Genomic DNA, 144,179 nt, shown 5'->3' with positions numbered 1-144,179 from the left:
TTGTAACCCCTCTGTTTGATTCTACTGATGGTGTCACACTTTTCTATGCCATAATCAGAGGAATTACTGCATATTCTTTTGGCCCTGATACATTCTTACGTTGATATGTTCTGAATCTGGTTTCCTATGAAGTTTAGTTTTTATCTGTTTACTCTCTATGAAGATGTGTAAATCAAGAAAAATTATTGCTGTTTTGCTGCAGTGGCGGGTCAATTTGAGTCCGAAGTCACTGCTGTCGAGACATATATGTGTAGATCCTCTTTGTCTCCAAGACATATTAATAACATTACATCTCTGTACCTGATCCATAATGCTATGTTTTTTGTGTGTATCTTATTGCTGTTTAATGCTTATTCTATATCAAAATATCCAATTTTTAGATTCACTAATGATGGGGCATGTTTGTCTCTCATGGCTACCCCACTGGATTGGTTATATAATTGATCGTTAAATAGAAAAAAGTTGTTTCTTATTGTGAAGTCGGGCATTTCTAGGATCATGTTGCATTGTTTGTAGTAAACAACTGACTTCTTTTTTAGGACATAGTTTGTGGCTTTTAATGGTAAAAAATGTTCTATAGATATATATAATGCATTAAAATGTAATGTAACAAGGAAATAATTGTCTTTCCCAGTCACATCTCTTAGTTTTTCAAGTACGTGTTTGGAATATCTAGGTTCTGTGATATTTCCTTGAGAAAATCTGTTCGAGGCCCATTTGCTCGAATGTATTTGTTTTCTTTAACACATTTCACCGAAACAAAGCAGGGGGAGATGCCCAGCTACCCCCCACAACCTCTACCTTAATAAATACCTTAACCTAACCCCCATCTACATTTGCAGTGAAATGTGTACAAACAAACCCGAACCAATGAGCCTCTAACAAATGGGCTTGTGAACAAATGGGCTAGTACCGAATCTCTAATCATCATCATCATAAATATATTTATTCGGAATAAAATCCATCAAACAACACACACAATTTCATAATACACAAATTTACAATTTCATAATACACAAATTTGCAAAAAACAATCAAAAGCAACAAAAAATCCACCAGGAAGCATACACAATTCAATAAGAAACTTTGCTGCACAAAATAAAGTACACATTAATCCGATGCATAAAGGAACCATAGAAAATCAAAACTAAAACATAGGTATTTTAATGTATTCATTTATTTATTGTGCATTTGTTCGGCGCTTATACAACAAGTAAATTGTGATTCAAAGCACCTGCATTGCAATAGGGAGGGAACAAGGGATAGAAAACTATTAATACACTGGAGGATAAAAGACAAACCTACTAGGCCATGCGAGCATTCAGATCGTGCAAGAGAGCAGAGGGGGAAGAGGGGGGGGTAAGTGCTGGAGTGCCTGTACTTGTGAGTGAACAGCAGGTGTAAGTGCCGAGTGTATCAAGTGCTAGGGAGCTTTAAACTGTAATAATAAATAGGTAAGTGCAGGCCTACAGTGGTGAAGACCAGTATGTGCCAGGGCAAGTGCTTTGTGTAGGTAGAGGCTGAGTGGATTGGGTGTGGGAGGCCAGGGCCCAGAAAGACACTTAAGGGCCCTGGTCACCATTCACAGCGACTGTGAGATTAGCAGAGGAGGGAGGACAGGAAGGAGGAGCTGAAAAGGAAAGTATTGAGGAGTTTCCAGAATGTGAGGAGGTCTGGCTCAAGACAAAGAGGAAGGGGGAGGCTGTTCTATAGGAGGGAACTAGCTTAGGAATGAGATCGGCCTCCGGCCCTCTGTTCAGTGAAATGATTGACACACAGAGTTGATACCAGAGGAATGTAGAGGTCTAGAGGGAGAGTATTTAGTAAGAGCAAGTTGAAGATAGCATGGTCCCTGGCCCCAGGCATCCTTTTGGATGATGCAAAGGGATTTGAGCTTGATCCTTGCAGCAACCGGGAGGCAGTGAAGTGTTTTAGGGCAGGAGAGAGGCAGCCCCTAGGCTTGAGGCCAAGGATAAGTCTCGCTGCCCTATTCTGGATTAGCTGGAGGGGTTGTAGAGAGGAGGAGGGTAGATTCAAGAGAAGGCTATTGCAGTAGTCTAGCCTAGAGAGAACCAGAGCTCTGGTAACATTGATCTTCTGGGGGAAAGTGAGAAAAGGGAGAATTCCTTTGAGAATGAAGAGTTGCAAGTTGGACCTCTTGGCAATGTCCTGCATGTGTGGGAGGAAGGAAAGAAGAGAGGAGTCAAAGATGACCCAAATGTTTCTGGCTTCAGGTGAAGGAGAAGGGGTGATCCCATAGAAAATGGCCAGAATGTTGGGAAAAACAGGGAGCAGGGGTCCCAATAGGAAGGATCTCAGTGTTGTTTGCATTGAGGCAGAGATTGTTAGAAGTGCACAAGGACTGGATGGCAGATAGGCAGTCCATGATGATAAACTAGGCAAGAGGTTCAGCAGGAAGTTTGAAGAAGAGTAGTGTGCCATCTGCGTAGCACTGGAAGTTGGGGGAGAAGGAGGAAATGATTCGTGCCATTGGAGCAATGTAAGTGTTAATGAGCCAGGGGGAGAAGTTGGAGCCCTAAGGGGCACCACAGGTGGAGAAAGAGGTAGGTCAGGAGAAGGTGCCTTGAATAACCTGGGATGGATGGTCAGTTAGGATGGAGATCAGTCAGTCCACTGCCAGCTCCGAGATACCCAGAGTATCATGGAGCCATTTTATGAGGATGGAGTGGTTCACTGTGTCAAAGGCAGATGGGAGATCGAGTAGAATGAGGACAGCTGGAGAGCTAGTATCCAGAAAGGCGAGAAGTTCTTCACGGGTGTTCAGAAGAGCAGTTTCCCTGCCTCTGGATGCTCAGAATCCAGATTGATGGTCGTGGAGACCGCCAGCAAAGTAAGTGTGTGAGGGAAGTTGGGAGAAGGCCCACTTCTCCAGGATTTTCCCAAGGAAGGGGGTGATAGAAATAGAGCTGTAGTTGGCTGGGCAAGTAGGGTCTGCTGAAGGTTTTTTCAGATGGGGGCGCACAAATTAGTGCTTGAGGGAGGAGGGGAAAGATCAAGTAGCAAAAGAGTGGTTGCAGAAATCAGCGAGTGTAAGGGCAAGAGAGCCAATGTTGTCTTTGGTGTATTGCCCACGTGCTCATTTCTTTTTTTAAAAGATTGTCTTAGATACAGCAAGAAGGTCCATGTGGTACACTTCGAATTAGCAGAACGAAGATAACAGAATACAAGGCAACATTGTGCAAATTGACATTGCTTTAATACTGGAAGGATTGTGTGCTTTCTAATTTGTGTATTTGCGGGGCAAAACATGACAAAATGTAAAAAATCTTCCACAGCTTTGTTGCATAAAGTGCAGCTAGTACATTTTGGCTTCCCTTGCCATTTTGCAGTAATTGCGTTTTAATGGTAGACAATTAAAACATGCTCTTGTCATCAACCATGTGTCTCGCATCCTATGACTCCAAGTTAAATAGTCCTGTAAAGTGTCTATAGCACTAATTATTGCATGCTTCTGATTAGCATTTATTAGAAATTCTCCGGATTCCCATTTATCTTTTACATAAGAAATACAATTATCTTTGAAAGATTTTTGTTGTGATTTATCCAGCATAGTGGATGGTGAACAAAGTGCGTGTACATTAATTTGAGCAAGAGTAGTTCTAATTTAGCCCAAGCAAGGAATTCTGGAAGCACTGTTTTTGTTTAAAAGCTCTTTGATAATATATGGTGTAAGAGCCACCTTACGGTTTGACCATATGCGCAACCATTGCAACACTGGTTCAGTGCAACATTCGTCCTTGAGAAATTCTACATCCAATTCCTTGTGCACCGAAAAGTTGGGAGCAGATCTCGGAAAGCCCAAGAGCTTTTTACAAAAATAATTTTCGATTGCATATTAGAATACACCCAGAGCGATGCACCATACTTAGTAGCATCTTTGGTTTGTGTACAATGTACCCTGAGTATTATATTAAGATGTTGTCCTATACACATCGCCTTAACAACGGGTTATTCCTCCTATACATTGTTTCATTCTTACTTCCTGTTTTTTTATGTCAAATCTGGGGAGAAATATATTCCAGGATTATCGAATTTGTATAGCCTTGGGATCATTGCACCATTATTTGTCATTTTTTGAATTATTATTGTCTTTTTACCTTTATTACAAGCCATGACGGCCAATTTTTACGAGTTAACCCTCAAATCGAGATTATTTCTAAATTGTGTAAAAACATCAATTAATTTTGGAGAGCTCTCGGTGTGCGTGCTATAAGTATGTATCGTCTGAGCATGACCAAAATGGGAAAACTCTACTTCCCAATCTATGGTAATCTGCATTCGACTTGATTAAGACATTGTACAATCCATTTATGGAAAAGGTAAACAATAAAGGGGCTAACACACACCCTTGTCACACACCTACATTTATATCAAACCAGCGGGTGAAATGTCCTTGAACTCCACTACGCACACAAGCCTGATGGCAATTAGTATATTTAACAATTCAGGAGGACAATCTAAAGACACGTGCCACAATTTGGTTCTATTAACGTTATCAAAGGCTGTACTCAGGTCCATAAATGCAAGAAATATGGGCTCATTTTCAATATGAACGTAGTGTGCAGCCAACAGGTATAGGTTAAGTGCTTGATACCTGTTCCCAAACCTGGCCAGAATCCAAATTGTATATCCAACAAGATGTTATTTGCTAGAACCCACTGCTCTAGTCTTCCAAGTAATGCCCTAACAAAGATCTTAAAACTAGTATCTAGCAATGATATCGGCTTATAAACCAGAGGACTAGCCCTATCCCGTTTTTTTAAAAAATTAGGGAAAATGTCTGCTAATTTCCAGGTTGAGGAATCATACCAGACTGAAGTATGACGTTAAAACTAATTGTCAACAGAGGTGCCCACACTTCCAACAAGTCTTGGAATAAATCAGCAGGAATTATATCAGGCCCTAGTGAGCAATTATGTGCCTGATTAAGTATTGCCAGCACCACCTCATCCAACAAAAGTCTCAGAGATTAATTTGTTCATAACTTTTCTCCCAGTTCTGAAATTCCACTCTGGAGGTTGGAGAAATGGTTCACCCATGCCTTTTCCTCAACAGTTGTCTTTGGGCCCTTAAGCATATACTTATGTGGGGGGCATTTGCCACAAGTTCACAATGTTTTCTGGAATCTTTTGAGGAGGAGGCCTCCACTAAGTTCTCCTAGGCTATCTCATCTACTCTATTTTGCCTCTTTCCAATATTTCCTTATATGCAGCTCTTGCCTGGATTATATCTAATCTAGTGATTTCAGTGCTCTATAGTGTAGCAAGGAATAGCTGTTTTCCCTGCTTACATTTCGTGTTAAACAAACCCCTGCACTGTGGTGTTTTCACTGGATGTTCCTTCTGAAAGATGTTAGTGATTTTTCCCAGGAAATCATTGAAAGCTTGTAAAATAACTTGAGGGTAATTTGCCTCATTAAAAATGGACATGAAGGAGGACACATTTGGTGTTATAATCTCCTGGTGAATTGAGAATTCATCAATCTTAGCCCATTTTATTCTCCTTCTGAAATTCAAATTGACTGACATTCCGAATGTGCTTGATTACATTATAAATTATGAAATTTGGCTGGCATTTAATACAGAGAAAAATAGGATAATAATCGCTAAAGGGCTCAATAACAACTCTGAAATCTTGGATGGTGTGCCATTGCCCTGGTGAAAGGCAAAAATATTCAATAGTGGTGGAGCCCTGGTGATTTTTAAAGGTGGGCAAACCTGGCATATCCGAATGGACTCGACCATTTACAGAGTGAAGGCCCCATTCCATGAGCCATATATAAACTAGCACATGTGCGAGAATCCTGCAATGGGGGCCTGGGATCCCCAACGAGCAGTCTTTCTGATTCATCATTGGAGGGCCTATTACCAATTTTAACTTTGAAGTCTCCCCCTAATAAAAGAAGAGTGTTTGATTTCATTTGCGTTAGCACTTTTCCATCCATAAACAAGTTAAATAAAGCAAGGCTTTTTAGGGAGCCTAAAAGGTGGCTGGAGTTTTTAGGGACTATTATAAAAATTCCCAATCACCATGGTTTCCCGAGCATTTGAACATGATTCAGATTGGCTTCAAAGTGTTTAATTCAAAAGTTCAATGAGGTTCTAAACAAAATATTCAGCCCCTCAAAACAACGGCCTCTAGTTTTTTCAGCATGTGGACGCCATAGGTCACAAAGCCATCTAAAATTAGACCCTCTAATGCCCAGGTCTCCGGCATTACTGGTTACCCTTGGGTCTGGCGGGCAATACAAATAAATAAACAAACAAACAAACAATACAATCTTGTCATATTTTTTTTAATAAGATGTTACCTCTTGATCTAAAAACTTAGTTCGTGCCCCTGCATTGCTCCAGGATAGTAAAATGTATGAGTCCGAATGCTGGTCCTCATTCCATGTACAAACGTATCCCACTGGGGTATGGGAGGATTCAGGCAGATCAGTGGTTAACGCCTCAGCTAGTCATGCAACTTCATCTATAGTAGACAATATTTCGAATCTATTGCTCTTTTCTACTGGTCCCCCTCATGTATGTGCTGTTTCCTGGCTTTGAATTGATTTTTGGTCACTGCCTTGGATGAAAACCCTAGGCTTATGATTGGAGACTTGCAGGCTGTTTTAAAGATGGCAATTGGGGATGCACTCTAGTAGGCTGAATATTTGAGGGAGGAGTAGGCGGATAAAAGAAAGGGGCACAAGTCTACTTTCATAATCAGAACTACATTTTTGGGAGCAATTGGCCAGATAGGAATTGAGGAATTGATCAAATGAGTTGTTAAATTGGGATCTGAAAAGGGGACTGCAATGCAATCACCCTTGGTGGTTTTAGGAGTCTTGCCCACCCATATGAATCTTCTTGCCATGAGTATTCCTCGTGGGCCTATAGCTGGACCAATGAACCTTGTGTTCACCCAATGGCTAACTTTGTTAATTAAAAAGGACAGTTGGTTCCTTATTCCCTAGAGAAAGTTCCGGGATGTCAACAATTATCCCAACTAATGGGGCCACCACTGGTGGAAGATTAAGTGTCTCCATAGCTTCAGTGATGTCATTGATTTTTGGGATGCCGATAAAGCATGGCGTCTCTATTGAGAGTGAATTATTCTGCCTTCTTAAGCAGATATTTGCCTTAACACACAACTGGCCCTCATTACAAGCTTGGCAGTCTGGAAACGGTGCAAGGAAGCTTACCGGCACTGTTGTTTCCGGACTGGCAAACTACGACTCTGCAGGTGGGTGCCGCGGGCGGAACAGCACCCGCCCACAGAGTTACACGGAAGCACCAGCACTGTTATTAACGGTGCCTGTGCTTCGGTGGTCCCCATTCCCAATGGGAATGGGGATTTTCAATTACCGGTGCCTGGCATACCGGAACGCAGAGGTTGTAATGCCCTGGTGTTTCTGGCAAGTCAGGCGCCGGTAAATCATTATGGGTCCGGTGACTACCTGCCGGTTTTACCGGCACAGTTAAAGCCGGAGCCGTAATGAGGCCCAATGATTTCCTCTCCATTTTTGTACTGTCCTCAGCCTCGCAACCAGTAATTCTACTGGGTACAGAGTTACTATTCAAATTGCAAGAATCTTTAAACATCCCTGATATTTTGTCATTTATATCCGTGAGCCCTGTCTTAATCTCCCTAAACGTATCATTCATTGTACTAAAGAGCTCATGATTGTTTGTTTAAAAGCAACTACAAAATCCAGGCTGGGTTGTAATTTTTTCCCCCAATAGCATTTCTAAAGGTTTGACTTCCCCACCTTGTGTAAGGCAGTATCTAAAGCCACATTTTCTTTTTCCTGTCTTTTGGTGTCTTAAAAGCCTTATCTTTACTCAGAAATGCTACTAGGGCTGAGATTAATGGTAAAATGTCAGCATAAGAACTATCCGTTTCTCCTCTGATAGACTATGCTTATTAGAACCTTTAGAATTGCAGCCATCTACAAGGTTAGAGGCAATAGAAACTACCGTCTTCTCTGCTTGACCCAGTGAGCTTTCTGCTAGCTGGTTTAATGTTTGATTGCGCCTAGAAAGAGCTGTGTTGAGGACCGTTGTGACAGAAGGAACCTCACTTTGAGTTACAGCTTCTATTGCTCTTCCAGTTACCAATATATGCTCATCTATCTTGGCTGCCATTTCTTTCAAGTATGAGTCTAGACGTGATTGAGAGTTGTATTTCACTTTCCCAGGCACATGCTTTTATTTTCCTGGGGACCTAGTTGGGTTTCCTTAGCTTTACCCTTCACCGTTCTTTTCAACACCTTTGTCTAGGAAGTGCAAATATGAAGTTAAAATTATGTGTAAATACACAAATATTTGTTCCAATTCTATAGCCCTAGAAAATGAAATCCACAGATAAAAGTTTAACATATACATATAAGTTCATAAAATAACCATTGTCAAATTTCAAAGCTATAGAATCTGATACAACAGCCCAGGGAGAGGAATGCCTGATGCCGTAAGGAGCTGCCAGAGTCTGTCTCTCTCTCCCCTCTCCCCTGGGTGCCTAACGGATAAGACAGATGACTTGGGCAAGTCTCCACCATCACATCACGTCCATCATGGCCTCTGCCGCCATAATTCAGCAATCAAGGTGTACAGGACCAAAAAGCAAGTGCCCGTCCATGTGTGCAATACAGGCTGCTTAACTGCCCTGGGAGAGGATTGCCTGATGACTTAAGGAGCGTGCCAGAGTCTGTCTCTCTCCCCTCTCCCCTGGGCAAATGGTGTAAAAGACAGCCGACCTCAACAAATCTCCACCATCACAACTTGTCAGCCTGCTGTCTACCTGCCGGCTAAAATGGTGTTACCTCCCGTTGAACTCACTGTCACAATAGGAGAATAGTGGAAGTCCTCCAAAACAGGAACCACGTTCCCAGGCACACATAGGCCTTTTGTTTGCCTTATCGCCACCAATACATTCTGTACTCTATACACAGTGCAAAATAGCCAAATAGTCAAATACCCGGGTGATCAGTTGCTTCGTTCCCAATAAAGCTGTGAGGATTATTAAGAAGGCAGCAGACAAGCACCAGGCAGTGGGATCACCTGCCACAACCGTTGCTTCACACTGCCACACCTCGCTTGTTATTATAAAGCCTGGTGTTGGTTGTGGTCTTCATTGGTTATAGTTGTCACCAATGGATCAGATCGCTGAGCCAAGCTGCCAACTGTAGAACTGCAAAACAACTCTTTTCTGAACAATATCGGAATCTGTGATAAGACTCACTCGCTCACTGCAAGCCCACAGCAAGAAAGCAGCGGGGAACAGCAGGAACAGCCAGCTCACGGCCCCGCTCTGCCTGCAAAGTGGAAAGACATCTTATGCTGCTCAGATGCAGCTACCAGCCAAGCCTCTCTTTCAGGGGGAACAAAAGTAACAAAAGCTCAATTACCCCTCTTTTCATCCGCCTTGCAAGGGAACAGGGACAAAGGGATTTTTTGATAGATATGTTTCTTATCTATCTAGAAGTCGCATAGAAGCATTTCATTGTTCAGAGAGCAGTCAAAGTAAAAACACAAATTTTAATAGTTTAAGTTATACACTTTTATAAGTAGTCGGTGCTTTCCACAAGACACCTCCAGACTTAGAAAGAAATACATAAAATTAAAAAGTCCAGAAAAAACACACACATATTCGGCTCGTGGTGTCTAGGGTTAGTAAAGAGACAATTCTGATAAGACACTTTGCCAATTTAATTGTTAAATTCCTTGTTCAGTTTGGGGAAACCAAGACATTAAATGTACAGCATAGAAATGTTAACGCTGCAAAAAAACACATTTATTTTAGTGTCAAGATGTCTACATATGTTTCGGCACACAATTTGCATCAACACCATCCCTGGTGTTCTGCTGTTTTAATTTTGGCCCTCTTCAGGACGAGGTGTTGTTTTTCAGAATGACAAAAGTTCAGAAAACCCCAGGTATTCACGCTATTTTCCAGTGCTGTAGGGAATGGAAATATGGAATTTGTGTTAGTGTTTCGTCTAGAACTCAACTCACATTAAAAGCTCTTCTGGTAAAAGTTTGTGCGACATGGATACAAACTTCTCCACATTCCCACTTGTCACTGACCTTTATATGCTTTTATAGTCGGACTCGAGATATTTAATTTTGTTTGTAGCGACAGGTGGATTCACTTCCATTCCCTGTATGTCGTCGTACAGTGAATTGCTTTTATCTTATTTGGGCTTTATGGTTGGTCCTTTCGTCGAAATAATTCGCACTTCAAACCTGCGGACACAATTGATGTATTGAAATTTTGACGAATCATTGTTGCGTTTGTACATATTTGTGTTTCCAAGCACAAAAGTCATCTTCATTATTTACTGACCTGATGGTTTTATCAAAGTCATGTGATTCGGTTTGGCACTGGTTGTTTCACAGTTACACGTTTCCCCTGTATGTAATTTTCTAGGGGTACTGTCTTTTTCTATTCCAAAGACCTGTAGGGACAGATGGAATAGAGCCAAAGTTAGGAGAAATAATCTCCACATTCGCTGTAGTATACTATACTCCGCTCGTTTGTTAGCGTAATTCCGTTGTTATTTTTAAGTTTCGGATCTTCGGCGTATTAATTTTGTTTACCTTCTGAATGATTCAGTGGGACGATCTTTTCTCATCGCGGTGCAGCTCCTCTCAGTTTCGGCGCGGGAAAGCCAACTCGTTTGAATTTTGTGCCGCGAGGGAGGGGATTATATTACTTCTGTGTTTGTATGTCATGTGACTGCCACGTACGTGTTCAAAAACGACTATTTCTTTATTGGTAGCGCATGCGGCCATCTTGGAAGGTGTGAGCAGATGGTGGATGCTCCTCATTTAAGAGGTCTCGATGATGTGTGATTATGCTTTATTCGTTGGAGTGAAATGAAATGATACATAAACACACATATGGAAAGTGTTTTCATAGGGTGCGTATTTGTTGTAGTTGAAAAAACATCTGAAAAATGGCCATACAGACTCAAAACGTTCTCCTCAGAAAAAATGCTCTGCGCAAATGTGAACAGAAGTGGATTTTTGACTTGGATACAGTGAAAAATGGTCTAAATTCATCAGTTGAGTGGGGTATTTTTTTCTGAGGAGAACGTTTTGAGTCTGTATGGCCTTTTTTCCCACCAACCCCCCTTTTTATATATTAATTAATTTTTTTTTAACCAAACAAAACAAAAAAATATATATAAATAAATTAAAATAAATTTCGACCATTTTTTTTTCCCGACCATTTGGTTTCAACCAAATGGTCATTCGATCTTTCTTTTTCGACCAAATGAGCGGACACCATCTTGCCTATTACAAATTACCATATACCATCACTAAACAATCTATGTAACCTTCCAACCCACATCCAAGGCAACTCTCTTGATCTCATATTCCTATCTTCCATCCTAGTCTCCTCTGCTCCTACAATTGACCCACTGCCTTCCAACCCCTTTGTTATTTACTTCGCCATCTCTATTCGCCCTACTTCCAACATCTCCCTCCATCAAATATCAGCAAATATAAATTCATCCCGACTCCATGCTCCTGTTCCATGACCAAGTCAAATCTCACTCTAAGCTCTCCCTCCTCCACTTCATTGATCTTGCCTTTACTGAATTCAATTCTGCACTGTCCAACCCCTTTAAAGACCACCCTGCTTGCTCCTTTATCCCTCTCACCCACATCCTCAACCATGGATCTCCCCAGCTATTCAACTTCTGAGGACAAACATACACTGCCAGTGCAAAGACTGACTCCTCCCCACTCTCCTCGCTGCCTACAAGTACTCTCTGCTGACTCTGACTACAGCTCTCGACAGAGCCAAATCCTCCTATTACACTAATCTTATTTCATCCCTATGCTCACCCCTCACAAATGATCAAGGGCCCAGCAAGTCATGCTTTCCCCACTAAGAACATCTCTGTTTCCTTCGCTCTAGCTGCCAATGACTTTTCCTCCTACCTCACTAAAATCACCAATATATAGGACACCCTGCCAACCCTTTGATCTCTCCCACCTCTTTCCTCATAATTCCCTCCTCCTATCAATCATCTCCTCTCTATAGCACTTCTGTTCATTCTCCCCCACTGAGCTTCTAGCCATCCTTTGCTCTGTCAACCCCACCTGCAATCCAAGTCGTCTCTTTACACCACCCATTGTTAAGGAACTTGCATTTTGTCATCTGCGTTCACCTCTCCACCATATTCAGCCTTTCATTCTCGCAACTGGTAACTTTAGGCAAATCATTCTGGCTGATGAAAAGAATTTGAATACAAGATACATTGGACATTCATTTGCGTGTTTCTGTTTTTGTTGGATCACAATCAGTCATTTTATTGACAGTTCCTTTGAAATATGGGGAGTCTAGCAGCGCATTATACTTAGTGGAGCTCAACCTCTCTTGGTTTTGTTACTTAATATACCTTAACTTAGCCTATATTTGTGTTTGTTTGGTGTTGATCCACTCAGCATCGTGGTAACCCCCAACCTGAAAGGTTAGGGCAGTTTGGTAGGTGAAGTAGGGAAACAGGGGATGCATGAGAGCTTTTCTGTGAGTGGGGCATCAGGAGAGGAACTAAGGAATTCGGACTTATTATCAGAGAGAGGCAGATTACAGATGTGGAGCAGTTACTTAGTTTGTCCTGGCCATATTCAGACAGTTCTATATTAAGCTGTCTCCATGGTGGAACACACTGTAGACTCAATGCCCGGAAAGTCTTTTGTCTGACCATATTAGGGAAGTTTCATACCAGAACAGGATCTGTGCCTATTGGGGGTACTTGTGAATCTAACACAAACAAATCAGTCCAATCCCAGAGAGCATGCAATTTCACGTCATCAAACATAAGTCCTACACACCCTGGTACACACAGGAACTCATCGACAGTAAGCATGCCTTAGGCAGGCAAGAACAGTGCTGGAGAAAATCCAACTGACTAGAATACCTTATCTCCCTGAGAACCCTCCAATCAGCAGGTAGAGAATGTATCACCACAGCCAAAGCAAACTACTACACAACAACCCTCAAGGAAGCATCCAACAAGAGCAGAGCAATCTTCCAATCCATGATGCACTGCATTAACACTGCCAAACCCTGCTATACTGCAATATACAGGCAAATGCAATGTCATCAACAACGTCTTCTGAGACAAGATAGACTATCCAAGGCATTGGATTGACAGCTCTAAACATACCACAGACATCCCACACATACCAGCCCACACAATATCAATATTAGCAGACTTCAGGAAATGAACTCTAGACGACATGTCCAACACTCTTGCAGCTCTCAAACATAGCATTTACAAAGTCAATGTTCTCACCTCCTCTATTGTGAAGGCCATCACTTCTCAATGGCACCAGTGCATCCCTCACTAGAATCCCATTCCCAGGGGCACTGAAAATGGGCCAGATCCTGTGCCTGTCGAAGAAGCCCAGGCTCAACCTGGATGATCTGGCCAACTATGGCCCCATCATACATCTTCCCTTCCTCAGCAAAGTGATTGAGAATAATGTTGCTATCCAGTTCCACAAAAGGATCACTCTGCACAATCTGGTACAGGACTAGCAATCCAGTTTTCAACCCTGATGCAGCACAGAGACCGCTACCATCCAAGTTAGCACTCCCGTGGTATGTGCACTTCAGTGGGGGGCTTTTCTCTTTACAACGCCCTTGTGGGCACACTTTATTTAGATCCGTTTTCAAACTCCTGTAACTTCACATGTCGAATAATGAATCGCCCTGGATTAAACAGAATACGAAATGTTGGTATACGATATTGATTCTTTTGTGTCCTTAGACTGCAAACTAAGGCTAAATAATGATGTCTGGGATGTATTTCTTCCATATATTTTGTTGTTGTAGTTAATTTTACCTTCAGGAAGACGTGCTCATTTGGAGTCATAGGTCGAAAGCGGTCAGCGCTGGTGATGGTGGTTAATTTTAAGTCAAAAAGTCCAATGACAACTACAGCTAAATAAATTGACCGGCTCTGGAGGTGAAACTAATCCTGTCCATTTATGGCTGTTCACAAGGCATTTAAATAAGGTTCCTTCGTCCACCCTCTCTAAAAAAAAACGCCCTTCTCACGTGTGAAATCTTCTTGTATTTTTGTTTTTCTTCTACTTGTATGTATGTGACAGTGACCACACTTTACACGTAAAAGTCCTCTGCGTGTGATTTGTCTTTAATATTGTATGCACTTTAATTGTGATATGCACTTTAACTATGTCCACATTTATTGTGAATTTTGAAATTTCGCTTGCTTTTGTTTACTGTCTTTGTCATAAATGGTATGCATATTAATTATTCTTTGAATGCAAACATTTTCATTGATTGCTATCAAATGTATCTGAGAGATATTTTTGCTGTATATATTTAGTTTATCCCGAATATCTTTTGCATTAAGCAATACCTGCCCTTCAGTTTATACAAAAAGCAATATGGTCAAAGGGCAAGTATTAGACATTGATAGGAGGCTCTTTGGGTATATGGTACCCAAAATGGCATTATTGAGATACGATCAATGGTGCACAGTAATGCACTGGACACAGTTGTAAAACCCGGTTCACGGTCACCATCTCACCCTACGCACATCATAAAGGCATGAAGGATGTTGCTAAACAAAGGGGAAATTGTGTACAAAGTACCCCATAACACTACACCTAAGGTGGTGTTGTTATAAAATGAAAACACAGGAAAACATGGGAGAAACATCCTCCCTGCACTAGTATTGTTAGGGACTGACCAATGTCCCCAAAATAAATGAGTTGAGCAGGTCAATGCAAATGAAAAGGCTTAATTACCATCAAAGGTCTGCCAGGATTCCAAAACATAGACAGATATGCTGGGGGTGGGTAGGGGAGGGGTGAGGTGGGGGCGGGGGGGCATTGAAATGAATGTTTGGAAAGCTCCAAAGAAGAAAACAAAAATGTCTAACATCCTAATGCTAGTAATGCCACTGTAAGAAAGCAAGTCCATGGGGGTTGCGCCTATATATGCCACTATTCCCATCTAAGAACACACGTATGCTGGCTGTGCCCATAATATACTAATGCCACTGTATGAAAGCATGCCCATGCTGGCTGTGCCCACATATGACAACATTCCAATTGAAGAACTCAATCATGTTGCCTTTGCCCATAAAACACTAATGCTACTGCTAGAAGACTACGTCCATACTGGCTACACCATTATGTCTGTATTGCAGTGTAAGAACTGACATGTATTGGCTTTACCCATAATGCCAGTAATGCCACTGTAAAAAGTATGTCCAGCAACTGCTATGCCAATATATTCCAGTCTTCCCATGTAAAACAGACATATGGTGGCTTTGCCCATAATGCCAGTAATTCAGGTCTGCCAGGATTCCAAAACATAGACAGATATGCTGGGGGTGGGTAGGGGAGGGGTGAGGTGGGGGTGGGGGGGGCATTGAAATTAATGTTTGGAAAGCTCCAAAGAAGAAAACAAAAATGTCTAACATCCTAATGCTAGTAATGCCACTGTAAGAAAGCAAGTCCATGTGGGTTGCGCCTATATATGCCACCATTCCCATCTAAGAACACACGTATGCTGGCTGTGCCCATAATATACTAATGCCACTGTATGAAAGCATGCCCATGCTGGCTGTGCCCACATATGACAACATTCCAATTTAAGAACTCAATCATGTTGCCTTTGCCCATAAAACACTAATGCTACTGCTAGAAGACTACGTCCATACTGGCTCCACCATTATGTCTGTATTGCAGTGTAAGAACTGACATGTATTGGCTTTACCCATAATGCCAGTAATGCCACTGTAAAAAGTATGTCCAGCAACTGCTATGCCAATATATTCCAGTCTTCCCATGTAAGACAGACATATGGTGGCTTTGCCCATAATGCCAGTAATGCCAAAGTAAAACAATGCCCATGCTCGCTGCTTCCATGTATGGAAGACTTGGCACATAACAACAAACATAGGTGATCTTTTCTCATACTGCCATTAATGCCACTCTAAGGAAATATGTCAGTGCTAGCTGTGCTAATGTGTCTAAGTATTGCCAAGTATACACACATATGTTGTCTTTGCGCATGATGCAAGCAATGGCACGTAAAAAGTAAGTCCATGTGTTTATTCATGCAGTGTTGTCATGCAAGGACTGACATGGTAGTTTTACCCATAATGTCAGTAATGCCACTGTAATGTGCCCAATCCTCCAACCCCATATCCAGCTGTGCTTCCTGCTGGAATTGCGTACCTAAATTCTTGGTAGTAGTGGAATATGAGGATTCCATGTTGTAACCGGAACAACTCCTGGAGTGGAATAAATTGTGCAGCAAAAAAGCTCCGCGCCACTTCACCCCAGTAGGTTGCAATCACTGGGCACGCCCAGAACATGTGTATCATGTCCGCATTCTCTTCGTTACACTTGGGGCACGCCTGGCGCCCATTATCCAGAAATTTGGAAATTCTGAGGGGGGTCATATATGCCCTGTGCGTAATATAGAGCTGTATCTGCTTAAACCTGGTGTTCCTCAATACCTTTTTGTGGTACCCCAGGGCGCGCTCCCACATCCAATCCGCCATCGGGGCCCCCATCTCTGCTTCCCATTCCAGTCTCAGGTGCCCCAAATCCTTCCCAACCTTTGTCATCAACATCTCGTACAACCTAGAGACCTCGTGCCCACCCTCTGATGCGTCATACATTATTTCCAGCGTGGCATCCGGTTCACCGGCCAAGGTAGTTTCGGGCCACGTGCTCCGGACCTCCCGGACCACCCTATGATATGTCACATATTGACCCCTGTGTAGCCCCGACCCTGCCTCCAGTTCATCGAACTCCATCAGGGTCCCATCCTGCCAGATGTCGCCCATAGTGATCAACCCCACTGACTCCCAGTATGTCCGGAGAATAGCTCTCAGCTGCCCGTCTTCTTTCGCTAGGGCAACCAGAGGTAACTGCGGCATACACGGCAAGGGGTCACCCATCATCCGACAGGCACGCCGCCATATGTTCCTGCCAAGGGCTAGCATCTCAGGACGCTCCCTCATCCATGAACCGGTCACCCAGATCACCTCCCGCAGATAGAAGGGGGAACAGTCTTTCCCTAGCAGCCTGTGTTCGGAGTTCTCTTCATCTGAGAGCCACCTGGCCACATATTGCAGTTGCGCCGCCATATAATAGGCCTCAAAGTTTGGCAGCTTCACGCCACCTTTCTCATAAGAGTTCTGCAATTTCCACAATGCGACCCTGTTGCGCGTGCCGTGCCATAGGAAATTCCTACATACACTATGTAACCTAGCAAAAAACTTCCTAGGTATCATATACGGGATGTTATTAAAGTAATGCAGGAGCCTGGGCAGCACCACCATTTTAAGCATAGCTCCCCGACCCATCATCGCTAAAGGCAATCTTTCCCAGAACCTCATACACTTCTCAATCTTTCCCACAGCTAGTTCGGTATTATGCCTGTGTTCTTCCTCGGTAGTGTGATACACGTCAATGCCCAGGTACCGGAAGGAGCTCGTCGCCCACGGGATCCGCAGCACTGGCAGCCTCTCCACCGGTATCCCCACATAACTGCCTAGCGGGAATAGTGCAGATTTCTGAGGGTTGACCGCTATGCCGGACAGCCAGGCGTACCTCTCCAATATCTCCAAGATATACTGCAAATTCTCTTCCGGATGTTTCAGGTATAACAGCATATCGTCTGCATACAGGGATATAAGATGGCACTCCCCTCCCACCTCTATGCCCACCGGATCATACTGCTGCCAGAGGTAAATTGCCAAGGGTTCGAGGGCCAGTATGTACAACATTGGGGACCAAGGACACCCCTGCCTAGTGCCTCTGCCTAACTGCCATCTGTCTGACACCACTGCGCCCGTACGGACCCTAGCCAGGGGCGCACTATATAATAGCTCGGCCCACCTCATGTAGCCTGGTCCCAGTCCAAACCGCCCCAAAGCCGCCAGCAGCCACGGCCATCGAACAGAGTCGAACGCTTTAACCGCGTCCAACGCCACTATCGCCATTTCGCTGTCCTCATTGCACCCCCATTCAACCACTCTGTGAAGGCGTCTATGATTCTGAGTAATATTCCGATTCGGGACATAGCCCGTCTGGTCAGGATGGATCAGTTTGCCTATCACCCTCCGCATTCTGGCCGCCAGGACAGCTGTTAGGATCTTGCTATCCTGGTTCAGCATCGATAGGGGCCGGTAGGAGCCACAATCATGTCCCGGTTTATTGGGTTTGGGGAGCGGTACTATAATCGCCTCCCTGAGCGATTCCGGCAGCCGCCCCACCTCGAACGCTTCATTAAGCATCTCCAGAATGGGCGGGAGCACCTCCTCTCCATACGCTTTATAAAATTCACTGGGGAACCCATCCGCTCCTGGGGCCTTGCAAGTGGGCAGCTGCCGCACAATCTCCTGCAGCTCCTCCAGAGTGATCGGAGCATCCATCTCCTCTCGCTCTTCGTCACTTATCCTGGGCAGGCCTATGTCTTCAAGTACTACCTCTATCTCCTCCCGGCTTCCCCCTTCTCGATCCTCATATAATGCTTGATAATAATCCGCGAATGCCCCGTTCACCCCTTCCTGGGTGTCCTCCTCCACGCCCTTTTCAGTGATAACTGATCGGATCGGGGATCTCGGGGTCTCGCTCTTATACAGCCAAGCAAGAAGCCTGCCCGTCTTGTCCCCACCCGCATGCAACCTCTCAATGTACTTCCTGTAATTCAGGTTACAGAGCCTGTCCCAGTGTTCTGCGCACCTCTGCTGCAGATTAGTGACCGCCTCCGTATCAATCCCACCCTCCCCCAGCTCTTTCTCCAACTCAATCTCGGCCTTACGCAGATCAGCCAGGACTCCACCAGGACTCCACCCATTAATCCCTTGGACTTCGCAATGGCAACCCCCCTCATTACAACCTTAAAGGCCTCCCACAAAGTACCAGCCGACTTGACACTACCTGTATTCGCCTCAAAGTAAGCAACTATCTCCTCCCTCATGTCCTCCCTGAAGACTGGATCCTTGAGCGCTTCCGCCCTAAGGCGCCATGTTGGAATTCGCGCACGTGGGGGACAAAGCTGCCATCGCATGACCAGGGGCGAGTGGTCCGAAAGGACTCTCGCCCTGTAGTCTATCTGGTCACACTCCGCGACAACGTCCGGAGTGGCGAAAACGTAATCCAGCCTTGTGTGTAGCTGGTGCGGGGCCGAATAATGCGAATATTGCTCACGCCAGGGTGTCTCGTCCTCCACACGTCTGCCAGGCCAAGGTCTACCAGCAGCGTCTGCAGTACCCTAGCCGCCGGGCTGGGCCTGACCACCCTGTCATCCGACCTGTCCTCCCTGGGGTTTAGTACACAATTAAAGTCCCCACCCCAAATCACCGGACCCCCCATCCCTTCACCAAGTCTAGTGATCAGCGTCCTAAAGTACGTCGCCGTGTCCTGGTTGGGAGCATAAGTATTTATAATACACACTACTTTATTTTCCACAAGCCCCCTTACCATGACCAGCCTCCCATCAGACTCCACAACCTCCCCAAGTAGCTTAAACGGGACATGTGGTGCAATCCAAACCAGCACACCTCTAGCATAGGCCGAAAATGTAGATCCCACTACTGTCCCTCTCCACTTCCTCCCCACCAGTTCCAGTTTATCCTTTGTCAGATGCGTCTCCTGTAACAAGGCGACATCTATCTTTTGCCTTTTTAGGTACAACATGACGTTGTTACGCTTAAGGTAGCCGTTAAGCCCGCTAACGTTCCACGTTAGTATCCTAAGGTCCCCCATGATGTATCAGTAGCTCCCTCCTCCCTCCCAGGTCTGCTCGCTCACCTCAAAGACCCCTATTTCCAGTTTCTCTCCCAGGCTCATACAAAAACTAACACACCCCACCCCTCCAACCCAACCAACTGCCCAGCTCCATCCCTGGATCTCAGGCATCCCCGTGTTCAGTTCTCTCTGGAGCCCAAGTAGAGAACCCAACAGGGTGTCACCCCACACACAGTGACTAACCTAAATTCAAACTGGGGTACAAAGAACAGCCCCTGGAGGCTCCTCTCCCTCGTATCCGTATCCGCGCACACGGACCGTGTTCCAAACTCCCAACGCATACACTTCCACAACAAACTCACAAAGACTATATTCCAGTCCCAATGTTCATAGCCCAACCGGGCCCGCAGCGTCACTTATCTCTTCCCGTTCCGTCCGCCGTCCGCTCATCTGGCTCCTGAGGACAGTTTTGTGCATCGAGCCACTCCATGGCCTCCTCCGGAGTGTCAAAGAACAGCATCTTAGTCTTGAAGAAAACCTTCAGTCTGGCCGGGTAGAGCAACATATACTTGTACCCAGCTGCCCGCAATCGCCTCTTAACCGCCCCAAAGTTCATGCGACTGCGCTGCACTTTCAAGGTGTAATCGGGGTAAGCAGTAATGGTCGCCTCTCCTCGCCGTATGGTGCCCCCCTTACGAAAGTGTTCAAGGATCCTTTCCCAATCCCGATAATTGAGGATCTTGGCAATCACAGGCCTAGGCGGGTTCCCCGGCGGTGGTCTCCTGATCAAGGCCCTGTGCGCCCTCTCCACCGCAAACCCCTGCGACAGGGCTCCCCCAGTGATCTCCTGCAGCAGCAAGTTCTCAATAAACTCCGTGGGATTCTGGCCTTCAGCCCCCTCCGGCAGGCCCACGATGCGAACGTTGTTTCTCCGGGCACGTCCTTCCGCCTCTTCAGCCCTACTTTCCACGTTGCCCACCCGCTGCACCAGGGCATGGATATCCCGCTTATGTGCAGTGCAGTCCGCCACAGTAGGGCCCATCTCCTTTTCCAGAGATTCCGTGCGCTCAGCCAGGGCTCGCACATCCTGCCTCAGGAGGTTCACGTCCTCCTGCACCGCCCCAACCTGTAGTTCCATCGCAGTTTTCAATTCGGCCACAGCAAGTTGGAGCTTGGTCTCCCACGTCGCCTTCAGGTCCGCGATCGCCGCGAGGACCTCCTGGTTCGCACCACCAGCGGCCATCTCCTTGGTCTGAGCCTTATCCTTGCTCTTGGCTCCTTCCGGGCCGGGCGGTGTCTTGGCGTATTCGTCGAGCGTGGGCTGTTTATTCTTCGCTCTCAAAGGCTTGTTCGACATATCTCCAGTCAGGAGCGTCCTTCTGGCCGCGCTCAGGTCCAAGGCAGGGAGGCACTATGCCCATACACCACAACTCAGTTTGAAAGTCACAGCTCGCCCAACAATCTCAGGCACCGCTGTTGTCCGGCGCTCCCCCCAGATGGGCCGGGTCGCGCTGCCCCCTTCGTAACGCCGAGAGGGCGCACGTATGCTGTGGTCCCGGTCCACCGCTCCTTTGTCCCCTCGTCAAGCGGCGGCGGCCATTTTGTCGTCCGTCGAGGTCTCGCCACCAGCGCTTCACTCGGCTCCTAAGTACACGTACGCATGTAAAAATGTATCCTCGCGTGCAGCCGAACTTCATGTACACAGTCATCCCAATCTTCGCCAAATCGCAGCGGTCCTTGCGCGGTATCAGTCGGATAATGTACGGATCAGCGGGAGCCCCCGTACAGGCACGTCTTTTCACATGGCTTCCAAGCCACGCCCCCCCTGCAGGCAGACTTTTCACAGAAGCCCCAGCACTGTTAGCAATGGTGCTGGTGCTTCCGTCTCCCCTCTCCCATGGAGTCCTATGACCACAGGAATGGGCAGTTACTGAATCTGCTGCCTGACTTCCCACGCCACCGGGACTTTTAATGGCCCAGTGGCACTGGGAAGTCAGGTGGCGGATTCAGTGTTTCCAGGTCGGCAGCAACCCACCGGTGGCACACGCTGGTTACCGCTGACCTCTGAATGAGGCCCAATGAGTAGCTATGCATTGTAATCGCGAGTTGGGATGGTCTGAAATGTATTATAGTTATTAAAGGTGGATTAAATGTGGTTGGAGATGGTTGATGGGGGGAATGACGCTTGCATGTGTTTATCCCAAAGAGAGTGCCGCTTGCTAGATACTATGATGTTACTGCCATAATGGCATAATGGTTGTAGCTTGTCTTTGGTGGATGGGATGCAGAGGATCTGCTAACCTAGGGTGGCTCTTGTGTTGTTGGAGCTTTCTTAACAGAAGAATCAGGTGTGGTGCACATGCTGGGCAGGGTGAGATGTTATTCCTGGTGGCCTCACTTTCTAGGTTTCAGGATCTGTCAGGCCTGTCATTGCTAGGAAGCATTGCAATGCAAGAGAACTCCATCACATCTTCTATTGGTGCCTTGCTCTCTTCATGTGCCATTCTGTTAATAAACATCATCAATGTTCTACTGGGTTTAAATATGCATGAAAAAGCCCTTCTGCATACAATGTGAGCTTAGAGTAGACTATTACAGCTAACATGACACACATGCCATTGTGCCACTCAGAGGCCATTCCTGGAGGTTCACTGCCAATTCAGAGCCCCTGAGCAATGCATATGGGTATGCAAATTAGCTCAGAACTATTCCTGTGCTCCGGATAATTGTCTTTGTCTTATAGAGCAGCTCAATTTTATACATAGCTTCTTTAAATCCACCATAACATGGATAGTGTTTTCTAAACATAACCCAATGCTCCAATCACAGAAGGACGCCAGACTACAGCCCCGGCGAACCCGGTAATTCCCTATTGCCGGGCGCCGGAATAAATTACTCCCCATTCCCATTCGACTCAATGGGAATGGGGAAGACGGTAGCACCAGCACCATTCAGAATGGTGCCGGTGCTACTATCGAGGTCTGCGAGCGGGTGCACGCAGAACTCGGAGAATGCCGGTCCGGTAACAACGGTGCCGGTAGCTTACCGGCACCGTTGTTACCAGACCGGCACACTCACAATGAGTCCCACTGAGTTCCTCTCGTTTTCTCTTTTATAGGGAGGTCTCTGCATCCTCTGTCAACAGGGTTTCCCAGACTCATTTATAAGTGTCTCCTGATCAATGACAGATAGGGAACTGATATGCCATAACCCACTATAAAAGTGTTTTTAGAAATTGATTTATTTATTTATTTATTAATAATGTGTTACAGTTTATTTTAAACTTTACACATAAAAAAAAAAAAACTAAAGATAGAATTTAAACATAACTAAGCTAATACAAAAACTAAAAAACTAGCCTAAAAACAATCTCATAATACATATATTGCTTATTGATAAAAAAAAAAAAGAAAAAAAAAAGAAATTGAGCTACTTCATCTGCCACCCGCCCCCGCCTTTTGTTTGTAAGCTTCCCTTCATTGTCACTCGGTGTAGTATTTTCGGCGGATTTCTAACTAGTTTTCCGATTCCTGGAACACGAGTGTTGCGTAAATATTGAATATATTAATAAACAGCCTGCAGTCCTAGCCGAAACTGTGACAAAGCACTGAACAAAACGTTTGTCAGCAGCAATGTCGCACCCATTATGGAACAGTGACTTGCTTTGTTCAACGCAATAAGACTGCTTCAGGTATAAATGCAGGTTTGGCCACTGCAGTGCGAGAACAGACCAATAGTGTTATGTCTTAGTGAGGGGTAGACACAATAAGGGCGGAGCAAGGTCTGCGTATGATGAGAGATGAGTTCCTCTGGAAGTAGCAGAATAAGTGTTATAGAGGGTTTGAAATAATAAAAAGGATGCTTTCTACCAACGTTACTTAAGAAAGTAGGGTACCTTGAGTGCAGTTCCAGACAGTGCAGGTGCACCCCAAATGTTGGGTCTTCTTATAAAGTCAGCAGAAGATGTCATGCTGTAAGCTGGCACCTAATACCCTGAGCCAGGCTGTCCAACTCCAGGCCTCAAGGGGTGGAAACAGGTCCTATTGTCAGGATAACCAGCATTAATATTCATGAGATAAATTTGCATACACTGCATGCACTTTTTTCTCATAAATATTTAATGAGGGATAGCCTGAAAACCCGTCAGGATTCCGCGCCTCGAGGCCTGGAGTTGGACAACCCTGCTCTAAGAGTCGGGAAGCTCTGGACCCCAAACCTGGCTTCGTGTCTGAGAGACAGGCTGGAAGTGATCGAGACCAGGGTGGAGCAGAGTCAGCCTAGAGGGGATCACCCACCCAACCCAGAAATAGATGAACAAATGTTAGGAAAGAAAATATTTGTTATAATGAAGGTACTTGAGCACTTGCATGTAGATCTGGTTCAAGGCACCCACCACCACTGCGGAAGCGCAGACCATGGTGGAGATGGTACAGGAGTTGTAGTCACTCTATTCCAGCTCCACTATTGACTTTCTTGCATAACTTTGAATGATTCTGGCCAGTCATGCGCCATATACCGTTCTTTTGCCGATGGTCGGTTTTTTGATGGATTTTTTGCAGGAAAAATATCCACAGAAAAAATTCATCGAAATGTATATGGGAGATGGGCAAGGGTATACAATGGGTGAAGAGGGGTTTGGGGTAACAGCATAGGGAAATGTGGGTTTTGGTGGGAACACCTGCGGAAAATCGATTGAAAAAACAAGCGTTGGTAAAATGACATCGAACCGGCATCCGCTTGTGGGGTAACGTCACGGCAGGCTGCTCACACGGCCGGCTGGATCTTAAGCAGACAGATGTTGCTGCGGAGGAAAAGGGCAGCAATGTTTGTATGCATGTCCGTTTTTTATTTAGTACTAGCTGAGCTGAGATGCAGCGGTTTACTTTCCTCAGGTAAATATAAGGGTTACCGGCGCAACCACCTGTTGTGGCGGTGTCCTAGGCTGGTGGAGAGGCATGCGCGGGTTGAGGCACTGTAAGATCCTTATTGCTTTTGAAGAAACTCTCTGCATTGAAGGCTCTTCTGTTCTTCCCTGCACATTAGCTGTTACAGTTTTAAGGATGTTGGTGGGATGCTTTTCGGCAGTACAGCTCTTCAGGCCAGTTTCCTGGTCGTCTCTTTCTGGCATTTGTTATTTGCCAGTCTCGCAATATTGCGGTTTCTGGAATTTTCTGGAATTGCACTGCTCCCTGAGAATGACTGTTATTTCAGCTGGGAAAGGTGGTGCTTGAGTTGATATAACCTCAAATAAACTACCGACTGTTTTAGAACTTTTGCATGAGGGGGTCCAGCAGCCAGTGAAGTTTTTTTGAAACTGGGAGAGCTGCAGTTGACTCCTCTTTCGCTTGTGATTAGGCTGGCAACCGCGGGTTGCACTGCCGTTAGTGGCACACGGGCTGAGGTGGTAGCACCTGAGAGGGGCATTTTGCCTCCATCCAGATTTCTCAGTACTTTGATTGAATGGTGGTCCTGAAATCAGAGGTTAAATGGAAACAATGTATTTTGTGCTGAAGTGTTACATGAATTCATGCTGTTTGAGCTTTCTTGGTGCCGTGAGGTTTGAAGGATTGGTTGCTGTTGACTATAAAAATCAGCAATTTCGTGCTTGGGACTAATTGCGCGAAGCACCTTCTAAATTCTTGTGTGAGCTAGCCTTGAATGAATGTTTGGTTGGCTGGGTTGCCTAGGAACCCAAACTCAGTCTTGTAGCATTGAGCTTTAGGTAGGTGCTTGACATCCATGTTTGGATAGGTGCTTAGAGAGCATTTAAACAAGCTTGTGTGCACCCTGTAAATAGGAGGCCAACCAGTTGAGCACCGAGCCTGAGATCGCCATCCTTGAGACGAGTAGTGTCTTTAGAGTTGTCCGATTAACTGTGTCAAAGGCTTGCAGAAAGGTCGAGCAGGAACAGGAAATTTATTGATATGTAGTACGTGGTTAAGACAGGGAAGGGCTGGGTCAAAACACATTCTCAAATCACATTCTTTGTGTTTATCCCTGGATTTCCGTTGGTATAACTGGTACATGATTAATAAACCGGTATGTTCTGATTCGGTGTGCCATCTGAGCCTGAACCAAGATTAATGGTCATGTGACAGGAAGTGTTGCTCTATTTGTTCATGCAATAATGGCTGTGGTTTTCTAAAGGACTTTACCCAGGAAAGTAAGGTTGGTGATAGGTGGAAAATCGCATGGTTGTCTGGGTTCTGATTGTTTTTCTGAGAAGTGGGCATATTCATCCTTATTTGATTCATGTGGTGGATCACGTCCTCTGAGAGAGAGCGGAAGAGAGCAATATTTATCTATACATTCAGTAGAGAAATCCCTGGCGGAGAGAGGGTTAAGGTGATCAAATTCAACGCAACAACACCCCTGAAAGTCAGCACTTGTATTTCAAGCACGTCCACCTTAACTATGTGCCCCTGTTGCGCAGCGTCTGACCACAATGATGACATCAAAGATGGCATCACTGATGACATCACTGATATCACTGGTTTGATTGATTGCATTTTGAAATACAACTCTGTTTTGTTATATAAAATATATGCACATATTTCAAACTTACACAGTACATTTTATTCTGCCCTTGTTTCTTTAAATGTAGTGTGTGGTACACAATTGCAAGTGACAGACATTCTAAAGAAGCATAGTAACATTAAGTACATAAATGCTTAAAAAATGCACACTTTATTATCAAAAGAAACAAACGTAATACAATTGCAATATCTATAATTAAAAATGGACTGTCTGATCTTAATTTCTTTTCTGTAAATGTAACTCTGTAGTATAAGTAACTGAATTTGTTTGTATGTTATCCAATCTTTCAATTCTTAGATTCTATACTATCACAATGCACACAGGCACATCATTTATTTTATAATATATTTGATAAAACGTGTTATTTGGAAAATAATGTGTTCATGTTATTACAGTAAGGATAATTACATTTAAATATTAACATTATTTTCAGAACACTTACTAATAAACCTTATCCTTATGTTTTTACTACTGCATATGCTTACTATATTATGTTTCAAAAACGTGAAATAGATTTTCCTGAATCAGGTACTTTCCTTGCAATTAAGTATTGTAATTGTTTACTAATACATGAAGTTCAAACCATTTGTATAATGTTACATATTTTTATTTTTAATTTGATAAGTTGTTACATATTGCAAATTAATGAACCACGCATAATCATATCATACTTCTGTATCAGTGCATTGTTTCATCTCATGTTTTATTATTGTTAAGTGCAACAAAAATATCCTATCTCATGTAATCAGTAATGTAATTTATGATTTAGATATTATTAGTGGCACCATCAGTGATGTCATGTTGTGCATTATTTAATTAGCGATGCCATCAGTGATGTCATCATTGTGGTCATACGTTGCACAACAGTTATGGTAGACTTTCTTGAAATGGGAGTGCAGACTGGGGGAAGAACAGAAATGTTGATGGCCTGCTCAATAAAAGTTAAACCCTGGTACATAGGTAAATATTGCTCTAGTTCTCATTTAGAAATGAGAGCGCTTGTGCGTTAATGGCTTTTTAATTTTGTGTTTGATAAATAAAGATTTGTGGACTTTGCTAGAGAGTGTTATATGCCAAAGTAGAGTCAATATATGCAACTGGATCTATTAAACAAAAAAGAAATCTGTCCACACAGAGCAAGAAAATGAAAAAAGGATGCTGGCCAATGACCGGACCTCCATGAGGGATGCAAAGAATCTACTTTTTTCACAAGTATAGAAGAATGACTGAATAAGTAGTAGTGAAATAAACATCAGATAGTGTTGGATGTGTGTGCTTCGTATTATCAAATAGGCATGAATATATGATCACATGAGGGCCAGCTACAGAAGAACTGTGAAACTGTTGATTTGTGTCCATGCACAGTGACAGTTCTAGGTTTAGCCGTTATACAGTATCTGAGTACATTTTGAGATGTGTTCTATACCTGAGCAACTTAAAACCGTGCAGTGGTGAATAGCACTAGTGGGTGCATGTGTACGTACTGTGTTTCTTGTACGTTACAGCAAATTGTTCAAAGATAGTGTTCACGTCTAGCACTTGCTTGGCTTGCACAATAACGTAAGACCACTCTTGTTTCATGCTATGGCTGATCTAACTGCCCACAGACTAACCAAAAAAGCCTTTTGTTGCACCAATGATATTGAAACCCTCAAACACAATTTGTGTGGGACTGAGGGAATAACGTCATGCCTGGTTCTGCAGGAAGTTGACTGATCAAGAGCATGGAGGCAGACATTTTGAAAGACGAGGCGTTACTCTTTGGTTGCCATGGATCAAAAGAGAAGCAAGACCAACATCTGGAATCAAGTCACTTCTACTGTGAAGGGTGACAGAGGTAGAGTATGATGCAGTGATATAAATGATTTAATTAGATACTGGAGAAAATTGGTGAACATAGAATGGAATTGAAAGCTTCAAACAGTTGCACCGCACTGGGGCAAGTGGTACGTCTCTGGAAAGTGATGGTCCAGACATCTTGAGCATGTTTCCTGTCCATTTGCCAAATGGCATTGTCATGATATGGGGAAGCTACGCCATGTTTTTCTCGACGGTCTAAACATGGCACCATTTTCGCCAATCATTTTAATTGGATAACTTTTTGAGGAGAAGTTATATCTGGTTGATAATGTCTAGTGCTTAACCGCCAATGAATATAAAGAAACCTTCGAGCCCTAATTATCCCTAGCGGACAAGCTTTGATGAAAGGTTGAGCAAGAACCAGAGTCAAGAGGTCCTCCAAGCATTAAGAAGTGAGCAAAATGAAATGCTCAGCAGATCATACTTGCTTGATATTGGAAGGTGCATGGACTATTTCTGCTTTATTCAGAGGAATAAGATTTAACAACATTAGGATTCATTCAAAACATTTCCGTCTATAATTGTTCAGTGTTACAAGGTCTCCCTAAGTGGCACTGGTATCCACAGACTTAGATCCCAAGCTTGCTGTGCCTAGAATCTCAAGTCACAGCTCAATGTTGATGCCCAAAGAGGGTGGAACATGTCTGGTATTACTTGTGATGATGCAGAAGCAGGGGCGGCTTATTCATAAAGAGCTCAGGGCGTCAACCCACCCATTTTGGATGAGCCTGCAAGCCAGCCCAGTGAAAACACTAAGCGCTCCCTCAGCTGCAATAAGCAGCAGAGGGAACGCTAGTGAGCTGGTTTGAACCCAAGCCTTGCATGACCCAATGGGCATGCAGGCCGGGTTACTACAACTCTGAATGTGTGATGGGGTGCTCTTGTGCCTCCCGGCACATTCAGAGCTGCTGGGCCATACTCTAGGGCAGAGATCTTTAAATTGTGGGGCTCGCCCCTGCACACACAATTTGAAGATCTTTGCCCTAGAGTATGGCCAAGGCAATGAACATAAACTCTCCGTATGTGTACGTTTGTTGTGTCGATTTTTCAAAGGCGTTTGACTTGGTGCCACATAATTTCCTTTGGAGAAAATTATCCGACTGGGGAATTTACAGAAATCTGCTATATTACATTCAACTCCTCTACACAAACACAAGTATTGCAATTCGATTATCTGCAGTGGGTCATTGTACAAAATATCAAGAAACAAATTCAGGACTGAAACAGGATTGTGTGTTTGGGCCTACATTATATAATCTATTTACCGCAGATATGGAAAATGTATTCTTAGAGGCAAAACATTTTCCACCTAGAGTGAACGGTGTAGACATCACAATGTTGGCTTACGCTGACGACATTCTAATATTTGATGGTACCCAGATTGGGCTACAGAGGTCCCTAAACGCTCTAGCACAATACGCAAAAGATAACGCAATGAGGATTAACATAGATAAAACAAAAACATTGCCTCTCAGTAAAAAGAATATTGGAAATAAGAAAAAATGTATCTGGCACATCAATGAGTCACCATTAGTAAACGTACTGGAGTACAATTACTTGGGATTTTGCATAACAGCAAACTCATCTGGTAAATGCTATTGCGAGAAAATTAGTGATAAAGTGTGGAAGAAGTGGCTTGCGATAAAACATTATGTAAGACACTGTGGGGGTAACAACTTGGAGGATATATTAGAAATATACAGAGTCAGTATAATTCCCACCATAATGTACGGCTCGTCAGTACTGGATATTGAACAGATAAATTGGCTGATGGTAAAATCTTGTGATCTATTATAAATGTCACTAGATCAGTACCAGTCTAAGCATTACGTCTTGAGTATGGTCTGTTATCATTAAGAATGACTTGACGAGTGCAAAGAACATAGTTATTCGTAAAATTTAAACGTTGCACTGATGAGTCTAATTTCTTGTGTAGGCTGTTGGGTAAAGTCCTAGACAATCAGTGTAAAAAATACTTTTTGTTATCCTTTAAAGAATCTGCAGAATGGTTTATAGCTCAGTTGAACCTGGATATGGAAACATTACTACAGGACCCAAATGCAGAGAAAGAAATACAAAATAAAGCAAAAGATTGGGACATGGTTATTAACGTGGACATTTTACACAGGAAGAAGCGGTATCAACAACTAGTCCGACAGGGATGGCAAAGTCATATAGCCTCTTCGTATTTGACAAATATAACTAGTATCGATCTCAAGCGCTTTATACTGCACCTGTGCATGAACATTTTGCACGCAAGGGAATTTACAGGGGTTTGGTTGAGCATTCCCTATGCAGAATGACTATGCAGATGTTGCAACAAAGAAGTTGAAACTAGCCGTCATATTTTGTTGCAATGTAAAGCCTTGATTAAAATGTATGCAAAGGACTATGGAGTTCACCAGAGGATAGTATAGGTGACCAATTTTGGTCATTTATCTACGGTGCAACATCTGCGGTCGTATCTACAGCAGTATATGATATATGGAAGGAAATCCAGAAAAAATAGAATGGTCCTTTAAATTGTACAAATGAGGGATTAAGCGCCTCAATGGATACCGTGATGAGTTGAAGAGTAATTTTAAACATGAAGGAAATAGAAGTCTGAAATGTATTTTGATATGTACTTTTTTTTCTTTTTTTATATGTGCTTAAAGTTTTAATGAATTAAACTAATTTGCACAATAAAAAATAAAAATAAAAACGAGTACGGCCCAGCAGCACTGAATGTGCAGGGAGGCACAAGAGCAACTCATCACACATTCAGAGTACCCAGCAAGAAAAGTAAAAAAAATAAAAACATTTTTTTTTTTTTTTTAGATTGGAGGAAATGGGCAGCAGCGGCTTACATGATCGGACTGGAACATAAAATGGTCTCAGGCACCAATGAAAAATTTGCCCACAGTTGCAAATGGATATTCATTCCTTTAGTCACAGACTGTTTGAATAGTACCCAAAGGGGTGTTTTTTGTAAAAATGTAAGCAAATTGTGATATTTAAAGAATATCGATTCAGCAAAAATTGTGAGAACTACTAGCGGCATAGTGAAATAACTCATCAAACTGCCCTACATTTTACAAAAAAGTGGCCCATTTTGACTGGCCTACACTATCATATTGCATTTTTGGTACGGCATTGCCCTATTGCCCTATAGGCTAGTTCGAGTCCGGAGGCTCATACATAATGGGTGAGGGGGCGTCCACACAGTTGCCCCCTCACCCATTGTGGGGGAGCCGAGGAGCCAGCCCGGTGAAACACTGAGCACTCCCTCAGCTGCTTTTTCCAGCTGAGGGTGTGCTCCTGGGCTGGCTAAACTGTCAAAGGGAAACACTGTTTCCCTTTGACAGTTCAATTCCCCAGCCGCACATGCACACTGAGCCATGCCTTGCATAGCTCATTTGAAAAATGCTGGCTGGGGAACTGCATGTCTGTATGTGCGAGGGGGAGCTCCTGCACCTCCTCGCACATAAGGAGAGAGAAACCTGGAGCAGGGAATTTCAGCACCCACACGCAGGCCCCTGCAGAAGGTACGTTTATGTTCATTTATTTTTTTATTTAAATATGTGTATGGATGTGTGTATGCTTGTGTTATGAGTAAGTGTATGGTGATGGGCACTCGTAGGAATGATAGAGTGATTGCTATGTGAATGTGTGTGTGTGTTTGTGTGTGTTTGTTTTGGTCCGTTGAGATGATTTTGGCGAGTGCGGATAGGGAGGGGGGATGTACAACAAAGGCATCTTAAAAATGCCTTTGTTGCACAATCCCCCTAGCCACCTGTCAAAATCAGCTCTCTATCTGAGGCGCTGTGGAGCCCAGGGGACAGGGATCATATTTTTTTACTGGATATCTATCATAGATGTCCAGTCAAAAATACCATGCTTTCCCTCTTGACCCCTCAGCGCCAATTACAAACTGTTTGGCTTTTTACCCATTTTTTTAAAGTATGCTCTAAAATGAAACATTTTAACCCATTATTTTTAAATAATTCACGGGCGGAAATCCCCCTACGAACCCCATTGATTGGTTCAGGTTCCCTAGCTGCACTCGGTCGCTATGGCATTTCTGTGGGAAATATTTATGCCCCTCCACTTAAAAAGGTTCACCAGCTCCCACTGGCCCTCTGACTATGTTGGGAACAGGTGGAGAGATCCCAGGGACTGTGGTGAGTGCAGGATGGGCGGGAGCACTGGAATAGTGGTGGGAGCAGGGTGGGGAGAGCCCAGGATCTGTGATGGGGTCGGGAGAGCCCAGGGACTTGGTAGGAGTGGTTTGAGGGAGCCCAGTGATTGTGATGGGAGCAAGTGGGGAAGCCCAGGAGCTATACTGGGAGTAGGGTGAGGTGACGGCGTTCAATAGTTCCTAGCCATATGTACATACTGTCCCTTTGGCATTTTGGGGGGTGACCAGCCTCCCCACATTTTGTTCAGGGGCGTCCCAGGTCAAAAAAGTTTGAAGACCACTAATCTAGGGGATGCCCCGGCTCCTATGTGCATGTGCAGGAGCCAGATGGCTCTTCATGCATCCTGGTTCCTGTTCATGTTGCGCAGGAGCCAGAGAGCTGTCATTAGATCATGGCCTGATGGTGGTGAGCGGTTCCGGACCGGGGCTGTAGATAAGAATAAAAATGTGTATGTGAATGTGTGCGTGGCTGAATGATATGATATGATAAGGCATTTATAATGCGCCTGTACACAAGTATTTCTAGGCGCCACAAGACAAGGGAGGGAAGATATAGGGAGGACAAGACAAATGATCCTACTAGGCTTTGTGTCATTCGGATTGTGAAAGTTCAACACGAAGTGTGAGGGGAAGGAGAGGGGGAAGTGCAAGGGAGAGGAAAAAGGGGAAGTGCGATCAGGTCAGCATGACTCTGAGTAAGTGCAGCCAGTGCAGCGTGGCTCTAGGTAAGTGCAAGAAGCATGGGGGCTGTCGGAGTTACAGCCCCTAAGTGCGCAGTAGGGCAGGAGCAAGTGCAAGAAAGACTGGTAATGGAGAAACCAGGTACCCAATGAGACTCTGAGGGAACCAAGCAACCAGTCCGTGCCGCAGACAGGTAGGTTAACAAGGGAGCGAGAGAGAGAAGGCAGAGGAGAAAAGGAGAGTCTTGAGCTGCTTCCGGAACTTCAGGTGGTCTGGCTCAGGTCTGAATGGGGCAGGGAGGCTGTTCTAGAGGGAGGCACCCGCAAACGAGAGAGATCTACCCCCAGCTCCCTGCCTGGAGAACCATCTGACCCTCAGAGAGTAGGAGGTAGCTGAGCAAAGGCTGTAGAAGGAAGGTATTTCGGAAGAGAGAGTTGGATAAAGAGTGGGCCCCAACCCCAGAAAGACTTGTGGACAATGCAGAGGGTTTTGAACCTGATCCTTGCTGCCACCGGGAGCCAGTGGAGAGATTTCAGAGCTGGAGAGACACAGTCCCCTGGCTTAAGGCCAAGTCTCTCAGTCCTGTTCTGGATTAGTTGAAGGGGGCGAAGAGCAGAGGTAGTCAGGTTGAGAAAGTTGCTGTTGCAGGAGTCCAGCTTGGAGAGAACCATGGCTCTGGAGACAGTGAGCTTCTGGAGGAAAGTGAGAAAAGGTAGAATACCTCTGAGGAGGTGCAGCTGTAAGTGGGCCTTCTTGGCAAGGTTTGTGATGTGAGAAGAGAAAGAGAGGGTGGAGGTGAAGATGACCCCAAGGTTTTTTGCCTCACAGGAAGGCGAGGGTAGAGGGCTCAAGGAGGGCGACGAGAGTGAGAGAGGGACAGTGGAATCAGGGGTCCCAATGAGAAGTATATCCATCTTACTGGCATTAAGGCAAAGATTGTTAGAGGTGCACCAATCCTGAATCGCGGATAGACAGACAGGAATGAGCGAGGGAGGAGAGGATACCCAGGTTAACACAGAGTCTGTTGATCAGGGTGGCATGCTTGACCATGTTTAAAGCAGAGGAAAGGTCAAGACAATGAGGACAGAGGGAGAGCTGGATTTGAGGTTAGAGAGAGCGGTTGTTCAGGAGAGAAGATTCCATGCCTCTGGCTGCTCTGAAGCAAGACTGATGGTCATGGAGGCAGCCAACAGATTCAGTATGGCGGGTGAGCTGGGAGATGGCCAGGCTTTCCAGGAGTTTTCCCAGGAAAGGAGTGATAGAAATCGGGCAATAGTTTGCCAGGTATGTAAGATTGGCAGAAGGCTTTTTTAGGAGGGTGTTAAAAAGGGAGTGCTTGAGGATAGAGGGGAAAGATCCAGTGGGGAAAGAGTGATTGCAGAAATCAGCCAAGGCTGGAGTGAGCGTGGCAATGTGATACTTGATGGTTCTGGAGGAGCAGGGCAGCACCTGTTTAGACAACACTTTCTTAGATCAGACTTGTCTAGAGACATCATCAGGCATTGTCAGAATGAAGAAGAAAAAAGCAAGAGGAGACGGAGAGTAGGCCAAAGGGGACCTGAGAGAGGTAGTGGGAGAGGAAGAGGAAATTGAGGACAGGATATCCTGAGTTTTAGTGGTGAAATGAGAGGCCAGAGCCGTACAGAGGGCCTGGGAGTGAACAGGAGAGGTGGAGACTGCAGTAGGATTGGCCAGCTCCTTGCAGATTTAAAAGAGTTTGGCCATATTGTTAGAGGCCGCAGAGATGTGGCCTTGGATATGGACCCTATTCTTGTAGAGGACAAAGAGTCTGTATTGCCTTTGGAACAGGCAGCACACCAGTTTGTCAGAGGATGCGCCCGTAGCCCTCTACTTCCTCTCAGCTACCCTGCACTTTTGTTTCAGAGTGGTGAGGTCAGAGTCGTACCAAGAGTTGCACTTGGAGATAGACTTCAGATGAATTCTCATGACAGGGGCAAGGATGTCCAGAGTGTTGGAGATAGAAAGATGCAGGTTAGCAAGGGCTGTGTCAGAGTGCAAGTCATCCTCAGAATTAGCAGGAGCAGAGAAAGTGACACATGCTTTTTTAAGGTGGGAGGTCGAGGCAAGGAGGAAAGAAGAGAGGTCAGCCCATTCTGAGAGGAAAAGGGTGGCCTGGCCAGGTGGCCTGTAGATGGTGGCCACAGTCAGAGAGAGGCCAGGAGAGATAGAGTATTCAAAGGATGATTAGGCCTGCGTAGGAATGACAGAAGCATGGACCCATTCCGGAAAGATCAGGGCCATTCCACCTCTGGGCTGGTTGATTCTGGGCTTGGAGAGGATCTTGTAACCCTCAGGGAGGAGAGTGTCAAAACTTGTGACAGAGTGGACCATGAACCATTTCTCAGTGAGAGCGAGGACATCCAGGTCAAGGTCTTCGAGGAGGTGGCAGAGGTCATATGAGTGTTTGACAGCAGAGCAAGAGTTGAGAGTAGCTATGTGGAGCAGGTTGCCACATTTGAAAGACTTCTGGAGTAGGGTACAGGAGTGAGGTACACCCAGCACAGGCAGTAGAAGGGTCCGAGAGTGAAAAGAGAAAGTAGACAGAGGTGGCATACTGGTCAGAGAGGTGTCAGAAGGAGTGGCAGGAGAAAGGAAGAAATTGATGAGGTGCTGAGATGCCTATCAAGAAGGAAGGGATTGGGCTGAGAGTCTTGGACCATGACGGTACCATTTAGATAGACATTGGTGTGTACAAATGAGTGTATGTGTGGGTGCACTCGTCAGTGAAAGTGTATGTTGTATGGGTGTGCATTTGAATGGGAGAGTGTATGTTCTTGACGCATGGTTGAAACAGTTATGAATGCTGTTCATGGGTATGGGTGCGCAAATCAATGTGTATGGGTGGATAGTGAATGTTTATGAGATGTGAAAAATGCACCCATTGCCCTCAGAACACCAAATCATAGGTCTGCTCACCAGAACGGTGAGCTGGCTCTGATTTGGAGGTACAGGGGGAGGGCCCCACATCAAAGGCCTGCTCGCAAGCACAGTAAACGCCACTCACTGCGTTGGTGAATGAGCATCTGATTTTTGACTGTGGGTGGAGTGGGTGACTGCAAATCCGATATCCGTTCAACAGCCCCGTGAGCACCACTTACCATACTGGTGAGCGGGTCTCTGATTTGCGGGAGAGAGAGTGCATTTTTTATTGGGCATCAATGTTAAAGAAAACATGATATCAGTGCCATGCGAGAGGTATAAAACGTAACCATACTGTCTGAAACAATGCAATCCAGTCTAGCCACGTAACAACACTTATCATGCATGAAAAGTGTTGCACCAGGCTGGTGAGCAGGCCTCTGATTTGGGGGCCTGAGGGCAGGGGGTGCATTTTTCACGTATTCATACACATTCCCTCACCCACCCATACACATTGACACTTATCATGCATGATAAGTGTTGTCACATGACTAGACTGGACTGTATTGTTGCAGCCAGTCTGGTTATGCTTTATGCCTCTGACATGGCATTAATTCTGGGCATCATGGTTAAAGCAAACTGGATAAGAGTGATGCGGTTAGACTAGCCTACATTGATACAGCAAGTCTGGTTATGTTTTCCAGCCCTGCATGGCATTTTGTACTGGGCATCAAATTGAAAGCAAATCATATTTGTTTATCATGTTTGCTTTAACCTTAATTCCCAGTTTAAAATTCATGCCAGTCAGAGAACGTAACCAGACTGGCTGCTGCAATGTTAGCTATTTTAGCCATACAATGAACACTTATCATGTTTTCTTTAAGCATTATGCCCAGTAAAAATGCCATGCCAGAGTCAGAAAATGTAACCAGATTGGCTGCAGCAATGCAGTCCAGTCTAGCCATATAATGTTAGGAAAGATTTTATATGTGTATCTAATTTTCCTTCCATGTGTCAACCCCCAAACTTTTTGCTGCTGTCTAGACACCACTGACTGACTTTGCCAGAGACCATTCAAAACTGCAATTATCAATGGATAAGTGCAACCCCTCCAATCATTTATGAACTACTTTACGTATAAAAGCGCTGACATACATCCTTTCCAACAGGATAGCCCTACTCAAAGGGCATGCATTATAGACAAATCACAGTGTATATGTTTAAAGTTCATTTATTGCATTTGTTGTTCAAATTTTCATTATAAACCATTCATTTATACAAAAAAACACACATAACACATTGACAATTCATATATTAAAAACCAATTTTAAAGATACACATCATATCTAGAAAAAACACATATCATATCAAAACCAGTGATCACATCTCACCCATCCTTACTCACATCCACTTTCATCCTTATTCATACCATCACACCATTCGTACTGTGCAAAAAAACGCAATTCTAATAACTTTGTTCTATAAGTAGAACACCCATCTATTAGGGCAAAAGAAAATGTGTATATTTTTACAAAAACGTATTTAGACACTGAATTTTTCTTACATCAAGTTAAATAGGGCAAATGTTCAAAAGCTTGCTTGTGAACAATTGTCAATTGCCACCTTTTTTTTGGAAAACTCAAGACGGCCCAACTGAACACATTGGGCTCTATGGTGTTGTCTACTCGAGTTTCGGGCACCAAATAGAAATACACTGTTTCTATCTGGTGCACCTCATCAGGACATACATTTCTTAGATACTAAAAACCAGTTTATGTTTGCATAGTTCAGCTTGATATGTAGTGTGTGTCATCCAGATGTTCAATATACAACTCCTTTCCTTTTAAGAGGGATTCATACTTGTGTTTCTGTGGAAGCCACTTGTGGTTTTGGCTTCTTACTTTAAAGTGGGTGGCATCTTGTCACCGTTCTCCATTTGGTACGGTTAACAGCTCCATAAGGTGCTGCTCCCGTTGCCCATGTTTCTTCAATGGGGTTTTGCCCTCCCATTTGCGCGTCCTTATTGCATGTATCCACAAGTGCTCTTCCTTACGGTCCAGGCTGCATCCGCATCATGCGTGCGAGGTTCTCCTCCCGATTTCGCCAAACTTTGCCAGAGAAGCACAGCCTTCAGTACTCCTCTGGGCTTTCACTCACTTTTTATGGGGAAACTGACATGCCCTTAAGACAGTCAGTACTGGGAGACTTTGTTTCCCTTAGTCCTTTTCTCATGTTGCAACTTTTGTGCAACATGTAACAAGTGTGCAATGTACCTTACTATACAGCACACTTGAGTCTATAGTAATTTCCAAAGGCCCTAGATACTCTTGCTGGACTTTTTATGAACTGTGCAGATATGTCATGGATAGAACTGGTGGCAGCTATCGTTTCGTATGATTTTTAACCCTTTCCTGCCATGTTAACCGTGTTAACCGCGTTTGGCACGAATAGGTGGCCTGGCTCCAAAATGGCCATGCCACGAGGTTCTTTGTCCTGTCCTTTGGCCATCTTCCCCTTTCACCTTCCCCAGGTCGAGTCGACCAGGGCCAGTCCTTATTTGGTCATGCATTTTCTCGCGAATCCCAATGCTTTTGCGGGCTTCTGCATGCCTTGTGTGTGTGCCTCCAGGATGTGGGCTGGGATGTCTGGTCCCAATACACATCCTGGGTGCCAGAGAGTCTGGAGTGTCCTGAATGCCTGAGACCACCGTGGTCTGTGATTGGTCCACGTATCGAGTAAGTGTTTGTGAGCAGATCTCCCATTGGGTCCTCTCCTTTTTGGCGCAAAGGCAACTTTGGATAAGAGGAGGCTGGAAACACCACTACCATGTCGATCTTCTGAGTTCTCACTGAACAAAGGATAGGATCCAAGCATCCTGCAACTACGAAGCTGAGTCGCAGAACTGCTGGTTACCCGCTGGAAGGTTTGGCACCCTGAGCCCGCTGTCGTCCCATGGGACCCCTCTGCATCTGGTCATCCTAGAAGGTCTGCGAAGACGCTTCAACCCATTGGAATAGTGGGACCAACTATTCTCGGCACCTTCACCAAAACCTGCAAGTAAGCTTTCTCAGAAGTGTCCCTGGGCCAACCAGTGGGCTGACCAGTTTACGCAGGACCTTTGCTCTGTCTCCGCCGTCGTTTCGAGGAGGCCCTCGAAACTTGGAGTACTGCTAGCTCTGTGTCCATGGCACCCTCACACTGGAATTCGTACACTTGGCATTCCCAGGTCAGAAGTGAGATGAGTGCGTCCGGACCGGACTAAACACTGTTGCCGTGTTGCCCAGTGGAGGCGACGTCCTTTGCAAGTTCGCTGCATTTGTGACCCTCATGCCCCTGAAGCCTGCTGCAGTGAAACTGGGGTGATTCATCCCCCCAGAGCAGAGAAATCACCACTGTCCCATTTGGGAATCCTCGCTGGATCTCAGGAACTAAAAGGTGCTGAGACGTCCTTTTTGCCGCCGTCGAATCTGCAACCGAATTGGACTAACCTGCCGAAGTTTGGGTCTCCTTGCCTCAGGGACCGGTGAGTAATCTTTACACCAACCGGTAGCCCCTGGCACCAGAGCCCAACTTTACACACAAGTGGCCACTGGGGGCCCCTCTCCTGTCCACTGCTATTGCGAAATAACGACTCCATCCCGAACTCTTGAACTGCCTCTGCCTTCAAGTGAAGGTCCTTCTTGAATAGTGGGAACTTATTCGTCATCGCCTTATCTACCTTCCCGAGCTGCTAGAGACCCCTAAAGAGACCCTGCTTTGTCCATTGGAACAACCGCGTGCGTTTGCATTACATGTACTATTGAGCACAAGGCTCCACTCTTCTTAGGGTTTGGACTGCCTCTTAGGTGAATAACTGATGTTGAATTGGGACTAAAGATTATCTGCACTGCCTGTTTTCGTCCCCTCTGGGTTGTCAACATATTTAGTGCAGTCGTCCCTTTGGACCCCCCTGGTCTTGTATATATATATTGTATTGAGTGTGATGTATTGCTTTACTTAGTGTTACTGTGATTATCTGCTATAGTCTGTGTTACAAAGACCTTGTAATAAATGTGTCTATATTTTTAATATAACACCTGTCTGGAGTAATTTGTAAGTGTCCTTGCTCTGTGTGCTCATTGAGGTCCTTCAGTTACCCTCACCCCTCCTGAGACTTAGGGCCTCATTACACGGACGGCGGTGGATCAAGGAGCTATTAGCACCTTGGTCCATGCCGGTAAAATACCGGCACCGCCTTGGTGGAAAGGGGAATTACCGCCCTATTCCAAAGGTGGTGGGCGGTAATTCCCCCTTCCCCCATTGCCCTTCCCCATTCCCATTTTTGCCCCATAGGGGTGCCGTAATTAGCTCCCTGGTCCCTTTGCGGGTTGGTTTTTAACGCCTGCAAAAAGCAGGCGTTAAATTCTCCAACCCGCAAAGGGACCTCGTAGTAAGGCGGCAAGGGTTTACCGGAACCGGTAAAATACCGGTACCGGTAAACCCTTACTGTCGTCTGTGTAATGAGGCCCCTAGTCTTGACCGCCTGCCATAGCTACCCTGATTGGTCTGGCTTTTCCAGCGATTACCCTGTTCCAAGAAACTAGGTTGGCCTTCTGAACCTCTGCCCCTCCTGGACAGAGTTCAGAAATCCTTCTTAACATATAACAACACTTATCATACATTATTAGTGTTATTACGTGGCTTGACGGACATTTTGGTGTAAGCATGTCTTACTTCGGTATGAATTTTTTTACTGGGCCTCCATGATAAAACAAGCAGTTATTACCTGGCTAGACTGGAATTTTGGTGCCACCAGTCTGGCAATGCCTTACTGTGGTAAGACAATTTTTTACTAGACATCTGTCACAGATGCATAGTAAAAATGTATGCCACAGTAAGATATGGATAGATCGCCCACCACAAAGTGCAATTCTAGCCACGCAATAACAATTATAATAATGCTTGCTTTATCATAAAATGATCACGTATGTTTTTTTTCTCTTTTGTAATGGCATGGCAGGTTGAAACCAATAGTGTTTTTAGTTTTTCCATCCGTCACTCTTTAGAGTGGGTAATGAAAGATGATACTGCTATGCAACACTTTTCTCCTCTGTATCTATCAGCCTCGGAAAGGCAAAGGCCTAAAGCGATCCTGCAGTAATTCAAACCTTTGCTCACAAATCTTCGCAGCGGGTGCTCAATGCAGCGAGCTTTCTCAGTGATACCTCCCCTCACCATGTGATTGTCTCAGCATCTTCCCTGCAGACCTTCTAGAGCCATCAGCAGGGTATGTGACTAAGAGGACTTCGGCCTAGCAGGCTTGGGCTTCATTGGCCTGAACATGTGACTGACTCTGTCCTTCCCTGCCTGCCTTGCGGAAGCACCGGCCTGTTGGCAGCTGCATGTCTTGACAGTCTCTGCTTTCATTCATTGGCCTTTAGTCTTGGGCTCAGAAGGCCCTTTGCAGAAGAGGGCTGGGGCAAGAGGTGTGATGTAGGGTATGGGCATCTTCACAGCTAAGCCCAACAGCTGCATTCCAGATCTTCAGCTGGACACAGCACTGGTGACGATATGTCACCCCTGCCGTCACCAGTGAGACTGGCAGCAGGCATGCATAAAAGTGTGCCCATTGTGACGTGCTTGGAGTACGGTAAAATAATGCCTGATCCCAGAGAACAGCAGCTAAGCCACTGCAATGACACCAGAGGAAATGACTGATTCTCACATAGGTCCCTATTTTGGATAGCAGGTTTGAAAGCTGGTAGTGAGTGTTCCATTAAATCCACTTCACTGCCAAACTCCCCTTCCTCTGAGGCCAGGATGGTGAATAGCTAGTATGCCTGCCCTTGGCTCAATATATTCATCTTTCAGCCCAATTCAAAGGATCTTTACTTTCACAAAGAGATGCTAATCGTTGGGGGTGTGGGCCATCTAAAAGCTGAGCCCAGCAGCTAAGCCTGTCGCTGCATCATAGCCTAGGCGGGGTACATGGAGATGCCCTTGGTGGCATTCTATTCTTTGCACGTTTGGTGCTGCTGCCATCTTGGCCTCGATGTTTGTTTGCATTTCCGGAAACACACCCGAGCCATAGCGACGTCACAGCAGAGTGATGGCTTCTGCCTCAAAGTGGGAGGGCTTAAGCCCCCCCCCCGCCCCCGCCCCCACAAACCCAGCCAGGGACTGGCACCACCATACTTACCGCCATAAAATAGTGACCTGTATCAGCTTATTGTGAATTGTTTATCCGCTTATTATGAGCGGCGCTTTCACATATGTGGGATGGGTCAGTGAGAAGAGTTCCCTATGCCTTCTCCATAGAGTGAACACGCGCGCGACTGTGAGAGTGGCGCAAACACGCGCGCGACTGTGAGAGTGGCGCAAACACGCGCGCAACTGTGAGAGTGGCGCAGACACGCGCACAACTGTGAGAGTGGCGCAAGGAAGGCGTTTGCTTCCTTCTATATCTGAGACACTACCGTACGTAAACCAGTGCCACCATATTTCGCCTCACCTTGAGCTTCGGTGGCAACTCCTGTTGGAGTAATTGAAAACATAGGGAGCATTCCATGCTCCTGTTCTTTTAATGACAACTAGCACCTAACGCTTTGCCTTCTGGGGAGCAAAGTGCCTTACAAACAGGCTTTTTTTTGCAGGCTGGTACAGTGTGTTTTGTCTTTTTCACTTCGCATGTGATTCCTGAGAGCAGGGGGGTCTACACTTGGCTTGCGTTTTTTGAACACCTGAAGCATTTAGCAATGTTTAGCTTCCGGGGTTGGTGCTGTTCTCGGGTGATGAGTCATGCATATTTCTCAGTGGGAGAATGTCTCTGTCAAGAACGAGTGCTTAGGTGAAGCTTAAGGACAACAAAGTTGGAACGCTACGTTTGCAGACAGATGGGGAGATGTATAATTTATTTCTGTTTTGCTGAGTGCTTCGTGGGTCCTTGCAGTCACTTCAAAAGCAATTATGTGCCAGATGGAGGGTGTGTCAGGGCAGAGGTTCGGACATCCTTTATTTCAAAAAAGGTAGCAGGCGCTCCTCTCCAGAAAGAACATGGCATGATAACCTGTTCTGAGATGAGAGTTTGCAGCACACGCTTTTTGCTCACTGTACCTTTCACAGATGGGAAATAGCCATTTGGATATCAGTCTTTGTCCCGCCCACATGGGCAGTCCAGCACCTGTCTTTTGTTTTTATCATCCAGTATTTGGCTATCCAGCCAGGTTTTATCTATAAAAAAACTATGAAGTGCTATGTTTAAGGTCTGTGCTCTAAGACTGGCCGATGATTGATTGATCACAGAAAAAGAGGTTGTGTGTACTGTAAATTAGCTGGGTTGGGTAGGGGGCAAAGAGGACCGACGGCCAGGCTGACCCTCCAGCCTTAATCAGACTTTGCATTAAGCCTGTCTGGGAGGAACAATGATGATGATGTGTTATTGATATAGCGCCTTTATCCAAAGCGCTTTTCAGAGCACATATTTACATACACTATCACCCAACCGAAATTGGTACACATTTATCGACCTCGGATGGATGAAAAGATGAGTTGGCCTTGCCGGGATTCAAACTGCGGCCTGCAGATCACGCTCAGATGGCAGCAGTGAGCGCTCAACCCACTGAGCTATCTTAACGGCTTCACAACAAAGTCCAAAATACAAGAAATCCAGCGACACGTACAGGGGGCTACCTCAACAGGTAAACAGTGGGCTTTCTACTTAACACTACTCGCACCTGACAGGTGACATCTTGAAAAGTCTGAACTATGTGAATGCGGGTTCCTGGGTCCTCAGGCAGAAGGGCAGTGACGTTTCAGACAGTAGCAACAACCCAAGAAACCATTATCTGCATCTGTGGTGACGGCAAGGTGGGGCATGGCACATCACAAAAGGATAGGCTATGAATGAACAGGAGGGGTCAGATGGGGCCAGGATTGACACTGGATTCCTTTCATCTGGCCTTCCTCTGCATTGCATTCTGCTGATTGCTCCCCTATCATGAGCATCCTCTAAGAAAACCTCTGAACCCTGACCTTTGTCCACCAATCCCTATCCAATGACATGCCAAAAGTCCTGAAATGTTGGTAGTCTCACCTAGACCCAGGAGCCTCTTCTCCCCCCGAAACATGGCACATGGGCTGATCCTGCCAATCCAAATGGCTTCTACGGTCCTCTGTCCATGGCTACTCCTCTGATACCGCCCAGAGCCCTGGTCTCAATGCACCTTGCTCTTGATAACTGGAGGAACCTGGCATTTCCTTTCCTGGTGACTTCAAAACATACAGCTAGCTGCCTCGGTGGGCACATAACTGTGGCCCACCACACATGGTGAAAGGTCACCTAATGGCCCCGCTCCTCATTGGAGAGCCAGGGAGTCCCATTACATCACCTTTCCCTGAGATTGGGGGAGTGCTAATTGGCTCTGTCTTAGCCGTGCAGGTCCCACCTCCATGTCCTGGCATTGGCACACAGAGATGGGCATAAAAGCAGAAGGAGGCACATACAGTGCTTGAAATGGAAGAAAGAAGGGCAGGTACTCGCCAATCTAGGTTGGTATTACAGCAGCTCTGCACCGCGCTGAGCTTGCATTCCAAGGCCATGATACAAATTTCGCGACAGAGTGTAACAATAGTGCCCCTGGTGAGCAGAAAAGAAAAGTGCAGTGCAAATGATCATTTCTACGATCTCATTGTTCTTTCTGGGAGTCTTAATCCTATCCCTTTCCTCAAGTCCTTCACTCCCTGACTGTGTTTCACCATCTTTCTCTGGAAGATGTACATGGTTTCTCTGTCCAATGCTCTCTTTGTGCCCACTCTTCACACATTCTCTAGGGTTCCCTTTCATTCTTAGTGGCATCCAGTCAGTCGCCCTTTCCCCCACAGTCTCTCGCTGACGCTACTGCTTTGCCCACACCTGGATGCCTTGTTAAGTGTTTCCCATTGACTTTCCCTCGTGATCGTTTCACTCCTTTCTCTATTTCTTTCATGCCTTATTCTTTGATGGCTTCTTCTCCCCTTCCTTATATCGTTTGCATGCACAAACCTGAGGCCTCTCTTTATTGTATTTTCCTCTCTTTTTCTAATCTCAGTGGATCACTCTTTCACTCCATGGCTCTGTTAGGTTATCTTAGACTACTCTGCTGACAGCACTCAACCTTCGAGTCTCTCTTATTATCGTCTGGTCCTCTCCGCCTCTCTCTCTTAAACCCTCCTACTCGCTTCCTACTGTCTCCCTCTTTATTTGTCTAACCCCCTACTTGTGCTCTTCTCTATTTGTGCCTAGTACTATTTTTCTCACTCTCACCCGCTCACTCTGTGTGCCCCAGTTTATTTATTTCGCTTGCTTTATGTGTCCCCGATATTTGTGCCCCCTCTCTTCGTCTATCTCTCTCTCCATTTCTCTCCCTCTCCCTTGGTCTCACTGTCTGTTTGTTTTCCCTCTGAATTGATGGAATTCTTTCTGTGTCTCTCTCCCTTTGTGTCTCTCTTAAACTATCTCACTCTATGTGCCCCTGTTTATCTCATTCGCTGTATGTGCCCTTCTCTATTTGCCACCCGCTATTTGTCTCCTGCTTATCTATCTGCTCCCTTTCTCTGTGCCTCCGTTTGTCTCGCTTTTCTGCCTGTTGTACGTCTGAATTGATTGCATTCTCTCTGTGTCTCTCTCGATGTGGGTCTCTCTCAATTTGTCTCACTGTGTGCACCCTTGTCTATTTTTCCCACTCGCTGTATGTGTCTCTCTATGTTTGGCCCCCTCCAATTGTCTCCCTCTCAATTTCTCTCCCTCTCTGTGTGTCTCATTGTCCGCTTGTTTTACCTCTGAGTTGGTTGCATTCTCTTAGTCTCTATTTGTATCTCTCTTAATGTGTCTCTCTCTGTGTGCCCCCTAATTCTGTCCCCCCCTCTCTTCGTGCCACCTCTATTTGTCTCCATCTTCATGTGTTGCCTCTTCTTTTGTCTCACCTCCATTTGTCTCGATCTCTTCCTGTGTCCTTCTGAGGGTATCAGGTAATAATGTCCCCATACATATGTTGCCCGGAAAAGCCATTGGCGACATTCTATATGGTGACATTATGTATGGAAGCGGGTTGCGGGGATGTCCCCTGCTCCCCTTATAAAAAAAAAAAAATCAGGGGTTGCGGGGATGTCCCCTGCATGTTCAATGTAATAATGTCTCTGCAAAAAAACTGTGACTTTTTTGTCAGGAGACATTTTTGCGGGGATATTATTACGTGGGACCCTTCTGAGCTGATTACACTCTCTGTGTACCTCTCTCTAATTGTGGGCCTCTTCTAGGTAGACTTCACCATTTCTGTCCCTTTTTGGCATAACCCTGTTTGTATCACTCTCTGTCCAGGACTATTTATCTCATTCGCTGTGTTTCTCTTTCTATGTGTATACTTCTCTGATTGTCTCACTTTCTTTACGTGTCTCGCTCTCAATTTGTGTCCCTTTTGATTTCTCTCGTGATCTGAGCGTACCTCTCTACTCTTCCTAGTTTGTCCCACTTTTAAGTTTGGGATATTATTCCCAAAGTGTAAATTACACAGAGGAGACCACCCCCGTTGGCACTTGGACCATCTCTGTGCAAATTTGGGTATTTGCACTAAGAAGTGAAAATACACGTTTTAAACCTGGTGGATCCAGAATTACACTTTTTTATTTTTTTATTTTATTGATTTTTAGTCAGATCCAAAAGAAAACCTAATATTTGATAGTAATGGCGTATCACTACAACATATATATGTATACAATGCTAACCAACCTTTAACATATACAACATAATAATACAGAAGTTAAAAGAAATCAAAGATGGAATCTGAACTGATCACAAAACTACAGAATGATCCGAAAAGTAAAGTAAGATACCTGGGAATGGGAAAAAAACACATAAGAGCTACACTATTGAATCACTGTAATAAGTAGCCGGTTGGGGGGTGAGTGGGTGGCACCCTCTCTGCCAACGAAGAGGCTCGGAACAGGGGAATTACCAGACAGTAATCCCCCCGTTCCGAGCCTCCTCATAGCTGGAGGCCGCCATCTTCCCCCGCCGGGGAATCAGGTAAGGGCTCCCCTTCCCCTTCCCACTGCCCTCCGCTCTACAGATTTCGCTTCCCTACCCCCTCCCTCCACTTACCTGTTTTTTTGCTTCTCTTTGGGAGCCGACGTTCTGGAAATACTTCTGTCTCCAGGGCGTCCGCTCCCGATCTACGACACACCACCAAGGAAAGGAATAAAGGAGTACGTGTAGTCCCTTCTCCCGTTTCCATTGCAGCCATTTTTTTCGTTTACTTGTTTTTTAATGGCTGCCATGGGAAGATTCCCTTCTCCCATTTTCCATGATGGCCATTTTTTGTCTACTTTTTTATTTTTTTCAATGGCCACCATGGAAAGGGAAAACGGACTACGTTCTCCCTTCCCCGGCAGCCATTTTTTGTACTATTTGTTTTTTTCTGTTCCGAAAAACAATGCTTTTAGTACAGCGGTCTTACAGGCCAGGGAACTAATAGCAATAAGTCCCTCGTGGGGGGAATTGCATGTAACTATGGGCCCCGGGGCATTACCTGAAGTGGTAATACCCCCCCCCCCCATTCGGGGCTTATTGCTTAAATAATAATACATTGTCTTACTAACAAATATAAATACTAAGAATCATGAAGTCTGTTAGAAGAAGATGATTGCTTAACATAATGTAAATAATAGTCAAGACAAATTATGATCTAATAAAGATACACCATTTCTTATCATATTTGGCCTGAAGAGTTGGTGTGTTTGGTCACATCTTGCTTGAGACAAGTAGAGTTTAGTGGAAGCATTTCCGATTTGTCCTTGTTTAATGTGTACCTCGAGACACTAGAACATGTTTTAATAGTAACCATTAGACCCTCATGCATGTCTTTTGGGTTCTTCAAAAAAAAAAAACGAACACGACACTTTAATTTCAGATTTACCACATTCAATACCCGGGATACTTTCATTCCTTCGAAAAAGGTTCTAATAACTGGCAATCAGGCTGTTGTAGTGCAAGGCCTATTGCACCTATTGCATTTGCCCAGGTATCACCTAATATGAAAGCACCTGCCGCCACCAAGTGGTAACCACTGGCGCAAGTATTATATTTTGCCTGGATACCTGTATGCACATGAAAGCATATGCAAATGATATGCACTGTATCAAGTATGTATGTATATGTATGCATCTGGGATATGTACTGTAACTAAGCTTTGAGACTACTTGTACCGCTACGCACAGCTACCTAAGGGTTTGGTGTACATTACCAAATGAATAAACAAACAAACAAGGCCCGATGGTGCCGTTTTCATAAAAAACAACAGTCTTAAACAACATTTTTTAGAATGTAGTAACGAACAGTATTTTACGAATCTGTATGCAGGAAAAAATGCAACTCAATTTTGTGAATACATTAACACCAAGGATGTTAAACCTCATTATATGGTAGCTTTCCCAAGTAGTGCAATAGCCAACCAATGTCTAAGGCTGAAATGTAATGTCAGCATAGCAATTCTGACCCAGGGTGCCCGGATGGGAATACAGCGTAGTAGACGCATATGTAGACTGTGTGGTGGGACTGTATAGAAACGCTGGATCGTTTGTTAATAGAATGTGAAAGGTTAACAAAATTACGATGGATCCATCGGAAAGCATATAATAACATGATTAATGTAGACGACTTAGCAACGATTTAGTCTGAATTTCTCAAAGGTTGTGATAATAATTTAATCTTCCATCTTATCAGATTTTAATGGAAGTGCGCTGAAATCATTATGGCAATCGATATTAAGATGTGATTTTATTATTTTAATACTGAAATCATCTAGAGAATATCATTTTTTTTTAAGTCAAGTTTTATGAGATAGTTTTAAAAACTGTGATCTTGCATAATATCATGGCCCATTTTATGGTTTTAATTGTCTTTTGTTGTGTATTAATGTTGTATATGCAAAACTAATGTTATATGTGTATTAAATAAATAAATAAATACATTTTTAAGGAATAGATTAAAAAGAATTGGTAATAAGGGACAACCCTGTCTAGTACCTCTTTACATTGAGAAGAAAGATGACCAGTCATAAAGATAGATGTTTTGGTATCTGAGTATAAAAGATTAACCAAGGAAAGGAAACCATTCCAAATGCCATGCCACTTTAGAGCTTCAAAAAGGTAGTCCCATTGCAACCCATCAACATTTAAGGCTATGGCCATTTAGCTGTCAGTTAGTTGTTTCTTTTTGTTTATTTATTTATTTATTTTTTTAACTTTTCTTTATTGGCAAGAAGTAGTAGCTGGCACATTACAAGTTGCAACAACAACACACATTACATATTTAAAGCATGGATGATAAAGGACAGATTTGACAGGAGGCCACACAGAGTCCTGATACAGGTTAAAAGCAATAAAGGCATTACTGTGCAGTATGATCCGTCCCCGGATCTGGAGACGGAGGAGAAGATAGAAGCTCCAGGTCCACCTTACGGTTCAAATAGCTACAAAATCCTGTCCATATGTTTGTAGATCGAGCTGTACTAGGCAACATGTTAATGTAGTCTTCTTCACAGGATTGTGTCCAGGTGAGGGCTTTCAGCCACATTTCTAGGGAGGGGAGGGGATCTACACTTCCAACATTGCAGGATGCATTTCTTGGCCACAATCGCCGCCACATTCAGAAATTTAGCCTCCCGTTTCGCTTCAGTTCCCTCCCACAGGCCAAACAGAAGAGACAGGGGGTCAGGGGAGACAGAAAACCCCACAATGTCGGAGAGGGTCTCAAGCACCGCATCCCAGAATGGGGCCAGCGCCCCACAGGACCAAAACATGTGAGCATGGTCAGCATCGTTAGAACTGCATCTTTGACAGGGGTGGGATTGGTCTCGGGCAAACTTCCCAATCGCATAGAGAGTGTAGTACAGGCGATTGAGCAGCTTGTATTGAACACATCTAACTCTGGAATTAAGAGAAACCTTGCGAGTGTGTATGCACATTTTGGTCCACATCTCATCCGTGATGCCTAATCCCAGATCACGACTCCAAGCATCTCGAACAGCATGGGGGGGCTCGACAGCTCGCGCCCCCAACATTTTACACAGGGAGGACACAATGCCCTTACCCCCTGCGGAATTGGCAATATAGCAGACCTCGGGAGACTCAGGGGGTTCGTCAGGATACGAAGGCCACATATCTTGGACTGCCGCCCTAAGTCGGAAGTATTGCAGCAACTCCAGCGAGGACTTGGAGTGCCCCGGTTTCCAGGTATCAGGGGTAATGAATCGGGGAATAGGTCGGAGAAAGATCTGTATCCCAGGTCTGACCAGTGACGGGTAAGGAGCCTATCCTGTGTAGGGGAGAGGCCAGGGAATGACCAGAGGGGAAGCCATTTGTAGTACGGGGGGAGCCAGAACCGGGCATCAGAATCTGCCGCCACGCTCTTATGGTAGAGGCGACTGGGTCAGCGGGGGACTCCGAGCGATACAAGTGAAAAAGGATCAAGGACATGACATTAATCTCCTCAGTCGCCAGGATTTCAAGCTTAACGTGGGGGGGGGCCCTGGTGATGGTACCAATATGTAGCATGCTGAGCCTGAGCGGCTGTCCAATACTGGGCGAGATCAGGTGCACTGAATCCACCCTTCTCATAAGGCAGGGCCATATGTTGCCACTTTCTGCGCATGGCACCAGCGTGCCACAAGAAACTGGTGCATCCCGCATGCAGGTCCGCAAAATACTGTTTCCCCGGCCAAAGTGGGACGTTAGCAAATATGTATAGGAGCTTCGGGACTATAATCATTTTTATCAGGGACAGTCTCCCTGATAGTGAGAGGGGGAGGTTCCGCCATTTCTCCATCCTGGCCTCAGCATATTGCGCGGCAGCCCCGTAATTGTTGTACAGTAAGGAGGATTTTGAGAGGGACACCTGAACCCCCAGGTACTTGATGCCCTCAGGCGCCCATTTGAGCGGAAATTCGCATGCAGGTTGGGTCATTGCAGGAGTGAGGGGAAAAATTTCTGATTTGGTGTAGTTTATGGTGAAACCCGAGATTGTGCCAATTTTTATAATTTCGCGCATGATCGGGTCAAGGTGAACTGAGGGGTCTCTGATATATAAAAGCACGTCATCAGCGTACAATGATATAATTTCGGGGTATCCCGCAGGCGAATCCCTTTGCGCACGTGGTTGCTTTGCACACTATCTGCCATGGGATCAATGGCCATAGCGAATAACAAGGGAGAAAACGGGCACCCCTGCCGCGTCCCCCTGTGGAGGGAAAAGGGACCCAACAGGTGGGAGTTAACCAGGACCCTGGCCACTGGGTCAGTGTATAATAGTTTAATGCAGGACAACATGTAAGGGCCGATCCCCATCTTCTCCAGCACCGCCCAGAGGTATTGCCACGAGACCATGTCGAACGCCTTTTGGGCATCAAGCGTCACAGCCACCGCGTTGGCTTGAGGGTCGATTCTAGAGATAACGTTAAACAGTCGGCGAATGTTTAATGCCGTGGAACGGGCAGGGACAAAACCACTTTGGTCTGGGTGAATCAGGTATTTCATGATGGGGAGGAACCTATTTGCTATGATTTTGGCAAAGATTTTAGTATTGGTGTTGATGAGGGACAGAGGTCTATAGGAGCCACATTCATCGACGGGCTTGCCCGGCTTGGGAAGCACGGTGATAACAGCCTCACGGAGGGATCGGGGGAGGGTAGAAAGATGCAGCGACTCTTCCCAAACCTCGTGAAGCCGTGGAGCAAGTAGGCCAACATGTTCCTGATAGAACTCAGCATTTAGGCCGTCTGGGCCGGGGGCTTTACCCTTAGGGAGGGCCGAAATTACAGCAGTGATCTCATCAAGGGTGAAGGGGGAATCTAATTGTTCTTTAGTGGCTGCGGAAGTAAGGGACATAGGGGTACGGTCTAGGAGGTCATCCAGATCCTGCGGGCTGTGCTCTGGTTACTGGGCGTAAAGGGCAGCATAGAAATCTGCAAAGGTCTCAAGGATGGGGCGGTCAGACCAATGCCGCACTACATCGTTGTCGATGATACTATCAATCCGAGCTCTGCCTCCTTTGGCGTGGGCGAGGCTGGCAAGGGGCGGCCCGGCCTCTCTCCCTCACCATACTTCCGAGCCGCAACGGGCAGGGCAAGGTATCTTATCTCGCTGAGGGCAAAGGACTCGAACGCATCTAGTTCAGTTCTTATCTGTGCAAGCTTGGGTGGAGAAGGGGCGGACGCATACTCGCACTCCAGCTCCTTGAGTCTGGACTCGGAACGGCGCAGAGAGTTTCTAATGTCCTTCAGGACCCCAGCCTCCATAGAGATACACATGCCCCTGATGTAAACCTTAAAGGCCTCCCACCTCACCCCATCTGTAGTGTCGTGGCGTTTGTTATTATCGAAAAACGAGGAGATATCTGCGAGGATGTCAGCCTTGAAGACAATATCGTGCAGTGCGTCTGCCTTGAATCGCCAGCTGGAGTGCTGGGGGAGGGCCTGGTGTAAGGCAATGTCTAGTGTGAGCGGGGAGTGATCGGATAATGTGCGCGGCAGAATCTGTGTGGTTAGCGCTTTGCCCATGAGCCCTGCGGAGAGCAGGAAAAGGTCAATCCTGGAGTGGCTGTCATGGACAGAGGAATAGAATGTGAACTCTTTCGACAATGGGTGAAGTACTCTCCAGGCTTCAACCAGTGCGGCAGTGAGCATGTGTGCGTGGAGGCGACGAGCGGCTCTGGACAATGTTCTAGGTGCAGTACCGGATCTGTCCAAGTCGGTGTCCAGGATGAGATTCATGTCCCCCCCCCCCCAAATAACAGGGACCCCAACATATCCTAAGAGAATGTCAAGGATGTGGTCAAAAAAGTCAGGTGCATCAATGCATGGGGCATAGGTGTTGACCAGGAGGCATTCTGTATTAGCAAGGTAGCAATGGAGGATCACGTATCTACCCTGGCCATCTATATGGCTGGTGCAAAGAGAAAACTCCAAGGACTTGTGAATCAAGGTGAGGACACCTCTGGACTGTGAGGAGAATGCTGTGTAGTATTTCTTGGAGCCCCATGCAGGGGCAAAGGAGGAAGAGAGACGGGCGAGAGCGTGGGTTTCCTGCAGGAGAAGTATTTTGATCCCGTGCCTCTGCACATAGGCCGTGATCCTGCGTGCCTTCATGAAGTTGCTGAGCCCTCTAATATTCCAAGACATTAGCCTAATAGCCATTCAGTAGCCCTTTAGGGGGGATCAGAGTAATGTGTGAGAAAGTGTGTTGAACAAGTGCCGGCCGCCAATACAGCGGCCCATTGCATAGTACCAAAAGCTACCACTGCCTTACCATTTTTGCCAGAGTAACCCCAAATCACACCCACCCCCTCCCTCACTGCCTCCCCAAACACAGCAGTGCCCAAAAGCCCACCCAAAATTCCAAGGCACCCAAAATTCCAAGGCACTTGTGCCAAACCCAACGGGGCAAGGCCAGCCCCGGCATCCAACAGGGGCGCAACCAGTGAACATAACCAGCCAAACTCGGCGTTGCAACTGCAGCGGGGGTCACTGCTGCCGTGGGCCCGATTATGGTCATTGAACGGTGGACTGCACAAAGTATCGTGCAGCGGTAACTATAATGAATTGTGGAGGGAACACCATGGTAGAGTACAATAAACAGAGGGTATTAAAATAGAGGATCCCAGACGAGGTGCCGTATTCAACAGATCACACACTCGTGACCCATTCTGCGTTTCATGAGACTTCACTGTGGATTACAACAATCGATGAATACACAAACGAAAGAATAAATGAGATTACAAGGAAAATGCATATGACAAGCGCGGCAATGACACCATAAGTGATTCAAGTAAGGGGTGAAGGGCAGGCCGACCCAGCCCTCATCAGCAGGGTCTTCCGCCGGACCAGGGACAGGGATATGGGACTCAATAAATGTCACTGCCTCCTCAGGGACCGTGAAAAAGTACAGTTTATTACGGTGGGTAAGCTTCAGCCTTGCAGGGAACAACATGGCGTATTCCACTTTCCTTTCTCTAAGCAATTTCTTCACACCATTAAATTATCTGCGCTCCATTTGGATATTGACCGAGAAGTCGCGGGTTAGGCGTAGGATGTGGTCTCTATCCCTGAAGCTGATAACCTTGGCTATAATTGGTCTAGGGAAGTCACACGGCTTGGGGCGCGGGGCCAGCGAACGATGGGCGCGCTCAATGGTGAAGAACGGGGAGAGTTGTGGATCCCCTAGGAGGTCTCTCAGAAGGGTCTCGACTGCGAGTTCCATCTTGCCCTTGAGGGCCGTCTCGGGAACCCCCACAATGCGAATATTGTTCCTGCGGAATCTGGACTCTAAGTCATCGCACTTCGCTTTGATGTGCTTCATATCTCGCACCAGGTCAGAGACCGTGCTCTGGAGCACATGTACTTCATCTTCAGTGGCCCCAATCCTGGTCTCGGCCTCGACCAGTCTAGCGACATGTTGGTCGAGTTTGGTGCGTAATGAGGCTACATTTGCGTTTATATCATCCAATTTTTCGTGAAATGACGTAAAGTTTTTGGCCATAGATTCCATGAGTGTCGTGAGGTCAGGCTGTGAGGAACATGGGGGTACATCTAGGTCGTCTTGTGAAGGGGCAGCCCCACCCTGATCCTGTTTAGCCAGCGATTTAGCAAACTTGTCCATCGCTCCAGCCTTGTTAGCGCCACGAGCCTTGCCGGACATCCCTGGAGGCACACTCAGAATAGCAGGGCAGGTATTGCAGTAGGTTATCTCAGCAGGTGTGCTCCAGGGCCCCAGGCCTACCCCGGGGAGCAGGTAAAGTGTCCCGAGCGACAGTGTATCCTGGGAGGCCAAGGGACAGGCGGCGCTCGCCCCGGGCAAGTACAGACAGCCATAGCCAGCAGTGAGGGGCAGCACAGACAGGGGGCACCTAGCGAACTCCAGGCGCAGCAAGTAGTTGCACAGCGTGGGGAGAGGAGGGTGTAGAGGCGCTCAGTCACACCAGCGCAATGCAGATGGTGGGGGGCAAGCCGGCTAGAGGTGTTGCAGGGCCAAGGGGGCCTTAAGGCACTAGTGCAGCAGGAACCGGGAGCGCAATCCCAGGCAGCAGTTGAAGGATTCCGGCGTTTAGATGCGCAGTTCAGGGAAGCCTCAGAGGTGGTCAGGCGGTGGGACAAGTAAAGCAAAGTAAAGACGAGGAGCAGCACCACACCGGAGCACCAGGGGTGCTGCACAGTCACGCTGGCGTAGTTGTTTAAGGGCCTGTATGCCGTTTAACATATGAAGAGTCCACTGTGCCTAGGAATTTGGATTAACAGGGGAGTATGGCCGGTGGTCCCCGGGGAGTACAATAGAAGGGAGTCCAGGTCCCCAAGCTCTCACCTGCGGATGTAGTATCCAGGTCAAGCCTCCGTATGGGTCCCAGCAGACCCCAGCCGCCAGGTGGAGTGCGCAAGCAGGTGGGAGCTCCGGCGGTGTGCGGGTCAGCGTTGCGGCCCCAGCCTGAAGGGGCCTGAAGGGGCAGGGGGCAGCCGCAGGGGGCACGTCACCCTCGGAACAAAAGGATCAGCAAACAGCCCCTCCGGGGGCGTGTAGTCCAGCGGAGCTGTCGCCTGATGGATCAGGCCCAGAGACCACCACAGTGCAGGGGGGCGCCCCCGCAGCCGCCCCGGCGCGGCGCACGCCGATCCGGCAGACAAGGGAGGCGACGCCGACCTCACCCAGGCACCCCTCCAGGGGCGGGCCGAAAAGGACGGGCCGTGCGGGTCGGCAGCAGGCAGCGGCGCACCCGGCCGCCAGGAAGGCGGGTGCGAAGAGGAGGCACCGGCCCGGAGACGCGCCGAGGAGTGGGCGCGTTGATGGCCAAGCAGGGAGGAGATTGGGCCCGGTACTCCGGAGAGCAGGACACACCGCTGCTGGGCGAAGGAAGCCCGCAGGAAGGCAGCGCAGGATGGCGAGCCGCCGGGCCAGCAAGACACAGGGGGCGGGCCCCGCAGCAGTCGCCCGCGGCCGAGCAGGCCTCAGCTGTCGGGTGGCGGGCTCCAGAGGAGAAGGGGGTTTCCCACAGCCCCGGAGGTCCGATTTTCGCCCAGACACGGATCAGTGTGTTGGGCAAGTGTTATCCAGCCAATATGCTCATTACCAGCGCAGGATAGTGGAGGAAACCGCTGATTCTGACGGATTTGCAGCCGTTGGGTCACAGAGCTGAGAAGCTAGGCAGCCACCTTGCCGGCTGCTCAACAGCGCCCCCCCTTCTTTTTGTTTATAATATGAAAAGCATTCCTAAACAATCTGACATTAGATCAAATATATCTTCCCTTGACAAATCCAACTTGGTCCATTTTAATTAGCTTTTGTCTGAAAAGTTAAATTCTAAGAGCCAATATTTTAGCAAAGATCTTACAGTCCAATGTAGGCCTATAATGTTTAGGAAATTCCATATCCTTATCTTGCTTAGAGAAAATAATGAAAATGTCTTCCGTAAACGTACCAGATGATCTGCAAGTTTCAGTGGAATATTTATATAGGGCGTCTAGTTTGGGAGTCAACACGGGAGCAAAGAGTGCAAATAAATTGATAGAAAAACCATCTGGACCTGGTGCTTTACACTTGTTGAGGTCTCTTATGAATTTAAAAATGACATGCTTCTGTATAGGATTATGGAGTGCACTTAGATTAATATCTGGATGGGGATTTTTAGTTGACTAAAAAAGTTGTTAAAATCTATATGTGAATTGGTGTGATTTGAAGAATATGATTTCTTGTAGAATTTGATGAAGACATTTAAGATTTCTTTCTCTGAGGATAGCAACCCCCAGAATCATTTCTAATAGATGAGATTTCCTTTCTTTCTTTTTTTAGATCCTTGCTAGCTTTGTTGGACATTTGGGAAATGTTTGATTTATATTTGAGCAAAACAGCTTGCTCTGAGAGTGTTTTATTAATATTAAATCGCAGAGATAACATCTCCCTAAACGCACCTTCACCCGGCATGGCCCCATATCTCTTTTCCAGTTTATGCAGTTGATTAAACAAAGTATCCAGCTTTTTGATCAAGACATTTTATTTTTGGCAACCTATGCGATAATGCCGTAAGGCTGCCTTATATGTGCCCCAATTATTGACTGGTGATATATCTGCCTCTTTATTAATTTAAAAAAAGCTTGGTGCAAGTTATGAAATGATTCTTCAAATGTATGATCCCACAATAGAAAGTTATTAAATTCCCATCTATTGGAGCCTTTAACTAAACTTATTCAGTTCTAGAGTTGTGATTACCTGGGCATGGTCAGATATGACAGGGCGTTCTATTCTAGAGTATACTATTGTACTAGATAAAGATTTAGAAGTACATATGCAATCAATATGAAACACTGTATTATGGTGGATAGAATGGAAAATGCAATTAAAGTTTGTAGGGTGTGCAAGCCTCCAAGGTCAACCAAACCAACCTCTGACATAGAACGCAAGAACATATTAGCAAAGGACACCAGCCTGCTGCTTGAAAATACATCTATGACATTACTGTACCGAGATAGCCAAACAAATAAATGGGAGTAATAATTTAAAGAGTCTGGTCGTGAGTCCTACATGAGCCCAAACAAACACTCATATATACAAATACAAATGCAAACAGTAATAATTGTTTAATGCAACAGAAAAGGAATTCAACGGTGACATAGAAAATAATGATTACATTCACAAGTAAAATGATATAATAGTGGTCAAATCCACACATTGTTTGTTTACTTAGAACAACAACAAAATTAACAAACATGGTCACAAGATACAATCAAAAGATACAATCAACCAAATCGAAGGACTTTGTACACACACCGTGGCTGCCTTGTGTGAATAAAGCATGAACGACATACACAAACGCAATGAACATTAAGAAAGATGCAACAAGAAAAAAACTTTAACATAACTAAAAAACAGGGAACAATAACTCAAAACAATACTAATGGAAAATACAAAGTATAATCATGTGGACAGAAAAATGTAAGAGACATGCACTACAATGTGAAGTGTAGCTTAATCACAAAAGAGAATCTATCAAATATGCTTCAAAAAGCAATGAATTCTGTTGAAACACGAGTCGCAGTCAAGATGGAGTGGGTAAAACAACCCCCAAAGTTATCTGTCGTTGACTCAAGAGTTTCAGGCCACTACAAGGATCCACATTGTAACACAGAAAGAAATGGGCACTTTCCTCTTCAGGACATGTAAAGGAAGAATTCAAACAGCATGCAAAGGTGCATAGAATAGTTTACTTCGTCTGTAGTTCCCAGCAACAGTGGGTGCTGGACAAAAGATCTACACTCTAAGAGTTCATTTTAGGGAGAAGGTGGTAACAGTCTGAATCAAAATATAATCCCACTATGTGGTATGGGGATACCAGCACCAGTACAGGAAATGGGCTAGAACAAGACCAAGCAGTACTCTAGCAAGATATGTCTTGCTGGAGCCCTGCTCTCAGCATTTATGCTGAGTCTTCTGAAAGCAGTCTGCTCGTTATAGGACAGGCTGCTCCTGCTGCACACCCCAAGCTTCAACAAGCATTCAGAACAGCAGTACTAGAGCCTGCATACAGAAACTACCAAAGCCTCACATACAGTGTTGCAACTGTTCGAACTGGTATATATGTCCTGCGTTTTACCGACATCTATTTATTAGGGTGAATAGTGTGACCAATCATAAGAGAAGAGACCATTATTCACATTAAAGGTTTTCTTAATGAATCACTATAAGACATTTTTAACATTTACAATTGTGGACATTATGTTGTTCCCATAATGCTCTTTGCTTTTATGCAAATCGCCAGGATTGGGTTCTATATAGAGATACTGTATTGCGCAACCTGGCCGGGAGCCACACTCCTCTTTCCCAAAGCCCCGCTCCTTCCAAGAAGTGACGATTCCTCCCCAAAATGTTTCAATTTCCAGCACTGACCAGCACTGCATCCAAGGATATGTCAAGTGGAACTCCTTGCAGTGCACGTAAAGGAGCACTACCAGCAGGCAAGTCATGGTGTTCCTGGATGTGCGAAAGAAGCTGCGCTACTGACCGAAAAAGCATACAATAAAACGCAAGAACTCATTATGTGTTTCATTATTTTTGAATTAACAGGAAGATCTGCTATCCAAAAATGGGTCCATAATGTTGTTGAAATCTCCACACACTATCAAGTTAGGCAAATCAGACTGTATTAGCATTTCTTTTATATCAGCCCAGAAGATAGGAACCGGACATGTATGCCATGTAGGACCCTAAAACAATTTGAAAATTGAATTGCCATTTAACTAATGCCCATCTTCCTTTAGTGTCAGACTCCTTGCGCAGAATTTTATAATTCAACCCTTTCCTTATTAATATAGCAACCCTATTACGCTTACCTTCAGCCTGGCTAGCAATCACAACCCAACCCAGAAATTTTCAATTTCATGGATTCATGTAAGGACAAATGTGTATACAAGCTGCAAATGGTTTGAATCTGTTAAAATGTGTCAGAACCTTTTGCCTCGTCAGAGGGTTATTCAGGCCTTTGACATTCCAAGTAATACATTTGAATGTCATTGACCACATAGATTAAACAGATTAGGTTTATCATTAGAACTATATCGTATAGATTCCATCTAACCCACTCCGATTGAGAGTACCACACAATTCGGATGACAATCGAAGCAAGTAGAATTTACCAGATTAATAAACCATAGACAAAAGTGACACAAGCGGGAGTATTTGGGGAAAAAGAAAAATAATGAGACAACAAAAAATATATAGCAGAGTTGCAAAAGTTGATAAAGGGGGTTTGTGATCTTTTACCTGTGTCTGTGTAATAAGTGAACAAACACCCCCCACGCAAATATTGAGAAATAAAACATGAAGCAGATCAGTATAAACAAGAATGCAACCTGATAATGCATATGACGGTTGGGCACACCCACAACAACAGACGGAAAAGAAAACACCTCCGTTTCCTAAGCCCACTCCTTATACTTTCGATACATTTAACTATTACGGGAGACAGCCTTAAGGCACATTACAAATACTCGCCAGGCTTTTGCCCACTCATGTTTTAGATGACCGCTGGCCCTGGACTTGACTTGAGGCATCCATTTTGTTCATTTTGAATGACTGTATAATGTTTTTGAGATTAACAGGATCCTCAGACTCAGAAGTTTTGCCTTTAATATTGAATTTGAATGTGCAGGGATGGAATAGGCCACATCTGGCATTCATTTGTTTGAGAGACAATCAAAAGGATCATAATTATTTCCTTCTTTGAGCCATTACTTTAAACACATCTTGTGATTTAACTAGACTTTGTCATTCTATGTATTGTGGTTCATTTTCTTTACTATCTTTATAATCAGCTGCAGCTGTGTATATTTAAGCAGTAGAAACATCATTGTTCGTGGTTCAGAGTTCATAAGCCAATCCTTTGAGCTTTTTGAATATTTTGAGAAACAAGCGGATGAAACTTGAGGATGTTGGGAAGCATGTTCCTTAAGAAGTGAGATGCATCGTCACCCTCTACTCCCTCCAGAAGACCAAAGATGCGAAAATTAATTCTATGATTTCTGTTTTCGAAGTCCTCATACCGCTTTTGAAGGGCTGTAACAGAGATTTTCAAGGATAATACACCCTTTGTAACATCCTCCACATTTTCTATCATCCAACTGCTGTAGTTAGTGGCTTCCATAAAGGGCTTAAAAGCTATTTTTTCTTGTCCGATTACTTCCATATTTGTTTCAAATAGGAGCTTTGCTGGGGGCGAAGAGTCACCTTTTGGCCTCTTGAAATTTGAGGCAGCTGATGATGTAGCCTCATTGTTCTCAGCACCCTTGAGAGAACCCTTCTGCAATGCCATAGCATACAAAAGAAGCACTGAGGCAAATTTACAGGCCAAATATACATCATGAAATCTTCAAATATGTTCTAAACTTTGGCAGATAACAGTTCACCCTGCAATTCCCTTAGCCTCTAACTATATGGCTCATTGACAGACCGTGGCATTCAACTTCTGTTTCCCATGCATAAGTCTAAACTTGACATACATTTAAGATATGTCACCAAGATGCAGCTTCCACTCATACACTATTGTGGAAAATTATCCTAATTTACCAGTCACCTCACAAAAAACAGGCCAATATAGCCATTAACACCTTTATGATGCATAACAGAAGTCACTTGTTGTGTGTTCTGCATAAATGAGCGCTTCATCTTTTAATTGAATTAGTTTTGAGTGCTATATTGGGCCATGTTGTGAGGGAATCAGGCCTCGACAGAAGGGTCACTACAGCTTGATGATGCGGCTTGGCTGCGTGAGGAGGAGCACGGCTGTGCTGAGGCAGGGCACAACTGCGCCGGCTTACATGGTACTTGTGCCCTCCTGAAGGCTACAGACAATGGATCAGAAGCGGCGAAGTGAAGCTGGAAGTCACACCGAAGTTATCGCATCTCCGGTAACGTTTCTTATTTATTCGGAGTGGGAGGCAGTGGTTAGTCCACCATAAGAGCACCTGGGGACCAATTCCATTGGTGACGGTGCGCGGTACAAATACCTTTAACATAACATACCCGTTCAGCACGTAGCCACACCCCCAGAATAATACTTTTATTTTACACTTTGTGCTGCAAATAAATGTTAATGATTTAAGGGAGGCATTTAAAACAGGTATTTATGGAATCTGTCTACTTTTGTAGGTGCTATAAAAACACGGATTCCATCGGATCCATTGGTTTTACTCCAGCATTAAACTATGCTGGTGTAAAACTATTTATTTTTTGCAAACAGAGTGGGTTGCAAGGCGGATACAGTACTTCCGTTCCATGCCCCCACTTCACCTGCAAAAATATTGAAAAACTTCCAAACATAAAGCACAGTGCTTAGAGACACTTGCATGCCTGTTGTTAGCATTTTTTCTATGTTCTGATGGACTCCAAATTGAGCTGAGCCCCTACATGTGCTATTTATTTCCTTCTCTCTGTGTGCCCTTTCATTGTGTCTCACTCTCCATGTCTCCCTCTCTGCGTATCTCTTTCCATTTGTCTCATATCCCCCATTATTCGTATCCTCTTTTGTCTCACTCTATATGTGTTCAACGCTCTGCTTTTGTCAACCTTTGTGTTCACTCTCAATTTGCTCTTTGTCGCATTCTCACTCTTTGTCCTCGCTTTCACCTTCTCTTCCCAGTCTCTTCCGGTTTCTCTTTCTCTCCTCATTCCAATCCCAGCCCTTTCCCCCACATCTCACCATTCCTGTCGCTCTCTTTGTAAGTCTCTCTATTGTTCTCAGCCTGGTCAGACAGTGGGAACACGGTACACTGAAACTTCTCAGGCAAGTACATGAAACAATGGGCAGATGCATGTACAACAATTCTTGTTTGCTGGAAGAGGTGAGCACACTAGAGGATCTGGGGCTCTCCTTTTGCCTTGAATGGTGGCGAGGAGACGGGATAGGACGGAGTGCATCTTTCAACTCTCCACATTTGGTAGGTGTCACCCACCATACAAATCCCCACACCTGCCCTCCAACCAGCTACGAGCTTTCAAACCCCCCCTGACGACAGGCAAGCAACATCATTTGAATTATTTTGCTTCAGTACTCATTGAAATACTGAAAGGCCGCTTTAGGCCCACTCTCCCCCCACCACCTCCAGAGCTGTCACAAACTTCCTGCCTGTGATTAAAAAAAAAGTGTCTGGGTCACTGGTCCTCCACAACCTTAAGTATGGGCTTGCAAGCGCTTTTTTAACACTCCACCTTGTGCATTAACTATGTGTGAATCTTTAGGTGACTGGAAGTGTGGTGCATGTGCACCAGAAAGGCCACTTGCGTATCACACATGTGCCTTCTTTTAAAACACATTTTTAAATGGTCTAATTTAAATCCACATTGGGCCTCATCACAAGTTGGCCGGTATCCAGGCGCTGTTTGCGCCAGGTTACTGCCCAGGGCAATTAGCATTACTGCTACTCGGATCACGAATAGTGGTAAGGCAGTATATCCCCATTTCCCATTGAGTCCAATGGACCCAATGGGGATGGGTGCACTATTACCGCTATGATAGTGCCATAAAAACGCCCATACCGCCGGTGCAATGTGACCAGGTAGGGCCATACTCAGAATTGGGTGGAGCGGTAAATGAGGTGGTAATAGCGTTACAGCTGCATTTTACAACTCTGCCCAACTCCTGATGAGGCCCATTGTCAGCTAGTTTAATGTTCATTTTTTTGTGCAAGCTTGCATTTTCCTAACATCATGCATAATACTAGTCACAGGTCTGTGCTAAACAATGACTATAGGCACAGGACTTTATCACACAACTTCACTTAATATGTGCCATCACGTCTTGAATGTACAGTGGTAAAACAAAGAGGAGATGTTTCAGGCTTGCATTACTTCTCATTGTAATATGTGCAGGTTTCCATTCGGGACATGGAAAATAATGCAACAATTATACTCTTTTTGCTCATCATGTTTCTGTAAAGGTCTGCAAATTATCAAGTTGCTTTCTTAATTGATGTGCGCACTTTGCAAGTAACCTCTATATAACAAGAGTATTTTTGTAGCTATTCAAGCCAAACCTTAACAAATATGTACACCAACTAGGGCGTGGAATGTATGTTGTGCTGAATGCGTAGAGGGTGTTCAAATCACAGCTTCAACACTTAACCAAACCGTGTGATCCCGGGAAAATCATTTAATCTCTGTGGGCCTCATCACGAGGTGTGCGGTAGCCCTTAAATGTGGCGGCAACGCTATTACCGCTGCATATAAGGGTCCACCTATCAGGAGACTAGAAGCATTATCCCCCAGCTGTATGCTGGGGTAAATGCGCCAATTTAAAGCCCATTTTCCAGCGCAATTAGTGTGGCACTATTAGCGCACGCTAATTGCATCGAAAATGCCCCATTGGGTCCAATGGGGAATTGGTGAATTCCCATTACCGGCCAACCCTTGATCTGGTGCAAATAGTGCCGGGCCGGTTGGGTGGTAGCGCTATTAGCCCAGGCGGTATTTCGGCAGTAATATCGCTGGGATACCGCCCAACTCATGGTGAGGCCCTGTGTGTGTTGACTGGAAACATTGGGAGTCTCCAGAAAATATTCTGTTACAATACTGTGCGTTAGACTGATTATTAAACAATATGCTGTTGCTTCCAAATAAAATAATAACCATTCATAAAATGCACCCCACGTTATTTGTCTTTTGGCCTCATCACAGACATACCACTTGAATACTATGGCACTCTTCTTACAGTTAAGTGAAAGGAGTGCCACATTGTTAAATGACGTGCAAACTTATAAATAAACACATATTTGGTATTCTTCATTTGAGAAAGTGTCAATATTAGAAGTGCAGGGTAGTGTCGGACCATTTCAAGAATTGGGCACACAGTCAGGGCACATACACTAGGCCCCATTCCCATTAAAGCTGCAGTAGGCAAAGGTTCCCCGTAGATCTCAAATATTTCAAGGTGTTAGATGTTTAGCCAGTCCTGCCTCGAAAGCTCATATCACTCACCAGTCCAGACCATGTAGTTTTACGTATAGTTAATAATATAACTATCACCACCACTTTCAGGGTCAGAAAGATCAAGTCTACCAGAGTGAGCCTATTTTTTCGAGGCGTCTGGCCCTGTCCACCCCCAAACAATGGGGTTATATGCAGTCCCTCCTGGGAGCTAATAGGTGAAAATGTTTTTTTAAAGTTAAAGGAATCAGGCTTTGCGTGACCCGAGCGTGCCTGATTCCTTTACAAATAAAGTACAAAGAAGGATTCCCACGATAGCAACAGGCAAAGGCAATGGCAACAGTTGCTGAACGGAAGAGGCCTTGGGTTCCTCCTCTGACAAACTGGCCTGTCGCCTGCTCCACAGGCAATATTGAAGCGGAATAAAAAACCAGAGGTTAGCTCAAAGGAAATCCCCTGTGCCCAAGAAACAGAGGAGTCCAGAAATGTGACACATTACTGCTTTTATTCATTCAAAAGCAGGAATAGGCACATGGGTTTCTGCAGCGTCCAAATGCACTCTCAGTTCATTACAGGCTGGAAGCAAGGTTTTGTTCCACTGCTACATCACAATCAAAAAGTTACATTTCTGCACCTTCGGTGAGATGGTATTGGCAGAACAGTATAGGGAGATTTACATCCTATAGGTGATAGATTATCTGATTGGCCTGCCCATATGGGGTAGCTCCACCTGGCACCACTCACAGGAGGCCAGTGTGAGCCTTCTCAACTTGGGAAATTTACCAGCATGTGAGCACAATCATGGGTGGAGAGAATGGCTTCCAAGTCTCGCCTGGTTCCCACCAATGTTGCCACCTCTCTGACTCCTCTGGCCCTGAGCAAGAGTTCCAACCTCCAGCTTCATGCGGTCACATTTATGCATCTGCTATCTTCGCATTGATGGGAACAACAGTTTATGTCTGCCTTGGATAATTGAGCCTTGTTCCCCAGGTTCAGATCACGTGTGTAGGGACCACAGAATTAAGCTCTCTGCTTGCATTTATGAAGAATTTCAGCTCTCAGCCCTTGCAAGTGTTCTATCATTTCTGTTAACTTGAAACACTCTCTCCCAGGGTCCCTTGACAAGGTTGGGCACAGTAACAGCCCTCCCCGCTCTGCTTTGCGTTTCTCAGGAAATTCAATGTGTAAGGGTGTTAGGGAGATCTCAGAAATGGCCTTTTTCCCTTCTCCTTAGAGACCCCCAGCAACGTTGCTGGATTTTGAGGACTTATTTTTTTTCCCTGGAGAGAGTGCAAGCCTTTTTTCCCACTCTCTCATGTATTTTGATGTGTGTTTTACTCTTGTGTTCTTTGGTTATGGAGTTTTAGATAACTCCATAGGCATCATCTTTTTATTATTATGTCACACAGCACCTTTAGTGCAGTGACACAGGGATGTCATTTGGACTTCCCATGGTTTAATACCTTCCCTGGGATGAACTACTGTTACCCAGAGAATGTAAAGTTAAATTGACTTTACTAGTCTTTTTAAATTCATAGATCCAGCACACACTATCTTCCTATAGAGTGCCGGAGGGGTTACTTAGCATCCCCTGTGTCTAAACACTCTCATAGCTGTCAAAAGCTACCCTATTGAAATGGCTGGTAGCAGTTGTTTTATTACAAGCTGCCATGATTTTTCCCAACCGTGAACAATGGTAGCTAATAATCGAGGCAGCCATGTTTTTCAATATGGCGCCCAAGACCCCTCTGTAAAAACAGACTCTGGTAATCTTTTTTCGCTTTTTCTTTGTGGAAAGGTACTTCTGGTGTTTACTCTGCGCGCCAAACCAGGTTTGGTCCCTTTGTCCGTGAGCCTTTGGTGGGCTTCAGGACTGAAGTACGCCCATGGCGTCTGAGTGTCTGGGGTGGGCAGGAAGTGAGGGAGGTGCCCAAAACTCCCTTTGCTTTGCTTTGCTGGCGTGATTGGCTGGCTGACTGTCCGGCAAGGACAGCCACCCTGCTGGATGAGTGGCAGTTAGGCTGGAATGGATGGGAGAAAACTGTTTAAAAAGCGAGTCTCTAGGACTGGAAGGCAGAGTCGACCACTGGAACGAAAGAACCGAAGACGAGCTGGAAGAGAATGGCTGCTGCAACCACTGGATCGTTGGTTTGCTCGGTGAAGACCTGCTGCAACCCCGAATTGCCAGATCTCCAATCGACAGAGAAGCTCCTTCAAGGACGGCTTCTTCCTTTGAGTTGGTGGGACCAATCAACTCAGCAAACGTCTGGATACCATTCTCGGAGCTGGTTAAGGTTAACCAGGGAGAAGGACACAAGTTTGTGTTTGGAAGCCACAGCTACTTGAGCTGAAGTGACACCATTTTGTTTACTTCGACGACAATCCCTTGCAGTGCAGGAGTCCCCCGACCTCCTCCCTCTTGTCCCCACGACTGAGGATCAGAAATAGAGCGATCTGCAGGAACTGCCAGGAACCAACGTCTTCAGCTACATCTTTTTGCTTCACTTTAAGGTACTGTGCCATCCGGTTGAGCGATCCTAACTCTCACAGTGAAAGTTTGTGAAACTTTCCCAACTTGCAGGTCTAATCAGCTTGTGACCCAGCATATCTTTCTTTGTCATCTGAACTACTTCTAAAAACTTTTACAAAGACTTCTCCATCTGTACCAGAACTGTGCTGTCCTATCCAAATACACTAGAGTATTGACTTTGGCCTGGCCTATTGAACTGAACTGACCCTCCTGGTACATTGAACCTTTTCATTATCTAAAATAAGTGTTTTCTAACCCTTTGTACAAACCTATGCTTTGTATTCCTATTTAAAATAAGTGAAGTGCCATTTGGCTTCCTTTTCAGGGGAGCTGAAACTGTCCCTACAACTTAGAGTTTTGTACTGTAGTATATTGGTGTTTAATATTGAGTTGATTTCTACTAGTGAATGTTTTCTAAATGATTGTGTAAATAAATGTTTAAGTATTTTTACTAAGAAACCTTGAGTCTAAGTGTCTACTTGAACCACTGTGATTTTGATACTTCTGTGTAACTTCTTCTACTGCTCACATTCCCTCTTGGGATAAGCCTGACTGCTCAGCTCGCAACCAAAAGTGTGTGGTACAGACTTATACCAAAGGTTGATTTTTGCTTACACCTGTAGTCCTAATTGTATGTTGTGTTCCCAGAGGGTACTGCATGCAATTCTGCCTAACACAGGCCTCTCCAAGCCCGCATCTCTGGAGCCACTAACAACACGGGTGAACTTTTAAAATTCTACAAGGTACTCGCCAATCCAACTACAGTCTCCACCTCTCCCCTTCTTTCCCAGGTTCTCTGCACCGCCATGGCTTCGCATTTCACATCTAAAACTCAGGACATCCTGTCCTCGCTCACCACCACCCCCAACCCCACTACTGCTCCCCTGCCTCCCTTGGCCCCTTCTCTCTACCGCCTGCACTCTCCTCCCACCTGCCCATTGCACCTGATGCGGTCTCTAAAGTTGTCCGCTCTATGAAGGTCTCACCCAAACAGGTGCTCCCTTGCTCTTCTAGAACCATTTAGGACAACATTTCCTCTCTCACCCAGCTCCTGCCGACTTGTGTAACCACTCCTTCATCACTGGCTCTTTCCCTCTATCCTCCAAGCACTCCCTTGTGCACCCTCTCCTGAAAAAGCCATCTGCTGACCCGTTTTACCCAGCTATCGCCCTATCTCCACTACCCCCTTCCCGGGTAAACTCTTGGAGAAGCTGGTCCTCCCCCAATTGACCCTTCATACTGAACTCGTTGGCTGCCTCCATGACAATCAATCTGGATTCTGGACATCCAGAGGTACGGAAACTGCTCTACTGAACACCTGTGAAGACATGCTCGTAATCGTGACTCTCACTTCCCTCATGTTCTCATTCTCCTCAATCTCCCCTATGCCTTTGACATGGTCAACCATTCTTTTCTCCTAAAACGGCTCTGTGATACCATCAGCATTTATTTATTTATTTCACATTTGTATAGCGCACAAAGCCTGTTGGCATATAGGTGCTTTTTCTTAGAGAAAGTTGGTTACTGTAGTTGCTCGCAATGGTGAATGGTTACAGAGGTTACATTAGATGCTTAGCAATAGGTCACAGACACTGGTTAGGTTACAGACATTGTTACATGGGTTACAGTGGCACAAATTGTGGACCATCGTTGCATTGATTAATTACAGCATAGCTAAGGCTAATGTCTAAGTAAAGGTGTGTTGAGTTGTGTGATTGGCTGGATGCAGGTGCATAGAGCTTCTAGGTGTCTTGGTCAAACAGTCAGGTTTTTAGTCCTTTGCGGAAGGACCAGAGCGAGGGGTCCTATCTCAAGATCAATGGCAGGGAGTTCCATAGTTTGGCCGCATCACGGAGCGGGCACTGGAATGACTGACCTCTTTCATCACTAACCGCCCTTCCCAGCTGCAACTGAGCCGTTTCTCCACCACCTCACTCTCTACCTGCGGCGTCCCCCAGGGCTCTATCCTGTCGCTGTGTCTCTTCAATGTCTATCTCGCCCCTCTTGCTCACCTGATCTCCTCCTTCTCTTCTCATTCCCAGTGTTATGCTGATGGCACACAGCTTTCCTTCAAACTTCCCCCTACCACCTCCTCTTCCTCCTCTCTCATCCCCGATGGTGTGACCTTCCGGCTGGCGTACGTGTTTCCGGATTAGCGCGTCTTTTGTGGCGCGCAGGTTTTCCCTGTTCGATTCCATGAATACGTGTTTTTAGCATGTGTGTGGCCGTTGCGAGGATTTAGCAGCGGTATTTCCCCGTAACGCCCACATTTTCACATGTTGTTCCCCATTCCGCGTGTACCACCCCCTTTTTAGGTGTGTGTGCTGCCCTGTGTGCACCTTTACTTGCCGTCTCGCGCACAGCCTTTGGGATGTCACAATGACATGTGCACCACATGCAGATTCAGCGCACATCTCAGGTAAGCCACGCGCAGCGCATTCCATGAATCGACAAACGGCTGCGTGCGCGGCTTTCGCACGCGTGCGCTGTGATTTTCGCGCTTGCGTTCCCCTTTTCAGCACACATTAATTCCATAAATTACCCTGTTAGAATGCAACGTGATGTTCTAAAAAGGCAGAACCGGTGTGTAGCAGATTGAGAGCTCTGCTTTCCAGGGAACCCCACCTTTGCCGAACCCACACCCACAGTTATCAGGAAATGGCCCTAGTTTCCCCTGTGAAAAATACGAAAACCCAACCAGGTCCAAAGCAGCGTTATTTGTATTGATTGCCACGAGCTCCAAACATACAATGATAAAACACAGAAGGTCGCTTTGAGCATCATTCTGGAACTATTGCACTGTGTAAATAGTGCAGCAATGCCTCGTGCTCTGGCAGCATCCCGTCCTTCCGGAGGGATGCGTCATTAACGCAGACTGCCTGCGCCAAATCTCCCTCCATCTGCGAACGCGCTCTGTGGCTTTGTACTTTTCCCATTTCCTGCTCCCACCGGGGAGCAATGAGCTGCCATGGACTTTGTCTTGTCTGAGCCTAGGCAGGCAGTAGAAGCATGGCGCCCTGACACTTCTCAGGCAAGTAAAGGAAACAATGACCAGATACATGTACAACATGTCATGTCTGCTGGAAGAGGTGAGCACTCTAGCGGATCTGCGGCTGCATGCAGGGGGTGGACTGGCCTATATGGAAAGCGGGAGATTTCCCGGTAGGCCTCTGCACCCTGTGTCTCTTTTCAGTGGGATCTATTTTATTTCCTAACGTTCCCATAGGGAAACGCTTAGGCATGCTTAAAATGTGTAATAAGGGGCCATTTTGAACATTATTTCCAGGGCCTCTTTTGGATCCTAGTCCACTGTTCAGCACTCGTTTTGTCCTTCTGGGTGGAGAGGAGACGGGATTGGACACATTGTTTTTTATTTTGTATTTTTATTGTTATAGCTGATTAATCAACTTTACAAAATGATTGTTTACATAGTTTAAGAAAACAATTTACAAATACAAATGAAATGTTCAAAGTAAGCCCGGGGGAGCCCGGGAGACTCAAAGCAAAAGCCACTGCAGTATTTATAATTGCTGTGGTTTTCGTTTTAAGTTTCCCGTGCTCACCCGAGCCAGGGGAGCCCAGGAAACTTAAAAAGAAAACCACAAACAGCATAGATTAAACAATGTTGTATTTATAAATGCTTATACTTTCACTTTGAATCTCACAGGCTCCTCTGGCTCGGGGGAGCCCAGGAGACTCAAAGCGAAACCCACTGCAATCATAAATACCACGCTGTATTTATAATTTCCGTGGTTTTATTTCTTACAAAAAAAAACACTTAGAAGCAGATGGCAGGAAGGATCTGAATGCATTCTCTGCTCTCCGGCAATAATGAAGCAAAAGCGGCTGTAATAAACAAAAGCTACCAGTAGGTGGTTTTTGCTTCATTATTGCTGTGAGGGCAGAGCTTAACACAAGCACAGGAGGCTCATCCATTTCACGAAATGGATGCCTCCTAGTGGTTGAAATTTTAGTTTGAGCCTCATTTGCTCAACATTTTACATAGAAAATTTGTTAAAAAAATATTTTTTATACATATTTTGGTTTATGGCCCACCTTTTGAGCCAATACAATTTTTGAGTGAAATTCCCCTTTAAGACCTTCACATAGGAGCAGGAAATGAGGAGAACTCCTATTCACAGCATTGCAAATTGGGCATCTTTTACTTTGGGGTCTTTTCCCAACTGGCAGTGATGGATATCAACAGCAAAGTGCCCAAACAAAATCTAATATAAAGTGATCGGGCGTAAGAAGGTACTAAGACGTCAAGATATTCCTGGTATCCCGGGAATGTTTTTCATCTAAGATATTCGAGTCCAGTGGCTAATGCAGAGCACATTATGCTGGCTTTATTTCTCCTATACCTTATGTAGGCTGATTTAACTGTTAACGTAGCAGGAATGACTATTTGAGAACCCGATCCAGACTTGTTAAATCATTTCTAAACGATAAGGCATGTAAATAGATATTAGGGTTGCAAACAGCAATTGTTATCGTTGGTTATACCACTGCGATAATCATGAGTCATGTTTATGTTTTTCTCTTTACTTGTTGGGTTATTCACAGTGCTGTATAAGTTTGATGAAGCTAGCTCCTGCCTTTTATTGACAGTCATTAAATGAGTATGAATGTGTTTAAGTGAGGTCAAGTGAAGTTCTGAGCACATGTCAGTTTGTATCCAGGGCAGGTATGCTGTGATTAGTGACAAGTGCGCTAGTGCCTGGAAGTAGTGAATGTTGTAATTGTGAGTGGCTATTTATAATGCACTTAATACCCAGAGGTTTCTAAGCGCTGACCCGGGGATCGAACCTGTGTTGGTCTGCGTCATCTTGCTTCCAAGACAAGCGTGCTGCCCCTGAGCTATCACCCCAAGACAATAAGCATTGAGATAGTTTTAGGTTATAGCGAGGCCACAAGCTAAGCAAGCGCAGTGTAAATTATTAGGTTGGTGGCATTATTTATACCTTTGCTTGGCGAGTAACGTTTTGATGTTAGTTGTTGTTAAAAGGCCTTTTTATGGTCAGAGTGGCCTGCCAATGTGGCATCATGTGCATTTGTGTGTTCAATTGGTGATTCTGCCAGTCCATTTTATGGCCAAGAGACCTCCCATGGTGGCACATTTTGAATTCAAGTTGTTAGGGCTAAGGCTTTCTGTGCGTTTTCTATAGCGGCAGTTGTGGGTATACATTTAGCACATATCTCAAACTCCAGGCGCTATGGAAAGTTCTGGTGTTCAGTAAGTTTGCCAAATGTGTATCACCCACATCCTGTAAGTATTGCGGGGTGTGGCAAGATGAGGGTTGTGACAAGCGGGTTCTATCTCATTAACTCTATCTCATTGACTCTATGTTACAACTAGGGCATGAGTTTTCTAGAGTAAGTGCTTTCAGTGTGCTTTTTATGGCAGCAGTTGGGGGGTTTATATTTGGTACAAATCTCAAACTCCATGTACCATTAAAAGCTCTGGTGTTCAGTAATGTTGCCAAATGTGTATCACGTACATCTTGTAAATAGATGGTGCAGGAATGAGGGGGCATTCACTATAGTTTATCTTAAGTTTTCGCTTTTTTGTTCCCTTGTTTTCTATTGGGGAATGTTTTTAGCTTTGCTGGTTGGGGATTTATGTTTGGAAGGAAGGGAGTCTGGTGAGGAGTGGTTCCTCTTACTGATTCAAATGTTAGGAGGGAAATGAGTATGATGCTGATCATGCAGGAGTATGGCTTTGACATGTTTCCAATGATGTGTTCACAAAGTCACATTTTCATGCTAGCAAAATGTTCTAGTATCTAGCATCACCCTATTAAGATCACTTTACGTGTTATTTTCAATGGACATGTAACATTTGTACTGGGGAGACCCCCGGCCGGCCCATAGAGTCGGGGTTTGCTCCGCATTACTTTAAAAAGAGATAGCTGTACCTTTAAGATGGATGGGAGTGCAGGTATATTACTACATCACCAATCAATAAGGACAACTCAATGGTTTGGCAAAGGGGAGTCTGTTTAATGACAAGTATAAAAAACGGGGAAACATGGAAATCAACAGTGATACGATAGTCCTTCTCGCTTCAACTCCCTCAAACTTCATACAAACAGTAACATTTATACCCAAAACTCGTCATCATTGACGTGTAACGCTCAAAAGTTAACAGCCAATTCTATTGGTTAGGAAAAGGTAACTTTACTATAGGTACTATATCTGTATATGGTAACGGAGTGAGAGGATTGGTTAAACACTATCAGGTGGGTGTCTAAGCTCTTCCTTCTAACATTACTCTTGTAGACGTCACTAAGACTACGGCGTCCCATTGGTTCTACTATCTACAGGACCCTATATTATTTGGTCCATTGTTATTGGGTTGGCTTCAACCCCATGCATAAATCTCCACTTTACTTATCAGCACGCATAATGGTCAGCCAGGTGCAGGGTGCACCAAGATTCACCCGGCTTCCCTTCAATCAATCATTACTTTAGTGGCTATGTGTCAATTAGTTGGCTGTGGTTGGCCTCGAAACTGTATCTTCTTGTCAGAAAAAGTTATGATATCTCTGTCTGGGCGACAGCCAGGCGTAGGTGTGTCAACGAGGATCTAGTGACCTCTGACGGGCCCATGGGATCAGGGCAGGCCCTTTATTACCTTAAGACAAAGTAGCTGCACCTCGAGGAGGTTAGGGCGCAGGATTCACATACTCCAACACAATTCAATAAGGACCACTCAAATGGATCAGCACAGAGACTGTTAAGTTCATAAGGGTTTATTTACCATAGCTTGACACAGTGCAGCCCTAACAACTGTGCCCAAGTTCCCTGCCTCCACGAGAGAACTCCCCTCCCAGCATTACACAGACACATTTATAGCAAAATGGGAGGGAGAAAAATGCCCCCACCTCTCCCTGCACATCTTAAGCAACTATATTGTTACATTAGCTCATTGTCCAATTAATTTTAATTGGACTAAACCCTTCAGCAATGAATTACGTTCTAACATGCATTCCTCACTCTGTCTCGGTGCTCGGTTCAACTTATAATTGTACAGCTGGACTTTTCAGATAAGAGTTTCGACCAGGCCTATCTGGTTTCTACTTCTAAATCAAGTTGCTGATGACTTATGTCCCTGAATGTCTCAACTTTTAAAATGAGCTCATTATTCCTTCTTGACCTCTCCGCTCTTCCTGCTCTAACTCCCTCAGGGTCAGTCGCTTCTCCAAGCAATGAGTTGGGGATAGATCTCTCTCTTCGGCAGGGGCCTCCCTCTGGAACAGCCTTCCTGCCTCTCTGAAACTTGAGGAGAACCATCTCCGGTTCCGTAAGAACCCCAAAACCTTCCTCTTTGCTTCTGCTTTCATTCCCCCTCTCCCCTGCTGATTCTCCTGACAGTTACTGCACTGGGTACCTGGCCTCCCTTCTGATCTTGGGCCCAGGCACGGCAGTTGCCCACCTGCACTGCCTCCCTGGCAACCCCTGCACTTGGGGACTGTTTTTCTGTATCCTTACAGCCCCCCTACCAGCACTTATGTTCTGCACTTACCATACACTGCCACCTGCGGGCCGTTTTTATTTATCTTATTTATTGTACTATCCCTTGTACTGCACTTCCCCCTTCTCCCTCCCCCCCCGCACATTTCCCCTTCCCCTTCCCATGCACTTGGCAATCCGAATGTCACCTGGCCTAGTAGGATCGCTGTCTGTCTTCCATTTGTTCCCCCTCCCTTGCCTCGTCGCACCTTGAAACACTTGTGTATAGGCACGTTATAAATGCCATATCATATCATATCATATCATATCATATCATATCATTATTACAGAGTTTGAGCACTACTCAGTTCTTCATCTTTTAGTTACAATTCAAGTACATGCATTTTTGTTAAAGGCATTTAGCCCATGTGATTTTCTGTCTGCATATAGAATATCACATTGTCCATTCTGTGCTTTGCCACCATACTACAACATGGTAATGCCATTTTTGACTTTATAAACACAATTCCTTTGTATGTTAGTATGTTGCAACATTATAAAAACCTATTTTCGCATAATTCCACACCACATAAACCCCCTTGATTTTCTCAGGTTAGGTTTAAGTGGGGGGGGCTCCACTTCATTCAGCTGTTGATTCAATGCATATATATAGGTTAGGACCTCCATTACACTCCCCCGTATTTAAAGTTCAGTTGTTTGTAAACCAACAACTTTAAACCATATTCTATTTCCATTCACCTTACCATTTATCTAAACATTTCTTAATACGATCTTATAATTTGGCATATACTAACTCATTGTCATACTAAAACAAACATTTGTGTCTTATTTCCTGTAATTGTGTGCCTTTAATCTAACTGTATGCCTTGGACTATTCACAACCATTGTGAGACTCAAGAGGTTTGGTCAAGCTGTGAGGTAACCCATTCACCCATTGTCTCTCTGTATGTCAAACCTTGTCTGCAACTCCCACCCCAACAAAGTACAAGCTTTCCTTAAGCATCTTCTCCTGCCCATGAACGTCATTTCACTTCGTCCCTTCCTTTTGTCCACATTCTTTCCCTTTCATTATCTTCCTTTGTAGTTGTCATGAGTTTGGCGTTAGTGGACCGTCTGTGTCCTGTCGCCTTTTCTTTTCCATGTGCTGTTTTCACCGTCAGTTTCCCAGGTTCTTTTGATGCTTAGACCAGAAGTCCATTGTTGTTTCTTTATCACATTAGGTTCAGTGTTTTTTCCAGAGTGTCTTTCTTTCAAAATAGTTAATTATTCATTAGGTCCATAAGAGGGGACGGTTCAGCATGGGGATGCACGGTTGGGGGAGTCTCTTTGCAGACATAATTCAGCGTCGGGCTTTCACTGGGTTCCTCTACGACCTTCCTCTCTCCTCACGCGGTTCAATGTCAATATCCCAAGGCAGACAGGTCCCTCGACGTATACCTGTAATTTAAAACAGAATGAGTTTCTTTTGTAACTAACCGGGTCTCTACTTATCTAACACATTTCCTTAAAAACCTCTTTTCGCATTGGCTATTATTACTTATTCCCTAAAATTGAGACATTCCCTCTTATTTGACACCCCTGCCTCCTAGACAAGCTACAAAGCATTTCCTTTTAAACATTTCCCTCTGTGGGTCATTTTCACACCATAACTAAAATACCCCCCATTCCTAGCACTGTGTCAGCTGGCTTAGACAATGATTTTTGTTTACAATACCACATTATGTCCATCATGAGACACGTTCTCCCTTCCGGGTGCCACATGCAACCCTAAGGAGACAAAACAATTAAAGAAAGATGTTGTCTTCTTCCCTGGTCTTCTAGGCACGTCCGTAGTAGATGACAGGAACATCCTTGGGGATCCCCTTCATCTGTAGAAAGTCAAGAAATAAGGAAAACGTCATTTGGGCATTTGCAAGGGGTCAGGTTTTCTTCCGGACTTTAAGCCCCTTTTCTCCCTTTCTGTTATCAAAAATACTGTCTGGGTCATTCTCCCCTATTCATTGGTGCACATAAATGATTAATTCCCAAACCAACCCGCGGGGATACTTAGTTTTGCTGGGTTCTTTGCTCAGCTTAGCTGTATTCTTCCAGGTTAGCAGAAAATTCTTCCTGGTTAGCAGTACATTCTTCCTCAGCTCAGCAGCCATTCTTCCTGGTTAGCTGCACATACTTCCTCAGCTCAGCAGCCATTCTTCCTGGTTAGCTGCACATACTTCCTCAGCTCAGCAGCCATTCTTCCTGGTTAGCTGCACATACTTCCTCAGCTCAGCAGCCATTCTTCCTCGTTAGCTGCACATACTTCCTCAGCTCAGCAGCCATTCTTCCTGGTTAGCTGCACATACTTCCTCAGCTCAGCAGCCATTCTTCCTATTCTTTTTTCTGTTAGTTGGACCATGGTCTATGCTTGTGCTTTGTGTTCATCCTAGGGAGATAAAACAGAGGCGTTTCGCTGCACACCATCCCTGACTTGATCTTGCCTACCCCTGTCTTCTAAAACTATGGCACCAATTCTAACTATGTGCCTCCACCTTTATTGTTCCCATTATTGTTGGCCTACTCTAATGCTTGCATACCTCTATCATAGCACTCTTTTTGACATTATGAACATAAAATAATTACTCACCTTCAATTTTACTTCTGTTTTCTGAGGTGGTCTGAATGGCCATGCTGTTTATCTATTTCTCTAATCTTTCCACACCTGATCATACCTATCTTGGGAAAACAGCTAACTTGTGAAGACCTTATGTCTCTTCCTACCTTTTCCTGTTACTCACCTGGATCCTCTTACCTTCAGTGTTGATCAATTGCGTGTTGACACCCTTTTGGCGTGAGCTAGTACTTACCTTTTTCTCTTTTCTCCCTAATTTAAGGCCATGCAGACGATTTCTTGTGTTTCCGCGCAAGAGGTCCATAGCTTGTCTGTAAAATAAATCAACATTGTTACTGCCATTCACAAGTTGTTTTGCTTACTTCACCATATTTACTTTAAAATTGTTTGTGTGAGTTTTCCTTTGTTTAATTGACCCAATTGTATCGGCCATACTCCTTTTATTGGTCTTCATGGTCTCCTGATGTTTTTATTGCCCAATGCTCCTTTTTTCTGTTAGCCAGGAACCCTCATAAATGCTATTTGTTTCCCACATGATTCTGAGTGTATCCCCTATCCTTTTATTCATTTTTTTACTCAAGATAACCACTCATTTTCAGTGCTTCCTGATTTATTTATTTATTTGTTTATTTATTTTCTGTGACCACTCCTTTTGCGCTTCCTCGCCTTTTCTCTAATCCTATCTTCTTATCTCTATATTCCTTTTTCCTTTGACTTTCCTCATCCCTTCTCTCACATACCTTTGCTTTTCTTCTAACCTTTGCTGTTTCTGTCTTTCACGTTCATAGGCTGCTCTTTGGTTTGTGATCGAGCTGCTTTCCTTGCTCTTTGCGATAAAGCTGTTCTCGCCCTAGCCTAACTTTCCTTCTTAACCTTCCGTCCCTTAACTCCTTTTCTTTCTTCTTCCTCTGTGCCTCATCTAACTTCTCTTTAAGTCTCCCATCATCACTTCCTTTCCCATCGAGTTTCAATGAGATGTGTCCTCCCATCCATTCGTCCTTTGTAAATGCTACCTCATCAGTTCTATCTTCACTTTCTTTCCTCTTCCTCCCCTCTCTCCCTTGTTGAAAGATGCCCTTGTCCGTGCTTGATCCCCTCCTTCATTAATGCATCATCGTGTCTCCCCTTGTCCCTTGGCTAGGGATGTGAGATTCTTGTCCTTAACCTTCTCTTGCTTTTTGCTACTACTGTATGAAGGTGACTCATAAGCGGGGTTACTATAACCTGTGGATGCTTTTAGCTCTCTTTAATGGGTGAAGTCCCCTAGGCTAACTTCCCTCAGCTCCTGTTTCAGGCGGGGCAGGCGTTGCTGCAGGTGTCTTAACCCCCCCCCCCTCAGTGCATATTTCAACCAAGCTGCTGGAGGCTCTACCTCCTTTCCTTGCTCTTATATTTTTACAATTCGAGAGTAGCATAGCGTTTTTCTAAATTTTTGTTTGTATATGTGGCATGCAAGTAAGTTACCATGCTTGGTAAAATGGCTTTAGATTAAGGCTCAATTTGTGGCCGCGGCATAACATCTTGTGGGCAGTACCTTTAACCCACTCCTCCAATTGGAGTATGTTTCCCAGGCTTATCTCTGTTTTTATTGATATCCTTATGTGAGTCCAAACCTCCCATTACTATGAGCGAGCATCAAATGCAGCGAGCTCCAATCCAGCCCCTTCCCGCAATTATTATTTTAATTTTTTTTTTTCTTCGCCAATTTAATTGAGAACATCAATCTATGTGCGATTCCTTCTCAACTGTAGAATCGCATTAAGCTTTTTACTTGATTTCAACCAACAAGGAGACAAAATTCCTTACATTTGACATACAACAGGACATGCATAACAGACACTTGACAGACTAGACAAACACCAGCTGGACACATATATACCTGCCTTCTAATGAATACCCCGACATGGGGTTTAAACGAACCCCATTTGTGCCGTCTTTAATCGTCACCATAGCCTATCGTCCCCAATTATGTGGACTCTGGTTTCACGTTTCTTCTGACCGCTCTTTAAAGCGCAGGAACAAGGTGAATCCTTATTGTTTTCTCTCGGGTGCCCCCCCCCCCCCCGGTATTCCTTACGTTTTTGTCTCAGGTGCCCCCCTGGTAATCCTTACTTTTTCTCTCGGGTGTCCTCCCGGTATCCTTACTTTTTCTCTCGGGTGTCCTCCCGGTATCCTTACTTTTTCTCTCGGGTGTCCTCCCGGTATGTTACCGTTTTTCTCTCGGGTGCCCTCCCGGTATGTTACCGTTTTTCTCTCGGGTGCCCTCCCGGTATCTTACCGTTTTTCTCTCGGGTGCCCTACCAGTATGTTATGTTAACCACTACTGTCCTTCATGATTCTTATTTCATCCTGCTCGCTCTTTTATTTATTTGCCATAATCCCTATTTTATGGCTGCCTTCATTTTCCTGGAGGCCAACTGTTTCTATCTCATGTTTGTGAATTTTCATAATTCGCATCCTGCGCCTGAATTTCTTAAAATATGTCATTATTTCTTTGCCAGGTCGTACCGCTGGCTATGTTCACTATGTTACAAAAATACTATAAATCTTTTACTTCTCACTCACCCACTTTCATTGGCCTTCTGCCGCGCTCATGCCTTCACAATTGCTTGTGTTTAACTTAAGGCAACCCAAAATAATCATGCTTTCCTCGATAACCTCAACACTGTCATCATGCTTTCACACTTTGTCATTCAAGTCTTTCTTCATTCATCTAATTCCTATGGTTCCAGAATCTCAACCGCTCGTCTCAAACCAAAACGTTTTTCCCTATTTAATAAAAATGTTCTCCACTCCGGCTGACAAGGCCTCAAAATTGTAAACTACCACTCCATGCAGACTGTCCTACCAATCACGGTGGAGCTCCTAGAAACAACCTTTAGGAGCACCTCAAAAACCCCCTACACTACATGTGTGTTATCCCCAAATTTTCCAAAAGCAGGTCGCAGGTGATCCAGTAACCTCTTTTAATTTCAGGGGCATTCGAATAAAAAATGATAGAACGCATGAATGGCTATGGACCATTCAGCTACAAGGCAGTGCCTGCTCCTGCCTGCACGTTGATTTAAAACCCCATGTAAAATCACTTGCTCCTCATCTCATGAAGTTTATCACTATCTCTTTTTAATTCTAACACTACTACTGTAGCTTTAAAATAACCCTTGCTCATGTCATGCCTGGTTACATGCTACACTCTGTTTGTTGCACTTTATCGTTGTATTGCCAATTCAGGGACGTCATTTGGGGGTCGCCAGGGGTCATGGCTGCACCCCCAGAGGAAACCCTTGTTGCTGCGCGGTCCCCTTTGCTATCCCAAGAATAAAAAATGTTTACAACTTTTCCTATAATGGTAACATCAGAGGCCAGGGGTCATTGAGATGTCGCTTCCGCTACCTCCATCATTCTGGTGGAGTGACGTCCCTGTGTCATTACTTCCCTTTCACTACCTTACTTGCTAATGCCTCCGGCCCTTTCCTTCCCCGCCATGCTTACCCAACCTGCTCATTTAATTCTCGTCATTATCAGTGTTAAATTGAATTACTCCATCGCCATCCTTGCGGGTATCTCACAAAATCCTCACAAGCCTTAAAAGTGCAGAGTGCTGCAGTATGCAACCCTCAGCGTTCTTTGAAAGAATACACATGACTTTGTGCCAGATGAGCTGCTCACTGGCCAGCCATGGAGGAAAGGCTACTCTTTTAAAGTTACACATGTAAGTTTTACACAGCGCTGGTTCAATTAATTGATGCTGCTACTAGGGTCAGTTCAGTCCAGTGGCGGCTGGTGACTTGGAAGTTGGCGGGCGTACATATCTTGGCGAGAATTAGGGAGTGAGCTAGGCTACCTCATACCACTCAGTGTGCCGGTGGCTTCTCCTTCTGCAAGGCATTTTGGAGAAAATGGCTTCCAAGATGTGCCATTTACTGTCCAAGCCCACAGACATATGACATCACAAATCCTGGTCTAATTATCAGTCTTAAACAGCCTGGAATCCACTGAAATGTCTGCAATAGTTTTCCCCGCTCGCGGACGCCTGGTCTGGACTAATGTGAGAACATTAACAAATAATGCACAAGAATATAATTTTCTACAATAAAACCCATATCAACAACGCCAAAGGCAGTTCACAAAAACTGGGACCACTGCGCCTCTGCCATACAACGCAGACACACAATAAACTTAACTAAAGGTCCTCGTATCAGATTTACAGCCATATCTGAGCCAAAAGTGTCAGCAACCAAAGGGTATAAAGGCCACGTGTCCAAACAGTGTCGAACAGGAAATTATATTGTGCCTCCTATTTGATGAATATACGTGTATTGGCCTACGCCAAGTTGCTTATAAGCCATTTGCAAGGAAATCGACGTTGCAAGGTCTTGACCTCAGGGTTAATTTAAACTGCCATTTTAGGTCTATCCGCCATTTTAGGTTCTCTCTGTAAAGTCACCCTGTCTCTAAAATGGTGGACAGTGTCATTCCGAATGTAACATGGCCTTCTTGACCTCCGTGTACACTATAATGTGTAACTTGCCCGCAAGCCACATGTGGGGGTCATGAACTGAGACCTTGTCCTTCGCCGACCTGTGTGTAGAGGATTACCTATGTCAATGAAGCTAATCTGTGAGCATATGTCAAACACAATGTATCCAAATACTGAACTGTGGACACTTGTTTGACTACATTGTATAAAAACTGTTTGAGAAGGCTCTGCGAGAAAATACACTATTGCCATTGAGGCTTGTTGGCGAATGTATTAAAGGCAAACCCTAAATGTACTCGTGAACTCGGCGCGAGCCCTAGATCTGTAATACATTAACCAATAATAACTCGCAGTAGGGTTAAACATCCTGTTTTCAAAGGTATATAAAGCGAGACTATTTTAATGTACAGTCCCACTGACTGAGCGCACTGAACCATGCTGGAGTTTGCAGTGTTGTACTGAGGGCCTGATAGCTTATCGGTTACATTGTCCTTTGAAACTGTTCAGTGTAATATAAAGATCTTTGTATGTTCCACTGTAACCTGCGTTTGGTGGATTTCATTTTGGGGTAATCAGTCTCAATATCTTTTCCTTGTTTTTACAACAGCACCTCATTGAGTGACATGTATGTGGCTGGTGGCATTCACAGATATGCACAGACACACATTCTGCCCTTTACAGAATCTCTGCTAGCCCCGAAAGGGGTTGAGAGCGAGGAGACAGCTAAATTAACCTATGACCTCCATTCTCTGGCTCCTTCAGAGCCATGCATGCTATAGAAAGTGACATTCATACACTGACTGCCATATTCCATTTGCCTAAGTTGCTGGCAGTCCTGTATGTATGTGTCACTGTGACTGCTGGCGCAATGACCCAGCCAATATCTTCTGCGATGCTCGGCCAGGGTCAGATTGGCTACCTGCACTAGGCTGCTTGCCCCACAATGTAAAGGAATCGAAATGGGGCTAAGACCTGTTTCATTGTCATCATTGGTTTCCCCATTAGGTGCGCAGAATGGTCACGCAGCTTTGAATTCCCCCTTACTATACAAGGACAAAATTCTCATTTAACAATTCATTTATGCGCGCTCACTCTGCAACATAAATGTTAAGAATCACCACTACTGCTAGCATTCTATTTCCATACAGCACTTAACCATACATAAACACATACACAAGCGTCACTGCAGGGCCTACCTAGGTGAGAAGCTTTTTTAACATGTAATGCGAGAAGCAAGCATTTCTTGAATCCTGCACTGCTCCCCAGTGCTCTTGCTCATGGACTCCTTGTTACCCACTGCTGTCCCCTTACACCGAAAGGACTAATGCCACAGGGCTAAGCTCCCCGTCTCGTCCCCAAATCATGGAATGCCTTTTCTAGTGGATTTGGCGCAGAACCATTCCTTCTTATTTCTTGCACAATTGTCAACCCCGCCTTGGTTATCTACCACCATCTTTTCTCCCAGCAGGTTTCTGCACTCATTCCCCTTTCGCTAACTTAACCACTATGCTGTGCCCTTACGCAACATACTCCACCCAGTGTGAGCCCAACATGCAGCCCATTCATAATAACCACAACATACATCTATTTGTCCCACAATCACAGGCGATGCTTCATCACGCAGCCCCTAGTGTATGCCCTTTACTTTAATCTGCAAGCCCCTTCTTTTTACTAGCAGCACAATGCCTATGGGCTTCTGCATGCTCCGTGCTACTAGGAATCGCTCATTCCTTGCCACACGATAGTAGACCCCAGAGACGTTTTTATTGGAGGGCTTATGGGGTGGCTGTCCCGGGCCCCCACAATGCTGCCTGATCTAAAGCAATATTCCAGTTTACATTAGGCTAAAATAGCTCATGTCAGGAAAATTTGACTGCATGCTGTTGAGGCCTCAAACCCATTGCCTGACGGTTTTGACAAGTACATTCTGCCTTGATCAATTAAAAACATGCACTGCCTTTCATTTTCATTGTGGAATACATAGTCTGGGTAACACGATCTTTGTAGCGTTCTTTCCCTCTGTGGGGATATTGCCGATCGTGTGCACTAGACAAAGTGGAAATCCATATTCATCCACGGGGGTTCAGAAGTTGTCTCAGTGTGTTAAGCGCTTATTGTAGGGATATGTGTTCATGTGAAGGATCAGAAGGGCACATCCCAGTGAGGCTGGCTGAACCATTTTTTAAATCTGAAGTTCACAAATATACCTACGCAATTACTTGGGTTTGCAGTACAAGCGGCATGATTGGCAGCGCTGTACCTGCACCAGATAGAGGTTAAAATTAGCTTGCTCAGCTGGGCGTTTCTCAAAACTTAAGCAATCCCTTGGAAGATGCGCATAGAATGCCTGTCCAAGAGGCCAACAAGTATGCAAATTCGAGACTGTGCAGCAACTGTGTTAATGCTTGTATCTTGGCTATACCAGCAGACGGTACAGTAATCCTGGTCAAGACATATAGGATCCCTTGCATTACTGTGCTGTTTTCTGCGAGGTTTTACCTACTTGCATGCGGGAAATCCCTTTAATAATGGAGAACTGATGCTAAAATCATTCCCACGTTGTGTGACCCCCTTCTGTGATATTTTGGTTTTTATAAGTTGTCAGGTTTGGAAATGTGGGTTGCATACTTTTGCGGATGCTAACGGTATCTTGGTTCTATACTAGAAGTGAAGTAACCTCTTTGCTTTGTTTCTTGTTCCTCATTCTGAATAGCGCAAGAATGGAGAGGGTAGGGGCCTCAAAAGGGCGAAAACATGCTTACCTTGAATGCTGAATAGCAGCATATTATGTCTCATAGAGAGTACGGTCTCTAGGTAATACTGAATATTCCCATATAGATGCCTCTCATGAGATAAGTGCACAGGTTGTCAGTAAGAATGCATTTCTTGTTAACCTCATTGGCAGTGCACAAAAGATGTCTTTTCGTCCGCGCTCATTCATCCTTATCGGAATGCTAGCTTTAATCATTCGGCTTTTAAGAGCTGGGATGTCTGCTTATCAATACTAAAATGAAAAGGATCTGGCAGTGCTTTACACAACAGGCTGGATGCATTAATGTGCAATCACGCCTTTTTTCTATAATTGCTGGGCTGCTCTGCCGTGAGTCACATGTATTCTGCATGTAATGCACTCTGTTTAAGAATTAAAATACAATGTATGACACACATTCACAAAAACTTTTATAGATCATTGAAATAACCTCACAATTACATCGGCTGTTGGCATGTCTACCACGAGTTAAGAATAACAAAATGTGATGACCCAACCAGATCCGAGCAACATACAGCTTTGCAAAAGCACGGTCGTTTGCCGGTCAGTGTCTTATCTCAAACTATCTTTGCACATTCCTCCCTTGACAGATCCCTGCTCATTTTCGTGGGCCATAAAGCAAGCTTGTCTTTGTTTCTATTGCTGCGCTCTTAACACATGAGAACAGCGCTCCCCTAAATCATTTACAACTCAGTTATCTCAATGCAAAGATCCATCTCCTTAGCACGATCTTATCAGCTATCTTGCCTGCTACAAAAAAAATTCAACTTTAACTCCATAGCTGCTGGTTTGAAACACAATATTTTCACTTAAAGTGTACTAGCATTTTTCACTTTGACAGGTTGTCTTAACTCTTTTTGGGCTGCAATCACCACGAATTTGTGTGTTCTAAACTACAAAATCTGACCACTTCTTTTGATACAATTTTTTGCAATTTCAAAACATTGGATTGACGCCAATTCTTTTGGCGTCAATTTAAAATATCATTTTTATACTAGTTCCACTGTTTTAACTGCGCACGCAAATAGTTATGCCATGAAGCGAGCCACATGCCTCAACATACAAATTTAGACACATACATAGCGTGACATGTACACAAACCCTGAACACTTGCATGCATGTCCCTCATTAATATTTTACTCTTATTATTTACTTTTTAAATGCAGTTAACGTATTTGTTTTGTTCCCATATCTTGGTTGCCATTACCTGTCTCTTTTGGCTATGGCAGTTTTTTACTCACCTTCTGTTCTCGCCCCTCTCAATCACCGCCTTTTTCAGGTTACCGTCTGGTCCGCTGGTCTGCCGGGATGTGCCGGGTCCCTTCAGGCCCTGCCTGCAGTCATTGTCTATGGGGAGCTTCACAGTCCACTCAGCTCAAAATGGCGAAGGACTTGTGATATTGCCGAAGACCTAAAGTTACTTTGTCAACGGCCATTAGGTGACATTTTTCTTCCAATAATCGATGGTCAGAAACCATCCTCTGCTACCAAATGTAATCGAGAACCTAGTGACCTCTGACGGGCCCACGGGATCAGGGCAGGCCCTTGAATACCTTAAGACAAAGTAGCTGCACCTCGAGGAGGTTAGGGTGCAGGATTCACATACTCCAACACAATTCAATAAGGAGCACTCAAATGGATCAGCACAGAGACTGTTAAGTTCATAAGGGTTTATTCACCATAGCTTGACACAGTGCAGCCCTAACAACTGTGCCCAAGTTCCCTGCCTCCACGAGAGAACTCCCCTCCCAGCATTACACAGACACATTTATAGCAAATACATATCCCTGCACATCTTAAGCAACTATATCGTTACATTAGCTCATTGTCCAATTTATTTTAATTGGACTAAACTCTTCAGCAACAAATTACGTTCTAACCTACATTCCTCACTATGTGTCGGTGCTCGGTTCAACATATAATTGTGCAGCTGGACTTTTCAGATAAGAGTTTCGACCAGGCCTGTCTGGTTTCTGCTTCTAAATCAAGTTGCTGACGACTTATGTCCCTGAACGGCGCAACTTTTAAAATGAGCTCATTATTACAGAGTTTTTGCGCACTACTCAGTTATTCATCTTTTAGTTACATATCAAGAACATGCATTTTTGTTAAAGGCATTTAGCCCACGTGATTTTCTGTCTGCATATAGAATATCTCATTGTCCATTCTGTGCTTTGCCACCATACTACAACATGGTAATGCCATTTTCGACTTTATAAACACAATGCCTTTGAATGTTAGTATGTTGCAACATTATAAAAACCTATTTTCGCATAATTCAACACCACATAAGTCCCCTTGACTTTCTCGGGTTAGGTTTAAGTGGGGGGGCCTCCAATTCATTCAGCTGTTGATTCAATACATATATATAGGTTAGGACCTCCATTACAGGTGTGAACCCATGCTTCTTCTCGCTCGGATGGTCACGTGCTGCTCATGCCGTGAATCTGCCTAGTTTCCTTCAATTTGTGCATGTATTCTTATTCGGCTTCACACCTGCCTACGCCTCCTTATTTCGCCCTTCCTGAGATAGGCTATTCTGTTCTTAAGTTTCGATTCCGTGAAGCTACTGTTCGCTCCTTCCATTGGTCTGACCTTGGTTCTTCCTGGCTCACGTTGCCTCTGCTGAGTTTCGATTCAGCCACCTCTTCTCCTTTTAGCTGGAATACGAATCCTGTCCTGTTTGACCTCTAGTAACCTGAGTTAATTCTGCTTTTGTGTAAAGTGGACTCGCACTTGTATAATGTGCTTCGTTGAGGTATATATGTATAGGTGGCCCTTGCCGTGGTCTATCTTCTACTAAGCATAGCAAACTGCACTGTTTTCTTAGCTTTCTTGCAGTTTCAAGCATATGTACAGGTGTTATCTGGTTTGAATGACTTCATCCTGCTTTAAAGCTTAAGTTTCTTTATATTTCAACATCGTCTCTCCGTCTAGGTTCACAATATCCTTATTCATGGCATTTCGTCTCTGTATGTCATCTTTGGGTCATCTTATCTTCTATCTGTAAGTCTGTCCGAGCCTTCGTGACGGTTGTATACGAATTGTTCGTTTTACAATTTTTCGAATTACAATTGACCTTTTCACAATTGACCGAATTGTGAAGGTCAATTGTAACATATATGCGGAAGGAAACCCCCCGCAACTCCCCACCCAACGCAAACCCCTCAAAACCCCTTATATATATAACCAATATATATATATCTATATATATGGTCAATTGTAAAAAGGTCAATTGTGACCCTTTTAAATTGGTCAATTGTTCATTCGAACATTTGTAACAAACAATTTGGGGAATACCTTTGTGACATCACCATTCATCTTCAATTAAGGCCTTTGTGGTTTCTTCTGGGACAGTGTTTAAGCTATCTTCATTTCGTCTTACTTGCTGGTAGGGTTTTCTCAATGGATACCTTACTGTCCATGGTTTTCTAGGTATCAGTACTTCAACAGGTGTTGTTCTCCTGATAGGCACTTGGCAGAGCCCTACTGCGGCTCTCTGCTGGTTTATTTGCTCATCATACGTCACATATTTTGGTGCAAACGTTCCTGGTACTTCAAAATGGGCGACTGGAGTGCAGGTTATATTTGGGACCTCCTCTACACTCCCCCCTCTGGTCGATTCATCAACCACTTCCGCTTCCTCTTTTGGATTCATCTTACTTGGTTCGTCTGTATTCATCTTCACTTCATCTTCTGGGTTCATTCTTTCTTCATCTTCTGGGTTTTTCCATGATGGTTTGAAGAAGTGGCTCTTTGGAGTCCATATTTTTATCACTCCTTTCTGGCTTCCTGCTGTTCTTACATGTTTGTCTTTATTACATGTCATTAGTTGGCATTGTCCATTTGGGCTGCAGTAAATCCATTTTCCTTCATAATTTCTGCGTTTTCTGGGATAAAGAAACTTTGTACCTTCTGGTGCGTGCTTGCTAGCCTTCACAAAGTCTCTTATTTCTTCATCAGTCAGATTTCTGGGCTTCCATCCTGGTTTGACATCAATCATGATCTTCATCCCTATGGCTTTCTTCGCAGTTTCTGGCATTGCGAGATTATTTTCTTGATGAACCAAAATCCTAGTGATATCTTCAATAGCAGGGCTCCCAGAAACTTGAATATGTCTGCCATCCATTGTGAGACCCAGCTGTCATTGTCAACTTCATCAGTTTCGTCGATCATCTGGTTCTGTAGCTTCATCAGCATTCTTATAGCTTCTGTTAAGAGTTCCATTTTCTTCTTCAAGAGAAGGTATAATGTGCAACACGATTCTCCAATTTTTGCACAAACTCCTCCATCCATAGCTGTAATCATGTCAAGGACGTATCTGTTCTGGAGAGTCATCAGCCGGATTGCTCTTAACTCTTCCTTAATCGCATTGAATCCTTTTATTGTCGTGTTGATTGTTTGCAGTAACTCCCATCTGGTTATCTGCAACCATTTAATATTTACTCCAACTTGGATTCTTGGCATGAAAATCGTTGTGAACGCTGATGAGGTTAGGCTGAACAGCCTGTGTTCATATTGGATTGCATGAAATGCTTCTTCTGATTTAGTAGAGAAATAGTTTTCTCTCTTCATTTGGGTTATCAGTTCCACAGATCTCTTCTTCCTTAGGTGAGCATCTGCTTTCGGAAAACTGTCAATATTCAGGTCATTTTTCGGGATGACTAATGCCGGAACGTGGACGTTAACTATTGTGCAAATACCTCCCCAGTTTTTCGGCAGTCTGATGTATGCTTTGGGTCCACATGCCCAATAATGATCCATGATCACGGCAGTCCCATGAGTCATTCCTGGAGCCTCAAATATTTGTCCGCAGTTTTGATTCTCCCCAATTTTTCTTGTGCCATTGTTCCTGAAGCACAATTTCGGACTTTCCAGTGGCACTATCTGCAAGGGTCCTCCTCTGTCTTTGACCCATGTTAGTAATTTTGTAAGTTTAGGCCATAGTAGTTTGCACAGTCTTTGTGAGTTTTCAATTGCCTCCTTGCAGGCTCCGAGGACCATCCATGCTCTACAGATCACTACTCCTTTTTCCCATCTGTCTGGTGAAAGCACTGTTCCCCAAATCTGCATTTGGCCTCTGTTTTTCCAATTTTGAGCCTCTTCTGGAGTTTTTCCTTGGACATTTAGTTTTGGGTTCACTTCCCATCTTATTACTGCTCCTTTAACTCCAGGCTTCTCATACCTGATCACATGATTCCTAGTGTGAGCTCTGTTTCTCGTCTTAATGTCCTGAACATAATCATCTTCATCGGGATAAGCTGTCTCAGTTGCCCATATCAATGAGGCCTCACTTACCATGAACTGGTCTCTGGTCTTGCACATTGCTATGCGTGAGAGACAGTGTGCTGTCGGGACATCAATTTCTACAGCTGCAAAGATCTTGGACTTCCCCATGCTGTACGGTAGAAGTGCACAAACAAAGCATTCTCCTTCTGAATTTCGTCTTACAACTTCTTTCATGTGCTGGTACCAAATGCTGTTACCCAGATGTGCTGTGCTATCCAGGTAGTCGTTTAGTTCATTGTTCTTCATGCTTCTCTTGATTCTTAAGGTTTTCCTGTAGTTTGCTATAACTGCATCTCTCAATGCTTCTGTATGGCTTTTTCTTGCTGGAGAATCCTCATGTATCCCGGTCCATGGTGCAGGTCTCCTCATCTGCGCCATTTGAGTGGACAAGAGTCTGGCAGCTCTTTCCTCAGCCTCATGCATCTTTTCTCTGCTGCGTGTAAATGCCCATGCCAACCAACCTGACACTGGTCCGGTATATGGCTGTATTGTAGACCTAGTACTTGTCCCTTGTGTTATAACATGTGTGCTTGTCAATACAGTCTCTGCTGTTTTGTTCTTCATTTCCTCTTGTAGTTTCCTTGCTCTGGCTATGTGCGGGAATAATAAGTCTACTATCATTTGTGTCCGTGCAGGGAGTTTTTCCGAGTTGGCTTTTATTTTCTCAAGAGTTTCTGATATGACTGCTTCTGTTGGCCTTTCTCTTAATTCTTCTTGTTTTCTCACACTATCTTATGTGAAGGTTTTTATGGCAGGCAGTCTCATCTTCTCTGCTGCTTTCTTTTGTGGTTCTGCAGTCATTGATACTAGGCCTGTTCGTTACCATAAGTGTGTGTATATCACTATTAATCACGTTCATTTCAATTTCATTTACTCTACCATCAGATTTTCTAGGGACTGGAATGACTATATAAGGTCTGGGTGCTTTTGTGGGTTTCATGCGTGTATCATCAGGTGGGTGCACTGAAATTGGAACGCTTCGTGCACCAATAAAGAATGCAGTTCTGATCATTAATGACAGAAAAATAATGACAAATATGATGCATAAGTACATTATGGTTCTATGTGTTGGGTGACAGCATTTCCTTCCAGAGAAGCAAGGGTGCCACTCTGCTTGTGGAAGGACCAGGTAGCTGCTCTGGACCCTCATCTCAATAATTTGCCAAAATGTCAAATTTATTATATTCCCTTAACCAATATCGTCTTTCAGATTTTATCGGTACGAATGTCAGGTGCTTCACAAGTGTTCCCCTTCATATGAATGACAAATTGGGCCTCATTACAACCTGTCAGGTCTGGACCGCAGTGATTCCGTGACGGCGGTAACAAAGTTTCCGTGTCCGCAAGGTTGCGGAAAGACAATCCGATCACGTGCTGTCTGTCGCGCGCACCACACGGATGCGGAAACGTTGTTACCGCCATCACGGAAAAAGCCACGGAAATGGACATAGCGCTGCCACAAGTAGCACAAAACATGTGTCTGCCACCGTCGCCACGGACACGGAACCGGAAATACTGTGATTGCCAAAACAGGAAACAGAGAGGCGGCCATCATATAAAGCACAATACATTGCCATCCAGAGTCAGCACAAGCAGAATCCACACTGTGAGAAGGCAAAAGGGACCACCAGCATGTCTGCCAGGATTCCAGCCCAGAGGCAGCGCAAACAGCGCTTTAGTGAGGCAGAGCTAACTGTTCTGGTGGAGCACATAGTGGAGCATGCAGAGATGCTGTTCAGTGCCGATCAACGGTGTGCCACACAGCAGCAGAGGAAGGAAGTGCGGGCGGAAGCAGCACGCAAGTGCACCGCTGTGGGTGTGACTGTGAGGAGTGTAAAGGACTGCCACAAGAGGTGGGACGACCTCAGGCTGAGGGTTCAGACCTGATCTCCACACACCGCCAACGCAGCAGTGGGACAGGTAGAGGACCCCCTTCCCCACTGAGGCTGCAAGCATGGGAGGTGCGTTGCAGCAGTGTCCTCCACCTTGAGGGCATCCATGGGATCGGGGAGGCTGAGGCAGGAGTGAGCCCACCTGCAGATGCTGGTAAGTGGAAAAACATGAATGCCATATGAGTATATGTTGATGACATGACTGGGCCAAAGGACCCATTAAACCCCCCCCCCCCGCCCCCAGGCAGTGCATGACTGGGCCAAAGGACCCATTAACAACCCCCTCAGGCAGTGCATGACTGGGCCAAGGGACCCATTAACAACCCCCCCAGGCAGTGCATGACTGGGCCAAAGGACCCATTAATAACCCCCAACCCCCAGGCAGTGCATGACTGGGCCAAAGGACCCATTAATAACCCCCCCCACCCCAGGCAGTGCATGACTGGGCCAAAGGACCCATTAACACCCCCCCACCCCCAGGCAGTGCATGACTGGGCCAAAGGACCCATTAACACCCCCCAGGCAGTGCATGACTGGGCCAAACGACCCATTAACAACCCCCCCCAGGCAGTGCATGACTGGGCCAAAGGACCCATTAACATCCCCCTACCCACCCCAGGCAGTGCATGCCTGGGCCAAAGGACCCATCATGATCCATATGGCAACCAATATCACTACAATGCATACCCCCAACAAGCTGATGCATGTAACTGCCACTATTAAATGATCAACCTGTATGATGCATGTGATGCACCCATCAGGCACCACCACATAACTAATTACATGTCCTCTGTGTCCCCACAGCCGTATCAAGTGACAGTGATACTGCACAACAGCCCAGGCAATCAGCACTGGCACGTGTCCAAGCCACCATCCCTGCACAGGAGGATGCTGCCAGCAGTTCGGCATCCCTGCCCCGAGTAGCAACTGCAACACATGTGCCGGCCACCATCACCGACATCCCCACCGTCTCCACGCTGCCTGACGCAACACAGGTGCCACAGGCATCCATCATGCCCACCCAAACCACCTCAGAAGGCAGCTGCACTGCAGAGGAGGTGGCCTGTAGTGACAACAGTGCCCCGGCAGAGCAGTCTGATACTGGCCCACAGGGGGAGATGCCCACATTGGATGACCTGGAATCCTTCCATCAGCTGGAGTTCAGCCCCACATCACTCCGAAGTCCCATGAGGTCACCCACCACATCAATGGCAGAGCTAAATTCCTGCATGCAGCGGATGGAGGAGCAGCAGGCTACCCTCACCCAGCTGGTGGAGAGGCAGCTCGAGGAATCTAGGCTGCAGAGGGAGTGCTACAGCACGTCAGTACGTCGCCTCTCAAGGTCCATTGGACGATTTGCCAGCACTATAGTCACCCTGGCACGCCATGTGCGGGAGGGCAATGACAACACCTCCAGGCTCATAGAGTCCATGTTGATTGGTCAACAGGCAAATATTGCACATATGCCATCTATTCCTGATTCTGTGCCATCCAATACCACCACCCCATCCAGCTCCACTACTGCCAGTCCAAGGAGGCGCTCGAGTCGGCTAACAGGGCTCTCGGGCAAGGATGCACAGGCACAGAAGCGCACACGGAAGTGATGGCATGTGTGTGGGGCACTGCAGGACACATGTGGACTTGAAGGGTGTGAGGGGTGGGTATGTTTGGGTGATGAGGGAGGTTTTTAGGGGGTTAGAACATTGGGGCCTGGTTGGGGGTGGGTACGTTTGGGTGGTGGGGGAGGTTGTTTGGGGGGTTAGAACATTGGGGCCTGGTTGGGGGTGGGTACGTTTGGGTGGTGGGTGTGCACGTTTTTCAGCTTCCCTAACCATTGCACCTCCTTCCCTCCTGATGTTAATTCATCAATATATCATCATTTAAAGACAAAACATACATGAGTGGACATCTATCATTTCATTTGCAGTACAACAATTCATTTATTGGCATCACCATATCCATGCATTGCTGTGAATGTGCTGTGTCTCAAAAGTAAATGCGAATCAGTTCATCCCGTGCTCTTTGGCCATCTAGTGGACCCCCAGGAAGAGTTGGTGCCATCCCATCCCCATCCCCATCTCCATCCCCATCTTCTTCATCTGCGTCTGGAGGCATTGGGATGTTCCTGCGCAGGCAGAGATTGTGCAGCATGGCACATACGAGCGTGATTTTACCAGTCTTCACTGGGCTGTACAGCAGTGATCCGCCAGATCTGCTCAAACAGCTGAACCGGGCCTTCAGCAGTCCGAATGTCCTCTCAATCAGGCCACGTGTGCGGACATGTGCCCTGTTGTACGCCTCTTCATAACTGTTCCTTGGCCTCTGTACAGGTGTCATCATCCATGGCGTGAGTGCATATCCAGCATCACCTACATGAGATGTACATGGGGGGACATGTCAGTGTTAGTGGTATCATGTCTTCATCTGATGCTGTGCTATCTTGTGTCATTGTTCATTCATGCATATGTGCCATGCAGTGGTTGGTAGTGTTTTTTGGCCATCACAGAGGACGTTGCCAACTGGACATTGACCTACGCATTGACGTGCATGTGTACTCTGCCCTGCGGGTGAAATTTGATTGGGAGCATGGCATTGTGCAGTGATGTGCACACATGGCAGAGTCACTCCACTGTGATGAAGTAGTCGATGCAGGACGTCTCATGTACAGGCATCATGTGCATTGGGAGGGCAGTGTTCCATTTGTGGGTGGGTGAATGCAGTGGCACAAGGTGTATGGGACAGTGATAGTATCGGCTGTTTGTGTCATGTGGCAGGGTGTGTACGGGCACACTGTGGTGACCTGTCATGTGTTGCTTTGTGATGTTTAGGATCCGCTGTCTATTCAGTTGATGGCACGGGGGGTGATGCATGTGCAGTCACAGCAGCACACTCACATTGCTCATTGGCCTGGACACACACACACCACTTCAACAGGGTCGGTGCATTGGCAGCTGTACTCACCCAATAGCCATGTGCTTTGTCCGCATAGCGTTCCATGTACCGTGGCAACGTGGAATTCCGCAGTACCATTGAGTCATGGGTTGAGCCTGGAAAACATGCTCGGCAGTGTGTTATCAGTTGCGTGGCATCACATACCATCTGTACATTCAGCGAGTGATACTGTTTCCTATTGCGGAACACCATCTCAATTGCACGTGGTACTGTCAGCTCAATGTGGGTGCAGTCAACTGCACCCATGCAATTTGGCATGCCTGCTATGGCATGGAAGGCCAACTTGGTGGCAATGACCTCAGGGAGGGTACGGGGTAAGGCTATCTGTTCTGACACATGGCGCAACAGGGCATCCAGTACCTGTACCAGGACTTTTGAGAAACAGGGTTGTGATATGCTGTGCAGCTCACCAACCGTGTGTTGATAGGTGCCAGTGGCAAGGAAATGCAGTACAGACACAACCTTCAGGAGGGGGGGGGGGTGGCGGTGGGGGTGTCTATGTGGCTGCTGATGTTGTCCTCAATCATGGTGGTGATGTACAGGATTGTTGGACGATCCAGCCGGTATAGTGTGTGGATCTGTCCTGGGGTAAGGTTCCAGGGTGAGGCCCTGATGCGTTGTATTGCAGGCTCAGTCCCAGTGCTACTAGAGCTGCTGCCTGCATGGTTCTGGGTTGTGTTGGGCTGGGTGTGGCCCTTTTGTAGGTTCCCAGTGGGTTGCTGGGTCCAGCTGGGCTGATTTGGTGCACCTGTGCCCTGATTCAGTTCAGAAGACACTGTTTAACGTCATGTTCGTGGTGGCGGCGGTACCGCCACCGTGATCACGGTTTTAACGCCATTTTTCAGGCGGTGTTTACGGGACCCTTAACTCCGCGGTGGCGGTTGGGGGTGGTGCTATTTCCAGGGCCGCAGGTCATGATTGGGCGGACGCGGTAACGGTGCCGGTATGGTTTTACCGGCGGCGTTAACTCCGGACCAATGTACTTGTAATAAGGCCCATTATCTCTTATTTCAGGATGCAGTTCCTTTGCTAGGCTATGGGGAAAAAATCTAATAAAATAATACTTCAGTAAGTCCCTTTACTGTGCATGTCCAAGGTTTTAAGCTCCCAGTCCACCCCTTTAATCTGCTTCAGTCATGATGACATATTGGACACTGATCAGTATGAAGAAATAGGGAAAAAATAACAAGTATAACAAGTGAAGTTCTTGAATCTGCTCCTTCGATCTGTCCCTCGGCAGAAGGCTTTTATTAAAATCTCCTCAGATACTCTCTCTGATGGTTGGAAAGTTCCACTTGGAGTATGATTCCATGCAGGAGCATTCCCATCTGTGCGACATTAGCTGGATCTCTGATGAAGGTGAGGACGTCAACCTCGATAGGCCTCCCCACCAGCTCTGGAAAGTCAGTTACTAGGCGAAAAAGGACATTGTGCGCCAATCTGCTGTCTTCTGGTGACAGGGGCATCTGTCCTGCCTTGCTGGTTTCAGGATTATACGTTTTCTCCTTGATGTAAACAATGTCTGCACTGTCCGGTCGCGTGGAGTGTGTCTAAAATGACGATCTGATTTAAAAGATGGCTTAAATGTTCAGTGTTTGCTGGGTCTCGAAGAAACGTGAGTGTGTCTGTCGTTCTTCCGACAATGGTTGGACAGTCTTCAATTATGCGAAAGAACAGTGTGTTGATGTGCTCATCTATTTCCGCCTGTGTTGGGAGCATTTGATTCTTTCTTGCTGTACTCAGGGAGTATAATACATTGTTCGGCAATGACAGCAAGCAGTTGTCTTGTTATTTTTTGGTTTTCAGGATCTTGGAGAAAGTCTGTGACACTGGCCTCCCTACCAGTGACGGGTATGATCTTAGCACTAGGTTGAAATAGGTGACTACATCCTTTGTGATATCTCTACTGTGGGACACCATAAGTGATTCCAAATAGGATCTCGGTGTGGAAGGAATCTGGGTACTGTATTTTCTTCCAATTTATGTGACCTCGATCGAAATTTGGCATATCCTTCCTAATCAAAGCTTCAGCGTGCCTCAGTCCAAAGTTCAAAATCAACAGACTATGTTCTGGCTTACACGTGCAATTTTCTTCTTCACCCTGCAACTAGGATGCACAGAGTGCACATTTTTATGTCCTTATCCCTTTTTTTGCTTAGAGGAAGTGTCCAAATTAAGCCACAACTTGCCTTGTCTTTGTTTTGCTGGTCATGCGTCCTTTTTCCTCATCATGGATCTCGTCTGCACGTGCTGTGGTGCTCCCCCGTCGCTCACCGATTCCTCTCGTTGGGGTGCAGGCAAGGGGCCTTCTGTGATGTAGGGTTTGATATCACAGAGAAAAATCCATGCTCTCCTGCACTGTAGCTTCACAGTGGACGGAGTGCAGTCCTCTATGGTAAAAGGACCGTTGAATCTTGGCTCGTCCTACCTTTATCCTTGTATGGTTTTTCACGAAGACGGCGTCTCCGGGGAAGACGAGTGGAACACGTAGACCTTGAACTGAGTCTAATGCAGCATCTTCTTCTGTGTTTTGTGCTGCGCTGCACCCTTTTCGTTATCGCTGTAGCTGGTCTGAAATTACAGTAAGGCAAGATGTCATGTCGTTCAGATAGTTTTGCATTTCAGACCCTAAAACCTCTCCTGTTGACTGGGCATCACATCTAGCTCTATCGCGGGGTGTTGGGGGAGTTCTCATTCATCTCGTGTGGCATAAAATGATGGTCGGAGCCTGGTTGGTTCCGAAGTGCATACAGTGCCAGTGGAAGGCAGTGCAACCATCCCCTCTTTAGAGTAAGCTTCAACTTGGCTATTCTCTCCTTCAACAAGCAGTTGAGCTTCTCACAGTTCCCATTACCTTGTGGATGATAAGCCGACGAGAACTTGTGCTTTATACCAAGCAGCAAGTTAATCTGCTCAAATATTGAATTAACAAAGTGAGGGCCATTATCTGATCTCATGACTTCGCATACCCCCCACCTTGGGAACACGTCCCTCAATAAAAATGTTGCCGCACAGGTAGCATTTGGGTGTGTACATGGACCTGCCTCTATCCATCTAGAGAATGGACACACCACAACAATTAAGTATCTGTACCCGTTGCATACTTGAATCACGTAGATGTAATCGACATGTAAGTGCTGAAAAGGCCCATTTGGCCTGGGGATGACTCCTCTCATACCTTTTAATGTGTGCCCAGCGGTGCATTGCTGGCAGATTATGCAGTTCACCATAAAGAATGTAACATGCTCAGCTAAATTCGGTATGAACCAGTCTTCCACGAGCGTTGCTGCTAGATTCTCCTTTGTCATATGCGCCGGGTAATGTAACTGCTCCAGCACTATTTTTAGTAGGGCTGCAGGCATTACTGGTTTACCAGTGCTGTCTTTTCACCACAAGCTGTCAGAGGGGTTTAAAGAACACCCTCAATGTTTCCACAGGTTCTTCTCTTCCTGTGGTGCCTCCCCTTGGAGTTCCATTAGCTGCGTTTGCCCAAGATTGTTATAGGCTTCAGGTGTTGTTCGTGGAATCAACATTCTTTCATTGGTACAGGCAACTTTCATTTCCATAATTGTCTCACTTTTGGATGCCATGCGCTTGGCTTCCGTGTCTGCTGCTTTGTTTCTACGTGAGACAAAATCTGTCCCCTTGGTGTGGGCGGTGCATTTCACAACCACTATGCCCACTGGGAGCTGTAGTGCCTTAATCAGCCTGTCCAATAAGGTGCGTGCTGCACTGGTGTGGTGTGCCATCTGCTCGGAGGTAGCCCCTCCTCTTCCAGCGCACTAAGCCTGCATGCACTGTTGTCATCACATAGGCGGAGTCACTGTACACAGTTACTTCCTGGTCTGCGTGATTCTCAATGGCGAGTATCAACGCCAATAATTCTGCAGCCTGTGCTGAATAATGAGATGGTATTCGCGCACTAAGAAGCACTCGAAATTCTCCATTCGCTGTGTGCTTTATCACAGAAACGCCTGTGTATCTTTGTCCATCATTTTGGTTGATTCTGGAAGACCCGTCAATAAAGACGATCTCTCCTCCTGCCAAGGCATTTTCTTTTACCCTGGGAATTTCATCATAGAATTCTTCATAATTTGCGCAGTCATGTATCGGCTCTCCCTCAGTGACTGGCTCTGCTATGAACATGGCTGGGTTCACTATTTGACATCAGACTATTTTAATCAATGAGTTTGATATGATCACTTCATAAGCAGAAGCTCTCTGAGATGTCAATGTGCCCTTTGGTTTTTCTAGAATGGCAAATAATGAGTGCTCGAAGTAGAATGTCATTGAGCATCCCATTACAATGGTTGTAGCCTTCTCGATGGCAAACGCTGCAGCAGCTAAACTTTGTTCACATGGGAAGTGGCCTCTCATTACTCAGTCCAGATTCCCACTCTAATATGCCAGGGGCTTGTACCCCAACGAGGTTCTTTGAGCGAGCACTGCCGTCATGACGCTGCCATTTGTGTGTGAAAACAGGTAAAATTCCTCTGCATAATTGGGGATACCAGAACTGGAGCTGTGTAAATAGCTCTTTTGAGTTCAGCAAATCCTTTGTCCATGGCCTCAGACCATTCAATATTTTCTATCGTCACTTGGGCCTTCTTTAGAGCCTGAAGTAAAGGCTTAGTGTAAGAGCTGTAGTCGAAGACCCATGCCCTGACATAGTTGCATAGGCCTAAAAAGCTCTGCATCTGCTTTATCGTGTGCGGCTTAGCTATGTTCAGTATGGCTTCAGCCCTTTTGGGGTCACTTTCTTTCCTTCATGTGAGATCAGCTGGCCTATGTACAGCACTTCCTGTTGACAATATTGCAACTTTTCCTTGTCAACCTTATATACTTTCTCAGACAGTATAGTCAGTAATTGAATAGAATCGTGCCTGCATTGCTCTTCTGTTGTACTGCAGATTAGGATGTCATCCACATACTGCAATATGACACTTTTTACTGCAATATTGCTTAACTCCATCTGCAGGACTCTGTTGAAAATAGAAGGGGACTCACAGTACCCCTGTGGCAGCCTCGTGCTTTTTAGACGCCTTTGTCTGAACGTAAATGACGTCAGATCTTGTGAGTCACGGTGCAACAGGATTGAGAAAAATGCATTTTTCAAGTCAATCACCGTGAAATATTATGCCTCAATGGGTATATTGCATAATATTGTAAACAGGTTTAGGACTAGAGGGAACCCTGCCTCAACAATATCATTAATCGGGCGTAAATCCTGAATTAAACACCAAGACACTCCCTTTGATTTTTTGACAGAATACACTGAAGTATTGCATGGTGACTCTGACGTCACTAAGATGCCCTGGTCCATCATGGCAGAAATTGGCTTAAAAATCCCTTCATCTGCCTCTCTGGACATGGGATATTGTCGGGCTCTTGGTAGAATTGCTCCTGGCTTCAGTTTAATCCTTACTTCTCCAACCCCCTTCAAGAGACCCACGTTATAGGATCTGGTAGTCCACACTGAGACAGGCACTTTAGCTATATCGTCATCAAAATATTCAGGACGTTTTAGTGCCAACATCATTCTCTGAGGTACTTCTCTTTTAATCATCTTTACCCAAAAGGTGACACTCACTTCCACCACTCTCTTTCCCATTTCTGCTTGTTCTTCAAACAGATCGTCATCGGTGACGTCAGTCACTCGATATCCTTCTTCAATGGCAATTATCGCGCACCATTGTCTGCCTTCATCATCGTAACCGTCAGCCAAGACCACTTTCCCTCGCACTGCAGCTGTGTGTTTCATCAAGGGAAATACTTGTCCCTCCTCGTGCATAGGTATTCTTGGTCTGAATAAAAACTCATCAGGGGTTCTCATGATCCTGTCTGCAAGGCCTGGCAATCCCACCATAAGCATACGCATGCCATATGCAAAGATTTCTGTCTCTAATGGTATGGCCCTCATGGCTATGTATCCTGAGTATGCTTTAACCATTTCGCATACATCTGAATAGTGCATTCCTGGAGTGGAGCATACTATGCCCTCCTCCATGAACAAAATTGTCATGTTCAACTTTGTCATTAAGTCTCGACCCAAAATATTTACTGGGGTCTGACGTGAATATAATAAAGGTACATTAATTTCGCACTCTCCTATGGAGACTGGGAGTGCCTTTGTAAGGGGAACTCGACAGTGAGCTCCTGTAAAACTCTGAGTATCTATGGCCTCGCCAGACAAGGACAAGGAAAACTTGCCTTCACGTATGCACGAGCGTGTCGCACCTGTGTGAACTAGGAAGAAATATTTTTTACCCCCTATAACGACATCCACCGTAGGTTCCCTATGAGGGTCTGGTGTCACTGAAAGGATAGAGCAAATCAGTGAGCTATCCTAACTTATATATAAATTCGGCCCACCGTGTGCCGGTGGATTTCCCCCATTCCCATTGTTACCTCCCATTCCAGGGTTCATGGTCTGCGATAGTTGCAGCGGTGCCTGTTGGGTTTATCCTTGTGGAAAATTGCCCATGCTTTGTGGTTGCACCCCTTGCTGCGCTCCTTGTGCTTGTTGTTGCACCGTGTGATTCTGTGCACCACCCTGCTGTAAAACTGCAGGTGGATTTATCATGCCTGCTCCTATCCCTTGGCCGTTCTGCATCATGCCTTGATTTCTGCATGTGCGCGCCAAATGCCCTGTCATTCCACACAGCCAACAAACTGGCGGTGGTCGGATCATTTGCCCATTTGACATACCTTGGTTACCATTTTTCATATTTTGAAAGCCTCCTTGAGTATTTTGGAAACCTCCCTGATTGCTCTGCCATCCTCTTCCCCTAAATCCTCTTCCCCTGGGATAGAATCCTGTATTGCCCTGATTATTTTGCTGTAGATTAGCCACCTGCTGCATGCCTGATTCAGCTGTGCTAGTTATCATGGCTCCCTCAAGGCCATACTTTGACAATTTCTTTTGCACCAACTTCGCTTCCTCGCCCTTACGAGTCGCTTCCTTTTTGCGATTCTTTTCCTGCAGCAGTCTACAATAATGTGTGATAGTCAACTGTATTTCAGCCCAAGGTTTAGCCTCAACTCCTACCAATTTCTTGAGTTGTTTCTACACCGGTTCTGGCAACCCTTGGCACAATATATGGGAAAACACAGGTATAGATTTCGTCCAAGATTCATGCGTTTTGAGCACCCACGCGTCTTGGAAATTCTGCATATAAATCAACGGATCTTCCGACTCCTCCATTTTTCGAGTCATTATAGCTCCCATATCGGAAGTATCTGGGTACTCGTATCGCTTTCCATACTGCAGCTCTACAATTGTTAAATGGCAATCTGTCATGTGCGGTATTAATTGTGGTTACACCAGGGTAGCCTGCTCGTGCCCACAGATTGTCTGCTCTCTCACCAAGTATGGCGATCAGGAGACCTTTGATGTCCCCTATAGCTAGCGTGTTTCCTCCTGTTATTTTTTCTAACTCATATCCATTTTCCGGCTCCCGATGTCAGCAGTGGAAGCTTGTTTTTCAAAGTTTCTCGATCCATGTGTGGCCATGGATTATATTGTGGTCTTACTCCCCCCTTCTTTAGTAGCGGAAATTAGAATGTGTAGCCCTCTTTCTATTCTCTCATTGTTCTTCTGTCTATTGCAGGGGTAATATTCCCACATCACCGTCTACCTGGCAATGTCCTTAATCTATCTACATAAGGTGGCGAAGAAACCCCCCTCTGACCGCAAGATACTTCTTCATATCGGTCAGGCTGCATGGCAGACTCTGACGCTCTTGGTGCAGACTCACTAGCGTCTGACCATCTTATTTCTTTTTTTCTTGGGAGTCACCTTTCACTTCGCCTCCCTTCTTCGTTTTCTTCGCGCTCTTCCCTTTCAGAGTCGGACATTGTCTGTCCCCAATTCCCACAACTTCTCGTATCCTCCTTGTTCCTGCTTATTTCTAATCTATTCAGGGATAGCTCTCTATTCCCACTACTTCGAGTGTGCTCCTCAATGTCATACAGCTGACTGCTTTACAAGCGCTCATCTTCCCCCTCCCCTTGGGTTATTTGTTCTAGCCCCATTTCATCATGTATTCTATTGATTGTTTCTCCGATGCTTCTGGTGTCGAAGTCATCATCAATGTTTGCCCTAGACGGGCCTGGTAATGAATCATACACAGGAAAGAATTCTTCGATGTCTTCCCAATCTACTACTGGAGCGGGTTTTTTAACCTCTCTCCCCAGGTATTCAAGATCGCGTGCTCTCTGTCTTTGCTTACGTTCTACGTCATCATCAAATTCTTTGCGCTTCCTCGCCTCTTCTCTGACCCTATCTTCTTCCTTTCTCTTTTCATTTCTACGTTCATCTGCCTTTCGAATTTCCTCATCTCTTCGTCTCCTTATTCTTTTCTCATGTATCCTTTGCTGTTCTTCTAACATTTGGTGTTTCTGTCTGTCTTGATCGTAGGTCGTTCTTGGGTTGCGATCGAGCTGTTTTTCTTGCTCTTTGCGATATAGCTGTTCTCGCTTTGTATGTCTTTCCTTCTTATCCTTTCGTCTCTTAACTCCTTTTCATTCCCCTTCCTCTGTGTCTCATCTAACCTCTCCTTTTGTCTCGCGTCATCAATGCCTTTCTCATCGAGTTTCAATAAAATGTGTCCTCCCACCCATTCGTCTTTTGCGAATGCTATCTCATCAGTTCTGTCTTTGCTTCCCTTCCATCGCTTCCCTTCTCTCTCCTTGTTGAGAGATGCACTTGTCTGTGCCGGATCTTTCCTTTCATTATCCCGTCTCCCCTTGTCCCTCAGGACTGCTGAGGTAATATTCTTGTCCTTATCTCTCCCTTGATTTTCGTCACTACTATGTTTGGTGACTCATATGCGGTGTTGCTGTACCATGTGGCTGCTTTAAGTTCCTTTAACAGGCATTATCCCTCGTCCTTATTTTCTTCGGGTTTTTTTTCGGGCAGGGCAGGTGGCGCGGTAGGCGTCCCACCCCCCTCTGTGCGTACATTAAGTATCCAATCTGTTGGCGGCTATTCCTCCTTTACCTGTTCGTACATTTTTCACAACTCGAGAACAGCAAGGCGTTTTTCTAACTTCTTTCCTGTATATGCGGCGTGCAAATATGTCGTCATATGCTGTAAGACGGCTTCGGATAAAGACCCATTTTGTGGCCATGGCATAAACATCTTGTGGGCGGTACCTTTAACCCACTTGGTACTATATTTCTTTAGCTTGGGTGCATGTTTTGGCAATTGCTTGCATAAGTGTGCTAATGGAGTCATGTCCTCCATGCTTAAATCTGTTCCCCTTCCTCTTATACAACACTTGTCAATATTTTCGTGTGGTTTAAACAACTTCTGACAATATGAGCGAGCACCAAATATCGCAAGCTCCAACCCAAAATTTCCACAAAAAATGTTATACTACCGATTTGTTCAAAAACATCAATTCATGTGCGACTCAGCTATTGAATCGCAAACATTTTAAAACACTTCTCTTAAAAAAATGTCAATGCATATGTGTGACGTCACAATCAAAGAAACATATGAGACAGACACTTAACAGACTAGATGGACACCAGCTGGACACAAATATCTCTGCCTTTAATCATTACCCCTTCATGGAGTGTAAACATACCCCTTTTACAATGTCTTTAAACGTTGTGCTAGCCTATTCATTCCCCATTATGTGGGACTTTGGGTACACGTTTCTTCTAGCCACTATATCAAAGGGTAGGAATAAGGTGTTCGCATGGTTAGTCTATGGATCCTCGGGATCACCGCCTTTGTTACCGACTTCTTCAGCTTTTCGCTCGCTCAGCTGACCATAGGAATGGGAAGGGATATGTGGGAAAACGGGTCCCTTCAGGCCCTTTCTGCAGACTCTTGCTTAAGCTACCATTGTCTACGGGGAGCTTCACGGTCTACTCAGCCGAATGCTAAAGGACTTGCGATATTGCAAAAGACCTACAATTACTTTATGTTGACGGTCAACAGGTGTCTTACTTTAGTCAAATAATCGATAGTCGATAACCATCAAATCTCTGCTACCAAGTGTACTGCGGTGACCCCGGCTGGCCCATAGAGTCAGGGTTTGTTCTGCAGTACTTTAAGACAAGATAGCTGCACCTTTGAGATGGATGGGGGTGTAGGTATATTACTCCAACACCTATCAATAATGACAACGCAATGGTTTGGCAATGGGGAGTCCGTTTAATAACAAGTACAAAAAATGGGGAAACATGGAAATCAACAGTGATGCGATAGTCCGTCTCGCTTCAACTCCCTCGAACTTCATACAAACAGTAACATTTATACCCAAAACTCGTCATCATTGATGTGTAACGCTCAAAAGTTAACATGCAGTTCTATTGGTTAGGAAAATGTAACTTTACTATAGGTACCAAATCTGTATATGGTAACGGAGTGAGAGGATTGGATAAACACTATCAGGTGGGTATCTAAGCCCTTCCTTCTAACATTACTCTTGTAGACGTCACTAGGAGTACGACGTCTCATTGGTTCTACTATCTAAAAGACCCTAGATTATTTGGTCCATTGTGATTGGGTTGGCTTCAACCCCATGCATAAAACTCCACTTTACTTAGCAGCACGCAGAATGGTTAGCCAGGTGCAGGGTGCCCCAAGATTCACCCGGCCTCCCTTCAATCAATCATTACTTTAATGGCTATGTGCCAATTAGTGTCGGCCTTCCTGAGATAGACTATTCTGTTCTTAAATTTCGATTCTGCTAAGCTTCTGTTCGCTCCTTCTATTGGTCTGACCTTGGTTCTTCCTGGCTCACGTTGCCTCTGCTGAGTTTCGATTCAGCCATCTCTTCTCGTTTTAGCTGGAATACAAATCCTGTCTTGTTTGACCTCTAGTAACCTGAGTTAATTCTGCTTTTGTGTAAAGTGGACTCACACTTGTATAGTGTTCTTCGTTGAGGTAGATATGTATAGGTGGCACTTGCGTGGTCTATCTTGTACTAAGCATAGCAAGCCGCACTGTTTTCTTAGCTTTCTTGCGGTTTCAAGCATATGTACAGGCGTTAGCTGGTTTGAATGACTTCATCTTGCTTTACAGCTTAGGTTTCTTTATATTTCAACATTGTCTCTCCTTCTAAGTTCACGATATCCTTATTCATGGCGTTTCGTCTCTGTTTCATCTTTGGGTCGTCTTATCTTCTATCTTCAAGTCTGTCCGGGCCTTCGTGACATCACCATTCATCTTCAATTAAGGCCTTTGTAGTTTCTTCCGGCACAGTGTTTAGGCTATCTTCATTTCATCTTACTTGCTGGTAGGGTTTTCTCAATGGATACCTTACTGTCCATGCTTTTCTAGGTATCAGTACTTCAACAGGTGTTGTTCTCCTGATAGGCACTGGGCAGAGCCCTACTGCGGCTTTCTGCTGATTTATTTGCTTATCATATGTCACATATTTTGGTGCAAATGTTCCTGGTACTTCAAAATGGGTGACTGGAGTGCAGATTTTATTTGGGACCTCCTCTACACATTTCTATTTTAGAAGTGTCAAGGTAAATTCATGCATTAAGGAGATGTACTGGCATAGTTCAAATTATACCTCTGCTAAGTAGTTCAAAAGATATTTTAGCATTGTTCTAATTGGACTTATTATGCACTGGAAATGTTCTTGTATGTAATGCTATATTAGTAACACCTCTTGTCAACTTTATCTATTGTTACATTATTAACAGTGAAGGTGTGTATTGGGCAGTAGTCTGCAGAGCTTACGTCAGTTCCAATGGTGGCAGTTTCTGGAGAAGAGTGAAGTAACTAGCTTGGGTGGTGTTGCCATTACATTAGGGGAACGACAGCACGAGAAACCCACGATTAAAGCCTGAATTGGTACCATGGCATATCTAATAAAGGTGACTTACCATCATCACGCTTCTGTTATCTTGTCTATGTGATTTCCAGCATCAGGGCTTCCACCAGAGCCCTGGGTACCTCAAAAAAGACGCTGTCCTTTTACTATTTCCATTCTGGCGTGCTGGGCAACTATGACTGGTAGGCCAGAGTCGAGAAGGCAAGTAGCATGGGCAAGGGAAGACTGGAAACATTTGGCCTGGGGGGCAAGTTTACTTTTCTGCCCTTTAGTGCAATGGCTCAAGCCCACAGCGTAGTCGCCCCAACTTCTAGAACAATGTTTCTCAATACCAATCACTCCTCTGTGGGGTGCATTCAAAGGTCCCCTTTCACATGAACAGCAGGATTGTAAACACAGAACCAAAAACATCTCCCATCTAATTACCAACTGCAATAAAGTGTCCTGATAAAGGTGTGGAAATTCAGTGTTCTCCAGACCTGCTGGCTCTGAAGGCATTGACTGCAGGAGAAGACCCCCATTGGCTGGAGCATGAATAATATGTGTGAAAATGGGGGCAACAACTTCAAAGAGCCAGCTTGCAACATAAAGAGACTGATAAAAAAAAACTCTGGGTACCGACTGACCCAGCGAAAACAAATGGCTGGAAGGCAGGATAATGGCCATTTCTCCCACATGAAGATTCACAATTAATTTTAAAGGACTATTATCATTTAGGACTTTTTCTCAGCAATCATAAGGCAGATTATTTTCATTTATGTACCAATTTTTAGGTAATTTCCAGGCAATTTTGGAGATATAAAATTCATTCACCTGCAACTCAGGGAATTGTAATGGATATCTAAGATGTGTTTCTGGCTGATCTGAACATGTTCCAAATGTGGAAGTTGGTGAGCGCGTGGAGGGTAAAATTAGGGATATGGGTAATAACTTAAATATTCATAACTGTTATGCTTTTTATGAAAAAAAGGTGCCACATGGCCATGCTACATGGTACAGGCCTGATGGTCATTTTATCTAATTCCCCATGATTAGCTGAATCAGAAAATATGTGTATTATGGCAGTTGCTAGTAAAATTATGAAGTTGTGCTGCATAACTAGTTTTTGCCAAACATTAGAAAGGAGAACAAATGATGATTACAAATGGGAATTGCCATATGTTGCTCCAGACCCCTAAACCAATCCTGTCTTGGAGGCTGGGTTTGGGAGGAGAGAGAAGGGTAACTGTCCAATCCTAGTAGTGGGAATTATTGCATGTTTATTCCCCAAGATTGTAGAATTGGTGGTGTCATTGCTGCTATATAAGGAGCACTGTACTAGGAGGACAGGGAGACAAAACAAAACAGACAGAGCTGGTCAAATTTACCCTAAGGCGGGCTGCTGAAACCTACCATCTGATAGTTGTATGGAAACACAAAGGGAGATTGCTGAGAGTGCATCTGGGTGGAGCTGTCTATTTCTAGGAAGGCATCAAAGCTGACTGGGTCCTATGGTGGAGAGCAGGAGGCCATCTTTGAGATTGGAGTGGGCAGACCCCTGCCCTATCTTTCTAGAGTGTCCTAAAATGCAGCTGGCTTTCCTGAACTTTAAACAAAGGCTTTCTATGTAAGTAAAACTGGGTCCTGGGAAACAAAACGATGGGGGAAATCTGCTTGCCTTAAATCCTTTGCCTTTATAGTGGGTGGAGGCAAAACTGTGTAGATCCTTAGTCTACTTAACAAAAAATATATAATAAAAATATTAATTTCATTAATTTCCCATTTGGCAGAACACTACAGGATGAATTTTGTTAACATTCAGTGCGCTGAAAACTATAGCCTATACTTTAATTGGGTAAACCTTTTTGTCCTGCTGACCCCTACTTCTTTAAGGAAGAGGGGTGTCTTTGTTCTCAAATCAGTCAACCTTTTTATCCAGCTTCCCCAACACAGGCTTTTCAGTGGAGGGGGTCTGAAATCCAAAATTCCCCAAATCATTCCAATTATTCTGTCCGACTTCCCCAACACAGACCAGCAAAGAGGGGGTGGGGGGTCTGAAAAACAAACCGCAAAATCACCTGTCTTTATTTGAAACCAAAAGTGTGGGCAAAATTATAATGGTCATATGTATTTGTATCAATCTGGAAATCCTACTGCTAGCCTTTTAAGGCCGCGGGAAAATTTGCACAACATATTTATAATTGTTTTAATCTTGATCAGTTTTAATTATTTCTTGAAGGGAAATTTCCAGAAAGTACAGAATTGTGATTGTGTTCTTTTCAACTCACTTCAGTGATTTATTTATGCTTAGATAAGTTGATTGTGTTGTGCCACGGATAAAATGGTGTTTGACATTTTTGTGCTAATTTTGATTACTTTTAATTTGAATAAATACAAATGTATTTCCTATACAACAGCCAGGTTCTTGGCTCGTTGTTAGCTCAAGGGAGAGGGATCCAAGGGGGAGGATATGCATCTGAAGTAGGGCTGAAGAAAATAATCTGTCAAATAGTTTGTTGCATGACACCTTGAGTGGGGAGGGAAGGAACTTCATGTGTTGAGGGTGGTCTCTCAATAAACTTTTACAAATTGGGGGCTCGTCCGGGATTTAGCTGCCTATTTCTAACCCATGACAAGTGCATTGTGACAGACTATTCATGTTGATGCAATTGCATTAAGGTGGAGGGAAAGTCATCTGTGTTTTGTTAAAGTGCCAGAAGGACTTGACCCCTGAGTTCCACGGCGGTGTATGGGTGAAAAATTAAGATTGTGTAAGAATTTACTTGTTTATTTATTTATTTTATTTATTTTAATTCTTGTAATGCGCCAACATGCCCGTAGGCCTCAGGGGGCACATAAAACTGGACGAACAAACAGACACACATGGCAAAGAAAGAAGAAGGGTGAAAGAGTTATTCCAGATTGAAGAAGTGGGTTTTTATGGCACGTTGGAATACAGTGTAGTCCTGAATCTGCCGCATCTGGGCTGGAAGTTTGTTCCATAGAAGGGGACCTTGAGCATCAAGAGTGGTACCTCCAAATTTGGCTGTCCTGTATTTTGGGTGCTTGAGAATAGTGGCAGAGGATGAATGAAGGTTCCTTGTGTTGGGTTTAATGCTAATACGGGCTGGCAAGTAAGTAGGGCTACAGAGGCTGAGGCATTTGTGGGTCGTGGTCAGTATCTTGTGCGTTATCCGATGTTTAACAGGAAGCCAGTGAAGTTTTTTCCTGAAAGTGGAGATGTGTGCACGACGAGACTGATTGAAAATATTACGCACAGCATTATTCTGAGCCACTTGTAATGATTGGATGTTGGAGGCTGTGGTGCCCGCTAGAAGGCTGTTACAATAATCCAATCTTGAATTGATCAATGCAGTGGACAGAAGGGCACAGTTTTCTTCCGAAATGAATGGTCGAATATAGCCTATTCTTTTATTGATGAGACCGCAGCTAGATTTAATGCTGGGGACATGGGACTTCATAGAGAGTTCTTCGTCAAGAACGACGCCCAGGGTCTTGACTTTCTTCTGGACAAGAATGGTATTGTTGGCAATATGGAAACTAGCATATTTGGAGTCGAGTTTCGCCCAAGTGTTTTTGGATGCCACGATGAGGAGTTCAGTTTTTTTGTCGTTCAGGGCAAGAGAATTGCAGGCCATCCAGTCTTGTATGGCTTTGTATATTTTATTGATGGTTACTGTATCGCTGCTATAGGAGCCACTCAGCTGTATGACCACCTGCGTATCATCAGCGTAGTTCGTGTATTGCACTCCTAATTTGTTTAAGAGGTCAAGAAGGGGGCGGATATAGAGATTGAAAAGCAGAGGCGATAGACAGGAGCCCTGAGGAACTCTGCATGTCCGAGATATTGGAGAAGATTGATTATCGTCAACACAGACCCTCACCATTCTGGGACTCAGAAAGGAAGCAATCCATCTGGATGCAATTACGGAGCAGTTGGCGTGTAGTTTATTGTGTAAGAAATAAAGCAGGAACAGGGTGGTTTTGCCCCTGCATAAAGAATGTTTTACTAATATGCAAAAAGCCATTGGGAAAACGACTACTGTACAAATTGGTGAAGCCAGGGAGCATCTCCTAGCTAAATTATTTCTTAAAGGCGAATAGGTTGAGGACGATGCAGGCAACTGGCAAACCAGAATTGTGTGGGAGGTTACCTAAGTAAGCAATGATATTTGGCTTGAAGGTGGAATATTGCACAAAGCACTTGAGGCATTGTATATGATCACAAATGCTCGTGATGAACGGATACAAATGGCTCATATAACTGCTCAGTTACATTTTCATTTGCTTTTAGTGGAAGAGCGTTGGCAAAATAGTGAAGCAAGTAGGATGAATCAGGCTGGAGACCTGTCACAGGACCAGGACGTTGATGAGCTAAAAACACTGCAGCAAGAGAGTGCAGATCGTGAAACACTGTTTTTGCATTGAAAAATGCACGTAAAGAGTGTGTAGAAAATCTGGGCGCACTGCAACACGAGCTAAATGACCTGGCTGCTCATAATAGTCATTTTGGAGGACATTATCACATTCCAATCAGAAATAAAACAATTGAAAACTGAACATAGTCAATTCATTATTAAAGGGGTTGATTCCCAAAATTACTTTGATCAGATACATCAGCAGGTAGATACTCTGAAACAAGAGAGGATGCAGCTGATTCAGGAAAAAGACCTCTTGAATCAGGATAACAGCGTCCTGTTACAGAGGATAAATCAGTTCGGAGGCTAGAAAAGGAGCAGTCAGGTTCTCAGGAACTGACCAAAATCAGAGAAGAAAGAAATGAGCTTGTAGAGTGAGTGAAGCGAATAGAAGCTGAACTATTAGAGGCAGCAAAATATAGGGATGAGAAAGATATTCTTCTCCTGAAGGAAAAGCGCCTCGAATATGCACGCAGCATACAAGGCTCACAATGGGAAAATTCATAATTTCAGCATGAGGTGCGGCAAACAAAAGATTGGTTGGTAGCTCAGAGCAGGGCGCATGAGATTAATCAGGCCTTGGTGGCAAAATTAAAAAGCCAGCTCTCTGAGTACCAACAGCAAATAAGTATAGAAACAGGTGTGAGAGCCTCACCAAGGAAATCCAAAATTATAAACAGTCCCTGAGGCACCCTGACCAACCATAATATGGGAAAAGGCCCACTGATCCAGGTGAGGGGCCCTTCCCAACAAGGGCCTCATGCAAGACATTTACAAGCTCTCATGTGAAAATGGGAACCAAGCTCATGCATGCCGTCTATCAAGAACAGGGTGACATGAGTCAGTTAGACTTACCCAGGCCTAACCCAACTGATCAAGAAGGCCAGTCCCTGTCTGATATTGATGAGTATTCATCTCTAAAACACAGAAAGGAACGTGGCAAGACCAGTGTGTCCTGGGAAGTAAAGAATAATACTGTAAGTACTTCAGACCATGGAAATTCTAATGAGGAGAAAGTCAGGGAGTTAGATCGGCTGAAGATGCGACTACAAAGAGAGCACCTTGCCCGCTTCACTGAAGGAGAAAAGCCAGACCCTCAGCCTAGGAAGGGCATTCTAAAAACCTCTGTATATTCAGGGGAAGGGGGAAATTCCCCAGACTCCCTGGTACGAGGGATGAACCTGGGTCTATCCTGGGCCAGAAAGGAAATCCAGAAAGAGTGAACCTAAGAGTTCACTTTGGTCCAGGCGAGAGTAGCCCAGATGCTGTGATTATGGGAGATAGTGCCAGTCTCATAGAGATAGGGAGTGCCTAGAAGACAGGAAAGGGAGTACCAGAAGGTGAATGGATTTAGGTGCAGAGGAAGAGAAAGAGAGTGAAACAGAGCAAGGGTTTTGTGAAAGAACCAATAAGACAAATAAAGGCCATAAAGAGCTTCCTGACCCCATACCACAAGAATGCCAAGTATTCGGGATGGGAACACCTGGAACTTTATGAGCAGACGATGGCATCATTCCAGATCAGGAATGATGTGAATTGTATGGCATTTGCTAAATGGACGTTCTCACCTGAGTACTCCAGTTTCTTTGCAGGATTGGAGGACCAGGATCATCATAAATTGTCCACTTATATGGCGGCCATATTGAAACATTTTTCCACCCATAGGAACTCACAAGAGGCCCGTAAGGCTGCATATAACTTGTAGTATGGGGAAGATTAGGCATGTAGGGAGATTGTGCAGGAGTTAAAGCAGGCATTTGCTCAGACTTACCGGTGGGTGAACACCAATAGTAGAGAGTTCATAACTACATATTTGCATGCACTCCACAGATACATAATGACTCAGTTGGTGGGTATTTTTAGCAAGCATAGAATCCTGGATTGGATGATTGAACAGGTCGCCAGGATTTATGAGGTCCAAAAGCCTGCTGACAGTAAAAATACCACCAAAACTCCCAAACCATCTAACACCCCTGCTGCTGCAAAGGTGGCAGAGGTAAAAACGACCCCTCCATTGGATTTGGAGATGGGTGCCTAAAAGTAACCCTCCTGCCAACAGGCAAAATGGAAAGCAGAAGGGACCCCCCAACCCGGCCCAATCGAATGGTAGTCAGGCAGGGGCCCAGAACAATGATCCCTCTGAATCTGCCTCCTACATTAGTCCTAGGTACAAGAGTACTAAACCAATCCTGGTGTATGTATACGCTCCCCTAGCTGGAGGGGGACTAATCAGTTAAGTACTGCCCTGGGTTACTTCTCACCAAACTTCCCACAGGAGAGACGTATTACTCCACCTCCCAATCTGAACTTTTTCCCCAGATATCCCCTGAATCAGAACTTCCAAAACAATCCTCCTCGCTCTCCTTTTTTCCAGGACAATAGATCCCAGAACGCGGGAGAAGGGAGGTTCAGGATGGAAAATTATGGGGGGAATTTCCAGTACCTGAGCAACTCCGGGAGAATGGACAATTACCCTTTTCGGGAGCAGCAGAGGAATGACTTGAGAACTCCCTACCACCAAGATAATGTCTTGCAACTGGAGCGGCAGGTCCAGCAAATGACCAATAATCGGGGGAGAATGCTGAGGGCTCAGTCCAACTCTCAACCTTACCCTGCTTCCCAGAATTCTGCAACACACAGGTCTGATGCCCCAGGGGGGAAATGACGTGAGGAAACATCCAACAAACCACAGGTTCCTGAGGAGGGGGGCGAGGTGGAGGGGAGATGCCAAGCCCTAGAGGAAGCTTCCTTTCTTACTCAATTAGAACCCCTAAAAAACTCTCAGCCTGAAAGAGCCTCTTCGACCGCCGAATTGTTAGAACCTAAAAAGAAAAGGGTAAGTAGGAGAGGCCAAAGAAGAACCCACTTTGTGGGGGAACCCCAGATTATCCCCTTTGAAAGATAAGAATCCCTGGAGGTTTCAGGTAAGCAGACCTTCTCTTTTCAAAAACCGGGGGGATCCCTCCCAAAGAAAAATGGTTCCCAAAACAACCTGAGTGGGACAGGGTAAGTATGGAAACTGGCTCAGAACCAGAAACTATTCAACCCCAAACATGTGTGCCTGACAGAATAATAATAATAATAATAAAAGTGAAATGGAGGTGGTGCCCTTTCTCCAAACAAGTTCTGAGAACTGTTCCAGGTAATGAGTGACAGCCAAGGAGCCGGGGAAGAGGAGGATTCCCCAACAACACCCATTGCGATTTGCAACATTTTATTTACAGATTTCAGAACTCCAACACAGAAAATTGCCCAAGATCACACAGTGTCAGAATTTAATATTAAGAAAAGGACCACTGGGCTGTCAAATAACACTTTATTAGAACCTTGGAGGAGAAAGAAGGCCGATTGTATGCACCGATTAAGGTGCATGGTCAATGTGAATTATCAGCTCTGGTGGATACTGGATCCCAAGCCACCCTCCTGTCAAAAAGGGCCTTTGACCAACTAAACGCAGGACAGGGGGAGGGACACCAAATTCCACTCACACAACTTCCCGGACAACTCCAACATTTTGACGGGAATGATATTTCCGTCAAAGGGACTGCGGATCTGGACATAAAAATTGGACTGCACCAGCTGAAACATCCTGTGATAGTTGTGACTCAAGAGGGCACACCTTGTTTACTGGGGAACAATCTCCTCAGAGCCTTTTCACCTCTGATCGACTGTGTAAACAAGGTCCTCCGGACTCAGACTAACCGCCCCATAAAATGTAAAATGAGTGCGAATTATGTAAGCCTGAATGGTACCTGTCACGTAATTGATCAACGCTCTGAGAAGTTCCATTTCAAGAATAACAAGAATAATCAAGTGCCAGACATCACTGTCATCTCTGTAGAGAACAAACTGGAAATGGGAATCCTTATCCATTCTTGAAAATCAACCTTCCTCCCCGTTTTAAGTGGCAATCCAAACTGGAAGGGAACATCCTAAAATATGACACCAGTCCAAAATCAAAAGAAACCTTGAGTCCTGTGAAATCATACCTGGAAGAACCCGCTCAAAGTCTGCCGGACATTCAGAAAAAGGGCAAGCAGTTGTTTTTCTCCATTCAATTAAATGTGGGAGAGGAACCGGTGCTCGCCAGAGTATACCTGAATAATGGAAGGAGCTTCATCAGCAAAGAATTATTCAGGAAACTCCCAAAAGACCAGACCATTCCCACATTAAAATTGATTGGAAGTAGGTCCAGAAACCGCAAATTCCAAACATCTCCTGCTTAGTGTATGCTAAAAATGTCCATTTGCAACAAAAGCATTGACCATAATTGTTGGGTCATGAGAGATGTCCCTTCCGCCTTTTATCTGGGTAGTGACATTCCCAACTGATTTGCAATGAATTTGCACCTAATTAATAATAAAGCCCGGTCCCGACCGGGGAGTAACCCCATGGGCTTTGACAAGACTGAAAAAGCATTCTGGTCGGGTCAATTGCTGCCTTATGCTGTTGAAGTTCAAGTGCGAGAAGAGGTTACCATCCCAGGACAGGTGCAACAATGTACTCTTCCCGTCAAAATTAAGCGAGGACAGAACCTCAAACATCAGGATGCATATATAAATTTAAATTCCCATCTCCAACCACAAGGTTTGCCTTTAAATCTGAAACCTCTGGTAGACCTTGAACACAACACCATTTGAATACTGGTGGATAACAGCGACAATCGAAGTATCACTTTGGGTGCAGACCCCTTTATTGGAATGGCGGTTAATGCCCAACATTATTCTATTGATTTAGGTAACGAAATCATGGAACCAATCACAAACGATTGTTTCGACTTCAGCAACAGTATTCTTCCAGAACAGATTTTTACTAAGCATGGGGGAATTTCCTGATGTACTCTTCCTGCCCCTACGGTGTGGAAGAGGTGACCTGTGGCATTAGGAGGGAGGAGATAGGACCACTACCTCCAATCACCTGTCCAGGTCAACATGAGATCAAAAGAGATATCTCCACCCCACTGGAGGATGCTGCTGAAATTGCCAAGCTGAAGTCTTTTAGGTTTAAAGCAGATGGTCCAGGAAAGGATCAATCTTGCTGATGCCTGTCTTCCTGGAATTCCAAGATATCTTTTCAGTGGACTCATACAACTGTGGACATACATAAATTCATTCAACCAGCATTCCTACGGATCCGAGATGGCTCCAGTATTTGTGAAACAATACCGGTTATCTCTCGCGTTTGTGGAGTCATTCAGAGATAATTAAGAATTTAGAATCCTGTGGGATAATTCATACCATCCACAGTACCTTCAACAACCCAGTACTGGGGATACTCAAACCAAATGGCTAATGGAGATTATGCCCAGACCTGAGGGAGTTGAACAAATGGGTCCACATGTCAAGATGGCTCCTTCCCTACATCGATCAGGGATTGGCCCAGATTCAAAGGTCCAAGGTGTACACCGCCATTGTCCTGACCAACCATTACTGGACAGTACCAGTGAGTAGGGAAGACCAGTACAAGCTTGCCTTTATCTTTGGGCGGCAGCAGTACACGTGGACACAAACACCCTTTGGATACATAAACTCTGACAATGAGTTCAACATCTTCCTACATTAGGCCATGCCCGATTTGGGTGAAAGGGGAAACTTGGCCTATGTGGATGATGTTTTGATCAAGAGCTCAACTGCGGCGGAACATATAGCAGAAATCCACCATGTTCTAACCCAGTTGCAGAATGCCGGAGCAAAACTGTCCTTTCACAAGGCACGTTGGTGCAAGACCCAAGGGAACTTCTTAGCGCACAAGATCCCCTCTGAGGGTCTTAATCCCCAGACGAAGAAGGTAAAAACCTTATTGAAATTAAAAGACCCTACCACTCTGCAGGAATTAAGAAACCTTCTTGGACTTACTAATTATAGTCGAAAGTTCATTGAAGACTACGCAGAGGTCACTTGACCCTTGGTCCATTTATTAAAGTTTGGAGTCAAGTGGGAGTGGGGTCCAGAACAATCCAGGGCAGTTAAGAACTGAAAACAAGCCTTTCCCAGGCTCCTTGTTTGGCTTACCCCATAAAGAACAAGGAGTTCTTCTTGCAGACGGGGTTCTCAGATACTTGCCTAACAGCGTTATTGTACCATACGTGAGCAAGACTTTTTCCTCAGTGGAGGAATAATTCAAGGACTGCGAGACGGCACCCCTGGCAACGGTGTGGGCACTGATAAATTACCACCCGTTCATATAGGGGGAGATCAATCATTGTTGCGACTCCTCACCAACCCTAGCAATATCTACAAAGTAACCAAATCTGGGAGGGTAAAGTTAGTAATTCCAGAATGACTTCCTGCATTCTGTCCATGCAAGGCTTCCTGTGGAGGTCTGATATATCCAAAACAAGAAGAGTCCCTTAGCGCAAAGGTTGGCGGACTTGCATGATTGTGCTCAAGAAAACTGTCTCGAGGACAACAACATGGAGGCCTACTTAACTTCCCCACACAAGGTCAATGAAGAAGACATGTGCCAGGGGATACCCACAGTTTATGTGGATGGGTGCTCCTACCATGTTGATAGTAACAGGGAAAAAGAACTGGTGGCTGACATTGGAAATGCCTGGGTGAATGATACCCCAGAACCCTCTGCTGTGCTGGTTATAAAATAGGACCCTGAAGTTGTTACGTTGCAGAGTTGATGTTCTCAGGAGGATAGCTCAGGGGCAACGTGCTCGCCTTGAAAGCAAAGTGGCACGGAGCAACACATGTTCGATCCCTGGGTCTGCGCTTAGAAGTCTCTGGGTATTAAGCGCGTTATAAATAACTTATCATATCATATATCATTCATCAATCCATTCTCACTGCATGCACCACCAACTCAATGAACTGGTTATAATCACTGACTCTCATGATGTCAAGAATGGGTTTGTGGAGCACCTGATTCAAGGCATGCTTTGTGGCAACAACAAACCCCTAAAGCATGCCAAACTGATCCAGTCAGTCAACGATCTGGTGACCTCCAATGAGAGACCATCTATTGGAAGAAGATAAGAGGTCATTCCAAGATAGAGGGACCAGATATGACTGGGAATTACCTGGTTAACCAGTTGGCTAAAACCATAGCTCGCATAGAAACGGAATCCCTGCTGGGGGAAATCCAAATGGAAGCTGTCACCAAGTCACAAACTCGGGCTCACCGCAAAAACTTGATAGGCCAGTGGTGTAAAGATACCCCAGATGCAGATTTGACCACTGCACTCAAAGAGGACCAGATCATTGGGAAATCTTATAGGCACATTGAAGACCCCATAGGCTTTCCTCTAACAAAGCTAAATACTGGTAAAGAGGATCTCCGGGTGTTGATGAGGTTTTCCAAGATGTTCCGGATCCAAGACTGTTTGCTGGTAAGGAGAACCTTAACTGGCTGTGACCAGTGGGTGGTACCCAGCTCATTCTGAAGCCTGATGTTGAACCATGCCCATGATGCGGCCACTGCCGGTCATAGGGGTTTTTATACGACATTGGAAATCTGGCGCGAGGTTGCCTACTCGCCACACATGTGCCAGGACCTCAACATTTACCCAAAGGGGTGTCTTCTGTGTGCTAAATTCTAACCCGGTTTACTCACACACAGAGCCCCCTACAAAAAAGGGGAATGAAACTGCCTTGGTCAGATTTGCAAGTCGATATCATCGGCTCAGTGATTTGCTCCTATAGAGGAAACAAGTACATGTTGATGGTGACATGCTTGTTCACAAAGTGGGTAGAATGTCTTTAAGAAAAAAATGAGTCACACCATTAAATTTGACTGAGACCTAGGCACACATTACAGCAAAAAAATGACAAAAAGATTTGAATTAAATATATATATATATATATATAGTTTTAATGACAAATGCAATATAAATCATTTGAAAACATAAATTAAATATATTTCAGAAATGAAGTAACATATCTCCATGAAGTTCAAAATGTACTGTGAACTTTATGGAGATATGTTACACTGAGAAATGCGTCCACTACTCATGAGTACATTGAAAATTTAAGGAACCACCTCCAGCATGCTTTTGCTTATGCTCAGCGCAATTTAGAAAAGTCGGCCATAGGAATGAAGACCTACTATGATCTAAAGACCACCAAGAAAGAGTATGAAGTAGGTGACAAGGTTTACCTGTACAATTTTCAAAGGAATCAGGCCAAGGACCGGACACTTTTCCCATCTGGGCGTGGTGCCTTTTAAATTATAGATAAAAGATCACCAGTTGCTTACAAGATCCGCATCCCCAAAGGAGAACAGAGAGAATAAAATTGCATCCACATCAATCAGTTGAAAAGCTGTCATCCCAGACACCCTTTAACACTGGTTGATGAACCAAATGAAAGTCGAGTAGAACCACCTAAAGAATGAAAAGGAAGGATGAAAAATCGGATGGAAACTAAGACAAATAAATGTATAACAGGGAGTAATTTACTTGGTGTTATTGTACAAATGAATGAAGAAAATAAATAAAATGGGTTTTGTGAAATGGTGAAAATGTCATGTGCAATTGTATGTTGTTGTTGTAAATCTTCCAGGGAAATCTGTGTGCAAAAAGTACTGAAAATCTTTTTCTATCTTTTATCAGAGAACTAACCTCCTTAACTTCCAACCTGCAGGTGAGAGTGGAGTCTGGTGAGAACCCCAGAGACCTGGAAAGGAAGGAAGAAAGGGGGTGCCGTGCCATACCATCCAACCCAGAGATGGAAGGGGAGACTGGCATACCCACTCCCTAATGAAGGAAGTGACGCCTAATGAAACCCCACTCTGCCCTGCTCTTTCCCAACAAAGAGTCATGGAAGAACAGGGCGAGGCATGTGGTGAGTATTCAAAGGCCCCAAACAGATGTCCCTTTCACATGAACAGCAGGATTTTAAACACAGAACCAAAAACGTTTTGCCCTGTGTTTTATTCAAGTAACATGTGCAAAAGGGGCCTACCTGCTATTACCAAAGGAAAAGCAGCATTCTAATTCACAATAGAAGGAGGAATCAAAGATCCCTTTCACATGGGAAACATGTTTTTTAAACAGTGTGTCACGGGACCTGGGGGTTGGAGGCTTTGGAATTGCTTGCGAGACGTCTGCCATGGGATGGTGCCATGATGTTTTGGCTGTGCTGTATAGCGCAGTTTAGTCTTTTTCCATCATGGCCACCGCTGGTTCTTTTATCAGGTGTGCTTCCTGGGGGCTCTGCGCATTGCAACTTTAGGCGTTATTTTTCTCCTGCTTGTTGCCTGCGCTTTGTTGTTTTTCCCCTTGGCAGTGCTCTGCCCTTGCTATTCTTTGTCTACCCTTCTTTGCAGCCCACTCTTTTCTGTTTCCTCTTTGCTAGAGCTCTCTCGCATTCTGCCTTCGTGCTGTGTTTTTTTGTCTTTCTATTTCCTTGCCTTTGTGACTATCTTCCACTGAGCGCGTTCCTTTCCAGCTATTGCTCTCACGCCCCTTGTGCTCTCCTCCTCTTTCTTTCAGTATCGTTACCTTCCTCCTATTCTTTGCTGCTCCTTCCTTTCGGATCCCTTTTCCGGGTCCTGGAAAGTGTTTCTCGATGTTCGGCATTCCCGAACTACCGTTGCTCAGCGTGGTGTGCTCGCAGGCGGCTGCTCATGTGCTTCCTGAAATCTTCCCTTCTTTTGCCACTTCATGGACGAACTTGGCCTTTACCCTGTTCATTCTCTTTCTTGGTAATTACTCCCGTGTCATACTCACGAACAGACTTCAACTACCAGCCTTCCTTGCGGATCAGAAGTCAAGATCTCCTACCAGGGCTTTTTTATGCACAATTGCTTTTTCCCCTTTTTTGGCTGCTCTGGGAATGGAGTCCCTACCCTGCCTGAAGGTGGCTTCTTTTCATGGTAGGCTGTATCTCATTTAAAAAAGGGAGATTCCATCAAGAAGAAAAAAAGAAAGAGAACCAGAAACCGTAACTTCAGGTGAGGAGGAGGAAGAAGGGGAATTTCCTACTGTTTCTACCTCTACCGAAGAAGGGGAGGGAGAACCCATAGACAATTGTGACACAGTGACACAAAAATGGCTTGCACAGGTGTGTGCAAATAAAAGCAGTTTAAATGTGAAAATGTATTACTGCTCACAGAAAAAATGTCAAAGGAAAGGACATGATGTACAGGTTGACAAAAAGCAATGTATACTAGGTTTCACATACAAAACACAAGTGACATTTGAAAAGCCACTTGTTTTTCATGGAAAAATGTCAACCCAAGACAAACCCTTTTGCTGGCTGGCGGCAAACTTCACAAGGAAACTTCCCACTGACAGTCTGGATGTTACATCTCCCATCTAATTACCAACTGCAATAAAGTGTCCTGCTAAAGGTGTCAAAATCCAGTGTTCTCCAGACCTGCTGGCTCTGAAAGCATTGACTGCATGAGAAGTTCCCCTTGGCTGGAGCATGACTAATATGTGTGAAAATAGGGGCAACAAGTTCAAAGAGCAAGCTTGCAGCACAAAGAGACTGATAGAAAAAAACTCTGCATACAGGCTGACCCATTGAAAACAAGTAGCCGGAAGGTAGGAGAATGGCTTGTCCCACATGAAGATTCACAATTCATTTAAAAGAACTATTATCATGTAGGCCTTTTTTCAGCAATCATAAGGTGGAATTTCTTCATTTGTGTACCAATTTTTATGAAATTTACAGGCAATTTCGGTGATATAAAATTCATCCACCTGCAACTCAGGGAATTGTAATGGCTATCTAAGATGTGTTTCTTGCTGATCTGAACATGTTCCAAATGTGAAAGCTGCTGAGTGGCTGGAGAATAAAATTAGAGATATGGGTAATAACTTACATATTCATAACTGTTATGCTTTTTATGGAAACATCAGAAAGGTTCCACATGGCTGTGCTACATGGTATGGACCTGGGAGTCGGCTTATCTAATTCCCCATGATTAGCTTAATCAGAAAATATGTATATTATGGCAGTTGCTAGTAGAATTATGAAGTTGTGATACATAACTAGTTTTTGCCAAAAATTTGAAAGGAGAACAAATGCTGATTACAAATGGGAATTGCCATATGTTGCTCCAGACCCCTAAACCAATCCTGATTTGGAGGATGTCTTTGGGAGGAGAGAGAAGGGTAACTTTCCAATCCTAGTTGCGGGAATTATTGAAGGGTTAGTAGAATTAGTGGTGTCATCGCTGCTATATAAGAAGGACTGCACTAGGGGGACAGGGAGACAAAAAAAAACAGACATACAGAGCTGGTGAAATTTACCCTCAGAAGGGCTGCTGAAACTTACCATCTGACAGCTGTAGGGAAATACCTGAGGAGATTGCTGAGAGTGCATCTGGGTGGAGCTGTGTATTTCTAGGAAGGCCTCGAAGCTGACTGGGTCCTAAGGTCGAGAACAGGAGACCATCTTTTAGAGTGGATTGTTCAGACTCCTGCCTTATCTTTCCAGAGTGTCCTGAGATGCAGCTGGCTTTCCTGATCGTTAAACCGAGGCTTTCTATGTAAGTAAAACTGAGCCCTGGGAAACCAAACAGTGGGGGAAGTCTGCTTGCCTTAAATCCTTTCCCTTTATAGTGGGCGGGGGACAAAACTGTGTAGATCCTTAACCTGTTTAATTAAAAAATATTTAATTAATTCCTCCTTTGGCAGAACACTACAGCTGAATTTTGTTAAAATTCAAAATTAACAAAGCTCACTTCCCAGTGTGCGCTGAAAACTATAGCCTATAATTTAATTGGATAATCCTGTTTGTCCTGCTGACCCCAACTTCTTTAAGGCAGAGGGGTATCTTTGTTCTCAAATCTGTCCAACCTATTTATCCATCTTCCCCAAAACAGGTCATTCATTCATTAGAGGGGGGTCTGAAATCCAAAATTCCCCAAATCGTTCAAATGTTTCTGTCCGACTTCCCCAACACAGAGCAAAATAGGGGGTGGCTTGAAAAACAAACCGCTAAATCACCCTGTTTATTTTAAAGCAAAAGTGTGGGCGAAATCATAATTGCCATATGTATTTGTAGTAATCTTGAAATCCTACTGCTAGCCGTTTAAGCTCCCAGGAAAAGTAAACTTGCACAACTGATTTACAATTGTTTTAATCGTGATCAGTTTAATTATTTCTTGAAGTGAAATTTGCAGAAAGTGCAGAATTGTGATTGTGTTCCTTTCAACTCACTTTTGTGATTCATTTATGCTGAGAGAAGTTGATTGTGTTGTACCACGGATAAAGTGGTATTTCACATTTTCGTGCTAATTTCTTTTACTTTTATTTAAATAAATACCAATATATTTCCCGTACACCTGCCTGTTTCTTGGCTCATATTTAGCTCAGGGGAGAAGGATCCAAGGGGCATGATATGCGTCTGATGTAGGGCTGAATAAAATAATCTGTTAAACAGTTTGTTGCATCACACCTTAAGTGAGGAAGGAAGGAAATTCCTGTGTTGAGGGTGGCTTCTCAATGAACTGTTACACCCCCTTTCCTACGCATTCTCAAGTATATATAGCAGACATTATTGACATAACTCTCCTTTTATGAAACATATTTTTCAGTTACGTTTGTGGCTTCTTAGAGATACAGACCCCTGGAAATTCTCCCACTTACCAACCATAGTATAATTATTTCACCAAAATAATATAATTGGTGAAATTGAAAAGCTGTGGGTTTGAGCTCAGTTTTCAATGTGTTACAGATTATAGTTTGACAGCAAGCTACATCTCGTTCCATCTCATCTGTTATTTTAGAAAAATGTAAAGAGGTGGCAAAGCTAGAAAATACACTGGTAGTCAGAGCCATTGCTGAACCAGGCGGTCTGGGTTGCCTGACTCTCTGCCTTCCCAACCCACAACACAAAACCCCTACCTGCACCCTGTGTACCCAACCCACAACATTAGACATTTATAGAGTAACACCATACAGTATACACCCATTTGAGTAAGGCTGTCTCTACAGATAGTTATGGAAAATAAGGCACAGTGATGAAATGTGATGGGCTCAGGATCACATAATGTATGAAGTGCGGATGATGGGGATTTGAGCCATGTCTTCCTAGTTCCACAGCTTCCAATTCAGAAAGCAGGAGACAGTTCATCTTCTCCTATTCCATCTTCAATATAAGAAACAAAAAGAGATATTTCTGCAAAGTTGTTATTCAAGGGGTAAACTAGTACTGGTTTTGAAAGAACCAATGTATCCACATTGGGGAAGCCTATTAATCACCTGTATCCTGAGGCAGGTACATCATATCAACAGACTAAGATTATGAAAATGGAAACGTACTATAATCTTAGTCTGTACAATTGTGTGTGCTTTCAAATCACCAAGAGACATGATAAAGCAAGGTGAAAAAATATAAGCAGTAATTGAAACAATGTTCATAAAACAAGTATGCATCACTTAGTGAGATAAATTAAAGGGGGTCAAGCCAGTCCTACAATTGGGTGTAGTGGCATGCAGGTCCGATATAGATCACAGCAACACTCAATCTACTGACCTACCATTCCAGATGTGTATCTCTGTCTCATTTACACTAGTTTTCTTACCCATCACCTTCCAGTCTCCTTCTCACCACATTCTCAATGCCCCAGTTTCTTAGTTACAACTAACTTTCAGACCTCTGTTCCACTTTTGCTCCAAACTTTAACTGTTAATTCAATCCCCTTCCCTTGCATGAACCTCCTGACTTACAGTTAGACAGTAGACCACCTTGATTTGCCAGTCATTCTTTGCTAGACACAAGAAGCCGTGGTTGACGGTCTTTCTGGTAATTGTGGCTATGGTGGTCTGCACTTGGATAATTCCGAGCGAAAGACGGCGAGGGGACATCGGTTTTTTGTGCTCCCAAGTGGCACTTTCTTGGAATGTCGGCTGCATATTTCAATTTACGGAAGCAGAGAGTAGTGCAAGGGCAATACACTTTGGATCTGTTGATGGGAAGGAAGCAGGAGCAGCCTATTATATTTATGTGTGTTTTCGAATAAGGTGAAGTGTGTGTGTGTTTCAGTTTCTGTGACTTGGTTTATGTGTTTGAGTGCATTTGTGACAGTGTAAAGTATAGGTGTAAGGATGTATATGTATTCATGTGACTGTGTAGCTATATATCTGAATCTGGTGTTGGTTTGCATGTGTTTCTTTTGTTGGTCACATAAGAGAAGAGCATTATGGACAAGACAACGGAAAAACAATCACAGACTTAGGGGGTCATTCAGCGTCAAGTGGTATTAGTAAACTTGTCAGTATTTGGAAAATACTGTTAGTTTTACCATCCACCCAAAAAAGGGTTTGATCAAATACCATTGGTGGTATTCCACAGGAATACCATTGGTGGTAGTTTAGGTGTATTTTCTGCAGAAAGCCCAGCTATTTTACCTCTACTGAAAGCAAGTACCTCAACTCTCACACCAGAGAGAATACAACCCTCTAGGGAAGAAAGGCCTGAGTCGATCTTGTAAGGATAACACGCAGATGAGGGCAACAGCAAAGAACTCTGCTGCTAAGAACGTTCTGCCGAAAAGTAGTACACACAGAATCTTATAAAGAGAAACATTGTCATAGCTGATGCAATATATACAGTAAAAACTTGTGCGGCTGGTTGGTGTGCGCCTATACTTGATCTGCCTGCTCCATAAGAGATGCCAGGTCACTGGTTCCAGCTCAGTCCGTCCGCCTTCCATCACCTGGGTGCTGCAGTGATCATCTTCTTCTCACGTTGAAGCTCGTATAACAAATTAACTACACTCATGACTTAATGCTACTTTATCACTATACTGTGCACCTGGCTGGCCTGAAGACAGGCACAAAGGAGGTTCTGGGGTACTCTAACCTTCACACACACACATTCCCTTCCACGCCATACTGCTCCAAGGTCTCCACCTTTGTTTTGAACTATGTATCCCACCAGCACCTTGCAATATAAATCATACGATTGTCGCTCAACGATTTACCCTGTCCATCATCTTTGAACATTTCAGAACTTGTTACTTTGGGGTTGGTGGTCAAAGGGCACCTGGTGCCATGGAATTCAGGGATCTTAATGTTTACTCAGTTATATGAGCTATAACTTGTGGTCGGGGCTGGGTCATGCTTTGGCCAGTGTGAGATAACATGTGCTCCAGGCGCTGGTCTGTGATCCCGGCCTTGTAGGGCCCATTCCTCTTGAGTAAAAAACACATCTTTGCAACACTGTTAGAACAATGAATAAGCGGTGTGGTGGTTGGGGTTGTGGGCTGTCATGGGAGCTGGGGCATGGCTGGAGTTTTCCCTTGTCTCTTAATTTGGCCTAGTGCATGCAATGCCGCATTCGCGTGCAAGCCTTACCTTTTACCTATGATTACTGATATCTATGCAAAATATCAGTGTTGCTCGCGCCCTGCGCTACTCTATGTGGGTTAATTATATTTCATGATATTGAAGTGGGGTCCTGTGTATTGGGCGATGGTCCTTTCACAGTCTCCCCTACCCCCCTGGCCCATCATAGTGCTTTGAATGCGCTCGGCTCACTCTAAAGCGCTTAGCGGGGTGGGACGGGCTGCCCCCTTCCCAACACTACCTTAAACATGGAGGTAAATAATCCAAACTGGCCCCACATTTTTTAAACCTTTATTTTTACTGAACAGAATGGAAGCACGGGTGCTTCCCTTCAATAGAGTGTACAAAGTTTTTACAAATAGCCATGTTGAGCGGGTAAAAGGTTGGGCATCACAGATTGCCTGCTCTCATCACCCTACCCATAAAATGGCCAGAATGTAACCTTTAGTGCCGAAAGAAAATCAACAGTAGTTATATAATCCATCTCACATTGATGCTGAATATGGCTGAGAAAATGTTAAAAAAAACTTTTTACATTGACACCATCTGAGGTGGTATTTTGGAAATAGCACTAAATGTATTCCAGAAATACCACATCTGTTGGTGGTAAACTTTGAGTAGGGCAGATTTGCAGACATACCACAATATACTTTGGTGGTATTAAAAAAATCCACCCAACTCTGAATGACCACTTTAGTTTGCAGACTTCTCATAATTAATACCTGAATATTACATCTTTCTGTGTGTGTTTTTGAACTATGTCCCAAAATAAGTACTACAAACAGTCCAACAGCCATTCTATAACCTCTCTATAAGTATCATCCATGGGTGCTATTGAACTCTTTTGTTTGAACACAGTGGTGATCAAGAAAGTCACCACAATATAGGTGAAGCATTTGTAAAGAATCAAACCAAGGAAAAACACTAATGATATGATATGATATGATATGGCATTTATAACGCGCCTCTACACAAGATATGCACCCTTACTTCCTTGGAAAGTAAGCAGGGTCAGCTTAAAGTACGATCGAGTGGTGTGCCTGCACAGGGGGGTAAACAAAATACAGGGTGCACTGCATCACCCCTTAAGCTGGCTGTGTCAAGCTTTTTGAAGTCGGGGTGCACCAGACTTCAAAGTAATGTTCTAGTTGCAGCGCTGCGCTGTAGAGCGCCGCTCTACAACTAAAAAGTTACTTCCTGTCAGATCCCACTGCATGTGACAGGAATCCAGTATCCTGTCTGCGTAGTGGAGGTTGGAGCATGGGAGGCCTTCCATGCGAAGACGGTTTGGTCCGGTCAGAACAAGGGAGCAGTTAAGAGCAAAACATGTTTTCTGTGTGTGTGTGTGTGCACAAGAGCACAAGGGGAGCATGTAAATATATGATGCATGTTTATGATGTATGTATGCGTGCATGCAAGGATGTGTTTAATGTAGTATCATGTAAGGTGTGTGTGTGTGTGTGTGTGTGTTAGACTGTGACTGAGCGTGTGTAGTATGGTGTATGGGTGCACAAGTGAATGGTTTGAGTAAATGAGGGAGTGAATGTTGTGTATGGATGTGGCTTACTGTTGAATGATTGTTAATTCCAGGCACCTATGATAAAGCAAACATGGTATGTCTGCCATGCTTACTTTATCATTGATGCCCAGAAATAAAAGCAATGCCACAGCAAGAAAGGGCTAGACTGCCTGCCCCAAAATGCCAGTCTAACCCTTTCTTACCATGGCATGATTTTTTATTCTGGGCACCTATGATAAAGCAAGCATGGTATATGTTATTACTGGGCTACACTGGAATTTTGGGGCAGCAAGTCTAGCCCTTTCTTACTGTGGCATGACTTTTAATGAACCCAACGTGGTTTTTTAAAATTGTGGCACAGTATTTTATTCTGGGACAACTAAACATGTGTGGACCGGAACGGTGGGTGTGCACCCTAAAATCTCTCACAGGGTGCCGGAAGACCTGGGGCAGCATGGCAAGTAGATTGTATGACAGGCTGCTTTTGATTGTAACAGACCAATGGTGTATGGGCAGCAGTGGTGCCATCGGCTATCTATGTTATATGTGCTTACATTGCTAGTCCAGACATATGGAAGATCTATCCCCTCTCTCCTTCTCACAATAATTAATACTGCAGTCACGGTAGCTTGCTGCATAATCATTAGCAACCTGGACTATGTACATAGGGTGCCTTAGTCTGCTAGCCAAAAATATATTTAACCGGATAGTGGTATCAGCCTACCAGTATTGTTATTCAAACTGCATTCAGCTTGATAGTTCTATCTAGCCCCCTATATCCTGCTAATCGAATACGATTTCTGCACAATAGTTGCATTTCACTTATCTGTACCCTATGACTCAAAATTGCACTTAGCTACATAATTAGTAACCAGGCTATCATAGAGATGGTACCTGTTAGGAATTTACCTGGAACTGGAATATGCATTCTGATGTATGGGCAGTGGGCTGTCCAGGATGTGGCAGGGTGTACCAGATATGTTACTGGTCAGCTAGTTCTAGGGCATCATATGAAAAAGGTGTGTTGTGGGTGAACTCTAATAGATGCAATTCTAAGTCACAGGGTACACCTAGGTCAAATGCAATTGTCTGGCTAAATGCAATTTTAGGTCGTGAGGTACATGTAGGTGAGATGCAACTAACAAACTAAATACCATTTTTTAGTCACAGGGTACACATACGTGTGATGCAACTAACAAGCTAAATGCAGTTTTAAAGTCACAGGGTACACCTAGGCCAAATGCAATTCTCATAGCCTCCTCCTGCACACTAGCATTACAGACCTACAGCTTGCCTAATATAATTAGCACCTTTTCTAATCACTGCACCAGCCTAATGGTGCAAAACACTCAAAAACAGAATATGACACATACAACTAACATACAACTAACCAGCATCTTGAGCACCCCATTATACAAATGCCTTGCAAAATTACAGATAGAAACTCGAGACTACGCGCCCGCCTATCCAAACTGCATGAGATACCAGCAAAAAAAATGGAACAATTAAACATCTTAAAGAAGCTTCCAGCCCACAAAACAATTAGTAAACCTAAGACAAGTCTTACTAATCACAAAAAACCTATACCTAATTGTACTAAACATATGCCCAAAGATAGTCCTAACACCACTCACCCCATGCCAGAAAGTCTCCCACCTAACCTCAAAGGAGCTCTCTTAAACATCAGGTCTCTAATTGCCCACGCAACTGAGATATCAGACATCATTCTGACAGATAATCTGGACTTCTTAGCCATCTCAGAATCCTGGCTACATGAGGCAGCCGGCCCAGCCCTATCGCTGGCAGTCCCTGACAACTATACGATCCTGAGAGCGGATAGACTCACCTCTCGAGGTGGTGGAATAGCAATCATAGCCAAGTCCACCTTAGACATGAGAATTGTCTCATCCCCCACTTTGAATTCCTGTGAATGCCTCACGGTTAAATTGGCCACTGCCAACTCACAAACATTAAACATCTTCCTCATCTACAGACCACCAGGTCCCATCGGATCCTTCGTGGAAGATATCTCCACATCCCTCTCCAACAATCTAAAAAATACCTCCCAATCGCTAGTACTAGGTGATTCTAATCTAGGTTACAATGACACCAAGGCTACCCACGCAACTGCCACAGCCACGATCCTGAAAGAGCTGGGCTTCTCCCAGAAAGTTAGCTCACCTATGCATAACAAAGGTCGAATCCTTGACTGGATAGTAGATTATAATTCCGAAGTAAAGATTACTGATATTAGACCTCAGATCTGGACTGACCACCATCTTCTACTTTTCACATTGACAACTAACCTAATTACAGGCCAGACCATACTCACCCCTTCTGTGCCCACGAGAAACAAAAAACTTATGACAACCGAAAAACTGCTGCCCCTTATAATTCCCAAACTTAATCTGGCCTCAGATGACATGGACCCTAACTCACTAGTTGAACAATATAACAAAGCTATGAACTCAGCCCTTGACCAGATTGCTCCGCTCAAACTAAGAAGCAGTAAACCTAAAAAACATATTAATTCTTGGTACACTCCCCATCTAAAAAACCTCAGGCTAATCAAAAGAAAATGTGAAACGGCTTGGAGACTCTCCCCATTAGCTGAAAATAAACTCAACCTAACCAAGGCATCTACCCACTACAAGAAGGACATTCTATTAGCCAAACAGGAAACCTATAACAGAATCTCTCAATCTAAATCCAGTGTCATAGAGCTATTTAATATTTTGAAGGAATTAGAATCGCCCATTGTACCACAGGAACAATGTACCAAAGACAACAAATGGTGCTCCAGCATCCAACATGCCCTAACAAATAAAGTGGCCAACCTACAAACCAAAATTGCGCTTAAGAAAGCCTCCCTAATGCCCCAAACCTCACAGAGTACAGCCCCCATCCAACATCCTAAAAAAGAAGCACGCTTCAGTTTCTCCAAATTATTTATTATCGAGGTGGAAAAGGTTATATTGGGACTTAAACCGTCCAACTGCAAAGGTGACCAATGCCCAGCACAACTCATCAAAGATGTTGCGAGAGAACTCTCCCCTTTTATAACTAAACTTATTAACTCCTCATTTACTACAGGCTCTATCCCTAACAATCTGAAGGAATTTTGGGTATTGCCACTATTAAAGAAGCAAACCCTTGACCTGGCCATTCCCACAAACTTCAGGCCTATTACAACCGTGCCATTTCTTCTAAAAAATGTTGACAAAGTGGCATATACTCAATACAGAATTTCCTCAAATCTAACCGTCTACTTGGATCCCGGCAATCAGGATTCCGCCCCCAACATGGCACGGAGACGGCCCTAATTGATCTTAAGGCCCAAATAGATGAGTGCAGAGATCAAGGCCAAGCTGCCCTACTCCTCCTGCTAGACCTCTCGGCTGCTTTCGACTTGGTCGACCACACAGTTCTATGCAGCCACTTAGATTCCGCTGCCCATTTCTCTGAGGATGCCATAATCTGGATCAAGTCGTTCCTGAGCAACCGGACCATGAGAGTCTACTCTCCATCGGCCTCAGCTGACCCGATCCCTATAACCTGTGGTGTACCACAGGATCCTGCGTGTCACCCACTCTATACAATGTATTCACTAAGCCCCTCTTCGACGAAACGGACCATCTGGGTATCACCTACACTAACTATGCAGATGATACCCAGATCCTCCTTCCGCTTTCAGGAGATTACGCTGTGGATTTGGCCTTAGTGAATAGAATCTACAGTATCGTTCAGGCATGGATGGCCACTCATGGGTTATGCCTGAACGATGACAAAATCGAGCTTATTATTTTAGGTACCCCAACTCACATCTTCAAACTGAGCTCTGATTACGCTAACTTCACCATCGATGGCAATAATATAAAAGTAGCTAAGGAAGTGAAGACCTTAGGCTTTTACTTAGACGCTACCTTGAACTTTTCTAAACAAGTCAACTCCCTAGCCTCTACGACTGCATACACATGCAAACTCATCAGAGCTAGTAAACAATTCCTTTCCACAGATAGCTGCGTTACACTGACCAGGGCCCTCATACTCTCCAAATTGGATTACTGTAACGCACTCTACATTGGAGCTAATGAACACATTATCCATAAAATACAGGTTCTCCAGAACGACGCCCTAAGAGCAGCTCTTAAAATTAACAGAAATGAACACATATCCTCGCTAAGACTCTCTACCATAGGAGGACACAGCTTCCCAGTCAAGGCTGCGCAACTATGGAACTCCTTACCACCTGGCATTAGAGAACCCCAACCCTTCTTTAAATTCAGACTGCATCTAACTAATTGGCTAAAAAAGAATGATACTTAATCACTCCGACCACTACCTTTCTACTGACTTCCCCCCTCTTTGTCCTTTGTATCGCCTTATGTATCTACTGCTATGAACTGCCGCTGGATGCATTATGTCCCTCCAACAATGTGCTACCTGATTATGTAACTCTGCTTTGCAAGGAATCAATGTTATGATATGTATTTCTCTGTTCTCTGTACTATGCCAAGCTCCTGTATATGTGTCATGTATAGTTCATAACTATGTACCTTGTAACTAAGTTGAACATATTCTTATCTCCTGCGCCCTGATGCCTCGGGGTATGGTGCGCATTAGAAATAAAGAAACAAACAAAACAAACATTACCATGCAGGGTCACAGAATCTGTTATTTAAATGCATGCATTGCCACTGGGCGATTTAAACTGCAGCCTAAACCCCTCTCCCTCTCGCTCACTGTGGAAGCCCATGTGTGGGGGCCATACAGGCACATCTACAATATTGCTGACATCCAGTGCTGGAAATGGAAAACATTTATTGGGGGAAAAGTCACTTCTTAGGAGGGTCGGGGCTTTGGGATGGAGGGGGCGGGTTCAAGGGCCGTGGCCTCCTGTGTGCGACACAATGGGCCTCATTACGAGGCTGGTGGCTGCGGAATGAACGGTACCGGTAAGGGACCGGCACCGTTCATTCCGGGCTGCCACATTACGAGTACTGCTGCAGATCCCGCTCTGTATGCCTGGCCAGACCAGACGTGCAGAGCGGGACCCGCTAGCAGTCCAGGATGCTAACAACGGGCCCGTCATTAACAGGCCTGTTGTTAGCATCCTCCCCATTCCCATTGAGCCCTATGGGGGCGCAAATGGGAATGGGGACGCACCGGGTCTGGGTCCCGCGAAAGGGAATTACCTGGCCCTCCAAGGTCAGAATGGCCCGGTAAGTCCCCTTTTGCGGGACCCAGAGCGGAGTTTGGGGGTAGCCATGCTGCTAAAAACGGCATGGCTACGTCCAAACTCGTAATGAGGCCCAGTATCTCTATAGAGAACCCAATCCTGTCAATTTGCATAAAAGCAAAGAGCACTATGGGAACAACATAATCTCCACAATTTTAAATGTTAACCATGTCTTATAGTGATTCATTAAGAAAACCTTTTAAGTAAATAATGGACTCTTCTGTATTGATTGGTCCCAATATTCACCCTAATAAAGAGATGTCTGTGAAATGCTGGATATTTATACCAGGTTGAACACCAGCAACACTGTATGTGAGGCTTTGGTAGTTTCAGTGTGTGTGAGTTCTGAAGTAACTAGCAGACTGCTTGATGAAGCACAGAATAAGAATGGGCTATGCAGTGGGAGCAGCCTGCACTACAACCAGCAAACTGGAGACTGGTCCCAGCCCATTACCTGCACTGCTAACAATGCCTCTCTCCATCTACACAGAATATGCACAGGCTTTGCAGCACTTGGTCTAATGTGGCAGGCCAGATTCTGAGTTTTTTTCTTTTTACTTTGTGGAGCTCTGGCCCATGGGACAACAGCCCAGCCAGCCTGGGCGGCAGTTGCCCCTTTGCACCCCCTTGCCAGTCCATCCCAGAGCATGGGGGTGGCAGGATGCTGGGAAACATGACACGTGGGGGGAGAGGCCTGGAGTACCTGCCGACAAAGAAGAATAGTGGCCGCACTCGGAAGAATAGTGGGCACTCGGGCCCATATTCTCATCAAGGTGTTAAGTACCGAAAAGGATGTTAAAAGGGTTAACAACCTTTTTTTCGGTACTTAAGACCTATTGTGAAGGTGGCGCATTCTTTCGAAGTCAGAAGGAATGCGCACTTTCGGAATACATTTGGCGGTTGCTAGGATGGGTTTGGAAACCAACCTAGCAACCGTCACATTCGTAAACTGGCTTTTTGGAAGTCTATTCTTGTGGCACCCCGTCAGTTTAATATGTGCGCTAAACTAGCACACATATACGATACCCTTTTGGTGCTGATAAACTGGAGGAGTGCCACAAGAAGCCTTGTTTGTTGTAAATAAAAGTGTTCATATACACCCATGTGTTGTATATGAACACTTTCATGTACACCAAAGCAAGCAGCTTCAACGTTGCTGCAACGATGAAGCTGCTTGCTTTGATGCTTTGGTGTACATGAAAGTGTTCATATACAACACACGGGTGTATATCAACATTTTCATTTACACCAAACCGAGCAGCTTCAACATTGCATCGTTCAACGTTGAAGCTACTCGCTTTAAATGAAAGTGTTCATATACACCATAATGGTGTATATGAACACTTTCCTATACACCAAAACATCCATATTGAAGCTGCTCACTTTGGTGTATAGGAACGTGTTCATACACACCTGTGTTCTCTGCAGCATTTTTGTAAAATAACAAATATGTTGTTATTTTACAAAAATGCTGCCGAGATTGGATTGCGCCAGTTACAACTAAAAAGAGGCGCAATCCTCACAGTGCACTGTCATGCTCTGAGAGGACGCCCAGGCCTGCTTGAGAATACTAGTGGAGCCTGGGCGTCCTCTTTTGGCGCAGGCCCGGCTCCAGGAATGCTCATCTGGGTGGGCCAAGTTTGTGATCAGGGGGGCACAATTTCTATTCTGTGTGGGCGTTTGAGTACTCTAAAGAAAGGGCTGGTATTAATCCAGATTTCCCAGATCCGTGATCCAGAAGAAAATGTCTTCCCAGATCCGGACAAAAATAAATGTGCACCACTCTATGAAAACAGCACAGAGCAAAAGAGAAACTAGGAAAATAGTGTTGCAACATCAATCTACCTATCTTCACTTCTCATCTGCTCCTCCCGTTTCTATTATATCCACTTCTCCTTCACCTTGCACACCCAATCACCTTCCATCAGGTCAGGTCCCCCTGACCACCATTCCCATCTACCTCCAATCCCACCTACCAGAAAAACCCACACCATGGTCATCATTACAAGTTTGCCGGTCCGGAAATAATGGTGTTGGTAAGCTTACCAGCACTGTTGTTTCCGGATTGGCAAACTACGAGTCTGCCGGCCAGAGCCGCTGTGTCTGACAGGGCAGACCCTGCCGGACACATCGGCCACGGTAGGCAGACCGTCACGGAAGCACCAGCACTGTTAACAATGGTGCCGGTGCTTCCCTGGTCCCCATTCCCATGGAGTCTTACGGGACTCCAAGGGAATGGGGACTTACAATTTACCGGCGCCTGACTTTCCGGAACGCCCGGGTTGTAATACCCCAGTCTTTCCGGCAAGTCTGGCGCCGGTAAATCATTAAGGGTCTGGCGGCAACCTGTCGGTAGTACCAGCACGGTTATCGCCAGACTCTTAATGAGCCCCCCATGTCTTTCTTGGCCTGGCTGCGGAGAATCAACGGTGATGCTGCCTCTTCCTCTGCAAGGACTGGGCAGCGACCCAGTCTTTGTTCCATTTCAGTTGGTGCGTGCCCAACAATGCCATCCTAAACACTGTGGCTACTCCCAGCAGGCCCAGAAGGAGGTGCTTTTTGTCCCGCCATCTAGTTGTAAAAGACAGTCCCCCCTCTCCAGAATACTGAAGCAAGGAATAGGACATCTTGTTTCTTACAAAATGACATTTCGAAGAAAAACGTTTTATTTTTGTGTTACATTTTTGACTGCACAGAGTGAAGGGGGCAATTGCCATCCACAATGTTTTCTTTTGCAATCTGCCTGCTTTTACCAGTGTAAAAAAGTCAGGCGGATTCCATAGGAATCCATTGGTTTTGCAGCAACATAAAAATACATTCTGGTGGAAAACCAATCGGATTCGGCAAAGGGACCTTTAAGAGCAGGCACACTTGTTAAATTCGATCTGCTCTCCAACTTCGCCTACCACACCATCCAAATTCCTGCAGTGAACAAAAAGTTGTGATAAATGCTTTTAGCACAACCTTTTCCACTTTGCTTGACTTGGAAAATGATCCACAATGATTGTAGCTTTATTTCAGTGCTGGACTGCCCTAGGGCAGGACAAAGACTGATATGTTTTAGATATTTCTCATCTGTGAAAGATAGTGAGCCAAAGACTCCGGGTAAATCTCTCGTAACTGGGACTAATGTCCGACAGAGGGACTCCCAGGGCCCCCATTGTTTTTTTCACTTTTTGATTTTACTCCTCTCCGCTCCAGAATTACATTTTTGTTACTACCAACCTTATTTTTTCACTTATACTTAAGTTGTTATTGCAGCAGAATATATATTTTCAATGTAATTTGTAAAGGACCCCAGTTGATTGATGCACCTTCTGTAGACATCTGTGTGAAAGCAACAACATGGGGGTCATTACGAGATAGGCGGTAGCCTATTAGCACCATGGCTGCCTCCCATACCGTGACCGAGTCCGGTCTTGTTCAAGTCCATTGTCCAGTCCATTCCGCCCCGGAGGGACCGGTAAATCCCCATTGAGCAAACCATTCCCCATTCCCATTTGAGCCCCCATAGGGCTCAATAGGAATGGTGAGGGTGCTAATAACGGACTCGCGACTACCAAGCCTGTTATTAGCGCCCTGGTCCCTTAGCGGGACCCGTAAAGGACATGTGGTCCGACCACACGTCCCTTATGGTTCCCGCTAAGGGACCTCGGAACTGGGCGGTAGGGGATTACCGGCACCGGTCTCCTTACCGGTGCCGTTAATCCCTTACCGCCCAACTCATAATGACCCCCCATGTGCCATTTATTGTTTGATATAGTTAAACATTTAATAAAGCATGATGTGAAAAAATGCTATATTCCCACAACAAAATAGACATGCTTTAAATGACAGAAACCAACTTTGTGATTTTAGGTTTGAGAAAATAGTTGTAGGCCTGCTTTAGTAAGTGTGATTGAGTATGCTTAGTGGTGTTTAATGGCCCTTCATCTCCCTGGTTGTTTGTGCTTTCATGTCTGTGAGGCATAGATCATTGTCCAGGGCAAGCAAACAAATCCTGCCTGGGCCTCCTGCAGTGCAGCCTCTCAGAATGATAATCTCTCAGAGGTTCCTGCTGCACATTTAGGGCCTGATTCACAGAACACTTTCCTATGGGATTGCGCCATTTTAAAACACTTCTGTGAATCAGGCCCTTCGAGTGAAATGCCCAGTGCTGGCGATTGAGCCGGATCTCGCCAGAACCGAGATCCGGCACCAGATGTGTAGCTGGATCTCGGGATCTGGCCAGAGCCAGCGCTGGGGGAAAAAAAAAGGAAGCGCCCGTGAGCAAACTATAACTTCCTCTGGTGACCCTGTGCAAAGGGTCACAAGAGGGAGTTACAGTCCTCAGCCACAACCCGGTTCATTTATTTATTTATGCAATGTTTGACGGATACATGGACCCAGATTATTTATTCATTTCTGTAATGTTTGCAAAATACCTGTATCCGACAAACATTGCATAAATAAATAAATATGCAGGTATCCGACAAACATTGCATGAATGAATAAATACCCCTATTAACATTGAAACTATCACACATGATGCAGCCACCCAACTGCTTTCAGAGGGGAGCTGCAGGAGCTATGCCGGGTGTGGTTAAAGTAAAAGAAAACCTTGCTTATAGCAACAAAAATCACCCTGTTTGAATAGTACCAAAGGGGAAGTTTAAAAAAAAAATGGGGTGCAAACTGTGCATTTTAAAGAATATTTACTCAGCAATACTGGTCAAAACTATTTTTCCGCATAGTGAAGTAACTCATCACCAGTGCCATGGAAGTGGTTTAAAGTGGAATTGATATATAGTTTAGAAAAGAAGCAGCATGAAAGTAATAGCGCTGTTTAAAACTATTATTTTTGACATTTCCTTTGATCGGAGGTCAACTGCTAACTACGCTTCCCTAAACCCTGCCTCCTCGGGCACCGTCCCCCCAAACCACTGCCCCCACTCGGCCCTTGTGGGATCCCCCACCAATTTCTTTCCATTTCCACCACTCCAAATGCCCCCCCAGACCCCAAATGCCACACTCCCTTGGGTCCCACATTGAAGTCCTCCTTTCTAGGGGGGCCAGGGAGTGGCCTTGGGGGGGCCTGGCCCCCCTCCCCCCCTGCTGAAGCCGGGCCTGTTTTGGCGCAGTGAATTGTGCTGTTTTGCACCTTCACTGCACCAAATTAAGAATATGGGCCTCGGGGAGAAATGCAGAAGGCTGCGGAAAACGCAAGAGGTTACTGACGCATTCCGCCCACTTTCCACACCATTTAATTGGCCAGAACCACTCCCCTGCGTGCCAATACTTGCAGCACTACACAATCTAGAATGCAAGGTGATGTTCTAAAAAGGCCGAACTGGCAGAGCACCTACCTGGTGCGTGGCGACGTGGGAGCTCTGCTCCCAAGGGAGCCCTACCTTTGCCCAGCCCACACCCACAGTTATCAGGAAATGGCCCTGGTTTCCCCTGTGAAGAAAATAAAATCCGACCAGGACCAAAGCAGCGTTTTTTGTATTGGTTGCGAGGAACTCGAAACGTTCACTGATAAAGCATAGAAGGTACGTGGGACTCGTGCACTGTGTGCATAGTGCAGCAATTCCTCGTGCTCTGGCAGGCTCCCTTCCTTCCCGAAGGATGCCTCATTAACGCAGACCGCCTGCGCCAAATCTCCCTCCATCTGCGAACGCGCTCTGTGGCTTTGTACTTTTCCCACCTCCTGCTCCCCCGGGGAGCAATGAGCCGTCATGGAATTCTGCCTTATTTTTAGATTTTAAAGGTCATGTGTGTCTGCCATGATCAGCACGCCTTTTGTTTTCTCCAACTGCGCCTCCTAATTCGCTGTCTTTGATGCCCCAAACCCGCTCCTGCAGGGGAGCCGGCACCGCGTGTTCACCAACTCGCTCTCCCAACGGGCTCTGGCTCCGACCATCCCTGCACAAAGAACACTGCACATGTTCACATGTTCTTCTGTGCAGTACAAATGCAGCGTTCCCCCTTGTCGTGCACACATACCTTCAAAAAAAATGTGCACTGGCATACACACGCTTTATAGATGTACAATATTATCATCAACATTCAACGTGCATTTTATTGTATAATATGAACACATGTTTCAGATCACATTGGTCATTTAAAAGTGACAGTTATATGTTCCCATTAAATGATCCGCCGTCCATGCGTGTTTTTTTTTTAGCGTTGGTTATTATGATTTATCGAAGCTGCAATTTCTGCGCGGACCCTTACCTCGGCGTTTCTGCTGTGTGCCGCTTTACTGTGCCGCACGGCAGACAGGGAATAGGCAGGAAAAGGGATGGAAAGGGGCAGGGAAGGGAGCGGGCAGGATGGAAGAGGGAAAGTAGGGCAGCAGAACGGAGTGGAAACCAGGTGACTAGGGCAGGGCAAGAGACACCATAAAGAGCTGAAGGGAGAGGGCAACACCTTTCTAAAGAAGATGCCCAAGAGGCGGGTGCAGAGTGATGAGGGCTGATTCCCTTTCCAGGAAAAACAAGCATTGGCAAAGCCAACAGTTTGGGCTTTTGTTGAAGTATTAGGCACTTGTCAGGCAGTGCGATCGGATGGCCGGGTACTCTCGCCATTTTCCACCTGCTATTATCAATAGCCAGTTAATACCACTACGACAATGCCTGGCAAGGGCCCTTCCCATTCCTACACAAAAGCCCAAAAGGTTGGCATTGCCAACAGACAGGTAGCACAATCCAGAGAAAACCAAGGGCCTAAAGTGGTTGTGCTAGACTGGTCGCGGTTGCTGGTGGCAACCCTTTTGTCACGAGAGAGAAGAAAACAGTCATGTACAATGAAACCAACACGAAGGCTGCCCCTGCAGTAGTATCACTGGTGGTTGACATCCCCCGAATTCAACATTACACAGCTGGCTGACAAGTACCCTAATTACGAAAACATAGCTTATTGAAAGTTGTGGGTATTTGAAATTATTTCTATTTTGGAGGGAGTTGTAACTAGTAGCACAGCAGCCGTAACTCACCCCAACCCCTTCACTCTGTGCAGTCATGCATTGGGGTACTAATGGGCCCAGCACGCTCCCATGGTGAAATGGCCAGCAACCTTACATAACATAATACAGGCAAAAACCTTTGAATGTAAAAACTAGAGTATTGGAGTGAAACATCTGACGCGCGTGTTTCATTTGCACTAGTGGAATGAGTCCTAGATTACGTCACCGAATTGTGAATGTGATCTGAAAGTGGGGAGGCTTGCATCCGGGAAAGAAAGTAGCAGAACTTGTGTAATGCATACAGATGATGGCTGCATCCCTTGTAACAGGACCTAGCAAATGATGAGCACTTGCACAATGCCATGACAGTGACACATTCACTGCACAACTCCCCTGCCCCAATGTGAAATTCCAGAATCGTGTGCCACAGACCTGGGCAGATCATGAGGAGGTCCCGTTAAGTCTTGCTGCCACACAGGTCCTGCTCACAAAGCGACTAAAGCGGCCTAAAATAATAGTTGATTAAGCTTTTTCAAGACAGCAGCCTAACCGGACAAGGTGTCGGCTGAACCTTCCTTACAAAGCGCGCTCTGCACTAAATACTGGAATTTGAAGATGGATGTAGCCAGTCCAAACTACAACAGTGACTCACAGCTGGGGAGTGATACTACAGTGGAGAGAGAGCATATACGTCTACAGGAAAAACTAACTACCTTACCTCTAGGGCAGTGGTCTTCAAAATGTTTTTGGCTCGGGCCCCCCCTGAGCCAGGTTTGGGCAGGCTGGGCCCCCCTAAAAGTGCCGGATGGACAGTATGTAGAAATCGCTATGAACTTTTGCGTGCCGTCACCGCAACCTACTCCCAATACAGACCCTGGGCTCTCCCCCACCATACTCCCACCACTTTCCCAGTGCTGCCGCCCATCCTGCTCCAACCAGAGTCCCATAACACAAGCATACACACATCCATACACATTTAAATAAAAAATAAATCGCCATGAACTTACCTTCTGCAGGGGCCTGCGCATGGTTGCTAAAATGCCCCGCTCCAGGTTGCTCTGCCCGTATGTGCGAGGAGGCGCAGGAGCACCCCCTCGCACATACATACATGCAGTGCCCCAGCCAGCATTTCCAATGAGCTATGCAAGGCTGGCAAAGCAAAACACCCCCAACGTTGCATGGCTCAGTGATCATGTGCGGCTGGGGAAATGAACTGTCAAAGGCAAACAGTGTTTCCCTTTGACAGTTCAGCCAGCCAGGGAGCACTCCCTCAGCTGGAAAAAGCAGCTGAGGGAGTGCTCAGTGTTTCACTGGGCTGGCTCCTCGGCTCCTCCATAATGGGCGAGGTGGCTAGTGGGTGGACGCCCCCTCACCCATTATTAATGAGTCGGCAGGCTTGGGCTGGCCCATAGGGCAATAGGGCGATGACTGTACCAAAAATGCAAAATGCTAGTGTAGGCCAATCAAAATGGGCCACTTTTTTGGCCAATGTGGGCCAGTTTGAGGAGTTGCTTCACTATGCAGCTAGTAGTTTTGACCATTGTTGTTGAATAAATATTCTTTAAATATCACAATTTGTTTACATTTGAATAAAAAACAACCCCTTGGGTACTATTCAAACAGTCTGTGACTAAAGGACTGAATATCCATTTGCAACTGCTGCCCATGTTTTCATTGGTGCCTAAGACCGTTTTATGGTCCAGTCTGACCATGTGAGCTGCCCCCTCCCATTTCCTCCAATCTACATTTCATGCTGGGCTCTGGCGCCCCACCTAGGAGGCGGCCGCGCCCCCCTGGGGGGGCGCGCCCCACAGTTTGAAGACCTCTGCTCTAGGGTAAGACAACTCGCTCCTGAATTCACTATTCTCTTCTGGTCTGTTTTCTCATATACTTCAATAAGATGCGCTGTGTGTAGTTACCGAACTGTCTCTAAATGGTTCGCAGGTGGGTACTCTACAGGTTAAGTTTATCCGATAGTGGCAGGTGTAAGGACGCTTGCCACCTAAGTAAAGGGTCATTTTTACCACCCACATAACAATTTGCTGTGTCCTGCCTCTTAATCTCCTCCACTCAAATGTGCCCTCACCTCTTCACATGCATGAATGAGTGAAAGAAAACATCATCCTTGGGGAAAAGGCACATACTGTGCACACAATCACATCTTACTGACATCACAAAACTGCACATCCAATCGGGTACTGCTTCATCACAACACACTAGACCCACACCCGCAAATAAGTATGGATGTTTTCAGAGACATTTTGCAACAAAACCTATCTATAACAGTAAATTGTTTCTTTTTTATAATAAATAAATACAAATATAGTACATAACTTAAAAGCTCTAGTACACATTTATTTAAAGCATCAAACAAAATTCTTTATGAAAGTTTTTTCAGCTATTTGTAAACGTGATAAATCAGAAAACCCCCTAGACTCATAAACCGTGTTTTGCAATTGCCAGCCGCTTTGCTTTATAAAATGTTATGTTATGGCCATTGGAACTGAATGGGTTTTGCAATGCTTGATGAATCTAAACATGCCCTCCAGCTTGTTGCATTTTGCCCACCTGTATAGAAGAATGACTCTTGCCATTAAAGCCTGAGGTGACTCTCACTCCCAAGTAGTCCAACTCTGTCACGCATGGAATCTTATTACAGTTAGTGTATACAGTAAGCAATTTTGCCCTTCTGACAGCACATGATAACAGACGTATTGGCATTTACTGGAAGATCCAGTGAGATCATGAATAGAGGATACCTTTCTATCAAGAGTTGAAAGGCACATGGAGTATGCGCCAAAAGAACAGTATGACTGGCATAAATTAGGGCTGGGAAATATGAGTTACTGATATTAGGAGCATCAGTGTGAGCCATGAGTATAGCATCATGAAGGCCATTAATGTACAAGAAAAATAAAAGAGGGGCCAGAATTCAGTCCTGACAAAAACCTGAGTTCAGCGGAAAAAACAGCATGCATTGGCCATGTGCGGTTATCCATGTGTATCCATGTGTATCGCGGCCAAAACCTGGATCAGTGATTCCAGACAATTCATGGACCTGAGCAACTGCAAACGTTTGACTCTATTGGCCTTGTCAATGGCAGTGCTCAGGTGCATGAAAGCAAGATAGATGTGTTTGTTCTTTACATAGAGTGAACAGGCCACAATGAGATATAAGGTGACCTATTCCTGTCTCCTTAGGCTACTATGGAACCGAAATTGATTGTCACTTAAGATGTTCTGTTCCAGTACCCAGTGTTCTAGTTCAGCCGGGAAGATGCACCAAAAGATCTTCAATTGTGAGTCAATAAGAGAAATGGGTCTTTAGGAGGCTGGTTTATATTGCAAAAGACTGATAATTTTGGAGGATGACTATCACCAGTCCTATTATCTTTATAAAAGGGAGGAAAACGGGTAACCCACTGATGATCCTTTATAGTTGTTTCTGTGCCCATAAGGCGCGCTGATACAGTGGACCCTGATTGACTACCAGCCAGAATTTTGTGGCCTCAAAAAAATCTACCCATGCTAAATTGTCTAATTCTTTTTTGTGGAGAAAGGGGGCCTTTTTATAAGCAGCCCTTGCTACTACTATCTAATTTCTTTTAACAGGAATATTTTTCAGGGCGGCAAGTTGCTCGCTTTTGCCCATTTTGCAATCTTCATTTAGCCAGACCTTTTAATGTGTGAAGAGGACTTAGCCGTACAGAGACAAGCATCGGATAGGGCCGATATAAGTTTATCATAGAGTGAAACCATCGGCTTGGAGTTAAATTCCTCATCAAGGATTGCATTGAAGAAGAGGTTAGGATGGATCAGATGTCCGATCATCGATGTATTATTTACCTTTCCAATTTTAAGCTCCTGTGAATATGTAGAACCAACACTCACAAGCGGGGTGCACATACAAGCTAATAAAGCAACAAAGTAATGCCAAAAGCAACGTGAAGGGTGATGTCACGACGCAGGTATATCACACCTACATTACACATAGTGCCACTTTAGGGAATAGGGTGCTGCACAATGAAGTACACACGAAAAAACAGAACTCACATGTATGTTTAATTAGTAGGTATCTAGGGATAGGTAAGCAAGGATGCAGCGATGAAAAGTATATGTGCAGCAATGGTAATATTTGTATATCTTTTTTAAACGTAACTTAGAAGTGTCAGGTTTAGGTATATTAATGTATAACAGTTCTGCCACAATTTAGTAGGCCGAGGGCAGATTAGTTAGAAGCCATTTTTTAGTTTGAAAGACCACAGTTCACAGTAGAATTGAAGTTCTTTTGACACTCGGGGGCACGCTAGATCAGCTCTCCAAGGTTGAGACACCAAAAAGCCCACAGTATCGAATTAATTGTTGCAGAAGGAAAAGTTTAGAGGGAAGAGATCTGCAGCCAAATACCAGGTACAGTCCCCCATTATAATTTTAAGAATATTGGGCTGAGTACCCAGGGTACAAAGGCCCAGTAAACGAGCACAGTAGCAAAAGAAAATTAAATGGCAGATAATTATTTTTCATCAACGGTGGCCCGCACAGTTTTTTCTACCTATAGCTGGCATGATGCAAGAGAGGAGACGGGTAGTGAACAGGTCCATGGAGGGTGAGGGAAGAGGGGAACCAATCAGGGGACTG

This window comes from Ambystoma mexicanum, chromosome 10, assembly GCF_040938575.1.
Source record: "Ambystoma mexicanum isolate Mex_15411 chromosome 10, UKY_AmexF1_1, whole genome shotgun sequence".
Lineage (NCBI taxonomy): Eukaryota > Metazoa > Chordata > Amphibia > Caudata > Ambystomatidae > Ambystoma > Ambystoma mexicanum.
Note: the sequence above shows the minus strand (reverse complement) of the source record.